The following is a 144,179-nucleotide window of genomic DNA, read 5'->3' on the forward strand; positions in this document are numbered from 1 at the left end:
ACATGGACAGAAGGAATGATGTGCTTCCAGGATGAAAAAAGACGAGCTTTTGATCTGACCTGGAGGTGCTATGAAGTCACATGGACTGATGGTTCATGGTTCATGGTGATGGTCATGGACTATAAAGGACTCTGGGAAATCCCAGACGGGTGAGCTGAGCGGATTGATTATTGTTTATTGGAGAATTGATTTGTTTATGAGTATTGTGGAGAGGAGGGTGCTTTGTGCACTTTATTATAATAATAAATTCAACTTTTGGACTCTTACCTGGTGTCTGACGTACAGTCTGAGGGTTCAAGGGGACGACAAAGCCCTAATCTGTCTCACCCCCTGTAGACATGCACACGCACTTTCCCTCATAATCCTCCCCTGCCGACCGTGGTCTCTGTAGGCGTACTCCCTCAGGAAAAGTCTGGACTTGATGATGTTTTATTGCTGCTGGCTTTTATACTTATTATGTTTATTTTGTTATTTATTGTGTATTTTAAGTATTCTGCCTTGAAGCCGAGTCCTACCAACAAAAAATTTCATTATGTGCATGCATAATGACAATAAAGAATTCTATCTATCTATTCTATAGGGTGGTCCAGATCTAATTATGCAATTTTCATTACGCTATAACTTATTAAGTTTATTACATAGACCATCGAGAAGTGTGCGAACTGACGACATGAAGAATCGTCTTCACGCCGAACTGGAATCGTCCCCACATAAATCAAAGTCATCTGGACGATCTGGATCTGCATAATTAGATCTGGACCACCCTGTATCTATCTACGTAACCCATGAACATGTCCCCCCCCACCTTCTTTTTTAATGGTGTCAACAATGTAAAAAAAGCAGTTTTAGACTCTCTATAGAACATCACAGTACTAAATATTTCTAAAAACCCGGCACAAGTTCAAAGCTCCATTTCCCTTTCATCACCGTAGTAAATTTCAACAAGATTCTCAATTGTCCCTCTTGTTCCAGAGGTGAACACATCAAGTTGAAATGATTATTGCTTTGAACTGTCATCTTTCTCTGAACTCTGACATTTTTACAACAGCTCAATGCTTCCTCTTTCTTCTGCACACACATACACAATGTGGCCTCCATAGAAGATGACAACAGTCTAAAAAAATGCTGCTTAGGCAAAAAGGCGGCTCTGGGCCCAAAGTTATTTGAACAATCAAACTCTGAACAAAGGGATAATTATGTTGCTCTTGATTTGTTAAAAACATCCGTAAACTGCGAGTAATTCAACTAATGTCTCTCACGAGATACTTGAGCATCAGGTTTAACAATCATTTTAAACATCCACCCAAAAACAAAATCTGTACACACACACAGTCACACAGGCACAGAATGTGCCCCATTAAACAATTTTTTACAACTAACCAAATTAACATCTTGTGGTAGATAGGGGGTCCTGTCGTCCCCTTGAACCCTCAGACAATACGTCCGACACCAGGTAAAAGTCCAAAATTTGGATTTATTATAACAATCCAGTGCACAAAGCACCCTCCACTCCACAATACTCATAAACAATAATCAATTCCTCCACTCTCTCAGATGCTTTGCCACCCTGCCACCCAGCTCAGCTCACCCATCTGGGTTTCCCACAATCCTTTATACTGCTTAACCCAGAAGTGCTTCATCCCTCAGTCCATGATTCCCCATCACTTCCGGGTTAGATAAAAAGTCCTCTTTTCTTCATCCTGGAAGTACGTCGGTCTTTCCGTCCTCATGACTATGACGTACTACCGGATTATAGTGTCTCTGGGCCTCCCAGCAGCGTCTCCTGGTGGCCCCCACGTTAACCAGCAGGGTTGTACTGGAAGACTCCAATTCCCATGAGTCCCTGCTGGAATTTGGGGCCCCTCCATGATGCAGGGATGGCTCCACCTGGCGGCCTGGGGGTGTTGGCCAGGATGACTGGCCGGCCATATCTCACAATCTAGAGATCTCACAAAATGACTTTTAGATTTCGTAAACTGATTTAAAGATATCACTAGAGACATTCTGCTCTATTTTAATATGCAGTGCCTATACAATGTCTTCGCTCCCTTGGAAGTTTTCACACTTTATTGTTACACAACATCCATCCATCCATTTTCTAACCCGCTGAATCCGAATACAGGGTCACAGGGGTCTGCTGGAGCCAATCCCAGCCAACACAGGGCACAAGGCAGGAACCAATCCTGGGCAGGGTGCCAACCCACCGCAAGACACACACCAAGCACACACTAGGGCCAATTTAGAATCGCCAATCCACCTAACCTGCATGTCTTTGGATTGTGGGAGGAAACCCACGCAGACACGGGGAGAACATGCAAACTCCACGCAGGGAGGACCCAGGAAGCGAACCCGGGTCTCCTAACTGCGAGGCAGCAGCGCTACCACTGCGCCACCGTGCCGCCCTGTTACACAACAGTGAATCACAATGCAATTAATTTGACATTTTTGACACTGATCAACTGAAATGAAGACTGTTTAATGTCAAAGTGAACGCTGAACTCCTGCAATGTAGTGAATCAATTACAATTCTTCTTCTGTTATTCTTTTGGCTGCTCCCGATAGGGGTCACCACAGCAGATCATCTTCTTCCATATCTTCTTGTCCTCGTCATCTCGCTCTGTCACATCCATCACCTGCCTGTCCTCTCGCACCACATCCCTAAACCTTCTCTTAGGCCTTCCTCTTCTCCTCTTCTCTGCCAGCTCTATCCTTAGCACCCTTCTCTCATTATGCCCACCATCTCTCCTCTGCACATGTCCAAACCAACACAATCTCGCCTCTCTGACTTTGTCTCCCAAACATCCACAAAATACTCATATCTAAAAGGCTTTAGGATTTCCAATACATTTTCAAAATTTCTTGCATTGCACTCCAGTTCTTTTAAAGATACCTAAAATTAAACTTCAGAATATCTCAATACCATATTTTGTAATCTTTAACAGAGCTCGTCTATTTTAAGTTCTCTCGAAATGTATGTAGGATATCCTAAAATAAGGAGCAGGTTATATTTAGATATCTTGAAATGCACTTCAGGTATCCTGGTTAATGGATCTGTTGGGCAGACCTCAGTCTGTGAGGCTCAAGGACCACTAGGACCAGTCCGGTCTCCTTCTGCCTGCACCCTGTACACCTCGGACTACAAACATAACAGCAGGTCATGTCAGAGGTGTATTGAACAGAGGACTCTGGTGGAGAACTTCATTTTTTTCTTCTTTTTGTGTGTGAAAAGCACCGTCTGTAACTTAACATCCGCAAAACCAAGGAACCGATGGTCATCCATGTCCCCTAATGTATCGAGTGGCTCTGACAATTGGTATAAAATAACATTTTGGCCTCATCACAAAGGAGGATTATCTAGAAATTCTGAAGCAACAACTCAAGACATCTTTCAGGTTACTACATTTTCTGAGTTGCTGCTACACAAGGAACATTTGTCTTCAACATTAAGAAATGCAGCAAAATTGAACTTACAAGGATAAACGTTATGCCAAACTCTGCCCGAAGAAGAGGCCTGAGTTGCCTTGAAAGCTTGTATATTGTGATCTGTTCAGCTGGCCAATAAAAGGTGTCATTGTGGTGACTTTTCATTGCATCCATAATGGCTAACACAGTACAACGCTCTATTACTACAAACTTTATTTGAAATTTAAAATTGAAAGGACAACATCCAAGCTTTATGCCCAAGAATATCTCAACTGTATGTGTTTTAATAAAGATTGCATACACTTTGAAATAAATTATGTTATAGACAGGAACCTCTTATAAAGTTCCTTAAAATTTCATTTTGTGCAAATGATGACGCATTGTGAGTCTCACACCTTATCTCTGAGTTGTTGCCGTTCTTAAGTGCCCGGTGGTTCTCCTACGAGGCCTAAAGCAGCCACTTATATGTATAACGGTATCCGAGTAATTTACAAAAAGTAACTAAACGCGCTCTTACTGTACCTTACTTCCGCTGCCACCATTTTGGCTCTTGCTACGGGCGCGCAGTTTAGAGCCATCATGGCGCAGCTCTCGCTGGGTCGCGCGTGCGTTCGCAAGTACATTCAGGTCAGGCGGAGGCTGGACTTGTCACGTGATCCCCACTGCCGGCTCGCCTTTTTTTCCCCTCGGTATCATATGACTCGCTGATCTGCCGTGTTGTGCATAGAAGGATGGTGGAAGTTGGGTCGATTGTCGTGGTCCTCCTGTCGTTATTCAGCGGGGTACAGGGGTTCCCGACCAGGAGGAGCTGGGCCACTCAATCTCCTTCGTGTGGCTATGAGGTAGATGTGTCGCGTGGGTCAGCTGCTTTTGGGGGTGACCGGGAGTGAGACGAGGCTAAAGTGAAAGCAGAAGTCAATTTTCTGTGTGCTTGTCAAACAGCAATTTTGATTGTAAATGAGGGGCACTCGGCGGTGTTACTTTAGTAACTGGTACACTAAAATGCAGATGGACAGAAGCGTTGGCAGTAATAAGGTCTTTCTGGGGAGAACGAAACCTTTGCACCCTAACTTTATTTCTGTACTTTTTGCTATATTTATAGAGTGCGAAGTTGACAGGATGACAGCGCGGTCGCGTTACTTCTTCATATTAGAGTGAAACACATAACATCTCCACTCCATTTGAACTTAATTCGACTTAATTTAATTTAATCTGATTTATGTAATTTGAAGTACTTTTATCTTTTTTTCTGTTGTGTTTACTGTTTTTTTGCACAGTCTTAAAGTAAGCCAGTTTTTGATTTCTCTGCACGTTATACCTGTATAACTGTGTGTGTGAGACGAATAAAGCTCTTGAATCTTGTTACGAAGCTGTCATTCAATAGTAACAGCTCCGTATTTATAGAACTGATTTTTCAGTTCAGTATAACATCTGTTTCCTTTTAAAATAATAATTCATTCAATTTATCGTGCGCAGACCTTAAGGACGCGGTGCATGCATTTATTGCTCAAGGTACGGGCGTCCTTCCCAAATCTTTGTTTTAGAATGATCCCCAAATATTTAAACTGCAAGCGGTTATGTAGATTACAAGAATAATCACCAAATTAGAATAAAGTCAAAAGCATTAACTGATATATTTTGGGTTTCCCTTGGTAGGGAGTTTGATGGGTCATCATCAGGTTCATGTTGGTTTTCTATTTCAAATCAAAGACATTCATTCATCCAAACTGACTAGGTAAGTGTCATTAGCGTCATGCATGAATGTGGTCGACTGATTGTCACTTTACCCCCCAATGGCGCTGAGAGATTCTGCACTTAATGGTTCAAGGAAATGATACACAGCAGAATGAAATTGGGTCACCCGGCTGATTTATGTGCAAGAATAGACAACAAAAATGCAGAAGAATAACAAGATTGAACAACAGATAAATATTATTAACATCTCGCACAGATAAGTTGTGTATTGCACTGTATTGACACGCCAGCGCTGTACAGTATTATCAGGCAGGTCGTTGGCTTTTGGGAGGAAGCTTTTATGAAATCTGGCAGTTCTGCACCGTTAACTTCTGGGGTAAAGAGTCCATTGTGGGGATGAGTGCACTGCCTCTGTTAATGTTGGTGGCTCCGTTTTGGCTTCATCTGCTGGTGAGCTCCTCCTATGAGAAGTGTCCAAATGATTTGCACTGAAATACAGCCTGAGGCAGAAAAATCCCAGTGCTCAGTCCATTTCAGTATTCGTCCATAAAAAAGGTCCTTCAGACTTCAGCTTATTAACAAATACACCCTTGAAGCACCCCTACAAGATGTGTCTTGATTCTTGTATATAATCACAGGTATGCTAACAATCCTTTGTTTGACAAAGCCTTTATAGTGTATGACTATACAAAAGTATATTTAACATGACCATGATAGCAAATTGATCTAATACAGTATAAATGGGTCCATATATGGGACATTAGATCATTATGTGTTAGGTTACACACAGAGATAGAGATGAGATGCCTGCTTCGGAAGGCCAAGTTTAGGGGTCCGCATACTAGAATGAACTCCTCCTACTTAGGGCAGTTAGACCAAAGGCAATATCAATGAAAATCTTAGTAGACTGAAAATGTTACACAAAGGTTTTCCGCTACAGTCGCCATACCAGACGGAGATGCAGGTGGTCGATGCACACTCTTTACTGCCTCTGGAGAAAGTGGCGAGGCTGAGAGGGCGAAGGTTAGCTGTCCTCATGTGTCGCAGGAGGTGAATTTCTGAAGCACAGGGTGCCAGGAGAAGAAAAAAATAAAAGAGTACCAGCAATTGTAATGCAGCACCTTCATAAAGTATTTATACCCTTGAGCTTTTTTACATTTCGTTCCATTTGCTTATAATTTTATTGTGTTAAATGAGGACATTAGAGGCTCAGCTCAAGTTGGACAGTTGGGGGACAAAGTCAGAGAGGCGAGATTGCGCTGGTTTGGACATGTGCAGTGGAGAGATGAGGGGTATAATGAGAGAAGGGTGCTAAGGATAGAGCTGGCAGGTAAGAGGAGAAGAGGAAGGCCTAAGAGAAGGTTTTTGGATGTGCTGAGAGAGGACGTGCAGGTCATGGGGGTGACAGAACAAGATGACGAAGACAGGAAGATATGGAACAAGATAATCCGCTGTGGTGACCCCTAACGGGAGCAGCTGAAAGAAAAAGAAGAAAATCATTTTTTATCGTTTAACTAATACGATAAATTCAACACTTTTATAAAAAAAAGATAACATTTTTATCTCCGGCATAAAGGACTTATATTTTTCATTTACAAAAGTATTTACCTGTGTCCCTTGAGTGTATATATAGTCGATTCCGGTTAATTGGACCAGCCACTTATTTGAACCGAATCCTAAAGAACCGAAACAGATCATATAACATAAGCCTAATATTGTTCGCTTATTTGGACCAAAATCCCGTTTTAATCGGACCAAAGAACATGACGGAGAATAAGAAAAAGAAGCCACAAGTCACCTGCGGAAAGCGGATGTAAAGCGGGTCAGCGACATCGGGAGGATCCCTGGGCTCCCCAGGAGAATTTCTGCTTTTATCAAAGGTCAGGAAGTCAGAAAATTTGTACTAAGTGCAAACCAGTGGGGGTGAACATGCCTGCCGTTTCTTTCCTAAAACGTGAAGTCGAGCGTAAACAAGTGCAGTGCGTCAACAGAATGCGTCCGATCACACTGGACGAGTTCTTCAGACGTTGACTGGAATTTGGTAATGTAACCTTTTTTATTGTGCTTCGCATGCTGAGTGTCGTGTAGATCGTTTCAAAGAATTTGTAGATTTCTTTTTCAATAAACAAAGTTGTAAGCAACCGTACATGTACGTAGTTCTTGTTTTACGTTCGCCATACACGTGTGCAGCACAGTAAAAGTCATAATGACATTTTAATATGTTACTTATAGCACGTCCCATCTTGGTTGCACATGTATAGGGCATGTTCGTGTAATCGGACCAGCCGGTTATTAGGACCAAAATGATCGCGTCCCGATGTGGTCCGATTAACAGGAATCGACTGTACTTCATATATAGAGCTTTAGCAGCCGGTACAGCATTGAGTGTTGTTGCGTATGCCTGTATGACCGGTTTAATTCTGTCGACATGTCCTGATGTCCTGGCATGCACCTGATTGCTCTCCTCTGCCCAGCTTCAGTACTCCAGATGTGGTCTCACTAGTGCGTTATATAGTTTGAGTATGACGTCCCTTGATTTATTTTCAGCAGTCCTTATGACATAACCTCAAATGTTCTGGCCTTTTTAATTGCTTCCACACATTGCTTAGATGCCAAAAATGTGCCAACATAAGGCCTAAATGCTTTTCAGAAGTTGTTTTCCTATAGGACTGTGTCTCCCATCTTGTCCTTATAATTGATGTTCCCTTTGCCCATGTGTAGCACTTTTCAGTTTTTTTTAACATCTGTGCAAACTTAGGTTTTGCGATTTTTGTCCTTTCTTCAATGCAAATTTGTTCCAATTCTGCCAAAATGCAGAGCGCCAATAGAGAGCAGTTTTCAGGTCATATCACAGATGACCCTAACCCAGTTCAAAAATCGGGTTCAAGTCTGGCCCATTCCAGAATGCTAACCTTCTTTTTTTTCCAAGCCATTCATGAGTTGTTTTTGCTGCGTGCTTCAGGTCATTGCCCTGCTGAAAAATTAATCTTTGCCCTAAACACTGATCTCTGGCTGACTGTAACAGGTTTTCTCCATAATTTAATTATTAATCATGTTACCAGAGAGTAATGATAGATGTTTTGCATTTTAATTAGAAAATGCAAGTAAGACTTTCCCAGTACTGTGTACCCGTGACAAACATGACCCTATAAACCTTTGTGGCTGTATCAGTTTTGCCCTGGATGGCAATAAGCTTTCCAGTTCTCTGTAACCTCAGGGCATAATGGAGCCACCACCAGGTTGATAGCAGGGATGATGATGTTATGTCGGTGTTGGGCCGTGTAAAGTTTGCACCAAACACAGCTCTTTACTTCCAGGCCAAGGAGCTCAACTTTGCTCTCACCAGACCACAACATTGTTTTTTCTCCATAAGGTTTCTGGTTTTGTCACATGGCTTCTAATAAACTCCAGGCACGAGTTCATGCTGACCTTTTTCAGAAGTGGCTTCCTTCTTTTTTTTTTTCCTTTCTAGTTTGATTATGAAGTAATTTGATATATATAAATTTGACTTGATTTTATGCAATGTTATTTTCTTGAAATCATTTTAATAAATTAAAAAAATCGGAAGTGGTCTCCCTTCAACTTTCTCGTATACTCAGATATGGGATGGATATTTGAGGAGTAAACCGCAAGACAATAATTATAGTTTAATTTTATGTACATTAAAGAACCATCAACAGCCAATCAAATCAAATTAATAATATATTGAACAACTATTATAAAAGTAAAGTTGAATAAATCGAACCCTGTGGCTGCATGAATAAAAGGTAAAGTACCACTCCCGGTTATCGGAAATACCCCAAAACTTGACAGAAATCTACGTTTTGTTCATAATACTTGTATGCAACTCAGGTTATCATGTTTACACACACACACAGAAATAATATGCAAAAATGGTATTTTCGGACATTGAGATTCTTCAAAAAATTGAAATGGAATTTTTGGAGGATTCCAATACTTTCCCTATACTTTGTATGCAAGAAGGTCGGGGGTTCTAAAACATGGAGATTCATCAAAATCTCAACATCAGATGTTTGGACAATTGAAATACCTTCCCTACACTTCGTATACAAGAAAGTCAGGGAGGTCTAAAACATCAAGATTCCTCAAACTTTCAATATCGAATTTTTAGATGATTCCAATGCATTCCCTACACTTTGTATCCAAGAAAGTCAGGGAGGTCTAAAACATCGATATTCCTCAAAATCTCAATGTCAAATTTTTGGACGATTACAATTCTTTCCCTATTCTTTCTATATGAGAAAGTAAAAAGAGACTTCCTTCTAGCCTCCCTACCAAGAAGCTGAATCAGTGAAGTGCTGAAGAGACTTGACGTCCGCCGATGAGCTCCATAAATCCATCTAAGTTGTAGCTTGCCCTTCTTGTCCAGTTACTCAGTTTGGTAGGACAGCCTAATCTTTGTAGTGTCTGGTTTCTGTCAGGGTCTTCACGGTGCTCCTAGTCAGGTCCAAAGCTTTGTCAATCATTTTATAACCTTCTCCAGCATATTTCTTTGTAGCAGCATGCATCTCCTTGGTCTTCATAAGAACACGACTCTTCTGGTCTGCTGTTTAAATTGTGAGACCTCACGAAGTCAAAGATAGTTATTGTGCAATCCTAAACCTGAAAATGAGTGAATGTGAAGTGAACACAGGTATGTGTACCTTGTCAACGTATTTTATCAAGATGTATACTCCTAGATATAAACAGTGCCAGGGTGAAACACAAAAACAGGAGTAAGGAGTACATTGGGTAAGCTAACTTGTTTTGTCTGTGAATTGTAGTAAAGTTCTGTATTGTAATACATTCCTTTTTGTATCATGGACACTTGTTACATGTTGGTCAGACACTCAAGGAAGCATTTTACTCTACTCCGTATACGTGGCGTTATTACGACTACTGTTACTGCGATCTCTCAAACTTAATGCTTCAGACAGCTTAAGTTGTTAAAACAAAGGAAGTGAATACTTATCGTTGAAGATTTTTATTTTTAATACAATTCTGAAGACCTCTAAATATTCCATTTAATTTTCACAGTGTAGAGAATTTTAAATATGGTTTAATTTGACTATGCAGCACAACAAAAGGAGAAACCGCCACGGAGGATATTGACTTTCTGAAGGCCAGAAACTTGCTGATGTAACAGTTCTCTTATGTGATATGAAATGGATGATTCGTCAGTTTTTTTTGTAATCTAAGATAGAAATACATCAACCAACAATCCAGGCCAGGGATTTCTTAACCTTTTTTTTTTTTTTTTTTGGTCACGTCCCAGTCTTGTTTTTCTTAATGGTCTTCGAGACCCATTTGCTGTTAAATATCAGTGCATTGGGGTGTCCTGTTTAAACAAGCGTCAAGTTGGGGATCTCCCTTGGCTGATTGGTGAACATGAACAATTGTGGGCCACTATCAGAACAGTCCCCCTTGGAGAAAATCAGCAGGCATACCACATGCACTCCAGAAAAAGTAATCCATCTTACTTGGGTGGGCAACTAGCCAGGAAAAGCTTGGGTTGCTGCTGGAACTGGTGTTGGCAAGGGCAGTGGGGTGAACTTACCCTGCAGACTGAAAGTGGATCCCAAAGTCTCAGTGCAGTGGTGGTGACACTGTGCTATAAAAATGGCCGCATCCTTTATAGGAAGTGTAAAATCGAGGTCTTGACTGTCTGTGGTCATAAAAGACGTCCTTCGAAAAGAGCACAGTGTATCCTAATGTCCTGGCTAAACTGCCCACCATGGCCTGGTCATTCTGGCCCCCTAATCATCCCCTGTCTCTTATTGGCTGTCTTTCTCTCGCCACTTCAGCAGCTAACAGCTCAAACGTGGAGCAAAAATGGCTGCCATCGCATCATCCAGGTGGGTGCTGCACATTAGTGGTGGTTGAAGTGGCTCCACACCCGCTATGTAAAGTGCTTTGAATAGTGAGAAAAGTGCTATAGAAATGTCAAAAAGTATTATTACCAACCTTAATCAACCTGCTGCAACTCATCACGGCACACAGTGAGCCCCTTGGTGACCATCCATGACCCATTACCGTTAAATACACCTGTAACTCAACAACCCAACAGTGTCAACCCACGACCCTTTTTTTGGGTCATGACATTTATGTTAAGAAATCCTGATCTACGCTGTTGCAATAGCTAGTTTAGAACCCCGTTAGTTAATAAACATGATTATGCACTGCCGCCCTCGTATCACCATTGTTCAATTACAAGTGGTGCAGTCTCTTTATAGACGCTGTGGAGATTTTTAAAGCGTGCCAGGTTCCTTGATGTGCTCATAACTGAGGACCTCACATGGACTAACAATACTGCTTCCCCAGCAGATCATTCCTTCAACGACTAAAGCGAGTGAACCTCCCGTCTCCCATTCTCATCTCGTTTTACTTTTCTGGCCCACACCATCACACTCTGGTCTGGCTGTTGCATCTTGTCCACAACGCAAGAGATTGCGGAGAATAATGTCAGTGGAAAGTATTATCAGGGTTCCTCTTCCTTCTCTGCAGGACTTGTTCTCTGAACAGTGTGCCCGCAAAGCTTGTTGCATCATGTGCAGGACCCTTCTCATGGACTCTTTTTATTCTTTTGTCATATGGCAATAGATGCTGTGGTATCAGAGCCAGATGTGCCAGGTTGTGTGGTAGCTTTTTGCCCCAAGCTGTCAGGGTCCTCAACATAATGTATCCCCCCGTGATCTTCCAACCTACCTTAACATCCTAGATCATGATCTTTCCCTCCAATTTACACACAAGTCAGTCTGTCTGTTATGACAAGGGATCAGTCCCCTCATTAAACTGTGAAATGTATAGTTAAAGGGTGTCTGTGTAGTTGGTAGTTAGTTATATTGGCATATTGAGTGTTTAAGTAGTGTGTTGATGTTTGTCTGTTTGTTTCTCTGCATACCTGTAGATGTTTGAGATGACAATAAAGTCAACTTTGACTTGATAAGTTTAGGGACTGAATATCAACAGACGGCAGTGCTACCATGCTAGGGTTTTTCTGTCTTCACTCATTGTGGTCTCGTGCTTGGTGTGTGTCTATAGTAATGCCTATGGAAATTATTCTTGCAAGGCATGAAATACAATGGCTATCATCACACGTTAAATGGAGGTAATTTAATCTCCAATATCTTGTGGAAAAACACTCTTGTTTGGTACATCGTAAGAGTTTCCTGGAAAGTTAAGCTTGATAGATTGAGTCATCTCCTTAAGTTTGTAAAGATTTTGAATGAGCAGGGGTGGGGGGGATTTAAGGGCCATCACTGCATATGTAAGTAACAACAGCCTTGATACGTGACAAACATCTCTAAGGAAATCCGTACTTGAGTAGCCAGTGGGGTGGACTGCTGAAGTTGTCGGCAGGGAAACAAAAAGACTTGGAGAAGGACATCTGAAGAAGGCCTGCCGGGAAGAGGGACCACTCAGTAGGTTGTATAATGTGAGGCGACAGATTAAGCATTGTGGGAAGCTACTTGCCAACTAACAGTCCATCAAAAAGTAAATTAAACCAATTCTGTATAAATATTGTATTGTTTATTTTGCTATCTACTAAATTACATGCATTCAGAGGTTTTAAACCTTTGTTTGCCAATGGCGGCATTTCTGACTGAAATATTTTATGCTCCAAGTTTGTAAGAGAAATCGTAGACCCTTTTGCTTTAACTTCATAGTTTATTTTAAAACGGTTACACAGGACAAAACTTTTTATTTTTAAATGTAATGAGACTCTGTAGCATGTCTGTCCCATTCACTGAGCTGCTGCGCCACTACGTTTAGATCACTACAGACCTTAGAACAGTCTAGATGAGGACAGGCCATTCAGCGCAGTCCTGTCCACTTAATTTTTCCAAAATTACATCAAGTCGAGTTTTGAAGGTCCCTAAAGTCCTCCTGTCCACCACACTACATGGTCACTTATTCCTCTTCTATGGTTCTCTGTGTAAAGAAAAACTTCCAAATGTTTGTGTGAAATTTCCCCTTCACAAGTTTCCAACGGTGTCCCCGTGTTCTTGATGAACTCATTTTAAAGTCACCGTCTCGACCCACTGGACTGATTCCCTTCATCATTTTAAACACTTCAGTCAGGTCTCCTCATCATCTCAGCTCTTTCAATCTTTATAAATCATCCCCTGTAGCCCTGAATCAGCCTGATCGCTCTTCTCTGGTCTTTTTCTAGCACTGCTTTGTCCTTTTTGTAGCCTGGAGACCAAAACTGCACTCAGGACTCCAGACGAGGCCTCACCAGTGTGTTATAAAGCATTAATTGGACTTGGACTCCACACATCAGGTGTCCTCTTCATCTCCTTTTGCTTAAACTGAGAAGGTTCAGCTCTTCTGATCTTTCCTCACAACTCATCAGACCCCCTCACATTCTGACTTCCTACGTGTCATACTTTATATTTACTGACATTCAGTTTCATCCCCTGTAGCCCTGGAATCGGCCTAGTCGCTCTTCTCTGGACCTTTTCTTGTGCTGTTATGTCCTTTTTGTAGCCTGGAGACCAAAACTACACACAGAACTCCAGATGAGGCCTCACCAGTGTGTTATAAAGCCTGAGCAGAACCTCCGGTGACTTGTACTCCACACATCAAGGCGCTATACAGTACAGTATAGCCTGACATACTCCTTCTTAATGGCTTCTGAACACTGTCTGTCAGTTGATAGGTGTTATATTCACTGTAACTCCTAAGTCCTTCCCTTAGGGCGTACTTTTGATTTTTAGACCTCCCATTGTGTATTCAGCCCAAACAATAAACTTAATGCAAGTGATGGTCTCAGCTCTTTTAATCTTTCCACATAATTCAACCCCTGTAGCCCTGGAATCAGCCTAGTCGCTCTTCTCTGGACCTTTTCTAGTGCTGGTATGTCATTTTTGTAGCCTGGAGACCAAAACTGCCCGCAGGACTCCAGATGAGGCCTCACCAGTGCTACAGTTGTACTCGTGGTACTGTATTGGTGTGCTAATAATATGAGAGGAAATCACAGAAGTGATTGATTTAATTAAAAACAATGTGTAATAGGAAAATTGAAGACCAAAATCCACAAGATACACCCAAAAGTGTATTTTGTGCAGTGTTATTTTTGACTTACCTGTTCCCAAAATTGGGATGATTTTGAGATGCCGGGTGCTGCTCTGGTGGTTATGCTGGTTCCGACTTGCTGCTTTTCCTAATATTAATATGCTTCTGTTTATTCCACTTTGTAGTCTTGCCCTGCCACTAAAGCAGACGCACTGAATGTGCACCTGGTACCTCACACTCATGATGATGTTGGATGGCTGAAAACTGTGGATCAGTACTTTTATGGAGGTAAGAGCACTTGGTCCTTTTTCCAGTGTTTGTCCTGTTAGTTTCCAGAGGTTTGTTTAGTAGTGTGCTAATTATGTAATAATGTAGTATGTTGCACAAACCTTTTAGCAGCTTATGTTCTGATTTCTGATCTTTGAGAGAAGTTATATGAAGAAGGGAAGAAATCCACTCACTGGCCACTTTTTTAGGCATACTTTGCTAGCACCGAATGCAGCAACAACAACTAGAAAGCAAGGGCACCATTTTAAATGGACACTCTTCAGTTTTTTTGACAAACTTAGTGTTAATGTAAGTTCCGGCCTAAGCCTTGAAGGAGCCTACAGAAGTCTTTACCGACATTACCCTTAGCACGTTTAACATTAAGATTATTACTGACAATTGTTATGCTCGGCTCAAGTTTTTATTCACACTTGTCCTGACACAATTGTTTACTGCAAGTCACACCAGAAAATGTCAGATTTCTTAGTCACAACTCATCTTAAACTGGTAATTTACTGGTGAATTCATGGGATAGCTGAAGAGTAAACAGGACAACAGGATACACTCAGCGGCCACTTTATTAGGTACACCCTGCTAGTATCGGGTTGGACCCTCTTTTGCCTTCAGAACTGCTGTAATTCTTCAAGACGTAGATTCAAGAAGGTGCTGGAAACATTCCTCAGGGATTGTGATCCTTATTGACATGTTGGCATCACTCAGGTGCTGCAGATTTGACGTCTGCTCATCCATGATTTGAATCTCCCGTTCCACCACATCCCAAGGGTGCTCTACTGGATTTAGATCTTTTTAACTGTGGAGGCCATTGCTGTACAGTGAACTCTTTGTTACGTTCAAAAAACCAGTTTGACATTATTTGAGCTTTATGACATGGCGCGGTATTCTGCTGGAAGTAGTCATCAGAAAATGGGTACACTGCGGTCATAAAGGGATGGACAGCAACAATACTGAGGTAGGTAGTGGCATTTAAACAATGCTCAGCTGGTGCAAAGGGCTCAAAGTGTGCCAAGAAAATATCCCCCACACCATTACACCACCAGAACCAGCCTGAACCATTGATGCCAGACACGATGGATCCCTCCTTTCATGTTCTTGATGCCAAATTCTGACCCTACCATCCGAGTGTCACAGCAGAAATTGAGACTCATCACACCAGGCAACATTTTTCCAATCTTCTGTTGTCCAGTTTTGGTGAGCAAATTGCAAATTGTAGCCTCAGCTGCCTGTTCTTAGCTGACATGAGTGGCACACAGTGTGGTGGTCTGCTTCCATAGCCCATCTGCTTCAAGGTTTGACGTGTTGTGCGTTCAGAGATGCACTTCTGGATACCTCAGTAGAAACTAGTGCTTATTTGAGTTACTGTTGTCTTTTTCTATCAGTTCAAACCAGCCTGCCATTCTCTTCTGTCCTCTGGCATCATCAGAGATCACTGGATATTTTCCAAACTATTTTTTTCTTTTTTTACTTTTTCAAACCTTTCTCTGTAAACCCTAGAGAAGGTTGTGCGTGAAAATCCCAGTAAATCAGCAGTTTCTGAAATACTCAGACCAGCCCATCTGGCACCAACAACCATGCCACGTTCAGAGTCACTTCAATCACCTTTCTTCTTCCCCATTCTGATGCTCAGTTTGAACTCCAGCAGGTCATCTTGACCGTGTCTACAGGCCAAAATGCTTTCAGTTGCTGCAATGTGATTGGCTGATTACATATTTGCGTTAACAAGCAGGTGTACCTAATAAAGTGGCCAATGAGACTATCTCATTTATTTAGTCAGATAAATTGGTGTGAATGGTGGTTCTTGTTTTTATATTTTAATATTGGTATACTTTTTTTAATCCCCGAGGGTAAGTTGTCTTTTCATTTGACCTTTTGGGGGGTCAGAGAACAGGATCAGAAATTGTACAACGTCCCTGGAGTAATGTTTGGGTGAAGTGACCTTGTCTGAAGGTCTGAGGTGCTCCATAATAGTAAAATGGTATCTGCTTTGACCTCTGCCTGCATAAAAATGAGAAGCTGTCAGGCTTGCTGTTCTTGGTGCAGTTAGTTGTGTATCTTCATAAGCATTTAGAGAAGTGACAGCCATCTTCATCCCGTTATCTGTGTATTTCAAGAGCCTCTGTTGCACTTTTGAGGCACATTTAAAGGAGCAATAACCATGTTGAAAGTAGTGTTTAAAAAAATTGACATTGATAGTAACTTCTGCCCACCACTCGCACAATTGCTTATCTTGTTTCACAGTTAATAATCACTAGATCATGTGGTATCCTTACTGTTAGCCTCTTTACAGTGCTTTTTGAGTAGTGTGTTGTTTTGAGATGTTTAACTTCTAGCAGGTATTTATATTTAACACAAACTCTGCAGACTTAAAAGGTTTTTTTTTTCCTCCTCACATCATCCTACTTATACTCCACTTTCATGCAATCGTTAAAATGAAATAAATGGCGATGTGATGCAGTCTCGTAACCTGAGCGACTCTCATAATCTCTCTGTCTCTGTGTCCTTCTGCCTTATTTGACAGATCGTAATGACATTCAGCATGCTGGCGTTCAGTACATCCTGGACTCCGTGGTGCAGCAGCTTCTCTCTGACCCCAGGAAGAGGTTTATCTATGTGGAGATCGCATTCTTTTATAGATGGTGGAGACAACAGACAGAGTCCATGAGAGAAGACGTCAAAAAACTTGTCAACCAAGGTAAGGCTGGCCATCAGGTGAGTTCTACAATGGAGCAGAGTCCAAAAGCTGGGAAGAGACTCGGACAGAAAAACATGAATTGTTATCACCTATGTGAAAAAAGAGCAAACTCAAAGTGTTATACAACTGTTTTGCAAGGTGATATCAAGAGTCTGTGGTGGGCTGGCGCCCTGCCCGGGGTTTGTTCCTGCCTTGCGCCCTGTGTTGGCTGGGATTGGCTCCAGCTGACCCCTGTGACCCTGTAGTTAGGATATAGCGGGTTGGAAAATGACTGACTGAATATCAAGAGTCAACCATTTTCCAGAAAAAAAGGTAATATGCAAAAAAGGAGTTTTCAACTTTTAGGCCGTATTGCCAGGGAGTCTGCAGCTTCCTAATAAGTGTTTAAAAGCCTTTTCATCCTTTTTCAGACAACTAAGAAATGTGCCTGATCGCATTTCTTACTAATCAACATTTTCGATATTAATATTGGTGCTTTACTTTTTTTTAGGTTCATGTCACTGAGTAATTTGTCTATACTCCCCTTTTCACTTTTTAAGAATTTCTTCGAGTCCATGTTTTTTGCCTAGACAAATATACACTCGCTGTACATCTGTTCAACTGCTTGTTAGCACACACCTCTAATCAGCCAATCATATGGCAGTAACTCCACGCATTTCGGCATGTAGACATTGTAAAGATGACCAACTGAAGTTCAAACCGAGCATCAGAATAGGAAAGTTAGGCGATTGAAGTGACTTTGAATGTGGTGTGGTGGTTAGTGCCAGACAGGCTGGTCTGAGTATTTTAGAAACTGCTCATCTACAGGGATTGTCACACACAAGCATCTCTAGGGTTTACAGAGAATGGTCAGAAAAAGGGGAAAATATCCAGTGAGCAACATTGAAGCCAGAGGTCAAAAGAGAATGGTCAGACTGGTTTGAGTTGATAGAAAGGTAACAGTAACTCAGATGACCAACCGAGGTATGCATAACCGCACGCATGAACGTACGACACGTCAAACCTTGAAGGAGATGGGCTACAGCAGCAGGAGACCACACTGGGTCCCACTCTTGTAAGCTAAAAACAGGCAACTGATGCTACAGTTCATCCAGACTCACAAAATTGGGCAACAGAAGATTGGAAAAACATTCCTTGGTATGAGGAGTATCGATTTCTGCTTTGATATTCGGATGGTAGGGTCAGAATTTGGCATCAACAGCATGAAAGCAGGGATCCATCCTGCCTTGTATCAGTGGTTCAAGCTGGTGGTGCCTTGCAGTAAGGACACCTGGGTTCGCTTCCCAGGTCCTCCCTGCGTGGAGTTGGCATGTTCTCCCCGTGTCTGCGTGGGTTTCCTCCGGGTGATCCAGTTTCCTCCCGCAGTCCAAAGGCATGCAGGTTAGGTGCATTGGCAATCCTAAATTGTCCCTAGTGTGTGCTTGGTGTGTGCGTGTGCTCTGCGGTGGGCTGGCGCCCTGCCTGGGGATTTGTTCCTGCCTTGGGCCCTGTGCTAGCTGGGATTGGCTGCAGCAGACCCCAGTGACCCTGTGTTAGGATATAGCAGGTTGGATAATGACAGACTGACTGACTTTAGGCCCCTTAGTACTAATTGACCATCATTTAAATGCCAGAGCCTACCTGAGTATCGTTGCTGACCCTGTCCATCCCTTTATGACGGCAGTGTTCTGATGGCTACTTCCATCAGGATAACGCACCATGTCACAAAGCTCAGATCACCTCAAACTAGATTCTTGAACATGACAATGAGTTCACTGTACTCAAATGGCCTCTACGGGCACCAGATCTCAATCCGGTAGAGCATCTTTTGGATGTGGTAGAACAGGAGGTTCACATCATGGATGTACAGCTGACAAATCTGCAGCAACTCTGTGATGCTGTCATGTTAACATGGACCAAGATCCCTGAAGAATGTTTTCTGCACCTTGTTGAATCTATGCTACGAAGAATTATGGCAGTTCTGAAGGCAAAAGGGGGTCCAACCCAATACTATCAGGGTGTACCTAATAAAGTGGCCGCAGAGTGTATGTTGTTGTCCTGTTTACACTTCAGCTATCCCATGAATTCACCAGTAAATTACCAGTTTAAGATGAGTTGTGACTGGGAAATTTGACATGCCAATTTCCGTTGACGATTTCTGGTGAGTCTTGCAGTATACAATCGTGTCAGAGTAAGTGTGAATAAAAACTTGAGCTGAGCATAACATTTGACAGTGGTAATCGTAATGTTAAACGTGCTAAGGGTAATGTCGGTAAGGCTTCTTTATGTTCCTTCAAGGCTCAGGCAGTGACTTACATTAACACTAAGTTTGGCAAAAAAACTGGAGAGTGTCAACTTAAAATGGTGTCCATGCTTTCTAGTTGGTGTTCCTGTTTCATTTGGCCTCTTTTATTTTTAGGTTCTTATCCATTGCTTCTGTACATCCAATACTCCATCCATTTTCTGAGTCGTCATGATCCATTGTCAGTGTTGCAGAGGCCAGGATAAATTTTACCAGCATCAGGAAGGTTGCCGGTTCGAATCCCGTAAATGCCAATAGGGACTCTGCTCTGTTGAGCCCTTAACCTGCAATTGCTGAGCGCTCTGAGTAGTGAGAAAAGCGCTATATACTGTAAATGCAAAGAATTATTATTGTTATCAAAAGAATTATTAACCCGTTCTGAACCATTGCAGGTTTATTGCAGAGTAGAAAAATGTATAGTACAAGATGAAGCACAAAACTTGTCCACTGCTGCTGATGATATTTTTCCACAACGACGAAAAGTTGGTAGGTGTAGACCTTCTCAGCTTTTCACTTTTGACTGTGCCCCAACCTCAAACTGTCATCTGTGGCAGCTCTGAACATAAGAAGTTGATACGTCAGCCATGCAAGTGTGATTAGTTAAAACCTCTTTGGTGTCATTCACCAGTTCCTTGGTTTTGCTGATCTTAAGCTGTTTGACCGTTCTTTCTGCACCAAGAAACAAAGTTCTCCCCCTGACTCTTCGGCTCTGTCTTACCCTCCTTATCAATACACCACATTAATGCAAAGTTATCTGAGAAATTCTGCAGGTGATGTGCCCTGCTGTTATTTTTATAGTCTGAGATGTGCAGAGTGAAGAGAAAAGGAGACCGAGCTGTCCCTTGTGGTGCTCCATTGTTCCCCACTTTCATATCCGAGACACAGACCTTGGGCCTCACAAGATGAATAAGCAAATTCCAGTAAGGTCCTGGGACATATAAATAGTGGTCAGGCCGTGATGTTCTGAGTTCTAGAAGCTGAAAATGGGTGTCATCTCAGAATTGCTGCATCTGCCTTTCATTCAAATTGTTGGCCAATATTTGCCCTGTTTGATTAGTAGCAATCCTACAGTGCCAGCATACAACAAAAGATGTTTTTTAAAAAAATAAACAATTCACTGAAAGCAACTACAAAGTTTTATCCATATATGATTTCTTTTTTAGTTTAATTAAAAGTTACGATTTTTACTCAATTAGATGCTTTTCTTTTAAGCCTCTTGCGTGACATGTACGAGGGAGTACAAATAAATAACTGGAATCTGTACGTGGCGCACAATCTCGACTCAGTTGCGAACTTCGCCGCTCGGTGTAGCACACTTACAGTATTCTGTGTCAGTCTGCCCAGTGGCATTGCTCTGTGTTGCTCGTTCCCCATTCTGTGTCGGTTTTTCTTGGTGCTTATTAAACATGTTCTGCGATGTTTGTGACGGGTGATCATAAAGAACAGCGAGTCTGCGTTCAATTTTGTTTTCTCTTAGGGAAAACCGCTGCTGAAACCGTAGTGATGCTTGAAACTGCGTTTAAAGAGGAAGCTTTAAGTAAAACGCAGGTCTACGAGCGGTTTTGCGTTTTAAACGAAGGGAATGTCACTCGAAGACCAACCAAGATCTGCCCGACCTTCCCGAATTAAGAATGACGAAAATCTTGAAAACATTTGCAATGCAATTTACGAAGATCGTAGTCAAGACTATTTAAGAGATTTCTAAATTGACTTGTGGGTCTTGGAGTTCTTGCCACCTTCCCTACTTGGCTTCGTGCGACTTTTTCTTGTTCCCGCATATGTAAAAAGAACTTGGAGGAAAGCGTTTTTGTACCGTGGAGGAAGTCAAAGGAAAATCGCTGCTGGCCTTAGACAACGTTCCTCTTCAGCAATTCCAAAAATGTTTCCACCAGTGCAAAAACTGTTAGGACAAGTGCATTCGTTCACATGGCGAGTACTTTGAAGGACACTAAAGTTTTGATAAGTAAAAATTATTAAAAGATTTTGTTTTTCTAATTCCAAGTTATTTTTGGGTACCCCCTCATATAAACTTGTGAATATGTGTGTTGGAGCTACTTAACCTCATCTTCATCTCTACATACCAGAGATGCAACATCAGCTAATCCTAAATATCATTCAGCATAAATCATAATAAAAGCACACTAAGGACAGAACCAGTAAACCAGGCTAACAGAAAAGAATATTCATGTGAGTGATTTTTGTGTTTTATACCCCAGCTCTCTTCTTTCAGTTATCTTCTCTTCTCCTTTACCCTCCCTATATGACTAACAATATGTGGCCACCCCACCCGAGTTCAGGTGTTTCAGCCTTGTTAACCTGTGCATAAAATCAAATCCACAGCCATGAAATCTCCATTTGCAAGTGTTAGCAGTAGAATGGCTCCTACTGAAGATCTCTATGACGTTAAACAGGCCACAAGTCAGTATGTGACAATTCTGCTCCGCTAGATCTGTCCCGGCCCTCTATAATTGCTATTATTGTGAAGTGGAAACCCAACGCAAACCCCAGCAAATGCTGAGACGTGTAAAGATCGCCCATCCTATGTGGCATCACTCACAACAGACTTTTCAGACTGCCTTTGGTAGCAACATCAGCACAAATACTTTACGTCAGGAGCTTCATGAAATGGGTTTCCATGGCTGAGCAGCTGATCACGATGTGCAGTGCCAAGCGTCAGCTGGAGGGGTGTAAAGCAGTCCGCCTTTGAGCTCTGGAGAAGTGGAAACATGTTCTGTAGAGTGATGAATCACAGTATCTGATGGATAAATCTGGGTTTTGCAAATGCCAGGACAACACTGTCTCCCAGACTGCATAGTGCCTAATGTAAAGTTTGGTGGTGGAGGGTTATAATGGCAGGGTTTGGGCTAGATCTCTTGGTTCCAGTGAAGGGTGCTGTTATTGCTACAGCATATAAAGACAGTTTAGACCATTGTGGGCTTCATAGATTGTGGCAACAGTTTGACGAAGACCCTTTTCTGTTCCAGCACGACTGTGCCCCTGTGCACAAGGCCAGGCCCATAAAGACATGGCTTGATGGTTCTGGTGTAGAGGAACTCGGGTGTCTTCTGCAGAGCCCTGACCTCAACCCCATTGAACACCTTTGGGATGAATTGAATGGCAGTTGTGAGTCAGGTCTTCTCGTCCAACATGTTCTGTTGGCTGAATGCGCACAAATTAACACAGACACACTCCATAAACCTCTGGAAAGCCTTTCTAGAATAGTGGAAGCCACAATGGGGGTTTCAACTCAATCCTAATGCCAATGGTTTTTGAATGCGATGTCACAAGCTTATATCGGTGTGATTGTTGGGTTACCACAAACGCTTGGTCATATATTGTATTGTCTGAAGTGCCAGTGTTGCTGTTTAATAAACTGGCTGGAATAAAAATCGGGGCCAATACCAATCGAGTTTAATTAGGTAGCTTGTTTAATTTCTCTTTTTCAAACAGTGTCATTTTTGGTTTTGATTGGTGTTTTCCTGTGGCCCTGATTTTAGTTGTCAGGGGTGCGGTTGGGAGCATGTGCTGATTACAGCGTGTGGTGGCACCCACGACACAACAAACCACCCGGATTGGGACCCAAGTGCAGCCGTGCAATGGGTGACACCTCAGCCCTGATTAGGCTACTCAAAATGGATCTACGGTGTTGTCGTAGCGTTTAGCACAGAACTCCCTTTGTGATCTTAATTAGATTAGATAACTTTATTAATACCAAGGGGATATTCACACAGTAAGTACATTCATACAGTAAGTTAAGTTAAGGGGTCTAATGAAGAGCAGAAATTGACTCCTTACTGATAAATATATTGGACGATTAAAACGGCATACACAGGGTTACACCAAAACAGGGTCTGGATAGTTCTGCTCTGTGCGATGATCTAAGATAAACTCCTGCCTCTCTCTGTTCTGCCAGGCCGCCTGGAGTTTATTAATGGAGGTTGGTGCATGAATGATGAAGCTTCCACTCACTATAATGCCATCATTGACCAAATGACCCTGGGACTGCGCTTTCTCAAAGACACCTTTGGAGACTGTGGCCGTCCCAGAGTAGCTTGGCATATTGACCCCTTTGGACATTCACGGGAGCAAGCTTCTCTGTTTGCTCAGGTAAGTGGGAGATGACCGGGCGGAGCTGGTACTACTAACCTGTCAGGTGATCAGGGTATTGACGTGTGTTCATAACCAAGTGGGAAAGATCCAGTTTGGAGACCGCCAACTTATGGTGGCATAGAGATTGTATGATATGTTCATAATGGCTAAACATAATGGCTATTTCTTTTTTTTTTTTTTTTGTATTAACTGTTCTGTTGAATTTAATCATGGAAAGTTTCTGACAGTTTGCTTCTTGCATATTCTGATTGTCTTTTTATTTTTTTATACACAATTTCTTTTCCCTTACTCAGATGGGATTCGATGGCTTCTTTTTTGGTCGATTGGACTACCAGGACAAGATGGCCCGTATGAAGCAGAAGGAAATGGAGCTCATGTGGAGAGGAAGTGCTAGTCTTGCACCCCCATTTGCTGACCTCTTCACAGGTAATGCTTGCTTCCTGCCTTGTACACATTTTTACTCGTAGAGTTTATGACAACCATGATCTATTTTATTTTATTTTGGTTTTTTTTTTGTTATGGTCATTAGTCAGATGTATATAATTTATACATGTGTATCATTTGGTAGGTGTGTTGCCAAATGGATACAACCCGCCTCCTGGATTTTGCTGGGACCAGTCATGCGCAGATACACCCATTCAAGATGATGTGAACCTCGAAGATTATAACGTCGACAGCATTGTATCAAATTTCATCAACATCGCTCATGATCAGGTATGCAGAGACAGATTTTAAAGACTCTTGTGACTGATGATCAAATTCGTCTTTGTTCTCTTATATGAAGAGGTTGACTGAGGTTTGTAATTGAAGTGCCTGCCTTTAGATATGAATGCTTTTCTTAGTTCTGAGTAGTGATGAGCAAATCCCACCTCGAGTTTGGTGAAAGTGTGGTAATATTATGAAATTGTGGTGAACTCGGTGAAATGTATTACATTGAAGTCAGTGGGGAAAGAGAAACCAAACAAGTTTTGAGTGCATTCCAATGGGGCCTCTGCCATCTATGCTGGACCATTTATTGTAGCCTATGACGCCAGGCACCAGTGCTAAAACCACTGGGCCATCATGCCTCCCAGAGAGAAGATTGTGTCACGTGTTGAGCTGTGTTATCACTTTCTAGATCCAGTTTAGTTACAGAGAATATACACTTTCACACAGACATTGTTCAGAGGAATGCTGGATCAACTAATGCACAAGTCTCATATCTCACGGTAATAAAAACCTTTCAAAGTTGAGTGATGCAACCAGCCTAAGCCACCTGAGATGCTCACCTCCTGATCTGCATTGTGCAGACTCATCCCTCTTTGGGGGGCAGCTATCTACAGCAGTGTGAGAGGTACAGAGATAAGAAGATCGTCTAACACCAGGAGCACCACGGCCAACGTCAATTGCTCTTGTGTTTTTAAACCTTTAATTACTTCATCAGTGTGCATGTCACGCTCCTGTCCTTCCTCTGCTTATCCTAAAGTGCAGCACTTCAAGTCCCCATGTTGTTGCAACTCTGAAATATTTTTCAGAAGATATGATTGATGAGATCCTTCTTTGTTTTTACCCAATTGCTGTGACTAGAGTTGAAAAAATAAGTATGGGATATTGTGTTCTAGAAAGTTGATTCAGTTCATCTGGACATAGTTCTTTTCCAGGGAGATACGTTACATCACTCATCCAAGTAACTTCCTCAGTCTCAGTTGACTGCAGGTTTCCTTATAAACCTTATAAACAGTACCTTGGCCTAATGGCCGAACTCGCACCATTGACTAACAATGGGCCGTGTGATCAATGATATGTAAATTGTCCATTGATCAATGGCCATGAGTACCATTCACAGAGAGTTGGGGAATGGCTGCAATCACAGCCTTGTAAGATGGGGAGAGATGTACCCTTAGGCTTCCTCCTTGGTTCAGAGATGGTCGTTCTTTTTTCACGTAAATGGCCTCCTTGACTCCTCACTCAAACCAGTGTTCCTCCCTGCCCAGGATGTGCACATCTTCATCAATGAAAGAGTGACCACTGTCCTGTAGGTGTAAATAGACTGAGGAGTCCTGGCCTGACGAGGTAGCTCTTCTGTGTTGTGCCATCCACTTCGCCAGTGGTTGTTTGGTTTCCCCGATGTATGATTCACGCCAATCCTCTTGGCACCTAAATGCGTAAACTACATTGCTCTGTCTGTGCTGGGGCACCCGGTCCTTGGGGTGGACCAATTTTTGCCGTAGCGTGTTTTGGAATTTGAAGGCCTCCGAGACCTGGTGTTTTGAAAAAATGCGTCTCGGCTGTTCCGCTACTCCTGACACATAAGGGATCACTAAGGGTTTTCGCTTAGGCAGCGGTTGTCCTTCCTCTCTCCTGGATTGCTTCGAGTATTCTTTAGGTGTCTTCCCTGCTTTGAAAAAAGTCCACATTTTCTCAGGGCCTTTTTGATATAATGTTGTTCTGCTTCCCTGGCCGTTATGTCTGTGTGTATGGTGTTTGCTTTGTGTTGTGGAGTCCTGATGACACCTATTTTGTGCTCTAGTGGATGGTGAGAGTGAAACCATAAATACTGATCCGTATGCGTTGGTTTACGGTACACATCAACTTTCAAATGTCCCCCATTGCTGATGGAAATTTCACAATCTATATGCATATCATTGATCACACGGCCCATTGTTAGTCAATGGTCATTATGCAAAGGTACTGTTTATAAGGTTGGAGAAACCTGCAGTCAACTGAGACTGAAGAAGTCACTTGGATAAGTGATGTAACGTATCTCCCTGGAAAAGAACTTTGGCCAGTTGAACTGAATCAACTTTGTAGAATTTCCTTACCTGGATTATTGAGCATGCATCGAGACATGGGATATTGTGATTTGTGAGCAATTCTTACATTTAGCATACATAAGAAATACATACATTTCTGCAGTATAAGACTTTATAGAAGTTGAAGATTTTTCCTGGTGATGCGAAATGGAACGACTTCACCATTCACAGGTAATGAAAGAATGTTATCTGGGTGGAAAAGGGCAAAATCACATACATGGCATTGGTCAGTAAAGCTCAATGAATGTGCAAAATGACAGGCAGTGTGGTGCAGAGGTTAAGGCTTCAGACTACAAACCCTGAGGTCGCGGGTTCAACTCCTGCTACTGATGACGCTGAACAACACTCTTCACCTGCCTGTGCTCCAATGAAGGGGTGGGGGAGAAACAAAAGAAATGTAACCCAACGTCTCTTTCAGGTGTTGTAAGTTGCCGTGGATAAAGTCATCAATAAGTTTAGATCTTGAAAAACTGGACCAGAGAGGCCATGTACAGACTGATTTAAGAAGTCATTTAACACTAGAAGGTCAGCTCTGATGCTGGATTAAATTTATATATATATACTAGCAAAATACCCGCGCTTCGCAGCGGAGAAGTAGTGTGTTAAAGAAGTTATGAAAAAGAAAAGGAAACATTTTAAAAATAACGTAACATGACTGGCAATGTAATTGTTTTGTGACTGTTATGAGTGTTGCTGTCATCAAGGATTTGATTATCATTATTTCTTTCAAACAGGTTCGTATTTGGAGGATGTGTTGTGTTCAAGTTACATTCTGTGTTTGTCAACCGTTGTAAAGATAAGAGGTTTCATTCATCGAAGTGTTCACTACCCAAATCGGTACTCGTGAATCTAAGATGTTTAACAGGCATTCCCAGTATTAAGTTGTGGATTTGCCTGCGAATATTTAGTGGTAGCGTGTCTATGAACTTAATTTAAACTTTAGGTTTACACCGTGCTTTGTTTCCGAAGTAGCTGCACTTATGAATATGCTTGTATGTGTCACTCGCTTCATATTCTTTTGCTGCCTTCTCAATTGTGTAATGCGTTTTTTGAACAGGTTTCATTCATCAAAGTGATCACTACCCAAATCGGTACTCGTGAATCTAAGATGTTTAACAGGCATTCCCGGTATTAAGTTGTGGATTTGCCTGCGAATATTTAGCGGTAGCGTGTCTATGAACTTAATTTAAACTTTCCCAGTCCTGCAAAGTCACATCACGTGAGCTGCTCGGAGTACATTCATCGAAGCTTCTCAGCTGTGCTTGTGCTATCTCGTGCGATCTCGCGATGTCCACGGCTTTATTTAATGTTAGCTCAGACCCGGTACTTCAAAGTTGTATCTTGCGAATATCGTATTCATCTTAGGCATGACAAACGCCAGCGGCAATGTGTCTATGAACCTAATTTAAAGTTAAGCTTTACACCCTGCCTTCCTATTCGTTAGCATAAGCACAGTCTTTCACCAGCAATTTTAACTCCGTAAACAGCAATTTTAACTCACTCTCATTTATACCCTGGGTCTTCTCATTAAACTTGTATCTCGTGAATATCGCATTCGTCATAGGCATAACAAACGCCAGTGGCAGCCTGTCTATGAACTTAATTTAAACTTTAGGTTTACACCGTGCTTTGTTTCCGAAGTAACTGCACTTATGAATATGCTTGTATGCGTCACTTGCTTCATTTTCTTTTGCTGCCTTCTCAATTGTGTAATGCGTTTTTTGAACAGGTTTCATTCATCGAAGTGATCACTACCCAAATCGGTACTCGTGAATTTAAGATGTTTACCAGGCATTGCCGGTATTAAGTTGTGGATTTGCCTGCAAATATTTAGTGGCAGCGTGTCTATGAGCATAATTTAAACTTAAGCTTTACACCTTGCTTTCCTATTGATATGTGTACAAAGGCTTGTTCAGCGTCAGAGGGTTTCCGCAGTAGCTGCACTTATGAATATGCTAAGCACAGTCCTTCACCCGCGAATATTTACCTTATATGGGCAGACACTCAATTACGTGGGAGGTGTGATTATGCGGGACGCAACTCCACCTCACACGGCGACCGAGCTGCAGGCTTTGGCTATGGCCGTATATATGGATGAAAGTAGATTCCAGTTATGACAGTTACGCGTAGAATTGCGAAATGAAACCTGCCTAACTTTTGTAAGTAAGCTGTAAGGAATGAGCCTGCCAAATTGCAGCCTTCTACCTACACGGGAAGTTGGAGAATTAGTGATGAGTCAGTGAGTCAGTCAGTCTGTGATTGAGTGAGGGCTTTGCCTTTTATTAGTATAGATTGTGCGATTTTTGAGCTCTTTTGAGACCCCAACGGTGCCGCACATTGAAATGTGTCTATCGAGGGTTGCTTGTCCATCACCGAGGCAACCATGGGTTTGCAGTGCCACCGAGGCAACTGCAAGGTCACAGCCTCGCCACGCCTGATGGTTGATGCAAGGAATATTCTAACCCAGCCACTGACCGGGCCCAATCACTACATGTTAGCTGTGTTTGTGTATTAAAGTTGAAGCTCCTGTTTGAATAAATACCCTGACTGCTCCTGTTTTAATTGGAATAAAGTTGGTTTTCTTGAAGCCTTTGGACTCTCGGGTGCAAGACAGTGACTCATGCATCAATATATATTTTATTTGTGCAGGAGATCTGGCGCACTGACACTGCATTTTTACCTCATGGTTGCCATTCATTTCTTGCATTTGCCTCTTTCTATGACCCAAGCATGTCACTTAGCCTGATGTGCTTCAACATTACAAGTATTTGTTGAAATATTGTAATTTATACTGAATTTTTAAGTTGACTTGAATAAGGATGTCAGCCAAATATATAAAATCCAAAGTCAGTCTGTCTGTCCACTTTTCACGAGAGAACTACTTAACGGATTTAGATCGGGTTTTTTTTATAATTTTCTTGAACATCCTGGTTGATTTTACGACTTCTCTCATTGCGCTAAGTATCAAAGTTCGCTTGCGGTATCGATTTATTTGTGCGAATCTGAGATCCACGCAGTGGGCTGAGGGGCGGGGCCTTCCTCACACTCGCCAGCTTCAGGGCGTGTACCTTAACTCCGCTTAGGTAGCGAACAAGAGAACAATTGGATTCATAGCTCGTTTGCGGTTCCAATTTATTTGCGCAAATCTTAGAGACACGCAGTGGGCCAAGAAGAGGGGGCGTGGCCAAGGGGAGCATCTTCTCTCCGCTTAGCTAGCTAGCGAACGAACGAGAGAACAAATTAACAGATTTAGCTCGAGTTTTTTTTCTATAATTTGCTTGAACATTCCGGTTGATTTTGCGACTTCTGTCATCGCGCTAAGGATCATAGTTCGCTTGCAGGAGTGATATATTCGCGCTAATCCGAGACAGAGGCTGGGGGCCGAGGGGAGGCAGAAACATGATGTCAGTAGTGGGGAGCCAGACAGGGCCCCCCTTAGTGTCCTTTTTCACAAATACGCCGGCGGAGCCGCTGGGCAGAGCTGGTATACAATAATAATAATTGTTGTTTTTATGTATTCCTTAGTTTGCGTTATTCACTTTTTGTCCTCTAACATTTTTTTTTCTTTTCTTATTTTTGTTTGTAAAATTTTAGGCCAATATGTACAAAACCAACCACATCATCATGACCATGGGCTCTGACTTCCAGTATGAGAATGCCAATTTGTGGTATAAAAACATGGACAAGCTGATACGTTATGTTAATGAACAGGTCAGAATGCCAGTATGTTTTTGGGTTGGGGTTGACATGGGGGTTTCCGGACTACTGATGGGAATTTATACAATTTTACCATCTAACAGTTTAGTGTATCTGTTATGACTAAGTTGCATTATGCGGCTTGATAGAAGATAGCCACCCTGTGCCGATGAATCACGGAAAAGACGTGTCACAAGTAATAACGTGTCATTGAATCATTGTGATAGTGAAACTTCTTTCAAGGTTTTTAACGTTTTACTGCGATACAATTCAATATATTGTCATGTGCCTTACAGTCCACACTATGGATAAATGTCATTCCACCCTTCAGTGAGAAGATTAACTTGCTGCATCTATCTATCTGTCTATCTGTGTCTGTCTGTCTGTCTGTCTGTCTGTCTGCCTGCCTGTCTGCAGAAGGCCGATTTGTTACACTTTCGTTACCCAATGTGAACTTTAGTATGTGTGATGCAAGAGCTTTAAAGGTGGACAGATATTAAGAGGCCGTAACTCTCATTTAGGAAGACCCAATACTTGCAAAAAATGATGATCCATTGAGGATGGGATACAATCAGATAATAGCTTAAAGGAATTCCTCACCCAAAAGTGATATTTCTTTATATGTTAGTTACCCTGTGCAGTTTGCAATGATGGCCGAGAAACATTTTAATCTCATGTTTTCATACAGAATAGAGATAACAAACTTTCAAATAAAGTAAAGCATCTATGGTGATCAGCACTGGACAACAACTTGCTTAGTCCTGAACAGAGTCGCAGGGGTCTGCTGGAGCCTATCCCAGCTAGCATAGGGGGCAAGGCAGGAACAAACCCTGGGCAGGGTGCCAGTCTATTGTTGGTCAAACACACACACACACATGCCAGGGCCAATTTAGGATCACCAGGTCACCAAACCAGCATGTCTTTGGACTGTGGAAGGAAACCGGAGCACCAGGAGGAAACCCACACAGACACTGGGAGAACATGCAAACTCCATGCAGTGAGCAACATTACCACTGCGCCACCGTGCCACCCAGGACAACAACAAACAGTATTAAAATCCATCCATCCATCCATTTTCTAACCCGCTGAATCCGAATACAGGGTCACGGGGGTCTGCTGGAGCCAATCCCAGCCAACACAGGGCACAAGGCAGGAACCAATCCCGGGCAGGGTGCCAACCCACCACAGGACACACACAAACACACCCACACACCAAGCACACACTAGGGCCATTTTAGAATCGCCAATCCACCTAACCTGCATGTCTTTGGACTGTGGGAGGAAACCGGAGCAGACACGGGGAGAACAAGCAAACTCCACGCAGGGAGGACCCGGGAAGCGAACCCAGACGGGTCTCCTAACTGTGAGGCAGCAGCGCTACCCACTGCGCCACCGTGCCGCCCTCAGTATTAAAATGTCCATGAAAAAACATCTCCCGTTAGACATGTTACATGATCCACATGCAACTTCCCAAACACACACATTTTTTCTAAAATATTGTTACAAAAACCACTATCAGTAAGATTTTGTGAACAAATATGGAACATGCTCAGACATAAGATATGTAACATAGAAATAAATATCATTGTTGTGTGGAATCTTCTTTTAAGAAAGGTTTTCAGCCAGTTTTACATAAAACCTATTATTTATCCCTATTTCATTGATCTTGGCGATTAAACATGGCACATCCTGTAACAACCTCGGCCTTCCCCTGCATTCCCATCACAGTCCCTCTACAGGTGCTCTCCATGTTGTTTTCGTTGCTTCCCTCTTATTTGAGAGCACATTCCTGGAACTGCCATGGATAGGCAACATCCCACAATCACACTCAGTATCACGTTTCCCATCTTTGCTACATAATATGTACAATTTGGTTTATTTTTGATGGTACCTCTTGAGTTTCAGATTAATAAAGTCACACATGTATTTTAAACTTTCTTTTATGTAGCAAAAACATGGCAGCAACGTCAGTGTGTTTTACTCCTCGCCGTCTTGTTACCTAAATGAGCTGCACCAGAGCAACCTGACTTGGTGAGTTTGAATTTTTATTTTGTATCTTGGGGTAATGAGAATGTTTGACACATACAATACTTCATAATTTTGTACCTTTAAGGATGTCAAAACCCACCATGTAACCCTGCAATCTATGAAGAAGATTGTCAATTCCACAGATAAGCTGAGTGAAGCGGAACAAGCTCGGTGGAGAAGGAAGTGATGACCTCTTATCAGACACTGAGCTTGGCGGTGTACTGCATGTCTTAATCTTGACAACTAGTCATAACGCTTTGGGTATGCGCATCCATTTCGATTGTGAAGTTTGTGTCTTACACCCCAGTTTTTAACAGGGTTGTGGTGTTCTTTGGAGGATTTTGGGCCCATATTCTTAGTCAGCAAATATCCTTTCTTTTACAAATATGAATCAGTTTCCTGTCGGGGTTGAGGTTAGCCTCCTGCTTCACATCTTTAGGAATCCATGTGTGATTGCTGGTCTGGTCATGTGTACATCTTTGACTTCCTCCCACATTTCAAAGATACACTTGTTATGGTAGATTGATGGCACTAAAATGGCTTAATATGAGTCAGTAAAGTAACAGACAGTTGACAGACTGGCACATTCCTGCTTGATGGAGAAATTATGGGCAAAATAAAGGCAATAACGTCTCTAAAGTCCTGGGACACTAAAGCTGTTCAAGGCCGCACATTTGCAATATCTGATGGCATGTGATGTCATGTATCTACGCTCCACTTCCTCTTTTAATCAGGTTTTATCCCAAAAAAAATGACTTTCTCTGACTAGAGCCTGCATGTTCTCCCTGTGTCTGTCGTCTCACGTTCCCAAGCCGCGCATGTACAGTGGATATAACAAGTCTACCCACCCCTGCCAAAATTGAAGATTTTGTGTAGTAAAAAAAAAAAAACCGAAATGATGTTGAATCCCATCAGAACGTATTCCACCTTTACTGCAAAATCTATACAAAGAAAGTGAAAAAAATAAGAAAAACTTGTAGCAGTGCTACCATTGGTTAGAACTGCATCCCCCATTTAGTCCTTGCAGGGCTTCCTCGACGGTGTGAATCTTAGCGGCTTCTGACCGCTACAAACTTTAGTGGAAAAAAATCCTACAAAACCCTGGTGTCATTATTGTGCAGACCCTTTAATAGTCAAGAATGTGGCTGCATTCAGGATCGGCCAATTACATCCATCCATCAATATGTCCTAACACAGGGTCACGCTGGAGCCAATCCCAGCCAACACAGGAGGGCACAAGGCAGGAACAAATCCCGGGCAGGGTGCCAGCAGGGCACACACGGGACAATTTAGGGTCGCCAGTGCACCTAACCTGCATGTCTTTGGACTGTGGGAGGAAACCCACGCAGACACGGGGAGAACATGCAAACTCCACGCAGGGAGGACCCGGGAGGCAAACCCACAGGTCTCCTAACTGCGCCACCGTGCCGCCCCAGCCAGTCACAATAGTTCTCAACTCCGACAGTAGTTGGTATACACCTGACATCAATTCAAGTGGCTCTGATTGAGCTTAGATAAAGTTTGGCTCTTCTTTTAGGAATATTCCTCTTGGCTGCAACATCGTCCAAAAGCCAGTGGTCTGCAAAGAGCTTTTAAAACATGAACGGGATCTCGTCATTGAAAGGTATCAATCGGGACAGGGGTACGACAGATAGAGGGTCATTTCCAGAGGGTGTGATTGGACCGCGTGTCTGCCTGAGGGGTTGCCAACCAGGATCCCGAGCTGTTTCGTTGTGTAGTGGGTAAGACAACACACAGTACCAGTGCAGGCTCCCCAACTTGACTTGACGGTTTTCAACTTCCTTGTATGAGGAGATCGTTCCTCCCCCACACTATGCGACTCTTCAGTTCCACCTGGGGGGGTAAACGTTAATATCCATCTGTCTATCCATCTATCTATCTATCTGTCTAGATTGCAATTTTGCAATAGAGGTGGAATACGTTCTGACAGGCCTTATCTTGGTTTCAATTTTTTTATTGCACAAAATCTGCCATTTTGGCAGGGGTGTGTAGACTTTTCATATCCACTGTAAGGCTAATTGCTGATTAAACTGAAATGTTGTGATCTCCTGTCCTGTCTTGGGTTGTTTCCTCCCCTGTAATCCACGCTGCCAAGGTAGGCTGTGGCTCCCCAAGACCACATAATGGAATAATAAGCAGGTTTCAAAAACGGAGAGAAAAGTTTTTTAGTGTTTTTACAATTTTGTTAAAGGCAATTGTATGTTTTTAGGGTAAATGACAAACCTGTCACTATTTTTATAATCTTTTTCTCCTCTCATATGCTGTTGTATAGTGTAGGTATTCCTTTGACTTGGTGTGCTATTGCTAGGCTTACAAAGTAAACTCGATGGGCAAATGATTAGGAACATCTGCTTATCTGTGCAGTCATCTAATCAGCCAATCACGTGGCAGCAGCGTGATACATTAACAGACGTCTCTGACCTGTAGCTACAGGAGTTTATGTTCACATCAAACACCACAATGAGGGGCAATGTGTGATCTCAGTGTTTTCAACCGCAGTGTGATTGTTGGTGCCAGAGGGGCTGGTTTGAGTATTTTTTTTTTAATGGCTGATCTCCTGGGATTTTCCACACACAAAAGTCTGAGCAGTTCACTCAGAATGTTCGGCAGACAGAATTCTCAGAGGAGAATGGCCAGACTGGTGCGAGCCGACATGAAAAGCTTACGGCAACTCAGATCAGCACTCTGTACAACTGTGGTGAGCAGCAAAGCCTCTCAAAAGTGTAGAATATGTCAGACATTGAGGTGGATGGGCTACAATAGCAGAGGACCACATCAGGTTCCAATCCCGTCAGCCAAGAACATAAGCCTGAGGCTGCAGTTGGCACAGGATGACCAAAACTGGACAGCTGAAGACTGGAAAAACGTAGCCCTGTCTGATGAGGCACACAGATGGTAGGCACCAACAGCGTGAATCCATGGTAGGTTCAGAAGTTGGCACCAGTACCATAAATCCATGGACCCAACCTGCTTCGTGTCAACAGTCCAGGCTGCTGCTGTTGGTGCTGGTGTAGTAGTGTGGGAAATGTTTTCTTTAAAGTAAACTTTGGGCCCATTAATGCCAATCAGTCATCGCTTGAATGCCACAGACAGTTGTTGCTGACCATGTTCATTCCTTCATGGCCAAAATGTACCCATCTTCTATTGGCTTCTTCCAGCATGATAATGCATCATGTCACAAAGCAAACTGGTTTCATGAACATAACAATGGGTTCCGTGTTGTTCAGTGGTCTTCCTAGTCACCAGGACTCAAACCAGTGGAACACCTCTGATAACGGGAGATTCACAGCATGAATGTGCAGCTGACAAATCTGCAGAAACTGTGTGATGCAATCGTGTCAAAATGGACCAGAATCTCAAAGGATCTTGTGGAATCCATGACATGAAGAACTGAGGCTGTTTTGAGCGCAAAACCAGGTCCTACCCAGTATTCGTATAGTGGTCCTAAGAATTTGCTAGGCGAGTGTAGATATGCAGTTATTTTCTCTGAGTTTTTCCCTTTTAAATCTCTTTGTGTGTCTTTTGCAGGTCAGTAAAGGATGACGACTTCTTTCCTTACGCCGACGGCCCCCATGACTTTTGGACAGGATATTTCACAAGCAGGCCAGCCTTTAAACGTTACGAGAGAATGAGCAATAATTTCCTGCAGGTACGTTTCATCACGTCGGCGCAGTGGTTAGCACTGCCACCTCACAGGTCCTGCGTCCTAGATTCGAGCCACGCGTCCTCCCAACTGAGTGCACTTTGTATTCTCTACTTGAGCCTGCGTGATGTTTCTCAGGATATTTTTGGTTTTCTTCAAGCTTCCTAAAAATGTGCGTGGAAGTCTGATTGTCGGCTCTAAATTGGCCGCGGTGTGAGTGGGTCCTGTGACAGACTGTCAGCCTCTCTGTTTTTGGTTCCTACTACTGTGTGTAGTCCAGCTCTCTGGACCCCGAATTGGATTAAGAGAATTTTAGAATGTTCTACTTGAAAAAGCAAATAATATCTTACATTAGCCTGTCTTTATCTGTCCTAGCAATAGTACATAATGATTTGTCAAGATTCATTTAAAACACGCACAGATATCAGCATTGCTGATGTTTAAAAACAAATGTAACTTCACAATGCTGTCCAAAATGATATCCTGATATCAAGACAATCTTAAAAATTTACTACAAAGACTTCCTATGATTACAGAGGAGTAAAGATGGAGCGTTGCCTGCGTCTTAGTGGCTATTTAAAACCGGCTTGTCTGCTGATCAGATGCTGCTGTCTACGAAATGGCCTGGCGTCTCTAGCTTTACTTGAGAGGAGGAGAAAATCCTTAAAAACCTGGCAGCCGTCTACACTGTGTGTCTGAGCGTAAGTGCGGAAGCAGGAACGTTTGTTGTGGATTTTTTTTTTTTGTGTGTAGGAGTAGAAGATGAGGCCCATTGCATACGCTGTCAGATGCCTAGAGACTGCCTTGTAGGACTGCACATACTGTATGACTCGTCTTATCGCTCCAATTCTTTGGTTAAACAGATTGCCTATTTGTAGTTGGGAGCCTAATAGGAGTTTATCCAGGATACTCGGCTCCAGAGATGGCTACACAAGCAAAGATTAAAGCCAAGCTGAAAAGGGACATGTTGTCATTGTTAATGATCCCCCATAAATCTGGCTAAAACATGTGTTAATTAGTGAAACAGGTTGTTAGAGGACATTTCCTTGACTGGAGTGCCCAAATTTCTCTCACTTACAGAACCTTTTTAGTTTCATTTTCTCAGATTGTTAAAAACAAATTTTGATTGCCCAGATTGTTTTTTTGCTTTTTTTTTTTACTGCTAGTAATTTTTTATAGATTTGCTTGAACATACTTACAGGATAACTAGACATTTTTCCTTCACTCATTTCTCTGTTTTATTATGTGATCAGATCACGAATGACATGCGCCTAACACAAAAGGTTGTAGCAAATCTGCCTGCCACGCTGAAATGGGTCGATCGTTACCACTAACCTGTCTTACTTTAAGGCAGATGGTAAAAAGGCTAGGCCGATATCGCACCCTGCAGCTCACCACTGTAAACACCTTTTTTAAAACGTTCAGTTCAAACCTGATGACTGAGCATTTACAGTACGAGAGAGAAACAAATAGCTAGTGGTCCATATTTATAAACACTGAAAAATAATTCAAAGAAGAAACCGGAGGAGAAAAGAACAACAACAATCCCTCTCATCTGCCCCTCCACACCCAACCCGGAAATACCCCTTATACGTGGCGATACAAAAAAAAAAATGATAGTGGAAAGCAGCCCGGACACAGACAGGCGGACACCGCTGGTTTGCACCCAACACACACGTTTATTCATATTTACACACAACCCAGTACTCCCATACCAGTCACCCACAGTCCAGGCCCTTCACAGAGCCTCTCTTCATGACTGCCTCCACTCCTCTCCTTCGAGCTCTGTCCTCTTCCACCCGACTCCAGCCATTGAATGGAGGGAGGCGGCCCCTTTTATCTTCACCCGGACGTGCTCCAGGTGCCTCCCGATGAACTGATCTGCCCCTGGTGTGGCGGAAGTGCCAGCTCTACACCCGGAAGCACTTCTGGGTGTCTCTGGTCTTTGTCCCCCCAGCACTTCCGGGTGTGGCGGAAGTGCTGAGGACCAGGGCTCTCCAGGGATTCGGGCGCCCCCTGGCAGTGACCACGGGCCCCTATAGGGTTGAGCTTCCATGCTGCTTTCCCGCGGTCGCCCCCTTGTGGTCCGGAGGAGGCATAATCCCTATTCTGGTCCTTCCAGGCGTCCCGGCTGGGTACCATTTGCCACATATATATGATATACAGTAAGAATATCACTCCCCCAGAGTTCCCCCTTCCAATGCTAACTTTAAGTCCAAAGTTCTGGCCCGTGTTGGCAGCAGGTGAAACGAAGAGTATAATTGGATGCTGACACCAAGCAGTGAAAGTCTTAAATGTAAAAGCTATACAGTCAGTCTGTGCCATGATAAAGAACAATAAGGTCTTCGTGAAGCTCACCCGAGTCTGTGGGAAATAACGGAACGCCCAATTCACAAATCAAAAGAGAATCTCCGACTTCCACCTAACAGTAAGGTCTTTAGAAGCTCCAGGACCTCTGCTCATGGCCCAGGCAAATGCTGATCTGCCTCATTCGATTTTCCCCTCTTCTTCTTGGCTGTCCTCTCTCCTTTTAAAACGGCGTGCTTAATGCAAACAACAAAAAAAAAGGAAACTGGATGTCCCACCTCTGGGGCACCACTGTCAATCTCAGTCTGTAAGTATTATCCACACAAAACCCAGTCAACGGCAGGAAAACACATTAGTTTTGTTTAGGTGGCAGCGCTACAAGGTGCCAGCTAACATCTTTAGGTTCTTTTCCTATTGGGGGATAATAAGCAATGTCAAAACCAGCTGTCTATAATGGTTACCTGTCTCACCGTCTGTATTGTACCCTGCGTATTCAGCCCTAGGGACCCCTATGGTGAGCTGGTCACTGACTAGGACTGTCTTGACTTTCACTTCTTTACTTTGGCCCACTGTTAGAGGACTTCTCAAAGGCATTGCCCTGAGCCCTTAATGCTCCTAAACATTTTTAGGGATGGACCAGGCATTGCATCTACGTCTTTAATTAAACACGTAATGTCTGTGTGTCCCTCAGGGCAGTCTGATTGGTCAGTTTGGCTTTGCTGTGATTGGTTAGTTTAGCTTTGGTGTGGCGATTGAACGAGGAAGTGCAAGTGTGAGAGGCACAAGGAGGAAAAACAGTATAAGAGTCACACTAAGAGAGAGCCGCCTTCAAAGAAAGTATAAAACTGGACAGGATTTGACAAATGTATGTATTAAATAATAATGTCATAGTCTGAGAAATTAGCTTTACGGGAACACGCTCGAGATGGGGAGCATCAGTGAAGAGACACTTAGACACACGGATAACGAGGAAAGGCACCAAAGGTACATGTAGGACAAGAGAGAGCACATCTTTTAAAATGATTCTGTTTATTATAAGTACTGTGGCAAGTGTATAATGTATCCAAAATCTAAAGAAGTAAAAAGAAAACACACACACACTGGTAACCACAAGGGGGTGCCACTGAGCCCCAAACCACCGACACATGAATACCCAACACAATTCCAGGTTCAAATAAATCATTTTTCTTTGACAAAACACCTTCATATGAACACTAGCAAAAATACACCATTTACAGTTTCTCTCCTTCATCGTCCAAGAGAGCGTTTTTTAACCAAACAGCAACAAAGCAGAGCTTTTTACCAAAGTGTCAGAAACGCAGCAACTGAACCGAAGGCTCCATTTTTGCAACAAACAGCAACTGAGTTAACTGAACTGAACAGAACTAAAAGCCATTCTCATATCTCCTCTAAAATTAGTGCACACACGTGGCTTGCTTTTTGGTATCAGGATTTTCAGTTTCTCAAAAGACAGAAAATGCTACCGAGTCATTATCATACAAGCTCAAGGTTGATTCCCATAGGCTCTCCTTTAATGTCGATAGTGACATCCTTCACATCTTCTACAGGGTGCTGTGCTGGGCTGGTAACATTACTTCAAGTTAATTAAAACAACAGGCGTAGTTACTGGACGCACTTCAGACCCCACAGAGTTAATAGAAAAGGAGAGAATGAAGAGAAAACCGAGTGCCATTATGAACAATGCTGCACATCCTCTCTGTGACACACAAACACAGAGGTCTTGCAGCCAACGAACCATTCAGCAGAAATGTGTCAAGAAATGCTACAGGGGCTCCTTTATACCAACTGCAATACGCCCTTATTGAGTGTCACTGGGACTGGGACTGCCAAGTCAGAACTTTTCTTTCTTTTTAGATTTCTTCCTTTTTAGTCGTTTGTGTATGTATGTCTGTCTCCTATCTGTCAGTCTAGCTCTCTGTCTGTCTGTCTTGAAGCTGCAAACAATCTTGGTATACAAAACTTTCTAAGGTCCTCCTTCACTCTCTAACAATGTAAAATACAGTGGACCCTTGACTTACGAACTCAATTTGTTCGCGAGGGTTGCTTGTAAGTCAAGACTATTTTTCCCGTAAGAAATAATAGAAATACCCATAATGCGTTCCGAACCTCCCACAGCAACACTTGCTTAACCTTTTCATAATAAAAAAGGGTTGTATAATGTGCATAATGTACCAAAAACACCAATCATTTTTCTAATGTGCTAACCAAAAAGTTATAAAAAGTGCCTAACCTACCAGAAACAACAATTTCATACTTTACTCACCATTTAAGTTGACATCTTTGGCTTGCAGGAAGGGAGGAGGAGGAGAATGAAATGGAATTTATTTCGGCATGCTGTACATATTAGCGAGATCGGTCACACGAACGCCACTCTCATATTTACGCACAATTTCCTTCTTCGTTTCGATTGTGATCGCTTTTTTTACCATTGTTACCTTTTCTTCCTTCCTTAGCTTCTTTTCTAGCTTTTTTGGGGCCATTGTGATAGCAATTATTGAAATAAATTCTATAAATCACTGCACTGACCGAAATTACGGCCACAAACACACGTATTTGGGCTCTGACTGACGCTTACAAATGCTCTCAGCTGTTTGTTTACAATCGCACAAGCGGATACACGTGACCGCATTCGGGTCGTAACTCAAGACGTTGGTCGTAATTCAAAACAAACATTTCGGTTCATAAACCAAGTTGTTCGCATGTCAGGCCGGTCGTATATCGAGGGTCGTCTGTACTCCAAATCGGATTGTTGACATTAAGGACTCCAGTTTTTTAACTGGGATGTTCACCCCCTGCTTTGTTTTAGTATCCATTTGTGTTTTAAAGTCTGGAGGTAACTAAATGAGCTTGGGGGCTCCGTGCGGGTGTTTGCTTCTATGCGTTGAACATACTTAACAATAATACACTTTATTTATGGGGCATCTTTCTTATGGTCAAAGCGCTTCATAAATAATGATCTGAAGTACGACCACTTTATAACTTTATTTTTCTAGAAATAATCAATTGTTTTTTGCTTGAAGCTTATTGTTTACAGCTTCTCATTAAAAGTGATGAAAGAACTGAGACGATTTGTCTTGAACTCGGCCTTTACATTAACAAAAGATGAACTTTTAATGATGGCGTGTATTTATTTCCAGTTTCAATCCTGGCACGTTGGGGGATTTACTGACCGCCCATCCAATGAGTCAGAAGGCATAAACTGAACAGACAACTTTGTGGTTTGAAGTCCAGTCTTTTAGTGGGCACACGGTGCCATGACGTGGTACAGTAAATGCTGCACATCTGTGACAGAAACAGGACCCGCATTGAAAATTCACGCAACGTAAACGTCCTGTGTTCATGAGTGGCTGTGAAAGCATTGACTGCAAGTTAATTTCACAAAAATCTTACAAAATATGAAAGCACTGTAAACAAGTGGGACTCATCTGGTTTATTTTCAGTCTGGAAAATTGCATATTGACTCCTGATTATTCTTGTCCGAAATGATCATCCTGGCAATGAGGACAAGTCATTTGTCTTGCTTGGTTTTTTACTAAATGCAAGAGAAGGAGTTTCCTTCAAACTGATTAGAAAGTTGGTGGACAAGTAAATAAACAAAAGAGTGGTTTCTCTGTAACGCAGATAAAAGACGTGAAGCGAGGTAGGTGAACATATGAAGGCATGATGTTACATGAGATGGCAGTGAGCGGTGTAGAAGAAATTAAAACTGGAAATATACGTATTAAAGAAAGAAATCTTCTCGGCTAGGGCCTCTTTGACTCTGGAACCAGGCAGGAGGAAACTTGTTCTTCACGTATTTTATTTCCTCTTCTTTCCTGTTACATCAGTCCACTAAGGGACAGTACCTTGGGCAGAGGTGGTCCGCAAATGGTCACAGAACAGAGACAGACAGTCATTCTTATAGATACAATAATCCCTCGCTACTTCGCGGTTCACTTTTTGCGGATTCACGACTTCACGGGTTTTTAAATATAGTAGTAGTATTTCCTAGTCTAAGAACAACAAAACAAGTTCGGTGACTAAGTGCGTTGTAACACGGGCTGTGATTGGTACATGGGAGGGAGACGACAAATCACAGCTTCCCGCTTTCTAATCGGGCCCATGAGTGGTGCTTTGACTGATGCCCAGATCCCACAGCACCTCCCCTTGTCTCTCTGTCACGGCCATTTTGCTTCAAGCTTTCTCGCCGATCGGTTTACTTTACACTGTACTGTGTGTGATTTTTTTGTGTTGAACTTCCCTTCAATTTTTACCCCCTGCAATGGCTCCCAAACGTGCTCCTTCTTCCAAGGCTGGTGCTGAGCCTAAACGGCAACGAAGAATAATGAAGATTGCTGAGAAGGTGAAACTTCTGGATATGTTGAAGGAAGGGAGAACGTTCGCAGCTGTGACTGCAGACTGGCTAAGGATCTGCAAGAGCGGTCACAGGAATGGGACGACTATATGGTTCGATTGGTCCAATTTTGCAACAAGGTTGACGACGTCATGACCGCCTACAAGCTGCTCTTCGACCGGAAAAAGAAGCAGTGGCAGCAACTGCCGATCACAATGTTTCTGCAGCCTCGCAAAAAAGAGCCAGTTCCTACTACTACTACTACTACTACGGATACACCTTCGGAAACCGTGGAAGAAGTGCCCCAGGAAATGGCACCGCCATCTGAAGAGACGTAAAATACAGTCATCGGCTGCGCAGTAAAAGTCCTCATCATTTTTACTGCACAGCATATTCATCACCATCATAACGTCATACAGTATATAGGTACGTTAACTTCACTATACAGTAACTGTAAACTTATCTACCCATTTCATATTGCTTAACAGTTGTCTCTGTTATTAATAGAGTAAAGGGTGGGTTGTAAACAGTATAGGGAGGGTTTAAAAACGTCCAAATACACGTTAAATAATTAAATAAATATGGTGTCCTTACTTCGCGGAAATTCAGTTATTGCCGCCGGCCTTGGAACCTATCTCCCGCGATAAACGAGGGATTACAGTAAGTGAATTTGCATAACAATGCTGAATTATTGTTTTCTCTGATATTGGTTCACTAGCTTGCATTCGCTCTGATTGGCTCAAGAGACATTGGATATTTCCAGCAGAGAACATAACCAACTTAAATACCTCAAACTAAAAGCCTCATGTCATTATATTCTTCGTCCTTACAATACTTTGCAATACTTCTTGAGTTCCTGTGTATGTGACATGTGTCAAGTCTTACTGAGTACATGATAGTCCGACGACAACTTGAAATGTCACCCAGGAACTTCTTGTTCTTTGTTGTTCACTTGTCCTTTAACTAGTTTCCTGATGAGCCTCGACCAGTGAGCTCAGACTCCGGTCCTGGAAGGCCACAGTAGCTGCAGGTTTTCTCATTCTAACCCTTTTCTTAATTAGAGCAATTTTTTGAAGGTTTGTTCTCCTGAATTTCTTTATCGTTCCTCTGAGTTGCTTCAGTTCTTTCCTTAAATGGCACCCAAAAAGAAATGAAACATGAAGTGAGTGAGCCAACAAGAAGATCAACTAAGTCAGGGCCTCAAACTCCAACCAATTTCACTCCAACCAGTTGCTCAATTAGGCGCCGAGTCTTGTTAATTAAACTCGTTCTTTAATTCCATGGCTTGTTGCTGCTCTCATTGTGCAATAGTAGACAGTTCTGATATTGTCGATTTTCTCTTTTCTAAGAGCTCCATTAAAATGTTTTGGGGACCTGAGCAGATCAACATTCCTGAGACTTTCATCTTTCTTTATGTTCAGATATTGTGTGATGGTCACAGTTTGCTGGTCATGTTTTTGGCTCATTTTGTATCTCATTATTGTTTGGATGTTAATTAAGGAAAAAGAAACAATTAAGGGGTCCGAGTCTTCAAGAACAAGTCAATTAAAATGAATTCAAAAGAAGTTAATTAGCAGGAAAAACAGGGCACTGATTAAGAAAAGGATGAGAATGAAATCCTGCAGCCCTCCAGGACCGGAGATGGAGACCACTGGCCTAGACTATACTTATTAACCCTTTATTTTACTGCTAAGGCAGATGCTATGTTTTTAATGTGAAAAGCCTACCAAAGCACTTTATGTGCACTAACTGTATTACCCCTGAATGACTATGTGACCCCAAAGTCTCATTTTTCTTCCACAGCAGTTGCTATTCGGTGACAAGTTGTTGATTTAAATAAATAAACCTAAAAGTCGCTGTGGCCTTTCCAAGATGTGCATTTTTTTTTTCTGCTCCTGACAGATCTGTAATCAGTTGGAGGTGTTGGGTGGCAAATCCTCTAGAGAAGGTCCGAACGGCAGAGGGGAGAGCGACACTCTGAGTGAGTTGATGCTTTGATTTTTCTGTTTACTTGGTGACAGCGGAATTGTTTGCTTTTTCCCGTCTAGATTTATAGCCGCATGTCAGTTGCTGGTAAGGACCAGCATAATATGGGATACCTTATTCATACCGGAATCTATGTGGTAACAGCGTTAATTATGTTGGAAGCTTGTGCTTTTATTTTTGTTCAGAGGAAGCGATGGCAGTAGCCCAGCATCATGATGCAGTATCAGGAACGGAAAAACAACATGTGGCCAACGACTATGCCAAACGTCTGTCAAGAGGCTGGGATCAGTGCCAGGTATGGTGGCTAATCTTAACCTTTTGAAATGCTTTCCTGTGTGGGATTCCACATCCTCACTGTTATTACCCCACTTGCTTCTGTTTTCTTTCCAAGTGATCTAAACAATCTGCCTATTATGAGTTTATTTATTTCTCTGTATTTCTGTTTGCACAGATCCTGGTTAGTAATGCCGTGTCTGCTCTCAGTGGAAACAAGAGTCCCTCCATTTATTGCCAGCATCTCAACATCAGTGTGTGTCCAACCTCTGAGGAACTCGGCACGGTAAGAGAACTTGCACCCCAGGGGATTAAAAGTAATTCCAGTTTGGAGATTTACACAGAAGAGAAGTTTTTCTTGGTGGGCTCAAAGCGATTACAGTTTGGTGAACAAATAAATAAAAAGACAGACTTGTTACAACTTCTCACTGTAAATGAGATGAAGCAAATGATATCAGATTGGAGTGGTGGCTCTGAGGCTAAGCATCTGCGCTGGTATCTGGTACTCCCATTACTGCCAGAAAGGATCCTACTCCGTTGAGCCCTTGAGCAAGGCCCTTAACTGGAAAATTCTAAATCTTCCGGGGTTGCTATACAATGACTGACCCTGCGCTCTGACCCTTAAAGGTCATGCTAAAAGACAGTTTCCCTTCTGAGAATAATATCTCTCTATTATATAAAAAACAATCCTGCTACGAGACTCTTTCAAAGAGATTTTTTCAAGTCCCGTGAGACAAGACTTCAAGTCCTGCCCTCCTCTCCACCATATTCAAGCACACACTCGGTCCTCTCACCTCTCGTTCACGTGAATGCTTTTGACAGACACAGTTCCTGTGTTTTTAGCTCTTATAAATTCTTCCTCACTTTTAAGATCCCAATTAAAGAAGGCGTATTATGTCCAAATTTTATTGAAGAATCTCATCCCAAAGGGTTATCAACAGAACAAATGAGTACACGGGCAATCCTAGCACCGAGAAACAATTAAGTCAAACAAATGAACGCAAAAATTGTCGACCGGTTACACGGCAAATTGGTTAAATGCATATCAGTAGACTCTGCTGAAGCAGTCGGTGGTGATGGTGTGGAAGATGAAAACATCAACTTACAATATCATGAAGAATATCTACAACCGTTAACACTGTCAGGTCTTCCACCGCCTGAATTACGGTTGAAAGAAGGACGTATCCAAGAAAGGTAATGTAGTCCATCTTCAGGGATAACATTAGACAACAAAGGAGATCTCGATATGCCATTCGTATTAAAACGTTAACAGTTTCACAATTAACCCCTTGTTGCCTAAATTTATTTACAATTATGTAAAAAAAGAAATGTGTGTTTTTGCTGTCAAGCAGATGCTAAATTAAGGGGAGATTGTTAATATGAATATAGCACACAAGCGAATAATAAGCTGGCATGTATTTTTATCTTAGCACAGCTTTCCTCAAATTTGGACAATTTCTCGAAATTAGCTGCCAAAATCTACGTCCATCAGGTGGATGTGGTTTCCACTACGACTACTAGATGGTATGACCAGTGCTTCCAATACGATCCTTGGTACGTATCGACTGGCATTGACGGGATACATACGCCACCTCGGCTGCATTAAGGCTGGAAGCGGTTTGTAGCGATTTTTGCAACAGTCGCCAACAAGGGGTTAACAAATAACAGGGACAAACATTCGAAAAAATCTGTTTATTTATGAGAGACAAAGAAACGAAATTCTCTCACGAGCAGATGGCTTCTTTTTTTTAGGTTCAAATCATATATCCTTAATTGAGGTGCCCACTTTTTAACCAGACAGTAACAGAGCTGAGCTCTTTACAGAAGTGTCTGAGAAGCAGCAGCTGAACTCGAGGCTACATTTTTGCAACAAATAGCAACTGAACTGAGAGCTGTTTTTGGGGAAAAAATAAAAGTGTAATTAACTGCCACTCATTCCTCTGCCGTCTCACCTAAAACAAGTGCACATACCTGGCTTGCTCTCTGCTAGCAGGATGGCTGACGGCTTCTCAAAAGACAGAAAATGGTACGGAGTCATTATTATGCAAACTCAAGGCTGATTCACATGGATCCTTATTCTAAAAGAGACTGGGTTTCTTTAATGTTGGTAATGACACCCTTTGAATCTTCCACGACTCTTCGATTGCCAGTGTGGTGTGCTGGGTAGGTAACATTTATTTCAGGAGAAGTCCACCAAACCATCAGGCTAATTAAAAGATCAGGCCTACTTATGGGATCAACTCTGGGCTCCTTGAAGGTAGAAGAGAATGAAGACAAAACTGTGTGCCACTATTAAACAATGCTGCACATCCTCTCAATAACACACTGACACCGAACCTGAATCTGCAGTGAGTTTTCACCAAGAGCAAATACGGCAAGCTCTTCGAAAAGCTGCTCTGTGACACTTGTGGCCTGGATGAATACCTGCTTGTAACACACACGCATCATGGGGCCCCTTCACTTAAGAACACGCTGCTTGCAGAAGAGCAAAGTCGGATGTGCTCCTGACTTTTAAGTTAGTAACATTGTGCCTCACCAAATATTCACACTGATGTTGCAATTTTTTGTAGGAATCGCTTTATAGACGCTACGCTGGATTGTTTTAGCAGCACACTTTACCCGGCAGGTTTCTGATGAATGTATAGCATATGGCGCACAGACTTTCAGCTGTTGTTTTTTGTTTGCTGTCCTGTCCGCAGTTCTCTGTGACTCTGTACAACCCACTGGTCCGCAGAATAACCTGGACTGTCCGGCTTCCAGTCAATGGCACCCAGTACTCGGTGACGGATCCTGCTGGAAAGGTAGTGGACAATGAGGTAAGGAAAATCTCTCTCTCTATTTATCAAAAAAAAATCTTGGAAGGAGACGATACGATACATTTAGGAAGACAATTTGCCGTCCCGTGAGAGAAGGCAGTGAGACAAAGGACAGCTGCTGTACAGGCTTTTTAAATGATCGATGTGTAGCGTGACAAGCAGAACACGCAGCTCAGCAGCTGATCAGACCGCATCTCCTCAGTGCGTGTTCAGCCCCAATCTCCAGCCGAAAACCCACAAACACAGTGGTTACTTCTGCTGCCGCCGCCTCATGATGTCTCATCCTGAGTGTTGATACCACACCTAGTTTTGTCTCAATGTGTGTTCCAGCCGTGTCCGCCTGTTGTTTCCTCCCACATTCAATAAAGCTACACAACTTCTAGTTGGAAGGGAAGTTAAACCGGATGACTGCAGTTGCTGATTTCGTCCCCGTCCGTGTCTGATTACTGGACTGGAGATCCCAGGATTTGTCAGATTAGACAAACTGCATAATGACTTTCCAGCACATTCTCACATTTCCACAGTATTGTGAGCTCACCCCGTTTTCTGACAGCCAATAATATGCTGCCTGACGGAGCCGGTGCCCGTGTGTGTGTATTTGCACGTGTGAAGGTTTTATAGGAGAGGCAGCCACACTCTCTGCCCTTTTTTCCATTCTCTCACAGTACATAAAACACACAACATCAGACCTGTTTGTCAGGTCCATTTACACCCAGGTTCCTTATTCCTCGTAGCTGCAGTCTATATGTTGTACTTCCGGCTGGGCACTCATTGGTTGTTAGCCCCCCCCTAAAGAGAGCCCACCCCTATGATTTTAAGACAAAATCAGATCTGTTCGATTTTATCAGGGCGAGTCGCAGACTGTTTAGACCGAATCACTGGGTATGTCAGACCAGACAACTGACGTCATGGAAGCGTGCCACCCCTGACTCCATCTTGCTAAGGTTGTGTAAATAAAGTCCATGACTAAGAAAAATTGCTGCAAAAGTCGTATAATGTCAGATGGCCATGAGACGTGCATGTTGGTTTAATTGAGAATTCTAACATAGATCCCTTTTAGTGGCCGTTAATGGACCCTGTAATGACCAAGTGCCGTTTCATGCTCTGGCTTTTCTGTCTTGGGGCCCAGTCCTGCTAGAATAGCACTGGATTGTGTTAAGAAGGTTTGAAAAGTTTGTCATCTCATTTCAGAGTCTATCTTGAAGTGTACTTGTCGTATTTCCAGGTGGTTCCTGTGTCGAATTTTACACGTGACTTGCGCAGAGACCGTGGCTATGCCGTGAATGAGCTCCTCTTCCAGGTTTCCATTCCGGCACTTGGGTTCAGCACGTACTCCGTGTCCCGAACTAGTAAAATCAACAATGTTCCAGTGAGAAAACCCGAGAAGCACAACGGCCATGCTGCACCACTGTCCATAAAAAACGAGGTAAGCACACGTGCACGTCAATGGTGCTCATGTCTCCTGTGGAAACGCCTGGCTGTGTTAACTCATTTTGCATGCATTTGTCGCTGCAGTTCTATAAAGTGACATTTGATCCCTTGACTGGATTTTTGAGTGAGATTCAAAATTTGGAGAATATGATGACCCTGCCTGTCACTCAGAGTTTTTATTGGTGAGTCTAATTTTCCAGCACATTGCATTATATTCTGCCACACAGACGAGACAATGGCATGCATTCTTATTTCTAGTTTCATCCTATTAATGTTTTGTCCATGAATCTCCTGTACTTGCTCTCTCTCGTTCAGGGCTTTGGAGAAGAGCCGAGAAGTCTTGAGTACAAGGTAGTTGCCATCCTGGAATGGCTGTCCATCTTAAGTCACGTTCATGAATGCTGCCGCACTTGCACATAATGGGGCCACTTTAGACTTGCGACAAGTCATTGAGCGTATTTATCTTTGGGAAGTGGGAGTTGGACAGGATTTCCAGGCTCACGTTCTAATGTGTCCTGACATGCGGACACACAGAGACATCCAAGCCTAGCATTTTAAAAACAGCAACGAGGGTGCACAGACTTGCAAGCAGCATTTTGTATACTGGTGAATGATACGTTTTGACAATGAAAATGGATCGCACTAATGGAATCAAAAAATGCAAAACTGTCTTATCCTTTATCGGTGCTTATCTTCTTCTGTAATACGCTACCGTGGCTGTCCGTTTGTCTGTCCAGGAGTTTAAATCCCCTGTAGCTCGCAAACCGTTTGACTTATTGACCTGAAATTTGGTACACATACAGTCCTACGAAAAAGTATGTGAACCCCTCTCAGCCTGCATCATAATTGACTCTCCTTTCAACAACAGAGGTATCAGTGGTATGTCTTTCATTTCCTAGGAACATTGGAGCACTGGGATGTTTTTCGATTTTTAGTGACGCAGTATTTAGTTTTATGAAATTAAATCAAATGTGAAAAGCTGGCTGTGCACAAATGTGGGTCCCTTGTAATTTTGCTGATTTGAATGCCTGTCACTGCTCAATGCTGATTATTTGCGACACCAAATTGGTTGGATTAGCTGGTTAAGCCTTGAACTTCATAGACAGGAGTGTCCAATCATGAGTGGTCAAAGGTATTTAAGGTGGTCCATTGCAAGTTTTGCTTCCTTCCCTTTGACTCTCCTCTGAAGAGTGACAGACAGCATGAGATCCTCAAATCAACTCTCCAAAGATCTGAAAACAAAGATTGTTGAGTCTCCTGGTTTAGGGGAAGGCTACAAAAAGCCATCTCAGAGGTATAGGACCAGATTGACTGCAAGAGACTGGCGTTCTATCCAGAGATGTCTGCCCAACTTTTTCCTGATGCTGTCAGGGTGGCCTCTGGCATCCCACAGCATTGAAATGGACAAAGCAGAGCCTGAAAAGTAGATAAATAAGTATTGATCTAGCACTGTTCTCGCTACTCAAAGCATTGGCCCAGATAGCAGGGAGCCACTTCAACCACAACCAGTGTGTAGCGTCCACCTTGGTAGGGAATGGTAGCCGTTCTTGTGCCAGCACGCTCACCACACATTAGCTATTAGGTGACAAAGGGGTGGTGAGAGACAATTGGAGACCAGGGATGATTAAGGAAGCTCGAATGACTGAGCCATGGTGGGCAAAACACTTTTTAAAGGATGTCTATGGATCTTTTCTAACCCCAGAGAATCAGGAACCCTCGGTTTTGTGCGAAGCAGAGAGCCAAATTATGCAGCACAGTCTCCCCGTCGCTAGACTGAAGTATTGAAATCCACACGGTAAGCGCCCCCTGCTGGCCTCGCCAACATCTCTTTTAGCAGCTTTTCCTAGATGGTCTCTTATCCAAGTGCTGGCCTGGCCTGACCTGAACGTGCTTAGCTGCAGGTGGGATTGCCCGTTCTGAAGAGCCAGAGGGGATGGCCGCTGGTAAAAGAATTGCCATTGTACCCAGTTCATACACAGTGAACGCTGCCTCACCTGATTGGCTGCTAGTCCCGTGCAGCGGCTTTACAGGGATGTGGGCATTTGAAAACACAAAAGGGCAACTACTGTACATGCCAAAAATTAAATCATTGGGTGGACAGACGACTCTTTTGGGTGGGCGCTCCCACACCACACCAGTAGCCACGTGCCTGGCTAAACACTGCAAGAATTTGACGTCAAACCTGGGAAGTACTCGCCACCACTTCCTACGTGCTTTTAATTTGCTATTTTAAGCAGAGTCGGTAGCAAAGAAAGTCAAGAGCCGCAGCAACCTCAAGGGGGCTCATGTGATAACGGCAGTTGTTAATTGTCGTGTGAAGACGAGGAACATCGCGTACGGAGAGGTGACAGCGAATTTATTAACTGATTGCACCACGTTGTGAGGTGGCTGTGACATGATTCACTCCCTCGGTCTTTTTAGTTCATTTATTAACACAGAAACACTGGAATGTGAAAGTGTAACTGGATCTTCCTAATTTAAGTATTCTGTTCAGTTTCTTCTTATTAAATGCACTTCCACTTGACAGCCTATGCCGATGAATGATATTTGTCCGGTGTGAACGAAGCCCGGACACTGAGACGCACACAAGTCCAAACAACACGCCATTTATTTTTCTCTGCACAACGCACACGCTGCACAAACCCCAATAAACTCGCTCCTTCTCTCTGTCTTTCCTTCTCTTCTCTTTTCCCGCAAGTTCTGTCCTCTGCTACCCGACTCCGGCTCTTTGAGTGGAGTGAATAGGCGTCTTCTATACTTTACACCCTGAAGTGCTCCAGGTGCTCCTCCATTAACTTCTGGCAGCACTTCCTGGTGTGGTGGAAGTGTTGCATGCCAAGGCTTCTGGAGAAGTCCAGGCGCTCCCTTGTCGGTGGCCACGGGTCCCAGAAGGGTTGAGCTTCTAAGCTCCAAGCCCGTGGCTCTGATGCAACCCAGGGTGGGCTACCTTCTCGTATCCCTCTCTCCCAGTCCCCTGCTTCTCCAGGCCTCCCAGTAGGGCACAATCCCCGGCCGTCTATCACACCAGATAATAACGAGTGTCTCGCCCCACCGCTACGTATACTCAGTGATCAGAAATCCTGGAGGCCATTGCTTTAGCTGTAATAAGGTGGACTGTACCAGCCATATATCCTGCCCCCATATCCTCTTTTCCACAAAAATGCCAGTTTTCCTTTCTTTCTCCCACCCCCCACTGTATTTAACACTTCTGCTTGTGCCTGGACTCCTCCCCTTACTGCCAGTGCATGTTTCCTATTGGTCCCTCCCCATTCATATTCTTAGATTTGCTCCTTTAGACTGAAATGCAGTCAGCTGATTAGACTTGCGTGGGTTTAAACAAAAGAAGCGACGAGTGCTGACAAACACTTCAACAAATTATCGTCATTCTTTCAGCTTAAGTGTGATAAGTGTGAATCGCGTACGCGAGGACTTAAGTGGAAATGAAGGGGAAGTGCGTTTAGGACTGAAACCAGCGCACAAAGAGTTGTGAGAATCTGGAACAAACCATCGAGACATGGAGTTGTAGCAGAAACCTGGACAACCGTCAAGAAGAATCTGTTTGAGATGTTGGGTCGGCTTAGCAATTAGCTAAACAAATGGACTTGATGGGCTGAACGGTCTCCTCTCATTTAGCAATGGCCATAACATAAGAAATTTGACAAACACTAGTATACTATGCTGGGGTCCTCATTCTCTTACAATTAAAAGGGTGTCCCAAAATTCACACAAGAAGTAATTTTGATAGAAAACACAGGTTTTTAATTAAAAATTGTAATTTTTAATTGATTCATAAAGTATACAGTATAGGGTTATGTATGGAATAGCATATCGCGTAAATGGCCTCCACGGCTTTGCTGGCACATACGCACTCTTCTGTCGAAATTTTCCATGACAGTTTTGCATAAATGTGGCTGAATTTCGTTGATACAGCGCTCGATTTCCTCCTTCAAGGCGTGGGTGGTCGTGGGCTTGATGGCATAAACCTTAGACTTCAAAAAACCCCAAAGAAAAATGTCCAATGCCGTTAAATCGCGTGATCTGGACGGCCAATTCTGATCACCTAAACGGGAAATTACATGACCAGGAAGTGACTCGTGCAGTAATTGAATTGTTTCTCGGTTTGTATGGCATGTGGCACCGTCTTGTTGAAACCACATGTCGTCCACATCCATATCTGGCAATTTAGGCACAAAAAGCTGGATTTTCATGTCGCGATAGCGAGCACCATTAACTATTATTGCCTGACCAGCCGCATTTTCGAAGAAGACTGGTCCGATGATGCCTCCAGCCCAAAATCCGCCTCAAACAGTGACACATTGTGGATGCATTTGTTTCTCAACAATCACTCGGGAATTTTTCTGAACCACAAATGTGACAACTTTGACGATTAACGAAAATGAAAATGAGCCTCATCGCTGAAGATGATTATGTTCGAAAAAGTTGATGAAGTTAAATCACTATTCCGACCATATTTTGTATGAAAATTGCGAACTGTAGCTGCCAAACCTAGCTGCTCAACAATGAAAACGCGTTGTTCTTTCGTGTAGCGCTTCATTTTCAATAACCCTGAACTGTGAGTTGTCTTTCTTTCGTTGGCAACACTTTACCACACAAATGGCGCCAAATTCAAATCTTGCATAAATTTTGGGACACCCGTTACGATGCCTTAATTGTTCACAGTTTTAATTGAAGGCCAAAGTTGTATCACTGCAGTACAAAAGGACTACTTGGGTAATGCCAGGAGCAGGCCTCAGCTGTGAAATACATCCATTGTTTGAACGTGTGTGTAAACTTTGCTCTGATTTGACCTGCAGGTATCGCGCCAGTGAGGGAAATGAAGAAAGCATCCAGCCCTCCGGTGCCTACATCTTTAGACCAAACTCTTCCCAACCAATGCCAGTCACCAAAGTGGCACAGACGTACACCACACAGGTGAGTGGCCGCCTCGACATCGGGAAGCCATTTTTGTTGTATGTGGTTGTACTGATCCACATGAATGTTTGGTTCTCACCCAGAACTCTCTGGTTCAAGAGGTCTACCAGAACTTCAGCTCCTGGTGCTCACAGGTCGTACGGCTCTACCGAGGACAGCCTTTCGTGGAACTCGAGTGGACAGTGGGGCCGGTGCCTGATGGGTGAGAAGTGTTGTTGTAGTTTTATTGAGATGGGATAATTATATACTGCTCAAAAAAATGAAAGGAACATTTTGTAATCCGAGTATCGCATCAAGTCAGTGAAACTTGTGGGCTGTTGATCTGGTCAGTTAAGTAACACAGGGGCTTATTCATCAGTTTCGGCTGCTTTGGGGCACTAGAGGGGCAACAATGAGACGACCCCCAGAACAGGAATGAATGGGTTAACAGGTGGAGGGAGGCCACTGACATTTTTCCCTCCACATCTGTTCTGTCACTTGTTTTGCATTTGGCTACGGTCTCTGTCACTACTGGTAGCAGGATGCCATACCTGAACCCTACAGAGGTGGTACAGGTAGTCCAGCTTCTCCAGGATGGCAGGCACATCAATACGTGGCATTGCCAGAAGGTTTGCTGTGTCTCCCAGCACAGTCTCAAGGGCATGGAGGAGATTCCAGGACACAGACAGTTACTCTAGGAGAGCTGGACAGGGCCCCTCATAGAAGGTCCTTAACTCATCAGCAGGACCCACTGGTATCTGCTCCTTTGGGCAAGGAGGACCAGGATGAGCACTGGCAGAGCCTACAAAATGACCTCCAGCTGGCAGGCTGGTCACTGCTGTGTATGTCTCTGACCAAACAATCAGAAACAGACTTCATGAGGGTGGCCTGAGGGTCCACTGTCCTCTAGTGGGCACCATGGAGCTCGATTGGCATTTGCCATAGAATACCAGAATTGGCACCCTGTGCTTTTCACAGATGATAGCAGGTTCACCCTGAGCACATGTGACAGATGTTAAAGGGTGTGGAGAAGCCGTGGAGAACGTTATGCTGCCTGTAACATCGTTCAGCATGACCGTTTTGGTGGGGGGTCGGTGATGGTCTGGGGAGGCATATCCATGAAGGGGTGCACAGACCTCTACAGGCTAGACCACAGTAGGTACCTTGACTGCCATAAGGTATCGGGATGAAATCCTTGAACCCATTGTCTGACCCTATGCTGGTCCCTCCTGGTGCACGGCAATGCCCGGCCTCATGTGGCAAGAGGATGAAGGAATTGATACCATTGACCACCCAACCCACGCTCACTCTCCTGACCTCAATCCAATAGAACACCTCTGGATGGGACATTATGTTTCAGTCCATCCGACATCTCAGCCTGTCCAAGAGCTCAGTGATGCCCTGGTCCAGATCGGGGAGGAGATCCCCCAGGACACCATCTGTCTTCTCATTAAGACGTTGTGTCAGGCATGCATACAAGCACATATACAAACTACTGAATACAGAAGTTTGATATTTGAGGCACACATACAGGGTATATGACCGCGTGTGTGTGTATACATTTATTTGTAAGCGTGTGTATAAAAATGCAGCAAGTGGCCACCTTATTAGCTGCAAATGATTGCTTGTGTATCCAAACACGTGCTCCCTGGGAAAGCGTTTTTTGGGAATTTCCGCTCTTACTTGAAGCTGTACGTGTCTCTTCCCAGTAACCACAGTGGTTAGGAATTGAGAGATTTGGTTCAAAAGAAAGGATCTAATTGCTCTCTTTAAAATGAATCTTTCACTCCAGATATATACATTGCAGTATATGATATAATAAGCACATACTGTACATACGCTTGCTGGGAAAGGCTCCAGCTTCCCATTAACCCTGTTTTTAGGGATAAAGCTGGTTTAGTAGATGGACGGATGGCTGGACACACATATAGCAGAAGAGCAGCGATTGAATAATGTGACTGTCCTGCAGCTCTTCAGTGTGGTCTTTGCCAATTCATTGTCCATCTTCGGTGGAGCTGGAGGCGTAGCACAGGGTGGCCGTCAGCTAAACCTCTCGCTACAGAGACCGTCATAATGTCGATCGTATGATCCTGTGTAGTCCGTGCAGGTTCTGTCACAATGAGATTCTCACTCACAGATGATCTTTCATACAGAAACACAAATTATATGTGATATCCATAATGCAGGAAGTCTAAAGAGCTAACAACGGCACAGACGAGACGAAGAGTCCGTATACAACGAAAACATCTGTTAAGGTGGAGTAAGCGTTTGTACAGAATGGGAGCCATCAAACGTCGACCAGGTGGCTCGTCTTTGTGCTTGTGGCAAGAAGCCGATCTTAAATGTGGTGGCAGGCGTCTTAAACTCCTCTTGTATCGGGCAGAGGAGCCCATGAACAGGGTGATGAATGCTGTCTGCAGTTTGTTGGCCAAAATCCTGCCATGGCTGTGGTCCTCGTAACTGCTGTCGTGAGCCTGCAGCCAATGATCACAGGCCTCTGCTGCCCCTCGTTTTTGAGGCGCCATCCTGATTGGCTCTTTTGAGGCGCAGGCTGTTTGTGTTAAGAAGCAGGCGTCCCAAATAACGTGGCGTCAGTGTGTGTATGTGAATTTGCCATACAGTACAGGCTGGCACAACAAGGGAGCCCCACCCACATACTGTAGATGCCAATCAGGCAAAATCAAATGGCATTGTCTTTCTCCGGCTAACAAAGAGGAGCATTTCCTCCTCTTTGCTTTTGACAGATTAAACTGAAATAACATACAGTTGAAATCAGAAGTTTCCATACACTTTTGTTAAAATTCGCTTTATAACACCTCCACAGATTTTATAATAACAAACTATACATTTGGCTTTTTGTTTAAAACCAGCGTCTCAAACTGCAGTCCTGGAGGACCACCACGGCTGCAGGTTTTCATTCTAATTCTTAATGAGTGACCTGTTTTTGTTGCTAATTAACTCCTTTTGAATTAATTTTATTTGACTTGTTCTTGAAGACTCAGACCCCTTAATTGTTTCTTTTTCCTTAATTAGCAGCCAAACAACAAGGAGATACAAAATGAGCCAAAACAACTGGCGTCCATCATCGAATATCTGACAATAAAGAAAGGTGGGACTGTCAATCTGCTCAGGTCCCCAAAACGTTTGAACAGAAAGAGAAAATCCACAATTTCGGACATGTCTGCTAAAGCACCACGAGAGCAGCAAGAAGCCACAGAGTCCATGAGACTCGGCACCTCATTAAGCCACCGGTATGGAGTTTGAGGCCCTGACTCAGCTGGTCTTCTGTTGGCTCCCTCACTTCACATGTCATTTCTGTTTGGGTGCCATTTAAGGAAAGAAAATAAGAAATTGAGGGGAACAAATCTTAAAAAAACAATTCAATTAAATTGAGTTCACAAGAAATTACTTAGCAGCATAAACAGGGCACTGATTTAAAAAAAAAAAAAAGGGTTAGAATTAAAACCTGCAGCCACAGTGGTCCTCCAGGACCCCCTGATTTAAGGCATCTACGTTGTGTAAGGAAAAAGGAATTTGTTTCCTCCACTGTTCCCAGACCTCCGAGAATTTCACTTTTTATTGACCTCATCACAATTCCAGTGGGTCTCACTCTGTTAGCCGTACCTTAACTTTAACATTTGAGGTTAAATGATGTGCAGATCGTCACTTTGTGTTTTCAATTACATTTTACTTTTTTGAAAACACGTTTGTACAAATGTAACTATCCCTGTGTCTATTGATAATATGTATGTTGGTTTATTTAAGGGATAACGTTGGCAAGGAGATAATCAGCCGTTTTGATACCAAACTTGAGACCAATGGGTTCTTCTACACTGATGCCAATGGGCGGGAGGTTCTAGAACGAAGGTGAGACTCTTGACCATTCAGCAGTGCCATCTGACCAACTGCCGTGTCCTGAATGACGTTATGCTTTTTGGTTAAGGAGGGACTACAGGAAGACCTGGCCCCTGAAACAGACTGAGCCCATTGCTGGAAACTACTACCCAGTGAACAGCAGGATCTACATCAAGGTACGGTAAAAGAAAACGGCGGCCACGTTAAGAGAAGATCGAAGGTCAGTGGCTGCTTTGATCGACAGTCAGTTTGTCTTTCTCAGTTAACCAAGACCTGTTATATAATTCTTGGTCATTGGGCTTCCTTAAGTACTCTTGATAGGTTTGGTCATGAAGTTCTACCAGTGGTTATGCTGAAATTGCATTTTGAAACCCCTGGCACTTTTATCAAGTTCAGTTCCAGTCCCAGTCGCCCCGTTTCTGTTGTATTTATTTATGTGGACTCTTATAAGTCAATACTCCTTTTATTGACACTCTAAATCACAGTTTCTTACACTTGGGGTTTTGGCTCACAGGTTGCTGCCTTTTGGGTCACACATGGCCACGACTCACCTTGGTATTTAATGGTCGGTTTGCGAAGTGTCTCTGGATGGGTTGCCTTGGGTTGTTTAACCAGTTGACGTTACTCTGCTATGACTAGCGGTGGCGATTATCCAAAAGGAACCCAAATGCTATGAATTTCAGTGGAGATTCTCCAAGGGTGAACCCACCCGCCCCTCCTATGGCTGTCGCCAACCGCTGCCAAGGCTGAGCCGCTAATATTGTTGCCAGCTGTTCTCAAAGGGGGATCTGCACACTGCAGTCTGATGGTCATCCTGGACTGGCTCTCAAAGACACTAAGGACGGGCAAGACTGGACTACGAAGGGGGGAGACAGTTTAAGAAATTGTGCTCTAAATTATTCTTTTGTTTGCTTTGTGAAGCAAGTTGTGTTAGTGGAGCTTTATAAAATGATGACTGGTTTCTTTTTTGTAGGATAAGAAGACCCAGTTAACTGTCCTCACTGACAGGTCCCAAGGGGGCAGCAGTATCGCTGACGGATCACTGGAGCTTATGGTGAGGAGGAGTGTATGATTTCTGTGGACAGACCCTCCCTAGTGGGATGAAGAGCAGTTCTCTACCCTCGCCCTTAATGTAGTCAGGACATGCTAACTGACCTCTGTGAGCCAATCTAGCAGAGTGTCGCATGTTATCGACCTTAGGCTTCTGGTGCACATTTAGCAACGTACAACACTAGGAGGTTTCAGTACTTTCTACACCGTTGGGCAACATTAGATAACAGATGACTTGAGCAACCATCTCACTTTTTATTTATTTATCCATCTATGTATTTGTTTTAGCTTCACCGTCGGCTCCTGGTGGATGACAACCGCGGCGTTGGAGAACCCCTTTCAGAGCCCGGCGAATTTAACGATGGCCTGGTGGTCAGAGGCAGACAGCTCATTTTCCTCTCCTCACCAGAGGACGCCTCTGCTCTTCATCGCCCATGGGCTCAGCAGGAGTACCTGCAGCCTCAGATTCTCTTGTATCCTCTGCCTTCTTCTAAGCTGGGCAAATTAGAGGTAAGCAGGCCATGAGGAGGTTTGTAAAACTACTTACATTAGTATGTGGTGGGGGGATTAGGTTTGTGTTATGAATTTGGCAAAATGGACACAGAATATTATTGATATATGTGGAGACTCACACACATACACACGCTGTGTTAGAACACTCTGGATGAGAACAGGACATTCAGCCCAACAGAGTTCGTCAGTCCTCTCTATTTAATTCTGTTCTGAAGGTCCCTAAAGTCCTCCTGTCCTCCACAGTACTTGGTCACTTATTCCAAGTGTCTGTGACTCTCTGTGTGAAGAAAAACTGTTTGTGTGAAATTCACTTCTAACAAGTTTCCAACTGTGTCCCCGTGTTCTTGATGAACTCACTTTAAAGTCGCCATCTTGATCCATTGGCCAATTCCCTTCATTCTCTAACACTAATGTGTACCATCCACCTGCATGCTGCAATGGCAGCCATTTGTGCAGCACTACACTCACCACACATAAGCTGTAAGGGAGTAAGAGAGAGAGAGAGCCAATCAGAGGCAAGGGATGATTATGGGGCCAGATTGACTAGGCCGGGGAGGGCAATTTCATTGGATGGAGGCCATCAGTGGACACCTATTTAAGGGTCTCTCTGGAGATGGTCGATTGGGCTCTGACGGGATCACTCAGACACGTCCCTGAGACACTAATGTGTTTTCTTTTGCTTTGTCCTGTTAGAAGGTGAAGCTTTGGCCCCACCTGAGGACTCTGAGCAGCTCTTCATTAAGGATATCTGTTAAACGTTCTCCATGACCCGGTCTAGTTGCCCAGTCCCAGATGCTGCCACCACCATCCTTCATTATCGGAGTGGTATTATGCAGGTGACGAGCGGTGCCTGGTTGTAATTGTAATTATTGGAGCCAAACAGTTCCACCTTGATTTCATCAGACCTGAACATCTTGCTTCTCACATTCCCAGAGTCCTTTTAGCACATTTTTGTATACTCCATGTGTGTTTTTAACTGAGGAGAGGCTTACGTTTGGCCATTCTGCCACAAAGCCCATGTGACTAGAGTGGTGTAGTGGTGATTGATCTTCTGGAAGTTTCTCCCATCTCCACACAGGCTCTTGAAGTTCAGCCAGAGTGACCGTTTGTGTCCTTGGTCACCTCTCCCCCGATAGCTCAGTTTGGCAGGTTCGGGGTTCCCAGGACTCTAACCCAGTTTACAGGAGATGTGAGGCAGCTGCACAAATTGCTGTGCCACCCTGATTTCTTTCAATAAACAAGGCCATGTGTTCTTTATAAAATCCATCCATTCATTTTCTTTTCTTGGTTAATCCAGTTTCAGGGTGCCAGATACCAGACGCCTATCCAAGCAGCATTGAGTGTAAGACAAAAACCAAACTAGGATTGGGTGAAGGTCCATCTCAGGGCGCTGTCATTCATACCAGGGCATCTTAGCATCGCCAATCAATCTAACACACACCCACCTTTAAAATGTGGAAGGACATCCAAAGTACCCAAAGATAAAATGGAGGCAGGGAGAGCCTGCAGACCACATGCACTTCGGAACAGGCCATCTACCTGACGCTAAGCTTGTTCAAGCCTGGCCAGTACTTGGATGGGAGACCATCTGGGAAACACTTGGGTTGCTGTTTGAAGAGGTCTTGGCAAGGCCAGCAGGGGGTGCTGACCCTGTGCGTGGATCCCAATGCCCCACTGCAGTGACTGGGACATTGTGCTGTAAAAATGCCACCGTATCTCAGATGAGACATAAAACCAAGGTCCTGCCTCTCTGTGGGCATTAAAGATCCATGGGCATCTTTTGAAAGGAGTAGGGTTTTCCCCGATGTCCTGGCTAAATTGCCATTCTGGCTCCCTAATCACCCCCAGTCTCTAATTGGCCCTCTCTCTCTCTCCACTTCACCACCTAATAGCTAATGCATGGTGAGCGTACTGGCACAATAATGGCTGCCGTCACGTCATCCAAGTGGGTGCTGCACATTGGCGGTGGTTGAAGTGGTTCCCCTCTGTCTATGTGAAGCGCTTTGAGTAGTGAGAAAAGCTCTGTATAAATGTAGTTAATTATTACTATAAATATTATTACCCTACCCAGATGACAACCCAAATTTCATGTGAAGCCAGACAGTGGACAGCTATGCCACCATTCATCTGACCCTGCTTAATATTCAATTTCAAAATATATTTTAGGAAACAAAAATTCATGGTAAGAAGGATCAGCCATGGTGACGCTCAGGCCTACAGTGTCAAAGTTGTGGAAATTGGTGTGACGATGTGGGGGGGGGGAAAAGGTTTCACTCTTGAGATCGAGTGTATTGTGTAGGCACAGAGTTATCCAAGGTGACCGGACTTCTGCCAAGGAACACGCTGAGTTGCTAGGAGCTGCGATGACTTGGCACTCAAAATGATGTGTTGTAACTAAACATGCAGAATGAATATCCAGTTTGAATCGTCCCTCCGCGCTGCTCTCCCTTTTCCACAGTAACTTGGCGTTTGTTTGTTTGTTTGTTTGTTTTTTCAGTTCTCTGCGGTACAAAGTGAGCTGCCCTTGAATGTCCATTTGCTTACACTTGCCCAGTGGGATGCTAATACTGTTTTGTTGAGGTTAGAACATCAGTTTGAGAAGATGGAGAGCGCCAACTACTCACAGCCAGCTACTGTGGACCTGCAGGTACGATAACATTTATGTGTTGTGTCCCTGGGTGGCGTGTAAGAAAAATAAAAATAGGTGTCAAAGATTACAAAAAAAAAGGATGGATAACTCAGAAAGATCTCAATCTATCTATTAATCAAACCCTGTCTGCTTCACGGTGCCTACCCATCACCAGACTTGAACCCGAGGAAAACATGCAGGATGCTTAACACACTTTGCCACTACAGTAGCAGCAATACAACACTCCTTCATACTGGAACAATCTGGATGAGAGCAGGCCGCTCAGCCCAACAAAGAGCACCAGTCCTATCCACCCAATTCCTCCAAAATTACATCAAGCTGAGTTTTGAAGGTCCCTGAAGTCTTACTGTGGCCCGCACTACTAGTTTGCTTATTCTAGGTGTCTGTAGTTCACATTGCGAAGAAAAACTTCCCAATGTTTGCATGAAATTTACCCATTCAGAAGTTTCCAAGTGTGTCCCCGTGTTCTTGATGAACTCATTTTAAAGTCGCCATCCCCACCCACTGGACTAATTCCTTTGACCATTTTAAACACTTCAGTCAGTCAGGTCTCCTCTTGATCATCTTTTGCTTAAACTGTAAAGGCTCAGCTGTTTTAATCTTTCCTCCTAATTCATCCCCTGAAGCCCCCCTGAATCAGCCTCGTTGCTCTTCTCTGGACTTTTTCTTGAGCTGTTATGTCCTTTTTGTAGCTTGGAGACCAAAACTACACACAGGACTCCAGATTATAACACACTGGTGAGGCCTCAAGATGGAGCAGAACCTCCTTGGACTTGTACTCCGCACATCAGGGCGCTATATAACCGAACCCGAGTCTCCTCTCCTGTACCCCTTCCTCTTGTGAGTTGAAACCATGCCAGTGTCAATCCTTCCAACTGCAACTTCAGTGTTTAATGACCAGGCCATGTCCTCGTGGAATTCCAATAGTTAGCAATAGCGTTGATCAACAAAATTTGGCAAAGCAGATCTCGCACTGAATTTGCGGGGTTCATTTATGGCTTTGTTTGCCACATCTTTAGCTGTGTGGCAGGCCAGCTCTCTTTTTGTTTTACCCTCTAGCACCCCTTGAGGGGACTGGGCAGTCTCATGGTCTGGAATCCCTACAGATTTTATTTTTTTCTCCAGCCGTCTGGAGTTTTTTTTTTTTGTTTTTTCTGTCCACGCTGGCCATTGGACCTTACTCTTATTCTATGTTAATTAATGTTGACTTATTTTAATTTTCCTTACTGTGTCTTTTATTTTTCTATTCTTCATTATGTAAAGCACTTTCAGCTACTTTTTGTATGAAAATGTGCTATAGAAATAAATGTTGTTGTTTTTGTTGTTGATGCTTTGCAAGGCTAACCTGACAATAGAAGGCTGTAGCATCCATGTTGGATGGGGATGTCGCTACTCGAGTTGTAGTACCTGCTTCATTTACGCCACGCATGCGCTGAACTTTCATGCATGCATACTGTGCACATACTCCACTGCCCAGTCTGTTTTGCACATGCGTGAATAATTCACAGCACATACGCACGTATCTTGTCACTACTTAATTGGTACATTTGTGCCCTGCTAATGTTAAAAAAAAGATTAAAACTTGTAGTATTTTCATTGAGGGCTACATTAGCTGATCTTAATGAGAAAATTGTGAACATACTTCATTGTTCTGTGTAAATTCATTGCATGTTGAGTCTTCGCTGCTACATTAAGTGTGTTATGCTCCTTGATATGTAGCGCAGATCAGGCAGTGACAGGGACAGAACCATAACTGCCCCCAGCATTCATAATGCTGAACCCTTACATCAGAGGCTTTGTGGGTGTCAGTTAGTCAGAGTGACAGGAGCTCGGGAGATGCACAGAGAGAGAGAGAGAGAGAGAGGCTTTGTGGGTATAATTTTATTAAGGGAGTGTCAGTGGTTACCACTGCTGCCTCAGAGCTGAGGCCCATATCTGGCCACCATACTCAGTCCAGCACAGTTGGCAGAGTGACTGAGTGAGTGCTGGATCCACGAAGCAACTGCACCAGATATTGCGGCACAGATGACTACATTTTATATACATTGTTACGCTGGATCTTTATTATAAATTCTGACTAGAAATGAATGTTGAAATTCTGGATAATGATGCGCCTTCATTTCTCACCCTGTAGCATCTATTCTCATGGTTTCAAATTGAAAGCCTGGATGAGCTGAGCCTTTCAGCCAATCAGCGGCTATCAGAAATGAAAAGACTGGCCTGGAGGATAGAAGGTATTGCATTTGTACTTGTGTGCTTGAATTTCTACGCACGTATTACTCAAATGCCCAGCATTAATAATAAAGTGAGTGGGGTGGGGCTCTGAAAGTATCACAGAACGTCTTGTGTGCGTCTGCATGCATTCACAGCTCACAGACTTAGGGTTTCGGCTACTAGCATGTATTTTAATCTTTTGCTCTGTATTTCAGATGCTTATTCCTACAACTTGAAGAAGAAATGGACCTATGACATGGGAGAGGACCCTCCTGTCATCACACTTCAGCCAATGGAAATCCGCACATTTCTGATTAGGATTCAGTTTAAGTAGGAAATCTAAAATCGAAGGACGTACGTGATTGGGAAAATCATATTTACCCAGAAATTAATTGATAGTCCAGGGCGATTACCAAAGTATGGGTAATCTTGTGAAGACACTGGTTTGACGACCTGATCTAGCTTTTTTTTTTTTTTTAAAGTGTTTTGGGTGGGGGTGGTTGGGAAGGTAAAAACCAATTGTGCCTTAGAAACACTTTTAGAGTTGTGACTGTGCGACTAAGTGTTTATGATGTGTGAGTGAGAAATTACATATCGGCACCAGAACATGCCATCGGTGGCTGTAAGCACTGTCCTAAAGCATGCTTCCATAATATGTGAGCAAAATGAGTTATACCATCTGAAACAAAAACAGTTTAATTAAGATGTATTAATATTAAAAAAAGATTATATTGAACTAATAATAAGGTATATTGTGGTGCAGATATGATCATTAATCACAAATCTAGATAAGCACAGTCACAACACGGAAGTGTTAACCAGTGTTTTTCTTAGGGTCCCAGTGATGCCTTGTTCTCTGTATGGTGCCACACGTGTATTTCTGATATCTCCCAGCCAAAAGGACCCCTTTTTCGAGTGTGTCCGAGTTTTACTGAGTCACAGTCTGCACTTTGTGTTAGGGTCGGGTTAGACGAAGGAAAATAGCTGGTGATCAACAGTGGCTCAGGCCTTTAAACGTTACAAATTGTGTGGCAAATTATCATGTGAATTAAAATTGATTTTATATATTTGTAAATGAGTAGAAGTTAATGAGCCAAATTCTTAACCACGCCATCAAAAGACTTAACCTTTTTGCCCCCTTACATAAAATCACCACCACAAGGGTCGGACAGGCTGTAATATGAATGTTTTGTCTGAAACGTAAATTCACCCTGTGCTATAACACAATTATTTGTATACAGATTATCGATATAAATGCTTTTCAAGAATAAACATGCGTCTTATTTCATTTAAATATATTTTGGCCATAGCCAACTCATTTATATTTACATGATCAGGCAACAGTCCTTTATTAGCAGGATGTTTGTATACACTGTAGATACAGAAGTTTAAATAAAAAGTCATAAAACTAATTGTAGACCTAAATCTGATAACACTTGCCTCTGTGGGATTTAAACCAGGGAGGTCCAGTCTGACCCATCATTTTCCACTTCTCCATGTCGGCCTCATCATGTCAACAGCCACTGCGTTTTTTTGTCTTTCTCGACAGATTAACATTGATATCCGTCCCCTTGGCAGTCTTCTGTACCATTGCGAGTTGCAGCTTCATGGAACTCTCGCCGTTCACTGGGGTTCTTCTTTTTCTGCTTGATTTTTGTCGGGGTTATCATGGGAATATAAGCATTTCTCTCCCAATGTACAGTTGCCCTGTAAATTATGAATACACACATTTAAACGACAAATTGTGAGTCAACAATCATGGAAGTGTAAATGCTGCTTTTGGAATTCAGGAAGGGACACCTCTTTGACTCTTCTACCTAAAACAGTGGAAAAACCACCAGGGCATTTCGGATCTCCGCTTCTACAAAATACACCTAGGAAATCACATCCTTTCCTTACAAGAAACTTTTGCTCATTCGTTAACCTTGGAAGACATTTTACAAACATTCAACTTGTGTGAAGGATTTCAGACCAAATCAGCTGATCCGCAATTTAGCTGGTGGTTGTTGACCATTCTTGGTTTAGGCCGCTGCATCTCTAGTGCTGCTGTGACCAGTCCTTTCTTTTGGACAAAAAGTTAAAATAATAATAAAGTCCTTCGGTCCAGCAGAGATGTTCATTGATAAGGAAGGCTGCGTTGTCCTGCAGGCCGATAGGACTGCTCTCCGCCAAAAACTGGTGGTGTTAATTGATTTACTGTATATACTCGCATTTAAGTTCTCCTGCGGATAAGTCGGGGCTTGATTTTAAACATCTAACTTCTGGTATTTTATAATGTCGGTCGTATAAATCGAATGCAGAAAACCCCCGCTATTGGTCCAAGACATTACGATATGTTAACGTCCACCTGAGAGAGTAACCACGGAGCACACAGCCTTTTCTTTTCTATGTATTGTGCCTACGTGACCACACGGGAAGACCCAAACTATTCTGAAGCGACGTTGGCAATGATTTGTGTTATTTGTATCTCACACCTTCAGACACCTTTACCGTAAGAACATCCCTTATCTACGATGGTGCATTCGATCAGAAGAAAATATGAAGCTAGTTTTGAATTAAAAGTCGCTGAAGCAGTGAAAGAAATTGGTAACTGTGCTGCTGCAACAACAAAATTCAATGTGCCTGAGAAACTTTTGTGAGTTTGGAGGAAGCAAGAAGATGTAAAAAAAAATAAATAAATTTAAGTGTCATATTTTTGAACGGGCATATAAGTTGGGGTCTGATTTTATAATCGGGTTTCAAAACCCAACTTATATGCGAATATATACTTAAGTGTGCTGAATCCATTTCTGAAATTGGAACTTCTCTACCACAAACTGTTTCTGATTCACTACACTGACAATGCCACACACGTTGGTCGGACGGTACCTCCTGGACTCATGCTAAAACCCAACTTTGGGTATCTTTATGGGTTTCACATTAGTTACATTATTTATGGAGCACAGAGTGTGGCAAATGTGTGGTCTCACCTGCTTAAATTTTTTGCAGGGGTAGTTTTTCATCTCTTTGGGTTCCTCATTGCGACCTTTTCTTTTGTTCTGCAGCAGCTTCCTTTTCTCCTCCGTTGGTATCGCAATTCCTCCACTGGAAAAAAATGATAATAATTAATCATGCTTTACATTTATTTAGCACTTTTCTCACTACTCAAAGCGTTTTACAAGCCACTTTAACCACCCCTAATATGAAGCACCCACCTGGATGATACAGCAACAGCCATTTTTGCACCAGTATGGCTCACCACATGAGTACAGGGTGGTGAAGGGGTGAGAAAGAAAATAAGCCAACATGAGACGGGATGATTAGGGGGCCGTGGAGGGCAATTTAAGCCAGGACATTGGGAAACACCCAACTTTTTGCAAAATATACCCAGGGGTCTTTTATGACCACAGAGAGTCAGGACTGTGGTTTTACGTCTCGCCTGAAGGACGGTGCCAATTTAACTGCACATTGTCCTCGTCACTGCGATCCACATTCAGACCACAGGGTAAGCGTCATGCTGGCCTCTGCAACACCTCTCCCAGCAGCAACCCAAGCTTTTCTTGGTTGGTCTCCCGTCCAAGTACTGGTCAGGCCCAAAAGCTTCAAGTGCAGGTGGTATGGCTGCTGCCTCAGTGACAAATTCCTGTATCTTCAAACATGCAATGGGTTTGCTGTAAATTATTACAAAAACACTTCATCTAATTCAGGGATGGGTGGGGTGGGGTGGGGTTCAATATTGTAAGAGACACGGGTCTTTCTAGAGCTCGGCTAGTGTGACCCTCCAATTTTTGGTCACCAAGGCCCTTCATTCCCAATTGCTTACTCTGGCCAGGCAGCCATCTCTGTGAAGAGCTAGAGTTATTTAAACTTCTTCCATTTATGAATTACTAGCTGAAGTATCTGGTGTTGCCCAGTTATGTTTGTAGAATGGGTTAAGGAAACAAACCAGATTTATTAAATGGTGACCCTGTTGTTATTCCCGTCCGTCATCCACAATGCCTCACTATCCATGTCTCTACTCTTGTGAGTTTTGCTTTTTTAATTTTCTGCGTCCGACTCGATTCCAAAACTGCTGTTAAGTCTTTGCTGGATTGGAACCACGAAGGGCTGCCATGTCCCGTCAGTTCAAGATGGACATTTCATAGTGTTTACATTAAGAATTAAGAAAAGCAGGACACTCGATCAGCACACGATACTCCATTTTATCTTGCAGTAGGGAGAAGCAGCATGCAGCCGTGTCCAGGCAAGTCATGTTGGTCATTTTGTCTGCCAGTCTGGCTTCATTCCGTTGTGCAAATTGAAGCACTCTGGGAGCCCCAGGCTCAAAACTTGGGGCGCCAAAGTCGTCTAACTTGTCTGCATAGCCCTTTAGAGCAACAATGCAGAATCAAGTCCAGATCAGTCAAAGGGAGAAGGACTGCAGGGAGATGGAGGCCCCTGTGCTCTTGCCAGCCTTCAATGTGGCAGCCATTTCTCTTGTCATCTTCTTCAGAACTGTGCCTCAATACAATCCTGTCTCCAAACCCTGCAGGCAATTCCTTGGAGCTCATGGCTTGGTTTCTGTTCAAGTGTGGGACCCTCTATGGACAGCTGTGCGCCATTCCTAATCAGTCTAATCAATTGAATTGACCGCAGGTGGGCTCCAATCAATGATGAGCGATAGCCTGGGATGCACCCGAGCCAAATTTAAGATGTCACAACACAAGGGTGCGAATGCTTGTGTCAATGTAATATTTCACGTTCTTATTTTTAATACATGTTAAAAGTTTCTAAAATCCTGTGTCTTTCCGGGGTACTGAGTGTTGCTTGAGGAGGGAAAAGATGAATTTAAATGATTTTACCATTGGGCTGCAACGTCACAAAATGTGAAAAATGAAGGGGATTGAAGACTTTCTGATGGCACGGTATGTAAAAATTGCCACTTACACCTCACCTTGACAACCTTTAAAAAAAACATTTGGATGTGACATTGGGACGCCTTAGCTATTAGAGAGTCGTACAAGCTGGATGGGCTCAATGGCCCCCTCCTGTTTGTCAGTAGTCTTTACGTGAATACCAGGTCATGTGCATGGCATTAAAAAAATAAGTGAATTGACGAATTGACTTAGAACAATCTAGACGAGTACAGACCATGCAGCCCAACAAAGTTCGCCAGTCCTATCTGCTTAACTCCTCCAAAATAACATCGAGTTTTGAAGGTCCCTAAAATCCTACTGTCCACACTGCTTGATCATTTACTCCATGTGGGGCAAAAAAAAAACCTTTGAAGTTTTGTGCCAAAATTTCCTTTAAGTTTCCAACTGTCTCTCCCCGTGTTCTCAAACTCATTTTAAAGTCTCAATCCACTGCATTGATTCCCTTCATCATTTTAAACCCTTCAGTCAGGTCTCCTCTTCATCTTCTTTAAAGGCTCTGCTCTTTTAATTTTCCTCATAATTCATTCATAACTCAGCCTAGTCATTCTTCTCTGGACCTTCTCCTGTGTTGTTATGTCCTTTTTGTAGCCTGGAGACCAAAACTGCACACAGAACTCCAGACGAGGCCTCACCAGTGTGTTCTAAAACTTGAGCAGAACCTCCTGTGACTTGTACTCCGCACATCAAGGCGCTATATAACCTGACATCCTGTTAGCCTGCTTAATGGACTCTGACCACTGGCGGGAAGTTGATAGCGTCAAGTCCATTATGGCTCTTAAGTCCTTGTCATAAAATGTATTTTTAATTTTCAGACCTCCCATTGCATATTCAAATTCACTTTTTACACATCATATTTTTCATTTCCTTACATTAAGTCTCATCTGCCAAAAATCTGCTCTACCCTGTTTGCTGTCCAAGTCCCTCTTTGATGATTCCAAGGATTCAAGATTTATTTGTCAATCCACGAGTTTGGTGGATATGGAGGCAACTTGGTCTTTAGATAACCAAACAAGCACGAAGGACTGAATGGCCCCCTAAGCCTTTGTCAAAGTCCATATGTAAATGTTATATTCCATACCCTATTACAAAATTTTTTTAAAAAATAAGCATAATGGATTGAATGGCCTCCTCTCGTTTGTCAGACATGTGTTCTGAGCACAGATAACCTCCAACTTTAGTATTTCACATCATTAAAAAAAAAGAAACAATGAGTGTCCACTCACCCCACTTTTGCTCTGGCTTTGGGACCCCAGTTTGCTTCTGGATTCTCTTGGAAACGTTTCAGATGTTGCTTCCGTGATTTGGGATTGGCATCGTCTCGGATATCAAAGCATGCCTGTAGACTGGGCAAAAAAAAAAAAAAAAAAGAGTTGCACGTTAAGTGACGTTATCACGTGCCTCAGCATTTGAAAAAGGTGATGCTGCAGGACTCACACAGGTTCACAAGATAGGATGTGGTAGGACGGGCTGGTCACCGACAGCTTCTCCTTTTTCACTGGATTCTTTTTTTCCTACGCAAAAAAACACAAAGATAAAAAAAAAAATCCAACCACTAATAGCCATTCAGTAATTGGTGATACAGGAATGGTAGGTCTGTATGTACAGTGCATACCCAGCACCTCATGATATCCCAGACTACACCGGGCGGCGCATCGGTCTTCAACGCGTTCTTGCAGGCATGAGAGAGGGAAACTCTGAACCCTGCGTGGAGGAAAGCAGATCTGCAGGACAAAAGAAGAAGAAATGAGCGGAGCGAGTGTCACATCATCGACACTCCTGCCCTGCGGAGGATAGGAAGAATAAACTGCACGATTTGAGCCCAAGCTGCGAGCTCCTGAACACGTTTTCAAAACAGCACAATATCGTTAGGATGTTGCTGAAAGTCATTCAAGGCTCCATCCTGATCTAAGCTTACATTAAGACATTATTGTCTTGAGTGTGTCAGGTCATGTGAGCCAATTCTGAATTTCAGTTCCCACTAACCGGCCGAGGAGCAGCTCAAAGTGTGTGCTTACAGCAGGAAAGACAAGAATTCAACACATCAACGTTTTTTCCTCTGTAAATAGAGGGCGAGTCAAAATTATGTTAACACTAATGGATTATTTTTAATCTCGACCTCACCTTTCCAGGTTGATGGACAGGTCATGGTGGATCGCTGACATGGCCTCCATACTCCCCTGATTTGACACCCTGCGATTTCAGCTTATGGGGTCAGGTGATAGAGCGCATGCGTATAGCAGGAAAGTTCATGATAGCAATGACCTGAAGGACAGAATACGGACTGTGGTGTCATCTCATTCCCAGCGAAGTGTGTCTGGGCTTTGAATGGTGCTGTCGCTCATTGGTTTTTGTGCATTGAACGTGATGGCGAACAGGTTGAGACGTTCCTGTAAATCATCTTGCACATATGAAGTATGTTTTGTGAATAAATTGTTTCTGCCATTCAAATGCTAACATCATTTTGACTCACCCCGTCTATTCCTAATGGAGCTACTGACATGAAATTTTCACCAGATGTCGGTAACAACCCAAGTAATCCTCACATATAAAGAAATCAAAATAAATAAGTCCATAAATTATGTGTAATAAAGTGGAATGACACAGGGAATAAATATTAAACACGCTTACTGAAATTTATTTAATACGAAGTAGAAAAGCCTTTGTTGGTAATGACAGCTTCAAGACGCCATCTGTATGGAGAAACCAGTTGCTTGCATTACTCAGGTGTGACTTGGGCCCAAACTTTCTTCAAATCTTGAAGGTTCCGGGGGCTTCTTCTATGAACTCTGATCTTCAGTTCTTTCCATAGATTTTCAATTGGATTCAAGTCGGGTGATTGACTGGGCCGTTCTAGCAGCTTCTTTATTCTCTGAAACCAATGGAGAGTTTCCTTGGCTGTGTGTTTAGGGTCCTTGTCTTGCTGAAATGTCCCCCCCTCGTTTCATCTTCAGCATCCTGGTAGATGGCAGCAGATTCTTATCAAGGATGTCCCGCTACATTTCTCCATTCATTATTCCTTCAGTTCTACGAAGTCTGCCAGCGCCACACCATGATGTTCCCACCTCTAAACTTCACTGTTGGGGTGGCATTATTGGGGTGATGTGCAGAACACGGTGTGTGCAATGACATCCAAAGAGTTTGATTTTGGTCTCTTCTGACCAGACTCTACTCTCCCAGTATTTCATTGGCTTGTCCAAATGTTGTGCAGCAAACTCTAAATGAGCTTCAGCCTGCTTTATCTTCAGCAGTGGAGTCTTGTGCGGTGAGCGTACATAGAGGCCATGGCAGTTGAGTGCTTTACTTACTGTTTTCTTTGAAACAACTGGACCTGCTCATTCCAGGTCTTTCTGAAGCTCTTAGTGGTCCTTGGCTTTTGGACAACACTTCTGATTATTCTTTTGACAGAAATCTTGAGGATCACCTGGTGGTGGCCAGTTTATGGTGACATGATATTCTTTCCACGTCCAGATTACGGCCCCAACGGTGGTCACTGGAACATTCAGAAGTTTACAAATACGTCTGTGACCAATGCCATCAGTATATGTTGCGAAGGTCTTCAAAGAGCTCTTTGCTTTTAACCGTCATGAGATGCTTCTTGTGCGACACCTTGGGAATGAGAAACCTTTTAATAGGCCATCAATTAGGACTTAACCAGCGGATATTCATTTGCACTGATAGGGGGCTATCCTGACTGAGTTCGGCTGCTTTCTTAGCTTTCCATGCCTTCTTCCACCTTCTTTTCTTCATGTGTTCAATACTTTTTCCACTTTATTACACAACTGAACTTATGGACTTATTTGTTTTGAATTCTTTGTATGTGTGGATTACTTTGATTGTTACCGACATCTGGTGAAAAGGTCATGTCAATATCCCTTTTAGAAATACATTTACTGAGAAAAACGTTGATGCGTTCAATACTTATTTTCCCCCGCAGTATGCAAGCTTTGTGGAAAACAAAGGAGGAGAAAGCTGGTTCTTGCCTTGCATCCCGTGCTGCCATTGAATTGAATTACGTGTCTTTAAGAATGTTCATGTGTTACAATCCATGTGCTGAAGTGTCATTAACATGACGTTACTCAGGACCCCGTCCTTCTTAGTTTCTGGTCCTCACTCCAAACTCAAAGACTTGGAGTCAGGAAGCATCGTCTCACCCAGTTGAGCTAAAGAGAACCTCCTTTGCTCACGTGAGCCAACAGGCTGCTGACTTCTCATTGCAGCTTCTGTGTTACACAGTGGGCTTTGGGTCTGTAAGGGAGCCAGAAGACCCTCATGTCACTTCATACCTGTCTCGTACCTATCAGGACCCGACACAACGGCTAACAAGTACCTCATCTGCAGCAGGGGTGGTGTGCTGCAGTGAATGATGCCGCTCAGGTTGTCCAGAGTGTAATAGAGGGGCACATCAGGGAGCTCCTGTGGAACAAGGAAGAAAGGTCAGCCATGTAGGGATCAGAGTCCACTTGCCAAAGTGTTCATTGAGCAGCTGATGTCCTCACCTCTGTGACCATGCTAAGCATGCCCTGAATTCGACTGGAGGTCTTGAATCTCTGAGGGTTTGTGGAGACGGCCGACAAAACCTTTTGGACAAACTCCGTGTTGTGGATCGCTTCGGCCCACACTGGTCCACCCATCTAAGGGGAAGTGAGGAGAAACGGTCAGAGGAAACAGGAGTCTTTGATGATGACTGGGTTATCCTATGGAGGTGGGTATAAAAATCACTTTGTGTTGAACTTGGCTCATTCATTTCCTGCACTAAAAATGCAATAAATGGATAAAAAGAGAACTACAAACTTGCAAGAACGATTGGCCATAGCCCTATATTTTAAGGTCACACAATCCATTAACCCAAATGGACAAATAAGAAATAACATTCTTAAACACAAAATACAGGGTCAGGAGGGCAAGCAGCACTAGACACAATGGAGGGAGGGACCGACCGTGAGTATGGTCCAATTCCATTACAGGGACCACTCTGAAATCCAACAATCCACTCAACACACGTATACTTGAGGGTGTCACAGGAAAACCGACTAACACTGGGAAAAAGATGCAGACCCGCCACATATAATGACTGGGCACAAGATTCAAAAACCCAGGACACAGGACTGGTCCATCACAGAGTTGTAGAAGTTGTTGAAGGATGTCACTACCCGCACTAAAGGACCGCAGTCTCCTACCGAAAAGAAAGAGTCACCTCTGTGTTATGAGACCAGTCCAACCTGTCATTGATGTTGGCCCTTCAAGTACTTGGAGTGGACCACCTCTACATCCACTCCTTGAATAATGACCACACATGGAGGATCTTTGGTGTGGTGAAAGTCAATTTAGCAGTTCCTTGGTTTTGCTGATGTTAAGTTGCAGACAATTCTCTTGCGCTGAGAAACAAAGTTCTGTACAGTACCTGACTCCTCTCCTCCGTCTCAGCCCCTTATTAATAAACCGCATACGTACAGAGCCATCTTAAGAATCTGCTGGTGACGCGATCTGCTCTCATATTTATAGTTAGAGGTGTAACACAGTGAAGAGACGAGGACACAGGACTGCCCCTAGTGTTTGAAAGATGTACTCAATATATGAGGTAGTCCAGATCTAATTATGCAATTTTAATTACGCTATAACTTAAGTTTATTACATAGAAAATCACCCGAAAAATTCCGGACCATCAAGAAGTGTGTGAACTGACGACATGAAGAATCGTCTTCGCGCCGAACTGGAATCATCCCCGTATACTGTAAATCAAAGTCATCCAGACGATCTGGATCTGCATAACTAGATCTGGACCACCCTGTAGATAATGTACAAAATATGGTGGTATTCTTATTAGTTAAAATAGATTGTGTTTGTTCAGCATTGGAACTTAGATGAAGATCAGACCACGTTGAAGACAAATTATATAACGTCTGTATGTCTGTTCGCTTTTCACAAGAGAACTATTTAACGGATTTAGAGCAGGGTTTTTTTTTTCTGTAATCTGCTTGAACATTCCGGTTGATTTTGTGACTTCTCTCATCGCACTAAGAATTACAGTTTGCTTGTGGTACCAATTAATTTGTGTGAATCCGAGAGAAAGCCTGGGGGCGAAGGAAGGGGACGGGGGCCTTCCTCACTCATGCACCAGCCTCCATTCGAGTCGCTCTACCTCTCGCCACGTGTTGGAGCGCACCCTGCCTCTGCTTATCTAGTGATGCCCGTTTGTTCATCAGACATGATCATCTAGAGATTGTTAAGGAGTAACATTTGACGTTTTGGATCTACGTGGTTTTTATTCTGGTTTTTAAAAGTTACCTGCTCGTTGGTAGATGCTCTTCTTCCCACGTGGGGGGCACTCTCCCATCAGACCTGAACACGCTCAGATCCAGTGCCAACGAGTATTGATTTTTAAAGTTTGTCCTGTTTCATTACTACGTGGGTGCAGCTAGTTTACACATAAATGCAGCTTTTTCCAAAGATTCCACATTTGTTTTCTTGCACTGTAACTTTGACTTTAATCAAGCATTAATTTAGATCACGGTCTCCCAAACTGCTCTGGAGTTACTTACTGACATTTAGGGTTCTTTGCACCAGAAGAAAAACAACAAGAATATTCTATACAAAGACACTCTGAGGTGTCAGCAGTAGCTGTGTAGTAAATACAACATGTCTGAGGCTGATAAGATTTGGTCATATAGGATTTGTAATTCCTTTTCCACTTTCTCACCTGGGCAAGGCCGTTTAACTCAGCTGGTGTGACATAAAGCAAATGAAACTCTTTGGCTCACCTGGTGCCGCTGGCCACAGTACTCACAAGAGGGCCCAATTGGCGGTCCAGTTGCTGCTGAATACTTCATGCTGTGAAAAAAGGAGCACAAAGGCCACAATAAATGAAGTCTGCGTCCATTTGTCTAAACTCCAATGAGAATTTGGAGTACTTTGGGACTTGAGCACACACTGAACGTGGAGATAGATGGGCTACAGTTCAACACCATGTGTGGGTAATTAAAAGCTTTCAGAATTTATGGACACCTGAATGGAGCGAGTGTATGATCACGCCAGTGAATGTTCATGTTGGGCTCTAGTGTGTTTCTTTGTGCCGGTCCCAAGCCGGGATAAATGGGGAGGGTTACGTCAGAAGGGCATCCGGTCAATATGCGTACAACGTAGATGATCCGCTGTGGCAACCCCTAACGGGAGCAGCCGAAAGAAGAAGCAGCTCTAAAAAACAAGACTAAATTGTGAGGCTGACAAAGAGTGAGTTGTGGATTCCCATAATATGCTTTATCAATAAACAACACCACCAAATGTAATGAATAATTTCTTCTTTTGCATCAAAATGAAGTAGTTGTTTGAGGATGTAAGCAGACCCCCACCTTAATATTCTCAAACTCATTCAATCCAATCCATCATGGTGAAGGGCTAAGTCGATTCAAGAAGCAACCAAAACCTGGATGGGATGCTGTGGACAAACACCAAGAAGCATTTTAGTTCAGAGATTTACACTGGTGAACTGTCAGTGGTGATTCGCGCACCCACAACATCTGCCGCAGATGCAATTTCCTTGCGGCGCAAGCTAAAGGAGTGACTCCCATTAATCATCCACTCAGAGACCATCTCTGAACACTGCGAGTGGAGCAGTTCCTGGTGATGTCAGTCCCCACCTTTTCTATGCAGCGTCACCACTACACTCCACCCGTGCACAGTGCAAATCCCATCCTCATCGCCACATGAATTGTCACGGACCCACACTATGAAGTGTCTCATTTTGAAGATTTGCACTGTGGTGAACTGCTGCTGGTCAGTCGCAAACCCCCAACATCTGGCTCAGATGTGACCTCCTAGTAACGTGAGCTAAAGGAGTAAATCCAGTAGTCAGCCACACAGACACCATCTCTAAACGCTGCGAGTGGAGCTCTTCCTGGGGACACCAGCTCATCTCTCTTCATCCGTCAGCCTCCACCCGTTTTGCGCAAACATCATCAGTACAAATGCCAATAGACTGTAGGGCCCACATGACAATGTGTACTAACATGGGCCAACTTATTGACCATCAACCGAAAACACACACACACACGTCCTTGAGGTGTTGGAAGAAAATTCACAAATACACGGAGAAAGTGTGGAGGTCTTCTATGGAGTGAACCAGAACTAAAGGAGATGATAATGAAACAGAAAGCTAGTTGGGAGGTGGAAGGCCTCAATTCTAGAAAGATGAAGGTGACAGTTGAAGGCAAAATGGCCGATTGTTAATAATGCTTTGTTTCTAGTCTGAGGAGCCTACTGTCTCTTGAGTAATGTGACATGAGGACAGACTTTCAAACAGTTGTGTGAAGTGATTTGTTTTCATGTTTTACATTCAATATTAAAATAACATGTATCCTTGTAGTGATAAAGCACATAGAGTGGAACCTCGGGTCACGAACGTCTCGGACCACGTACAAATCGGTTTACGTCCAAAAAGTTCGCCAAATTTTTGCATCTGTTCACGATCACACACTCGGGTGACAAACAAGCCAGTTTCCCTTCCGGTTCGTACGCGCCGATGATTTCCGCACGTGTTCAGTCTCTCCCTGTGCAGCGAGAGAGCGAGAAGTTAAAGAATGCACCGGGCTTGTTTTTTAAAGAGACTGCAAGGTTAGTTTTCTCTGTTATTCAATGTTTTTACATTTAGTTTACTATTACACTGTGCATTCTATGGTATAATTAACTATTTTTGTGCTTAAAAATCTTTAAAATATATATATATATATATATATATTTACATACAGTTCATACGGTCAGGAACGGATTAATTGTATTTACATACAATCCTATGGGAGAAATTACTTCAGGTCGTGACCCGAGGTTCCACTGCATATAGAAAAACTTTCATTAGGCAAAGAAAAACATTTCTTGAAACCTTTGATGTATCCGTGAACAGATAAGATGTTCTTACACCTGAGCTCTACTTAGACAACACCAGATCAGAACCAGGATGAACTAAGAACTAGGGGCCTGGCACACAGTCATGAGTGAAACGCCGAGTTATTGACAGGCTCAAGGACATGAGTCATGCCAAGCCAGGCTTCGTTAAAGGACACAAGGCCTGGACATGCTGTAAGAGCAGAGTCGGCCCGACACTAAAACATCTCATTTGTGCTATCAAGACTCTGAGCAGCGCTAAAAAAATAAACATTTATCTCCAGACGTCATCTTTACCACAAAGGTCAACAAGAAACCAAGTGCCAAAAAAATCAGAACGTTGAGCAAGATCATCGTAAGAAGGCGTAAAGCAAGATGTTCAAAACCAAAATAACAAAATTAGAAATACACAAATTAAGATTTAGAATTTTAGCAAATTATCAAAATCCTGGATAGTAAATGGAGTCTCATGCCGGAATATGTTGCGTTTATAATGTCAGACATCACACAGAGCAGGACCAAGCCCCTCAGCAAGCTAGAGACACAATGGCAGCACTTGTAAACAAATTGTGTCACAGAACAGTAGTAACATAAAAATAACAAAACAAAACTTTTTCTTGAAGAAGAAAAAAAAAAAAAATGAATCAACCCAACTAGGAATATTCTGTGGAACAATAAACTAATATTGCCACATACAGATTTCAGTAACAGCACTGCAAAATGAAGGAAATAATTTTCAAAAGTGGTCCATTGACAATGCCAGGAAGCACAAGACTGGCACAAATTCAGAGCTACACAGAATTGTTGTGTCTCCCCTGCCATCAGTTCCATCTTGGATCAGAGACTGACCAGTTTATAATGTAACCAAGATGAAAGAGCCACCTGACCCTCTAGGCATACTGAGTGCCCAGACCCCTATAAAGAAGGGCTGCTATCCATCCAGGTTGTATTCGTACAATTTGTCACACTCATTTTGCTTTGCTTCTGCTTTAGGCACATTAGGAACCTTTGACTGTTTCAGGGTGGCTATTGACTTATATCGACACGAGGGATTTGTGGTGAATGTCGGCTTTATTCAACATCCAGGGGTAGAGGGCAGGAATCGGCTGTGAACGTCAACAAAACTCAACGTTATGTTATAGTTAGAGTCTCTTTGCTAGAAGGAAAAAGTTAGCTTTGTTGACTTGACCTTAAATCCCTGCTTATGCATGAGTCACGAAGAGTATACATCTAAAATGGCATTGACATCTGGCAAGGGTGAAGCGAACAAACAAAGCAAAAGACTCCCTGGACAATGTTTTGCGTGTTATTTCTAAATTTGACTCTGACTTATCAGACTCTCGTTTTCAATCTCCAGATCACTTCCATGAAAATCAAAGTGAGGTACCTACATCAACTGATCAGTCCCCAGCTGATCGTAGTGCTGAACACGTTCGTGCAACTGACGCACCAACAGCAAAGTTCGACCACTAAGCTCTCCTCACACAGTTTTTGTTACACTGGTGCCGCGATTTCTGCCACCTGTTGCTGCATGCTGTGCCAACTGTCACTGCCAGAGACAGAAAACTGGTGGCAACAGCAGCCACCGCATGCAGCAACAAACGCCTGAAATAGAAGCACCAGTGCAACACAAACTGCGTAAAGACAGCCAGCTGCTGATGGCGGCAACTGCACAAAAACCACTCCAGTAACTGATCAGCTGCGCATTTTTGCTGGCCGCCGAGCTGTCCCCACGCAGCTGCTGCAAATAGGCAGTGACAGCGACCACAGCATGCAGCAACAGAAACCTAAAATAGCGGCACCAGTGTAACACGTATTGCAAGCAGTGTAATGTGACGACACACGCCACTGGCTGCTTGAAACGTTACCATACTGTGCAGGACTATACCATGTAACAAGTATGTGAATTCACATAGTGAAGTGGCTCATGGAACACAAAATACAGGGACATTTGTCATTCATGAATATTTTATGCTGATTTATGTATGAAACCATTGCTTTGTGTGCTTTTCAGAAAACTTGAGTTTTTTTGAAAAAATATTCAGCCTTGGGCCAAAACGGGGAAAATAAATAATCAGCCCTCAAAGTGTTAAGCTAGAGAATGTTAATCTATAATATATGAATAGAAGTATACATCTTCTCTCCTTGTTTTGGTGCTCTGTGTTGTCACCTTAGCTTAGGGATATACGAGAAAGAGGGACGTATTTATATAGAGTAGCAGTCGATGCCGACAGTGACCATAACTACTGCAGAGATGCAGATGGCAGCTGGCGAGTGAAAACATGCAAGGGATAGAGTGGGGATTTGAGACACTTTGTTCAGGTCCAAAAGTGAGAACAGGGTCACCCTTTGTGATAAAATAAAATGTATGCATACAATGCCAGCTCAAGTTCGCCTACATGTGAACTACTCCCAAGCCTTTTGTGGACTTACTTCTTCCCTTGACTGGTGGCCTTTCCCATTCTCTGCAGGTGGAAGGTGCCACACCCCACGCAGTGGTAGACCAGCGCTTGTTTGCTGCAAGTGAAGAGACAGCCTTGAGTTAGTCAAGTTTAGAGGTAGACTTACTGCATTAAAATACTGTGGCCTGAAAAAATATAAAGATACTGTACATCTCTCTATTATAACAGAAAATCTTGAGACGAGACTATTGCCAAGAAATTTTTTTCAAGTCCTGCCCTCCTCTCAACCATTTTCAACCAGGCCCACGGTCTTCTCACCTCTCACTCGTGTGAATGCTTTTGTCAGACACAGTACCTGCGCTCTCAGCACTTAGAAATTTCTACATTCTCCTAGCTTTAAGTTCCCAATAAATGAAGACTTATTATGTCCAAATCTTATTGAAGAATTTCATCCCGAAGGGTTATCAACAAAAGAAATGAGTACACAGGCAATCCTAAAACCGAGAAACGATCAAGTCAAACGAATTTACATGAAAATCGGTTACACGGCAAATTGGTGAAATGTGTATCAGTAGACTCTGCTGAAATAGTTGGTGGTGATAGTGCGGAAGACGAAAACATCAACTCACATCACAAGAAAATCTACAACCGTTAACACCATCTGGTCTTCCACTGGCCGAATTACTGTTGAAAGAAGGACGTATCGTAATGTTATTGTGTAATTTTTGTCCGAGTGATGGGCTATGCAAGATTAGTTGTATTCAAAATTAGTCTAACAATTGACATGTCAAATTTTAACGGGCAACAAGAAAGGTAATGTAGTACATCTTCCGTGGATAACAGACACCAAAGGAGATCTTGATATGCCATTCGTATTAAAGCATTATTAGTTTCCTGTAAGAATAGCTTTTGCTATGACAATTAACAAATCACAGGGACAAACATTCGAAAAAATCGGTTTATTTATTAGAGATGAAGAAAACGATATTCACTCACGGGCAGTTATATGTTGCGTTGTCACGATGAAAGTCCAAACACGGAATCAAAATTCAATGTGATATTGACTAAAAGTTAATTTTTAAAAAATGTTTAACGCAACAAACACCTCTAACGCAACATGAAACAATTTTCTTTCAAATTATTACGTTTTACTCTTTTTTAATATGGTTAATTACTCACTGTAATGTAAATAAGTTCTATTATACATATGTAACAATTCCCATGAAATTATAATCCGTTTAAATTGTACATTCGCTTCCCCATAAGCGAGCAGCAGATCCGAGAAGTGGCTAGTGTGTAGCACTCACCGGGGGTTGGCGAGCGAAGCATGCAGAGCCCCCTAGTTTTAATTAAATATCTAATTCACATCTTTTACAAGACAACAATAGCAGGGAAGAGAACTATAAAGATATCCCTGGAAAAGATGTCTGGATGGTAGCATATATTGTTCCAAAATTTGTACACATCTTTCTGCATTAAACATCTCCTCACAGATATCATGGGCCCTGACACAACCCCATACCATGACAGACACGGATTTTTGAACCCGACACTGATAATAGCTTTGGCCCGGAGAACACGTTAGCTGGCTTTTCCAAAAACAATTTGAGAATTTCCTTCTCATGAAGCGAGTAACCATCCATGGCTTGCTTTGAACTGAGTGATGGGTATTCCACGTTCTTTCGCTATATCATGAGCTTTCACCTGAATCATTTCCGTGGACACTGCATATCCAAGCTGACGCCTGCCTTGAATGTAATCAGCGAGTGCAACCTCAACTTGTGGGAACTGGGCACGTTTTCTGCGAAATGCCCGTCTGTTTATGTTGCATGACGAAAGTTTTTCTTTCTTCTGTCACCAATCTTGAACACATGACTCTGGAACACCGTACAGTACTTGCGACCTGCTGCCCAATTTCCCATCTTCTCTGCTTCCAAACTCACTTTAAATTTCTCTCCCGCCATGAAGGAGCGTAAACGCTGAATGACGACGCCAAACTGATTCAAAAACAAACCTACCCCCCTACCGTATTCCTCATGTATGACGCGCACCCGATTTTCTAATGCTCATTTTCGGGGAAAAATGTGAGCGTGGTACACGAGTAAATACAGTATATCACTCTAAACGCTAAAGAGTTCAGGGTAAGGCTAACGTTTGACTCTTAACACTTGCTGATCACGGCACTGGGGAGGGTTAGGGTTTTGCTCTGTACACGTGACAAGAAACTAAGCAAGTCAAAGTTGTAAATGCACGATTTGATGAATCTGTAATCTGTGCTGTGGTGAGAATGTGAGCTGATTCAAAGTGCTATCTTCCATGAAGGCCACTGTATAAAATACACAAGACGTATATTTTCACATACGATACCTGGCAGAGTTTTTCACCCTTGCTTGGCTTGTGTGCACCCTCACAAATACTCGAATGTAGAAGTCTGCACTGATGCTGAGCAGGGGCTCAATATATCGCTGGTAACAGTTTGCTCGCAGGTCAAGACTGTGGAGGATGATACGAAGTGCCTACAAGATAAATAAAAAGAAACAACATTGTCAAATCTGTTTATTCCAATTCAGAGTGAAGAGGGGCTGGGGCAGAAGCTGTGGCCCGACAGCACTGCATACAAGGAAGAAACCAGCCCCAGATTGGGCACCGGTCCGTCTCACTCGCACTGGGCCAGTTTACCTAACCGGCATGTCTTTGAGGACGTGGGAGGAAACCCCATATAGACAAGGGGAGAAGGGGCAAAGGTCATACAGGCAAAAAATGGGTTCAGGAATAAAACTACAACACCATGCTGCCATATAAGAATTATTTTACTCTATTTTTTTTATTTCTAAATATGTTTAAGCACATCCTTATATATAATTTGATACTATCCGTATGTATGGTGTTCGCATCAATACAAGTTAGAACCATGCAATGGGACTCTGCCTCTGTAGTTAGAACATAACGTGACAAACGCGGACGCAGTATTGCATGATTTGCTAAGAATGTTCGAATGCTTCAGTGACGCCGCTGGACAGCCGAGTATAGTAAGTCGGTGTTGGTTCGAGCAGATAACAGTAAGTTCGGTTCGTTTTTGGAACGTTGGTTTGGTGGGCGACTTTCCAGGACTAACATCATCGACTGACTTAAACCCTTCGACAGCTCTGGAACCGTAAGTAATTTAGAACATATCGCCATTTCCTTGGTACGTCAAAATCTATCTTTGGGCAGTTCTGTTTTGGCATCCGTCCTTCTGACATCTACTGGCAAACTGAGTAATGACAGCTGGGTATTAACAACAGTCATTGTTTAAATTTTAGTCGATCTCAGATCTAAAATGACCACGCCAACATAATTATTACTCCGACTCTGATTAGAGTCGTAAAATACGGTTTGTTTTGAAAATTTGTTTGCCAGAAAAAAATCAGATGAGGTGCGCCGAAGAGCAGAGTTCACGTCTGGCAGCCCCGTTTAAACAGGAAGCTCTTCATTACATTGGCCGAAAAGGTCTATTATAAGCACAAATCAGTGCCATGATAACAAAATCATTTCAAGGACTTGGAAAAAAAAAAAAAAAAAATTCTTTGCAGAGAAATTTCACAAACGTAGAATTTGTAACCCGATTCGATCAGCTCCCAGTCGCTAGTAGATTTATAAAGATGCAGCTATCAGCAGAGTAACAGCAGTCTTCGCTTTGTTCTCACGAGGGACGCTGCTAAATGAAGTTTTCATTTTCTCCCCTGCTGTCAACTTACCAGACCGCACTGATGCTCCGTATGGCCAGAAGTACGCAGACATCCCTCCAAATGATTGAGTTCAAGTATTCATTGTTAACAGGAGTATAAAACCAATTCAGTCTCCAATGACAAACATTAGCCGTCTTACTGAAGAACTCGGTGACTTCAAACATGGCACTGTCATAGGATGCCAACTTTACCACAAGTCAGTAAGTGAAATTCATGCTTGACATATTTCACCCCCCATCAACTGTAAGTGCTATAGAGCGGGGGCCACACACTGCTTAACCAGGTAAAAATATCCTATCCATGGTGGGGTCACTCACAGCATAGTTTCAAACTGCCTCTGGAGGCAAAGTCTGCACAGGAAATGTGGATATGGAGCTTCATCAAATGGACCTCATGGCTGAGCCCGAGATCACTAACTGCCAAGCATCGGCTGAAGTGGTGTTAAGGCACGCCACCATCAGACTCTGGAGCTGTGGAAACACATTCTCTCCTACTGTAATGTTTGGTGGGGAAGGGATAATGCCAGGGTTTCAGCTCTTTGGTTCCAGGGAAGGGTACTGTTAATGCTACAGTACAAGACACAGACATTTTACAGAACTCTGCACATCCAGTTTGTTGAAGGCCCTTTTCTGTTCCAGCATGTCTGTGCCCCCATGCCCCATAAAGACATGAAGGAACTCAAGTAGCCTGCACAAAGCCCTGACCTCAGCCCTACTGAACACCTTGGGGATGAATTACAATGCCAGTTGTGAGCAGGTCATCTTGTTCAACATCAGTACCTGACCTCACAAAGGCTCTTTTGGAAGAATGGGACAAATTCCCACAGATACACTCGAAAATCTTGTGAAAAGAACAGTAGAGGCTGTTATCTGGAAGTGAGAGAACTCAATATTAATACAAGTGGCTTTGGCATCTGATATCCAATAAGTGCATATAGGCGTGATGGTCAGGTGTCCACAAACATTTGTCCATGCAGTGTAAAGACAGTAGGTTTTGAACCAGTGTGAAACTGTTCTGTTTTACTGTTTGGTTAATCTAATATGTGCTTTTATGTGTATATATTATGTACTAGCACTCTGAGTATGTACTCAGTAAAGAATGCTATATAAAAAAATAAACCAAAGTTTAGAATTTACTTATTCTGCTTAAAGACAAGGTAGCATAACAACTGTTAGGAGTCAAGCACCTCTTACCATTTCATGGCAGAATCGGGCCTTGATTGAGACTGAGCCATACTTGCTGTAGCACGTTTCTCCACTATTGCCGGCCATGACCGCCATGTCAGTACAAGTGACACACAACAGCCCTGTGAGAAGACAGAGAGAGACACCAAGTGACAGTGATAAGGGTTGGCACTAAATAGGCAATTCATACTGTACCAACGACAAAAAAGTACAGTTCATCCATGTGTAGCATCTCTGTGGTCGAGAGTGGGCCCGTCAGCCTTCCTTGGTGCCTTTATATACGATGTTAGGTTATATATTGTCCCGATGTGTGGAGTACAAGTCAAGAGAGATTACAGTTAAGCTATATAACACACTAGTGAGCCCTCATCTGAAGAACGTTGCACAGTTTTGATCTCCATATCTCTCTATTATAAAAAAAAAAACAAATCTTGGAGATAGAGACTAAACATGATGTTCTCAGAAAGACACTTTAAAGTCCCACAAGAATTAAAAAGAGGAGATTGTTTTTGTCCCCGGACAGTCTCACAGGGACTTTAAACATGAAATTCTTTCAAGTCACGTCCTACTTACAACCATTTTCAAATAAGATCATGGACATTGAACCTCTCAATCGTGTAAAGGCTTCTATCAAACACATGTCCTGTGCTCTCAGCTCTTATAAATACTTTTTAGATGACACGTCCACGACTAATCGAAGAAGACCAACGTGTGCAGATCATGCTAAACAACGGCAGCAGCAAGACCGCAGCTGATCGAGCAAAGAGGAGGTTAAGAAAAATGTATTGGTTTCCCATTGTATCACAAATTAAGAGGGGTTTTCAGAGGAGCGACCGCGTCTCCTTGAGGTGCGTTCAGCCCCCCTCTGCATAATGCGAGAGGAAGAGACGCGACATGGCTGGCAAGTAGTGCTGGATGGGTGGGCATTAGTGCAAACAAACAGAAAATATTACTCGGTGAAAGAACAGAACAGCGAAAACAGATCAAATATATTGTTCGAAATTAAGACAGAGACATGTAGATTGTCTAATTCGTGTTGCCATCAGGGAAAAAAAAAGTGGTGTTTCTTCCCAATGAAGAGGCGTATCACCCAGGGGTGGGCGAGCAAAGCCCCCTAGTTATATATAAATAAATAAAAAAAATAAAATAAAAAACAAAAAAGACATAGCAGTGCTAGAGAAAGTCCTGCAAAGAATCGCAATCACTTTTATTCACCAGTACTTAATGTACAGGGTGGTCCAGATCTAATTATGCAGATCCAGATCATCTGGATGACTTTGATTTATACGGGGACAATTCCAGTTCAGCACAAAGACGATTCTTCATGTCGTCAGTTTGCACACTTCTCGATGGTCCGGGATTTTTCGGGTGATTTTTCTATGTAATAAACTTGAAAATTGCCATAATTAGATCTGGTCCACCCTATACAGAAATTTCACTTAGTAGATTTGGAGCTGCTTATAACATCACATACAAATTACATAAACAGAGAGAGAGATACAGCGCATTGCCGTACCCACCACATGACGAACCAACTCGGGATCCTAGATTAGGACCCGAGTGCAGCCATCAGCACCACACTAGTTCAGATGGAATGGAACAGGGTGAGGTTTATGGGGGCTGGAGTGCCAATAGTAGAAGTTAAAAAGACAAACTTCAAACAACGTGGCAGAATAGTACAATTATAAGGGAGATGTGCAAGTGAAAGTGAGTGTATATGCATGTGCACACACACATACATGTACATACAATGTAAACACACACACCTTCATACAGTATATTACAGAACACAAATATACAAAGATGACAAGCAAAGTTACTAGTCTGAAAGGGCTATGGCTCTGGGAAAGAAACTATTGAGGTGTCTGTTAGTTTTAGTTTCAATTAACCTGTGAGTTCTGGAGTAAGTGATGAGCCGAATCTGCGGTGGTTCTCTCAATGCAGTTAGACGTCTACAGATCTGCCATAGATGGAATAACACAGCAAGTTATTTTCTCAGCAGACCTCACACCACGCTGTCATTTATTTTTTGGAGTGTGCCATTGCTGAACCAAACCAGACACTAATGGAGCATGGGATTACACTTTCAATTATGGTTTTGCAAATTTTTACTAGGATTGGCTGAAAAAAAATATTTAATTTCTTTAGTTGGCATAAGTGAAGAGAGGCTGGGCTCATTCCAGGACTACGACATTCTGAGCTGTGAGGAGAGACTGAAGGAATTGAACTTTTGCAATTTAAGCAAATGGAGATTAAGAGGCGACATGATGAAAAGTGTTTAAATTTAAGACGGGAAATAGGCTGGATCCAAACGGTCACTCCAAAATAAATTCTTCAATAAGAACAGGGACACAGATTGAAACTTGTGAAGGGTAAATTTTATACAAACATTAGAAAGCATTTCTTCATTTGGAGCACCACAGACGCATTAAATAAATGACCAAGCAGTGTGGTGGAAAGCAGGACTTTAGAGACCTTCAAAACTTGACTTACTGCTATTTTGGAGAAATTAGCTGAATACGATTGATGAGCTTGTTGGCCTGAACAGCCTGTTCTTGTCAAAATTGTCCTAATGTTCTGTCAAAACTGTTGCTGCTCCACTTTGATTTCAAATCAATAAGTCTCTCTATTTTTAGCTGCAACCTCCTCCACTAGTCCTGCACGTTTAATCTTTTTTGAAGATTCAGTGAGACGAAAAGAACCTCAGGACAACAGACTGGAGATTAAATAATGTGAGGTATGGCCTCTCCCGAGATGTCAGAGGTTCAAGTGAAAGCAAAAGTCAGCCTGTCCTCCTGAGCCACTCTTAATGCTCTACATTGCATTAATTAATTAATTAATTAATTAAACATTTGGGCGGTCTTAAAAACGAACATGACACAGATTAGCTTCTTAATAAATGAAGATCTGAATTTGAAATGCTTTAAATGCATGGGGTGAAGGAGAAGAAGTCTGATGTGAGAAATCCATCCTCCATTTTCATTTTCAGTAACAAAAACTAATTAAACAAAATCTTATGGCTGCACCAATACTCAAATTCTGAAGTTCATAAGTAATCTTTCTATAGTCTTATCTGTCAATTCCTACACTGATGATGATATTATTTCTTATTTTGTGCATTTTAATTCTATGTATGTCTTAAGACTTTCTGTATCAAGTATAGACTAGTTATACAAGACAAACATTTCTTAAAACATTTTCTTATATGCTAATTGGGTTTGGGGGGGGGGAAACTAACAGACTAATTTTTTATGTTATTGCTTAGCTGCTTTAAATGGGAACTCGATGTACTGCAGCCTTGAATATCAGAGTCATAGATTTTGCTTTCTGCTGCCTTAGCAAAATGTCTTACCTTCCTCAAATAACAGCTCAACTGACAAAAGAAGAGCCGCAGCAGCAGTTTTTCCTGTGACCACAGTGCCAGTGTCCACGCCTTTGCTCAGTGACAGACTGATATGGTGGGACACTACATTAAGAAACGCAGTCCTAAATTATTTTCCTCACAACCCAGTCTTGCCCGTCTTAGTGTCTTCAAGACCAAGTCCATAACGACTATCAGATGGGGAGCCTTGGAGGATCACAGCCAACATTCAAGCCTGTTCCCCCCCATGGAGAATCGCCACAGACAGTCAAGACGTAGCAATGTCAATTGCTTAAACTCCCCCATCGCAAGGCACTTCCCAAAACCTTCACATCCCTTGCAGTGGTGAGTCATGACTGTGTGTGACCCAAAAGGAAGCAACCTGTAACCCATTTTAGATCACGACCTATGAATATTAGAAACACTGTGATGTGAACAGGCCATTCAGCGCAATGTGAAGATAAGCCGTGGACCATTTGTGCGAAACCTGCCCCTAACAAGTTTCCAACTGTGTCCCAATGTTCTTGTTTCAGAATTTAAACAACAGCTGGGATCCACTGTACGAATTCCTTTCATAATTTAGAAAACTTCCATCATGTCCCCTCTTCACTTCCGTTTGCTTAAACTCAAAAGGTTCAAATCCATCAGTCTCTCATTAAAGCTCAGAACTCTTACTCTTGGAATCAGTCCAGTTGCTCTTCTCTAAAATTTTCTCTAACACTGCTGTGTCCTTTTTGTAATATGGAGACCAAAACTAGGCAAGGCCTTAATTGTGCGTTATTACTTAAACATAACTTTCCTTGACTTAAACTCAACATTTCCTCTTTCGGTTGCTCCAGTTAGGGGTCGTCACAGCGGATCATCTTTTTCCATATCTTCCTGTCCTCGTCATCTTGTTCTGTCACACCATCACCTGCATGTCCTCTCTCACCACTTCCATAAACCTCCTCTTAGGCCTTCCTCTTCTCCTCTTACCTGGCAGCTCTATCCTTAGCATCATTCTTCCAATATACTCAGCCTCTCTCCTCTGCACTTGTCCAAACCAACGCAATCTCGCCTCTTTGACTTTGTCTCCCAAACGTCCAACCTGAGCGGACCCTCTAATGTTTTCGTATCTATTCCTGTCCATCTCCGTCACACCAATGCAAATCTTAGCATTTTTAACTCTGCCACCTCCAACTTTGTCTCTTGCCTTTTTGGTCAGTGCCACCGTCTCCAACCCATACATTGTGATATATAACCTAACATCCTATTAGCCTTCTTGATCACTTCTGTCCATTGTCTTGATGCAGATAGTAACCAGTCCACTAGGACTCCAAAGTCCTTCTCTCATAAGGTGTACTTTCAAGTTTCAAACCTCCCACAGACTACCTTGTGATATTTGTCCTTGCTGTACAGCAAATTTGAACCTGTGCTAAGAATTCATGATGTGGTTTTGAGCGAGAGGTCATCCCCTGTAATTCCTAGTCAAGGGAATCAAACATCCTTAAGGCAATGACTTGTAGTAACTATAGTCGTTAAATGCGACATCCTCTCCGTTTCCAAGTCACGTAGTGTGGATGGGGCCTAAAGTTTAACACTAAACTTGAAATCCTCCTTCTAACAGACGAATCTTTAAACGAATTAACAGAACTTAGCAGTGCATTCATCCTCAGTGTATACATTAAAACTTCAAGATGCTAATCTTGTAAAAGATTAAATAAAACCACTCTGGGTGGACGAGCCTTTAACTACCAAGCTCCAAAGCTGTTGAGCGATCTGAACTCATGTAACTGAAGCCCCAGCGGTCTCAAGCAGAGGACTGACTACTTCAGTCTAGCAGCCTTTAATTACATATGAGGTTCATACGGATGAATGAAGAAGGACAGAAGAGAAAAGTCTAATCCACGTCACTAAATATTGTGGATTCCTCACAGAATGAAAACATTCGAATTACTTGGATGACTGTGGAGACAGAGGAAGAATCCCAAAACCGAACTATTGACACATGAAATAATCTACCAAGTAGGGTAATAGACCGTAGAAGATTAGAGACATGCGAAACTCAGCCTAACTTTATTTTGGAGAATTTTACTGTTCTCTGTATGTGTGACCATACTGACCCTTTGAACACTGTTTGTTAGTAATTTAACTAAAAGTTTGGCAATCTTTATAAACGGTTTTATGGTCATTACATTGCCAAAATATTACCTCTACCCATGTGACACCTTGGATTCAAAGAGATTCAGTGCACTTCTGACAGTGCTTATTACAGTCATAGACAGACAGTATACACTCACCTAAAGGATTATTAGGACCACCATACTAATCCAGTGTTTGACCCCCTTTCGCCTTCAGAACTGCCTTAATTCTACGTGGCATTGATTCAACAAGGTGCTGAAAGCATTCTTTAGAAATGTTGGCCCATATTGATAGGATAGCATCTTGCAGTTGATGGAGATTTGTGGGATGCACATCCAGGGCACGAAGCTCCGTTCCACCACATCCCAAAGATGCTCTATTGGGTTGAGATCTGGTGACTGTGGGGGCCATTTTAGTACAGTGAACTCATTGTCATGTTCAAGAAACCAATTTGAAATGATTCGAGCTTTGTGACATGGTGCATTATCCTGCTGGAAGTAGCCATCAGAGGATGGGTACATGGTGGTCATGAAGGGATGGACATGGTCAGAAACAATGCTCAGGTAGCCCGTGGCACTTAAACGATGCCCAATTGGCACTAAGGGGCCTAAAGTGTGCCAAGAAAACATCCCCCACACCATTACATCACCACCAGCCTGCACAGTGGTAACAAGGCATGATGGATCCATGTTCTCATTCTGTTTACTCCACCATTTGAATGTCTCAACAGCAATCGAGACTCATCAGACCAGGCAACATTTTTCCAGTCTTCAACTGTCCAATTTTGGTGAGCTCGTGCAAATTGTAGCCTCTTTTTCCTATTTGTAGTGGAGATGAGTGGTACCCAGTGGGGTCTTCTGCTGTTGTAGCCCATCCGCCTCAAAGTTGTGTGTGTTGTGGCTTCACAAATGCTTTGCTGCATACCTCGGTTGTAACGAGTGGTTATTTCAGTCAAAGTTGCTCTTCTATCAGCTTGAATCAGTCGGCCCATTCTCCTCTGACCTCTAGCATCAACAAGGCATTGTCGCCCACAGGACTGCCGCATACTGGATGTTTTTCCCTTTTCACACCATTCTTTGTAAACCCTAGAAATGGTTGTGCGTGAAAATCCCAGTAACTGAGCAGATTGTGAAATACTCAGACCGGCCCGTCTGGCACCAACAACCATGCCACGCTCAAAATTGCTTAAATCACCTTTCTTTCCCATTCTGACGTTCAGTTTGGAGTTCAGGAGATTGTCTTGACCAGGACCACACCCCTAAATGCATTGAAGCAACTGCCATGTGATTGGTTGATTAGATAATTGCATTAATGAGAAATTGAACAGGTGTTCCTAATAATCCTTTAGGTGAGTGTAGATAGGACACTATATAATAGACAGATTGATTCTTTGTCTTCTATAATACACAAATGCAAGGGGAACAAAACTTCTGGTACTCAAGAACCCAGTGCAATATAAAATAAACTATACTGTATATAAAAAACTTAAATAAAAAAAAAACACTAAAAATGACCTACTATGTAGATATACTGTAAATGCATTTTGAAAGAGAAGGGCTCACTGAAGGGCTGAGCTAATCAACCAACTTGGTTAAAGGAAATTACTGTTTTTTGGTCTTAGGTCCTAGCCCTGACTGCAGAGCCTTCATCCTGGTGGAACTGAGGCACACAAGTGATCTCTGATAGTGCCGATTGCCTTCTTCCGGAATCTAGTGTTGGATGGAGTGTAGACTGTTACTGAATCTCCAGTTACCAGTTTCATCCACCGGTTGCAATTCCTTCCGGACTATGGTGGAGAAGTTGCCATGCCATGCCATACCATACCATACAGGAAGCCAAGATGCTCCCCATCACACACCTGCAAAACATGCTCCAAGTCCAGCTCTCTTAAGCCTCCTTTGGAAGTTGATTTGGTTTTTTCACAATGTATGTTGTGTTTATGGGCCGTACGAGACGGCCTGAAATATTACACCCCTATGAAATAACAGCTGGTGACCTTCTCCATTTCTGTACCACCAATGTGGAAAAGGTTAGGAACTGTACCCTCGTTCCTAAAGTCAATGATCACCTCCTTTGATTTCTGTAAATTGACGGAGGGGTTGCTTTCTATACACCAAGGTTCACTAGTCTGTATGCAGACTCATCATTGTTAGTGAGGAGTCCCACTACTGTAATGTTATCAGTGAATAGGATTACAGTGATCCCTCGCTATATCGCGCTTCGACTTTCGCGGCTTCACTCGATCGCGGATTTTAAATGTAAGCACATCTAAATATATATCACGGATTTTTCGCTGGTTCGCGGATTTCTTTTAATTTATGGTACATGCTTCCTCAGTTTGTTTGCCCAGTTGATTTCATACAAGGGACGCTATGGGCGGATGGCTTAGAAGCTACCCAATCAGAGCACGTATTACGTATTAAATAAAACTCCTCAATGATATACGATGTGCTTCCCGAGCGGTGCTTGATTGTTTGCTTTTCTCTCTCTCTCACCCTCTCTGACATTCTTTGCGCCTGACGGAGGGGGTGTGAGCAGAGGGCCTGTTTGCCTAGAGGATACGGACGCTCCTCTACAAAATGCCGCTTTATCGCGGTGCTTCGGCATACTTAAAAGCACGTATTGATTTTTTTGATTGCTTGCTTTTCTCTCTCTCTGACATTCTCTGCTCCTGACAGCGCTCCTTTGAAGAGAAGATATGTTTGCATTCTTTTAATTGTGAGAAAGAACTGTCATCTCGGTCTTGTCATGGAGCACAGTTTAAACTTTTGACTAAAGGGTGTTATTTCATGTTCTGGAGCCCGGCCGGGACGCCCAGGAGTACGAGAGGAGGGCTTGTGCCTCCTCCAGACCGCGAGGGGGCGTCCGTCCTGGTTATGTTGGGGGCCTCGGGTAGGGGGCTTGGAAGCCCAGCCCTGTAAGGACCCGTGGCCACCGCCAGGCGGCGCCCCAGTGCCTATTTATCCCGGGAGCACGGCACTTCCGCCACACCAGGAAGTGCCGGGGGGGAAGACGACAGGGACACCGGACGGCTTCCGGGTGCGCAGCCGGCACTTCCGCCACACAAGGGTGTGTCTGCGGAGGAGTGCCGGGAAGCAGCTGGAGCCCATCCGGGTTCCCATAAAAGGGGCCGCCTCCCTCCAGTCATTGGTGGTTGTCGGGAGGTAGCGAGACAGAGCTGGGGAGAGGATTGGAGGCGGCCAGGAAGAGAAGGCACAGTGACTGTGAGCCCTGGACTTTGGGGGAATCGGTGCAAGAGGCACTGGGGTTGATGCACGAATTATTATTGTAAATATTGTAAATAAACAGTGTGTTGGGTGAACTTATGATGTCCGTCTGTGTGTGTCCGGGCCAGCGTTCACAATGTCTAGAGGGCTCTAATAATGTTAACAGTGTGGGAGAGTTTATAAGGACTTAAAATATATAAAAATAACCATACAAACATATGGTTTCTACTTCGCGGATTTTCATCTATCGCGGGGGGTTCTGGAACTCAACCCCCGCGATCAAGGAGGGATTACTGTATACGATTGAGTAAGTGCTTGGATGAACAATCATAGGTCAGCAGAGTGTACAGCAGAGGACTTAGGACACACTATGGTCACTAGAGTAGTGACATTGTCTTTTATAACTGACTGAGGACCCCCAGAGATTATTTTTCTCACATTAGTCAGAGGGAATGTCAGACTTGCCAACTGCAGTTGCTGATCGTGTCACCAGAACATGTCAGATGACATAACTAGAAATCACTGGGCATGTCACATTAGATGACTCTGTGATGACTTTCCAGCAGTTTCACATTCCCAAAGTATTGCAAGCTCGCCCCCTTTATGGGCAGCCAATAATGTGCTGCCTGATGGAGCCGCTTCCCGTACAAAAGTTTTACTGACATGCCGAGATCACCTGCAATCTCTGCCCACAGACTAGTATCTCTTCCGTTTCCAAGATCCAAACCACCCACATTCTGTATTCTCTTTAGTTACATTATAAGAATTGCACTTCCAGGTGGGTGTTCATTAATTCTCAGCTCTCATGCACACAGACGCACACCCACAATCCTTTTGTCATGGCACACACTGGTTGGACAAACCCATAACAAGCGGTAACAGTAACTAACACACATAAATACAACATCTACGGCACACTGAGGGAACATAGGCTCGTTTTAAATCACCACATGTGTTGATATTGTGACGTGTCTCGCTACTGCATGGGCTGTATGAGATGGAGTCTTGGGGGGGGGAAGCACACTGTGCAGGCTCAGGACACCTCCCTAGAGAGACCTAAGTGACAGAATCAGGGTGAGAATAGAGAGAGAATGCTAAAAGTGCAGGAAGAGATTCCCCCAGAGAAGCGGCTCCTTTGATAGGTTATCGCAGTATCAAAGACTGCTAACACCACTGGTATAGACACACAATGCGCTGCATTGTGGTGTGAATGTTGCTAGGATACGTGGAGTACTGGATTTATGGTCTGTACTACTGTAAGAATTTCTGAAGGCACACTAAATTCATTTTTCTCTGCGTTTCAGGCGGGACCACAGGCTGTGCCACTCAGAGGTTGCTTCAGGGTCGCCATTTGAATAGGCCGGCCATAGTACATCTTCCTGCTGTCATCTCTTCCCCAGCTAAACAACGGACCCAGCTATCCACAGAATCTAAGAGAAAACATGAATCATCAGACCAGGCCACCTTCTTCCAATGCTCCATGGTCCAATTCTGACACTCACATGCCCATTGTAGGGGCTTTCAGTGGTAGACAGGCGTGAACATGGGCACTCTGATCGGTCTGTGGCTACAGAGCAGGCTGTGATGCACTGTATGTTCTGAAACCTTTCTTGCATAGCCAGTATTATGTTTTTCAGTAATTTGTGCTCTTCTATCGGATTGGACCGGACGGACAGACCTTTACTTCCCATGCACATAAATGAGCCTTCGGTGCCCATGACCCTGTTGCCAGTTATCTTTCCTTGGACCACCACTGGTAGGTACTAACCACTGCATATCAGGATCACCCCACAAGACCTGCCGTTTTAGAGAAGCTCTGACCCAGTCATCTAGCCATCAGCACTTGTCCCTCGTCAAAGTCGCTCAGATCCTTACGCTTGACCATTTTTCTTGATTCCAACATATCACGTTAAAGAACTGATTGAATACTTGCTGCCTAATATATCCCACCCCTTCAAAAGGTGCCATTATGGCAAGATAATCCATGTTATTTAGTTTACCTGTCAATGGTTTTAATGTTGCCCCTGATCGGTGTATATTCCCTTGACCTTCTTACTGTTCTACTTTGCTTAACTAAATAAAACCTCCCAGCTTCCTGTTGTGCATCACAGCTGTAAATATGTGCAAGTCCTCTGAACCCGTACTTCAAGGAATGTAGCAAACAAAAATCAATTAAATAGAAGTTACCTCCTTCACTAACGGCCTGCACAGCAGCATCAATGAACTGGGCGGGGCTGCCATAGGGATCAAGGTCGATGACATCATAACGCTCCTTCCGTCTGCAAGTCTGATGCATAAGCATTCTAAATAAAGTTGAAATAAAACACATCAGGCACTAGAAGGTTTCCTTTTGTGCATCTCTGAGGTGGAAGAGAGAGAAGAGCCATCATAAAGTCTCTGGCAGAACTGCTCCTGTTCAAGTAAACTTTTGTTTACTTTTATGTACCCGATGCCCTAAGGTTTTGCATGCGGAGTACGCTCATGTCTTAACAAATCCCCCTTCTCCTTAAAACCACCCAGGCCCACCATACCTGGCATCTGCGTAGCTGGGAAATACAAGGTGCTGCACTTGGTTGGCCTCAATATTCCTCTTGATCAGTTCAACTGCCTGCTGTGAGAAGTCATTGGCGACGATTCTCTCAATACCTGGAATCTCTTTGGCAAATCGAATTGATCTCAAGCCAGAAGCAGAGAGACCCTCCAAAATACGAAGACCTCCCTAAAAAAGAAAAAAAAAAAAAAAAGATGTGTACATGGGTGGCTGTACAGAAAAAAAAATCCTTTGGACAGTGTATTAGAAGAATCTTATATATAAACATCTATGCATGGAAGTGTGTATGTCGGTCTGCCCGGCCCAGAAGTGTGAGGCTACAGCATGAAGCTCAAAGAAATCGACTGTTGCCAAAGTGAGACCGCCGAGAAAAGAAAAACTCACTTAGCTGCTAATACACAAGAGAGGCGAGCACATCGGCCAAAGGAAAACCTCCGAGGAGACAGAAACTCGCACAGCCGCTGACAGAGAACGGAGGTGAGCACATCGGCAAAACAAAACCGCAAAGGAAAGAGAACCTTGCTTAGCCGCTAATGCACAACCGATGTGACTGATTGAATGACTGAAGTGCCAGAATCCCTGGTTTCTAGGAGCCCAGGCTTCTTACAGCACAGACTTACACAGACAGTTAAAATATAAGAGGAAAGGCTTTCTCTTATTCAGTTTAGGCTACATTGGTCAAAGTCTAAACTATCTAAAATTTATCCCAATGTTCCTGACCTATGTGACCGATGTAACTCCTCTCCCTGCAATTTAAGCCACATGTTTTTTCTTTGCCCCAAAATCCAGTTATACTGGACCTCCTATTTTGACATTATTCCTCATGTTTTTGGAATCCGACTGGAACCCTGTCCTTTGATTGCTAGATTTGGGGTTCCTAGAGATCATGATATGTCTTTTAATAGTACACAATTGAATGCAATCGCTTTCACTTCACGGTTAGCACGACGTAGAATATTATTGTCCTGGAAGGCTCCGCATCCCCCGACCATGGCCCGCTGGCTGAAGGATCTTCTGTTCTTTTTAAAACTTGAAAAATCAAGTTTAGTTTGAGAGGGAGGGCTGATGGGTTTTTGAAGGTCTGGCAACCTTTTGTTTCTTATTTTAGATCCTTGGAAACAATTGCACCTGATTGAACTTTATTTATTTATTTCCTATTTTATTACTATTATTTTTTTTTTTAATTGTTAGTTATTTATCTACTTATTTTTTGTAACATCCTGTGTATTAGGGTTTTTTTTATTACTTTCTTGTTGTTTAATTATTTAATTAATCATTATCTATTTTATCCATTTATCTTTTTTGTGGGCCTATGGGTGGGATATGGGGTTTAGGCATTATAGGTTTATTGTTAGTATCTCGATAGTTGTCAGGGATGCCAGGGGCTATGACCCGGCCGGGACGCCAGGAGGGACCGGAAGAGGGTCAGAGCCCGGCCTGGATCACGTGGGGTGCCTTCCGGTTGTTTTGGGGAGCCACGGGTCAAGGGCTTGGAAGCTCTTCCCTGTAGGGGCCCGTGGCCACCGCCAGGAGGCGCCCCAATGCCTTGGGGATTTGTTTCCCCAGCACTCCTGCCACACCAGGAAGTGCTGGGGGGAAGACTTGAGACGGTGCCCGGGGAGCAGCCGGGAGGACAGTCGACACTTCCGCCACGCTGGGGCGTGGCCAGAAGATTGCCGGGAACACCTGGGGCTCATCCGGGTCCTTCATAAAAGGGGCCGTCTCCCGTCATTCAGAGCTGGAGTCGGGTGGAAGGAGGACGAAGCTGTGGAGAGTGGAGGCGGCCCGAAGAAAGGCATTGTGGCCAGGACATTGAGTGTTTGGGGTTTTTGTGCACGTGATTAGGTCTTTGTGACCGATGAACTGGGGTCTTGGTGACCAATATAATTGTAAATATTGTGTAAATAAACGTGTGGTGGTGTCAAAACAACATGTCCGCCTGTCTGTGCCCGGGTACCGTTCACATCTGGCGTAGTCGGCAGGATGCTCCGCCTGTTACAAGGCGGAGACCTGTTCTAGAAAATATTGTTGTGGGCGGCCCGGTGCAGCAGGGACCCCACCCACGCATACCGGGGCTGCGTGCACCCAGCCCGCGGTAAAGAACACGGACCGCCAGGGGTCCGCGGGAGGGCCGTTATTCCCTGAAGGCGGGCGGCGTGCATTGGAAGAGTGCAGCGGTCTCCAACGAAGCGCCGTTGCTGGAAGCGCCGGGGCGGCATGGCGTCCGGAGAGGCCACGCCGAGGGCGTTTCCTCGGTTTGGCGGGACCTGGGAGGTGAGTTCCCTGCCTATCGGCAGCCGGCCCTTGGGGCCGGGCGTATTTTGTTTTCCAGGCAGGGACCTCCAGGATCCGCGTCAGTGGCGGGCATGCTGGTTTGCGGGGCTCCGGCAGCACAGCGGCAGCCGCAGGGCTGCGAAGGAGGAGACGCTGCAGCTCGGGCTGGCAACAGCAAGGCTGCCGGCAAGCCATCTCTGAGGTGGAAGAGAGAGAAGAGCCATCATAAAGTCTCTGGCAGAACTGCTCCTGTTCAAGTAAACTTTTGTTTACTTTTATGTACCCGATGCCCTAAGGTTTTGCATGCGGAGTACGCTCATGTCTTAACAAACCCCCCTTCTCCTTAAAACCACCCAGGCCCACCATACCTGGCATCTGCGTAGCTGGGAAATACAAGGTGCTGCACTTGGTTGGCCTCAATATTCCTCTTGATCAGTTCAACTGCCTGCTGTGAGAAGTCATTGGCGACGATTCTCTCAATACCTGGAATCTCTTTGGCAAATCGAATTGATCTCAAGCCAGAAGCAGAGAGACCCTCCAAAATACGAAGACCTCCCTAAAAAAGAAAAAAAAAAAAAAAAGATGTGTACATGGGTGGCTGTACAGAAAAAAAAATCCTTTGGACAGTGTATTGGAAGAATCTTATATATAAACATCTATGCATGGAAGTGTGTATGTCGGTCTGCCCGGCCCAGAAGTGTGAGGCTACAGCATGAAGCTCAAAGAAATCGACTGTTGCCAAAGTGAGACCGCCGAGAAAAGAAAAACTCACTTAGCTGCTAATACACAAGAGAGGCGAGCACATCGGCCAAAGGAAAACCTCCGAGGAGACAGAAACTCGCACAGCCGCTGACAGAGAACGGAGGTGAGCACATCGGCAAAACAAAACCGCAAAGGAAAGAGAACCTCGCTTAGCCGCTAATGCACAACCGATGTGACTGATTGAATGACTGAAGTGCCAGAATCCCTGGTTTCTAGGAGCCCAGGCTTCTTACAGCACAGACTTAGACAGTTAAAATATAAGAGGAAAGGCTTTCTCTTATTCAGTTTAGGCTACATTGGTCAAAGTCTAAACTATCCAAAATTTATCCCAATGTTCTTGACCTATGTGACCAATGTAACTCCTCTCCCTGCAATTTAAGCCACATGTTTTTTCTTTGCCCCAAAATCCAGTTATACTGGACCTCCTATTTTGACATTATTTCTCATGTTTTTGGAATCCGACTGGAACCCTGTCCTTTGATCGCTAGATTTGGGGTCAATGATACGAGATCATGATACGTCTTTTAATAGTACACAATTAAATGCAATCGCTTTCACTTCACTGTTAGCACGACGTAGAATATTATTGTCCTGGAAGGCTCCGCATCCCCCGACCATGGCCCGCTGGCTGAAGGATCTTCTGTTCTTTTTAAAACTTGAAAAAATCAAGTTTAGTTTGAGAGGGAGGGCTGATGGGTTTTTGAAGGTCTGGCAACCTTTTGTTTCTTATTTTAGATCCTTGGAAACAATTGCACCTGATTGAACTTTATTTATTTATTTCCTATTTTATTACTATTATTATTTTTTTAATTGTTAGTTATTTATCTACTTATTTTTTGTAACATCCTGTGTATTAGGGTTTTTATTACTTTCTTGTTGTTTAATTATTTAATTATAGTCAACACTAAAACGTTTATCGATACCTTTGGCATTTTTATGTGTTTTAAGAGATGTGTATTTATGTTGCTGTTAAATGGAAAACTGATAAATAAAAGGGAAAAAAAAAAATATATATATATATATATATATATATATATATATATATATATATATATATATGAGGAAATCAGAAAAGCAGGCAATTGTATTAAAGAAAGAATGTAATGTCAAAGTATTTTTTTGCGATTAGCAGGCCAAAATCCATAAGATACTCCCAAAAATGTTCAGGAAGCTAAATCTTTGTTTTCCATTGTAATCAGTCCTTAAGCAAATAGGGTCTGTGTGTGTTAAGCTTATGTTGTGAGAGAAGATCAATCCATAACGAATTTAGCCAGCTCCTCTAGAATTCCACAATAACAGAGAAAGTACCATACTATGCAGCAGCAACCAGGCAGTCATTTTGAAATCAAGAGCCTCCTGCTGGCTCTCATAACAGAATGAATTTACCTCGCATTTCTCTTCAACTTTGGTGGTCCTCATCTCCCGTTTGTTTTCCACTGTTGTGGCCTCTGTACAGGATGGACGAGGATCTTCGGAATCGGATGGCTCAATCGCCTCTGCTTGCAAAGCGTCCGCTGTTTCTCCAGCATCAGTGTTCTCCTCAGACAAATCGACCACCACTCGATTTGTCGTCTCTTCCCCTGGGACTTCTATTTGAATTCCCTTAGCAATAAGTTGCTCTCGAGCAAATTCAGTGATCACGGCACACCTGGGGGAATAAATCGTCACCGAGTTTATTCAGTATCCTAACCCAATGAAGAGGAAGATGCATTATTGTATAACAAAAAATAAAAACAAGCACTGAACATTCAAAAGCAAATTGAGGGCGAGCTGTGAAATTTCTAAATGCAAATAAGAAGAACAGCATGAGCAACGACCGTGTTCTTTGTGATTAGATGAGGATATTTGAGGATACCGTATTCTGGGCCAAACTTAAACATCGATCCCAAAGACACAAATTTAACTTTATTCACTTAATGCACACCTTTATCCAAAGCAACTTAAAAGAGAGGTCATCATAATTGAGTAAACATCTGTCTGGGGACCGTTTAGGAACAAATGCTGCAGGACACAGGTACAAAACCAATTACCACGAGTGAAGAGCTCAGAACAAAATACAAGCAAGTTACAATTCCTAACGGCCATTATCAGTTAGACAAAAATTCACCAAACAAGAAGGTCTTCAAACTCATCCAGGAAGTCCACATTTCTAATTGAGGTGGGCATCCCATTTCACTAGCTAGGAGCTACACATGAAGAGTCTGGATAGAGTTTTGAGATTCACAGAGTTGGTAGCACCAGACACCATTCATCAGCAGACGTGGAGTGGTCAAGAAGGAGCACAGGACCTCAAGTGTCTCCATATTACAAAGGTGCTGACCCCACGATTATCTGTAGGCCAGCATCAAGGATTTAAACTTAATACGCACTGCCGCAGGGAGCCAATGTAGTGATCCTTAGAATTAAAGACAGGATTCTTGACCAATGATGAAGGGGGACTGGCAAACCTGGATAACAGATATGAGGGTTATGCGACATGAATTTTTTTTTTTTCCTGTGGAAGTTTTTCCCATTTTTTGCATTGCCCAATGCTGGTCACTATGGGGGCCGGTTTTGTTAGAATCTTTCTTATGAAATTTGGGGTTCTCCCGTCACCACTACAAACTGCATGGGGCACCCTCCACCTGCTCAGAAAAGGTTGGGAAGCACTGATCTAAGGCAGGAATGTTTTACTCATTGTGTATAGCAGCCCCAGTGACCCAATAATATTGATTACTGCCGCCAGTGGGACGCAAGATGCTATTGTTTATAATGGTAGGGGGTCGCAGTGTTTTGCGGAAATATTGCCACTCTGTCAATCAAGCTTGATCCCCATCCCGCTCTAACTGCAGGTCCGGGCCTTCTCACTGGTTCAAGTCTGCTCGTCTTGTCAACTCAGTCAGACTCGAATCTTCTCCTCGTTAATGTACTTTATGCACTGTATGGATGGTGTTGGGGTCTCTAGAAGCCATCTTTTGAGAAGGGGGTCACATTGTGATACAGCCATGGTCATGTTCTTTTTTGATTCTTTTATTTAACGTTACATTTGTTGAGGATTTGCATTATTCTTTGTTTTTGAGCTGCCTGGGTTATGTTCCATGTGTTTTTTGGGTTGGTTACCCCAAGAGGTGGGGCCACCTGCCAATCACCGTCAAGAACTGCCCTCCATCCTATAAATCTGGAGGATCACCCACAGTCCCCGGCGGTTCATTGCAAATGCACTTTGCATTGTCACTTTTGAGATTTTGACCATCATGCTCTTTTTTTGGCTACGCTTCTTTATCGTTGTATTTGGACCGTGTTGGTCTTGGGTTTCTAGGCAGCTCCTGTTTGCCATTGTGCTCTATGGAGCTTCTCTGTGTGGCAGAGCATTTTTGTGATGCATAAAAGCTTTTTATTTTTATGAAGTTCCTTTGTTTACCTGATTATCAAGAAGCACCCAACTATCGAGCCACAGAGTCATATACAATTTACAATACAATTTATTTTTGTATAGCCCAAAATCACATAAGAAGTGCCGCAATGGGCTTTAACAGGCCCTGCCTCTTGACAGCCCCCAGCCTTGATTCTCTGAGAAGACAAGAAAAAACTCCCAAAAAAAAAACATGTAGCAAACCTCAGGAAAGGCAATTCAAAGAGAGACCCCTGTCCAGGTAGGTTGGGCGTGCACTGGGTGCCAATACAATACACAGAACAAATCCTCAATATAGTATACAGTGGAGCACTTTAAAACACGGCTGAAAACACATTACTGTAACATGGCCTTCTCATAACTTCACTTTAACTTAATCCTGATACTCTGTATGTTCAATTCTTCATAATAACTATTCATGGTGGCTCTAAAATCCATACTGACCCCAACTCTCTCTTCTGTTTCTTTTCTGTTTTCTTTGTGGTGGCGGCCTGCGCCACCACCACCTACTCAAAGCATCCTGATGCACCAACATTGATGGACTGAAGGCCAGAAGTCTACGTGACCATCATCATCAGGTCCTTCCATGAAAACCCTAAATCCAAAGAGGACTGTTTAACTAATGTTAGGTAGATTGTCCAGAGGGGACTGGGCGGTCTCTTGGTCTGAACCCCTACAGATTTTATTTTTTTTCTCCAGCTTTTGGAGTTTTTTTTTGTTTTTTCTGTCCACCCTGGCCATCGGACCTTACTCTTATTCTATGTTAATTAATGTTGACTTATGTTTACTTTTTATTGTGTCTTCTATTTTTCTATTCATTTTGTAAAGCACTTTGAGTTACATTTGTTTGTATGAATATGTGCTATATAAATAAATGTTGATTGATTGATTGATATAAAAATACAAATTTTACAAGTACGGAGCAGAATTCAAAAGTAGACGATATCCCATAATAGGATTTGGATTTATATATACTGTATATATAGCCATATCTCACCACAGTTTGGCTATGTCACCAGTTTCATGGCGGAAGTCACTGAATATTATGAGCAGCAGTTTCACGGTGGAAGCGACGTTGCCTCACATCTATACTCAACCACACTGACCCTTGACCTTAACTTACCCTAACCTTACTTCCATACAGTAACTGTGGCTCTGCAGTTGGATATTACTGTCTTTATCTAGCCGGGTTTTAGAAACATATTACCCCCCTAGCGGGCATTATTAGAAGTGGTTTTGCCACTTTTTTTGAGTCGCGTGTCCTGGGACTCCCAGTCGTAATACTAAGGACAGCATTGGATTCACCAAGGTGAAGAGTAGGCAGCTCCAGTGACTGAAAAATATTATTGGACCAACATGTGATTTATGATGATATTCGAGATATAATCAGCTACATTTCATTTGTTTTTTTCCAGTTGTTCATGGTCATACAATGGTGTGAGAAGTGGGATATGAACCAACAACCTCTCAGTTTCAAGTCCTAGGTCCAAAGCCTTAACCACAACACCACACTACCTGAAAATATTAGCCCGTGGTAAAAATAAATAATCTACAGCATATGGAAAACACTTAGTCCCACAGTAGTGCTGATACACCTGATTGATGGACAGCACCATGACTGACTGCCATTGCTGAAGCCAAGTAATGCTGATGGTCTACCATACAAGTGCTCAATGCTAAATACTAACGTGTTCATTACAGAGATTTCATAGTAAAGCAAATGTCTAAATATACTACTACTACTTCTTCTTCTTCTTTCGGCTGCTCCCGTTAGGTCATCTTCTTCCATCTCTTTCTGTCTTCTTCATCTTGTTCTGTCACCCCCATCACCTGCATGTCCTCTCTCACCACATCCATAAACCTTCTCTTAGGCCTTCCTCTTCTCTGCCAGCTCTATCCCCATCACCCTTATCCCATTATACCCAGCATCTCTCCTCAGCACAGGTCCAAACCAACGCAATCTCGCCTCTCTGACTTTGTCTCCAGATCGTCCAACCTGAGCTGACTCTCCAACGTGCAGTCGTGGTCAAAGGTTTTGAAAAGGACACAAATATTAATTTTCACTAAGTTGGCTGCCTCAGTTTTTATGATGGCAATTTTCATCTACTCCAGAGTGCTCAGAAGAGGGATCAGATGAATTGCAAAGTCCCTCTTTGCCATGAAAATGAACTTAACACCAAAAAAAAAAAACACATTTCCACTGCTGTTGTGAAGAAGGCTTCAGGGCACCCAACAAAGTCCAGCAAGCGACAGGAGTGTCTCCTAAAGTTGATTCATGGCTCGGGATCAGGGCACCACTAGTGAAGAGCTTGCTCAGGAATGGCAGCAGGCAGGTGTGAGTGAGGTGAAGATTTTTTGGAGCATATGGCCTGGTGGATGTCAAGAAGAGCAACAAAGAAGCCATCAGGGACAGACGGATATTCTGCAAAAGAAACAGGGATTGGACTGCAGGTGCTAAAGTCATTTTCTCTAATGAATCCCCTTTGAGATTGTTTGGGGCATCCGTAAAAAAAGAAATGGTGAGCGGCGCTACCATCAGTCCTGTGTCAGCAGCCCGAGACCATTCATGTCACGTGGGGTTGCTTCTCAGCCAAGGCAGTGGACGCACTCACAGTTTTGCTCACAATAAAGAATGGAACCAAAACATCCTCCGAGAGCAACTTCTCCCAACCATCCAAGAACAGTTTGGTGACCAACATGATGGAGCACCGGGCCAGAAGGCAAAAGTGAGAACTAAGAGGTTCAGGGAACAAAATATCGACATTTGGATCCATGGCCAGGAAACTCCCCAGACTTTAATCCCATTGAGAACTTGTGGTCAAGAGGCGAGTGGGAAAACAAAAACCCCCAAATTCAAATAAACTCCAAGCATTGATTCTACAAGAATGGGCAGCTGCCATCAGGCAGGATTGGGCCCAGAAGTTGATTGCCAGCCTGCCAGGGCAATTGCAAAGGTCTTGAAAAAGAAATAAGGGCCAACACTGCGAGTATGGACTCTTTGCATAAACTTAATGGAATTGTCAGTAAAAGCCGTTGAAACTTCTGAAATGCTTGTAATTCTACTTCAGTATACCAGAGAAACATCGGACAAGAAGATCTGAACACACTGAAGAAGCAAACGCTGTGAAAACCAACACTGGTGTCATTCTCCAATCTTTCAGCCACGACTGTTCTCTTTTCTAATTCTGTTCTATCCTACTTGCTGGTCCTTAAAAAATAAAATTGAAGTCGCACTCACGTCAGGTCCCTGTTGAACTCCTGCACGGGGTTGTAGAACACTTGGTTGGCATCGGGGTACACGATGCTGGCTCTGCCCTCCGTGATGACCGTCTCGCCGCTCGCCACCACCGGCAAGGCACCATCGGACGAGATCGGCTGGGGCGGCTCGCGCTCACCGGAGGCGCCGACCACCCGACTGTTTGTCGTATCCATGGTGGACGCAGGCTGTTTCGTCGCCTTGTGTGTTCGGGGGACCCACTGAATGGCAAACCGAAAACACGAGGGGACTGGTGGGATGCAGGGACGGCTTCGACAGAGGGCTATGCTGATAGCGGCTGCGGTCATAAAGGTGGACGGCCTGAAATAAAATGCCAAAAAAACAAAAAAAAAAAACAAACAAGCTTTTCAACAAGTTATTGCAAAAACTGCCGAATCGTTACGTAGCAAACTTTTTTTTTTCAACAAACGGATAGTAACTTTAAGAAACAACGAGAAAGTTTTTACCTTCCAACTTAATGATACAACTCGACAGCGATTAACCTTATTTATCCTTTAAACACCAAAAGGCTGCAATCGGTGCCCTTCTACGTAAATGTCTTGACCCTGTTTAACAACCGTTATTACTGGACAGACAACTTAAAACCTCACTAACAGTTCGGGTTTGTGCTGCTCCTCGTCACTCACACGCGAACGTGCGCGCAGACATATTGGAAGAGTACGGAAAGCGACAAGGCCCAAAGCGCACGCGCAGCGCACGCGGAAATGCGGAGAACTTCACACTGATTTTTTTTTTTTTTTTGCAGAGAATGATCTTACTGTGATGGATGTCCACAACATTAGCAGTGAAGAGTAGGGTTGCTAGACGTCCTTTATATACGGGACGTGTCCCATATTTGATCATTTTGTCCCCTGTCCAGAACTGACCTTTCAGTGACACCCAAAAGCCCCATATTTAGTTCAATTTCCATCCATCCATCCATTATCCAATCCGCTATATCCTAACTACAGGGTCTGCTGGAGCCAATCCCAGCCAACACAGGGCGCAAGGCAGGAAACAAACCCCAGGCAGGGTGCCAGCCCACCGCAGGGCGCACACACACACCAAGCACACACCAAGCACACACTAAGGACAATTTGTAATCAGCAATACACCTAACCTGCATATCTTTGGACTGTGGGAGGAAACCGGAGTACGTGGAGGAAACCCACGCAGACACGGGGAGAACATGCAAACTCCACACAAGGAGCAGCACTACCCACTGCGCCACTGTGCCGATCCCAGTTCAATTTCAAATTTCGTAATAAAAATATATTGTTACTACTTTCTTACAGTACTTAGTTGTAACTTTATAAGTAATTATACTTTCTTTTCTCAGATTCTCTTGATGAAAATAACCCAAATGTAACGAGGAATCTCGTATTTGCTGCCTGTTTGCCGCTTGTTCAGTTGCTGTTGTTGGCTGAGGACGGTGACACTCTTACCGTTTTGCTCCCCAGCCGCACTGCTGTGCAGTTCTCGATCAGCATTGCAACATGCAGTGACGGTCAACAAAGGGTGTTGTTAGTACTCGCCACGGTCTGCTTTCTTCTAACTTAAAAACGAATCCATCCATCCCAAGATGTCAAAACGTAAGTGTAAATTCTGTGATGAATATTCCAGCGAACTGACATTTATTAAACAAGGCAGAAGCTGTTTTGAAGCAAACTGTGGTGTATGCAATTGCACTTTCAGTAAATCATTTTCAAATGATTTTACTTTTGTTTTCCTCATAACCCATTAAAATCTTTGCTTTATGTTTTTAACTTATGTCTCTACTTTTAAATAATATATTGGTCTGGGTGTGTAGGGGGGATGTATAAATTTATCTACACTCACCTAAAGGATTATTAGGAACACCAGTTCAATTTCTCATGAATGCAATTATCTAATCAACCAATCACATGGCAGTTGCTTCAATGCATTTAGGGGTGTGGTCCTGGTCAAGACAATCTCCTGAACTCCAAACTGAATGTCAGAATGGCAAAGAAAGGTGATTTAAGCAATTTGGAGCGTGGCATGGTTGTTGGTGCCAGACGGGCCGGTCTGAGTATTTCACAATCTGCTCAGTTACTGGGATTTTCACGCACGACCATTTCTAGGGTTTACAAAGAATGGTGTGAAAAGGGAAAAACATCCAGTATGCGGCAGTCCTGTGGGCGAAAATGCCTTGTTGATGCTAGAGGTCAGAGGAGAATGAATGGGCCGACTGATTCAAGCTGATAGAAGAGCAACTTTGACTGAAATAACCACTCGTTACAACCGAGGTATGCAGCAAAGCATTTGTGAAGCCACAACACACACAACTTTGAGGCGGATGGGCTACAACAGCAGAAGACCCCACCGGGTACCACTCATCTCCACTACAAATAGGAAAAAGAGGCTACAATTTGCACGAGCTCACCAAAATTGGACAGTTGAAGACTGGAAAAATGTCGCCTGGTCTGATGAGTCTCGATTTCTGTTGAGACATTCAAATGGTAGAGTAAACAGAATAAGAACATGGATCCATCATGCCTTGTTACCACTGTGCAGGCTGGTAGTGGTGGTGTAATGGTGTGGGGGACGTTTTCTTGGCACACTTTAGGCCTCTTAGTGCCAATTGGGCATCATTTAAATGCCACGGGCTACCTGAGCATTGTTTCTGACCATGTCCATCCCTTCTTGACCACCATGTACCCATCCTCTGATGGCTACTTCCAGCAGGATAATGCACCATGTCACAAAGCTCGAATCATTTCAAATTGGTTTCTTGAACATGACAATGAGTTCACTGTACTAAAATGGCCCCCACAGTCACCAGATCTGAACCCAATAGAGCATCTTTGGGATGTGGTGGAACGGGAGCTTCGTGCCCTGGATGTGCATCCCACAAATCACCATCAACTGCAAGATGCTATCCTATCAATATGGGCCAACATTTCTAAAGAATGCTTTCAGCACCTTGTTGAATCAATGCCACGTAGAATTAAGGCAGTTCTGAAGGCGAAAGGGGGTCAAACACCGGATTAGTATGGCGTTCCTAATAATCCTTTAGGTGAGTGTATAGTGTAATATAGAGAGAGATTTTAACAGTGTCCCGAATTTTTAATTTTCTAATCTGCAATCCTAGTGAAGACAGAAATTGCAAAGTGGACCCCAAAAAGAACGGGGTGGACAAGCAATAAGTCATTTGGCAGTTATTAAAGTTCTAAGCATCTCAGTTTATTGATGATTGCAATGGACTGCCACCTTATGATGGCCAGAGGGTTTGTTCCTGCTTTGTGCCCTGTGCTAGTTGGTATAGGCCCCAGCAACTGCGACCCTGTTCAGGTCTAAGCACAGGTTTGAAAATGATTGACTGACTGATGTAAGGACCACCCACCCCCCCCTTGAAGTTTACAGAAGCTTCATTCATTGACAATCAATCTGGGGGTTCACTTGGGTCCTTCCATCGACTACTTGAAATTTACAGCAGCTCAAGTTACTGATGGTCGATCCAAAGTTGTGGGGATGTGCCCCCCCGGCCCCCTTTGAGGTTTATAGTGGCTCCATTCATTGACATTCAAGGTAAAGCCCAGGGGGCGTCCCCTTTGAAGTGTATTGTAGTTCAAATCCAAAGTCCACTCTGGGGGGGTCTTGACATCCCACTTGAAGTTTATAGAGGCTCCTTTTAGGTGACATTCAAGGTAAGGTCCAGGGGGTGTACAGTATACAGTATAGCAGTTCGATTCATTGATGTTCAAGCTCAGGTCTGGCTTGAATTATTTTTATAGAAGTTGGACGCCCCTGAATTTTAGAGCGACTCAGTTTATATATGGATTTTAATCGATCACTGCCACTTGCACCAGGAGATTCAGGGACGGTTTTTATCCACATGTTGTAACGGTTACTGAACAGCCAAAATATATAATATTTATTGCAGCATTAAAACAGTCAATATATTGTAATGAAAAAGAGAGGAATCGGAAGGAAGGCTTGGGGTGCCACCACAGTAACCCTGTTTAATGATGGTGTTGAAAAAGATTTGAAAAGAAAAAGCATGCATGGATGCTATAATATGGCTGGCGTCACAAGCAAAAGTGAGAAACACGTCTCAGCCGGAGCTCCAGTTGTCTCAGTTGAGGCTCTGTCATGAACGGTACTTCCAGCGGCCTCTCGAGTTTTACACTGATCTCCTGGAAGATGTGGTGCTTTGATGGAGGATATGGAAAATGGAGGTCACTCGTCATGCAGCCAGCATCTCTCTGAACTATCGACCTTAATAAAAGACAAGTGCCTGTGTGTCTGTACCCCCTGACTTCTAGCAAGCATCGATGTTGCCACCAGATTAAGTATCAAAGAAGCCTCTAAGATTTTAAAATTAGGGACGGATACAATCAGGCCAACACCTAAGCCGTACCGTACCCAAATATTAACAACACCCCAGGAAAATGCTAAACACACCCAACACATAAACATATAAATATTCTTTTTATGCTAGAATAACTACTTACAAACACGGTAAAGCAAAATGATAACAAATGTACTAAACAAACACCACGAACAAAGCACCCCCCTATGACAATATCTACAGTCCTGCGAAAAGTACTTCCTGTGGTGGATGATGGAAGTGGTTCTGGAAATGTAAACTTTGGATAAAGGATGGAAAGAATTGCAGAACGCTCCCTTTTAATGAACTGCTTCCTGGAACTGGAATGGTGAAATACTGTTCTACCACCAGCGTCCAGAAGAATAGTCTTAGGAGGCGTGCCTCTTCTCAAACAGCATCGGTGGACTGGATTGGAAGGAAAAGGAACCCACCGCCATCCTTAAATCCGGTGGCTGAGCACCATTCTTCTCCGCTACACATTAATGAAGGGAGCTGCTGATGAGAAGTTGCTTGGAAAACGGCACAATCAAAAATTCCCGCCACATCCTTCTCTTCTGGTTTTATTGGTACAGTGTATACAAACCACAAACTATAAATCCCACAAGCCCCTCTGCCTCAGGCATCGACCCCATTTTTCAAACAGGAATTGGTGCAACCAGTGTTGTTATTCACATTTAACGATCACTCAGCAGGACATACTTAACATACAAATGAAATCCCCTATGTGGCCCTCCACATGTCTGTCTGAGTATCTGAGGGTCTGTCCAGTTGCTGTGTCTCTGTTATATGCCATTGGGTATGGGATGTGTCAAAGCAGTGCTAAAGTTTGTGATGCGCCATCTGTTAGAATTAAACATGCAATGCACTTACTGCACTTTATTACTACATGCATTTCAAAATACATCCCAATAGATAAAGCACTGAAAACCTTAACTCTAAATAGGATCAACAGAAAGTAACTGCCGGACAGACAGAAATCAGCTTAGTACAGGCCAGCTCAACTTAGATGAGTAGCATAGCTAAAGTGTGTGTGTGTGTGTGTGTGTGTGTGTGTGTATACTAGCAAAATAACCGCGCTTCGCAGTGGTGAAGTACTGCCTTAAAATTTTTATTAAGAAGAAAATTAAACCTTTTTAAACTGAGGGAAAATATCCCAATAATTATTTGTTAAGGATCTCTTTGTATACCACATTGTGAGTTCGGCCCTCTGGTTGTAATATGACCAAGCTGTGCGCTGAGCTTACTCTTGAACATGTAACTTACAGTCGGCCATGTGAACAGTAATCTTGTCTCAAATCTCACAGCTTGGATTGCTGCTGTCATAATCGGTTTGAGTTTCATTGTTTGTTTCAATGACGACAGTATTTGTAGGACTCGTGTTGAAGTGACATTCAGCATCTGTCAAGCGTTGTAAGCATTCAACCGGTTTCATCGATAAAATCACATCCAGCTTTTGAGAGTTTAAATATTCATAAACATCAAAGTGTCCACTACTCAAATCGTCACCTGCGAATCTAAGATGTTTAAGAGGCTTTGGCGGTTGTTGAAAGGTGTAAAATATTTGGCCATTTCGGTACACTTGAAATCGACAACCGAACAATTCAGCGGCAGCCATCAACTCACATGCAGATCCACAGGTGAAGGCCTTAAGCATTTCACTCTTCTAGTGCTCCTGTGTAGTCTAATTATCTCCTGTACCGTCATCAGTCCACACCTTGAACCTGTCCAGTCATTCAATACATAAGACACAATGGATATCAAGAGTGAGCCTGATATGGCCGTGCAATATGAAACACAGAGAATGGAAAAGGCAGGTGCCATCTCCGGGCATGGAAACCACTCGGTAAGTGACAGTTCTTTGATCGATGGTGATCACCTCGATAGACATGTTAGGATTCAGTTAGCGTTGGGAACACACGTAACAAATTTCTTGAAGATGGGCCCATAAGTAACAAAGACCGTTGAAAAGTTCAATATGGCGGCTGACAGTGACATCATACCACCGAAATAAGTACGTTTTGGTTAGCACAGAGAAGCCGCCTACCAAAGTTCGTGAAGATGGGGCCATAAATAAGAAAGTTCAACATGGCGGACATTGTCGACCGTTATGACTGTTACGTGTAGAATTTCGAAATGAAACCTGCTTAACTTGTGTACGTAAGTTGTAAGGAATGAGCTGCCAAATTTCAGCCTTCTAGCTACACGGGAAGTTGGAGAATTAGTGACGAGTGAGTCAGTGAGTGAGTGAGTGAGTCTGTGAGGGCTTTGCCTTTTATTAGTATAGATATATATAAATATGCAGTCATGTTTTTTGTCACACTTTAAATTGGGCTTATTTTAAAACCTACATATATATTATTGGTATCATTCTTTTCAGAATTTATTGAACTTTAATGTGATGTTGTTAGATTTTCAGATTCTTATTCCATTTTTAAATTATAAACTAAAAATATCAAGAAGTAACATCCAGCGAGACAAGACTTTGTGCCAAGAGATTTAACCATGCCCTGAGCCAGAAATAAATTTCTTTTCCATTGTATTGTTGTTTAGGAGGGGGTTTCAGAGGAGTAACTGCATCTCCTTGAGGTGTCTGGCATGTAGCACAGGGCGGGGGGGTTGGCGAGCAGGGGGGAACCCCCTAGTGTATATATATATATAAAAGGCAAAGCCCTCACTGACTGACTCACTGACTCATCACTAATTCTCCAACTTCCCGTGTAGGTAGAAGGCTGAAATTTGGCAGCTCATTCCTTACAGCTTACTTACAAATGTTAAGCAGGTTTCATTTCAAAATTCTACGCGTAACGGTCATAATGGTCGACAATGTCCACCATGTTAAAACTTTCTTATTTATGGCCCCATCTTCACGAAATTTGGTAGGCGGCTTCCCTGCGCTAACTGAAACCAATGTACGTACTTATTTCGGTGGTATGACGCCACTGTCAGCCGCTATATTGAACTTTTCAACAAAAATGACGTGTCATGGTTGAGGGAGAGAGCTATCCTGACATCAAGAAATAACATGACTACAACTATAAACAACATTTTACTTCAAGAAATACCTTCACAACCGAAAACATATCAGTCTGTGGATTCAGTTGTAGAAGTGGAAGACGTGGTGCACTATCCGGTACAGTTTCTCCACACTCTGAATCCTGCAGGCACTCCTGAGCATAATCTAATTTTGAAGGCTGGGGTACCAATAATGTTACTGAGAAACTTACAGCCACCAAAACTTTGTAATGGAACGAGACTTCATGTCATGTTTCTGCAAAAGAACCTAATCAAGGTAACTATTTTTACTGGCAGTGGCTCAGGGGAGAGACTTTTAATTCCTTGCATCCCCGTTATACCCACTGACCCCCCATTTCAATTCAAACACCTCCAATTTCCAGTAAGGCTCTGCTTCACAATGACAATTAATAAGTCTCAGGGACAGACCCTACAAAAGGTTGGCATTGATTTGAGGCAAGATTGCTCTTCACATGGCCAACTGTACATTACATGCTCAAGAGTAAGCTCAGCGCACAGCTTGGTCATATTACTGTACTTTGCCGCTGCGAAGTGTGGGTATTTTGCTAGTATATATATATATATATATATATATATATATATATATATATATATATATATATATATATATATATATATATATATATATATATATATATATATAGGGCGGCACGGTGGCGCAGTGGTAACGCTGCTGCCTTGCAGTTAGGAGACCTGGGTTCACTTCCCCTCCCTGCGTTGATGTTCTCCCGTGTCTGCGTGGGTTTTCTCCTGGCGCTCTGGTTTCCTCCCACTGTCCAAAGACATGCAGGCTAGGTGGATTGGCGATTCTAAATTGGCCCTAGTGTGTGCTTGGTGTGTTTGTGTGTGTCCTGCGGTGGGTTGGCACCCTGCCTGGGATTGGTTCCTGCCTTGTGCCCTGTGTTGGCTGGGATTGGCTCCAGCAGACCCCCATGACCCTGTGTTCGGATTCAGCGGGTTGGTAAATGGATGGATATATATATATATATATATTGTGTCCAGCACATAAACACTGGGGGAGCATCTCATGGGCCTGTCCATGCCTGAAAATACAGAAAAGCTTTTGGATGTAATTCACCACTAACCACTTTTCTGTTGCTAATGGAATGGAGAAATCCCTGGAGGACTAGTGACATCACTTCTACTTCTGCTGTAATTAGCTCCACCCCTTCTGCTTCCACCACTATAAAGACTTGATCCAAAGAGGAAGCCCCCATTCAGTTTGTAATGCGCTTTAGAACAACACGTAACATTTCACAGAGAAAAGGGAATCTGAGAGCTTGAGGAACCATTAACCCACAACCCTTCTACCATCCCAAAACTGTTTTTCTTTTTTTCATTTTTTCAACCCTAACATTAAATGGGGTATACCCTTGAGTTGAATGAAGTGATAAACAGTGTACCCAAGGGACAGAAAGTGGTTATTGGAGTGGGTTTCAATGGACATGTTGGTGAAGAGGAGGTGAGAAGGTGATGGGTAGATATGGTGTCAAGGAGAGGAATGAAGACAGTCAGAGGATAGTGGATTTTGCCCAAAGGATGGACATGGCTGTGGTGAATATGTATTTTAAGAAGAGGGAGGAACATAGGGTGACGTACCAGAGTGGAGGGAGATGCACACAGGTAGATGACATCCTATGCAGAAAAGTTGATCGGAAGGAGACTGAAGACTGCTAAGTGGTGGTAGGGGAAAGTGTAGTTAATTAGCATAGGATGGTGGTCTGTAGGATGACGTTGGAGATCAAGAAGAGGAAGAGAGTGAGGGCAGAGCCAAGGATCAAATGGCGGAAGTTGAAAAAGGAAGACTGCAAGGTTGAGTTTAGGGAGGAGTTGAGACAGGCACTGGATGGCAGTGAAGAGTTAGCAGACAGCTGGGCAACTACAGCAGATGTAGTAAGGGTGACAGCAAGAAGGGTGCTTGGAGTGACATCCGGACAGAGGAAGGAAGAAAAGGAAACCTGGTGGTGGAATGAGGAAATACAGGAGAGTATACAGAGGAAGAGGATGACAAAGAAGAAGTGGGAGAGTCAGAGAGATGCAGAAAGTAGACAAGAGTACAAGGAGATAAGGTGCAATGTGAAGAGAGAGATGGCGAAGGCTAAAGAAAAGGCGTATGATGAGTTGTATGAGAGGTTAAACACTAAGGAGGGAGAAAAGGACCAGTGGGCTACAGAGGTGCCGAGCTGGGAAAGATGAGCAGAAGGTTAGGGTGATAAAGGATAAAGATGGAAACATACTGACAAGTGAGGAGAGTGTGTTGAGCAGATGGAAAGAGTACTTTGAGAGGCTGATGAATGAAGAGAACAAGAGAGAGAAGAGGTTGGATGATGTGGAGATAGTGAATCAGGAAGTGCAACGGACTAGCAAGGAGGAAGTAAGAACAGCTATGAAGAGGATGAAAAATGGAAAGGCCATTGGTCCAGATGACATACCTGTGGAAGCATGGAGGCGTTTAGTAGAGATGGCAGTGGAGTTTTTAATAGGATTATTTAATGGAATCTTGGAAAATGAAAGGATGTCTGAGGAGTGGAGAAGAAGTAGACTAGTGCCGATATTTAAGAATAAGGGGGATGTGCAGGACTGCAGTAACTACAGGGGGATAACATTGATGAACCACAGCATGAAGTTATGGGAAAGAGTTGTGGAAACTCAGTTAAGAAGTGAGGTGATGATTAGTGAGTAGCAGGATGGTTTCATGCCAGGAAAGAGCACCACAGATGTGATGTTTGCTCTGAGGGTGTTGATGGAGAAGTAGAGAGAAGGCCAGAAGGAGCTGCATTGCGTCTTTGTGGACCTGGAGAAAGCATATGACAGGGTGCCTCAAGTGGAGTTGTGGTATTGTATGAGGAAGTCGGGAGTGGCAGAGAAGTATGTAAGAGTTGTACAGGATATGTACGAGGGAAGTGTGACAGTGGTGAGGTGGGATGACATCAGGGATCGGCTCTGAGCCCTTCCTTATTTGCAATGGTGATGGACAGGTTGACAGACGAGATTAGACAGGAGTCCCCATGGACTCCTTGGGATCAACAATACAGAGTAATTGGGATTGTGGAAAAGAAGTGAAAAGGAGAGTGCAGGAAGGGTGGAGAAGAGTGTCAGGAGTGATTTTTGACAGACAGGCATCAGCAAGAGTGAAAGGGAAGGTCTACAGGATGGTAGTGAGACCAGCTATGTTATATGGGCTGGAGACGGTGGCACAGGAGACAGAGCTGGAGGTGGCAGAGTTAAAGATGCTAAGATTTGCATTGGGTGTGACGAGGATGGACAGGATTAGAAATGAGGACATTAGAGAATCAGCTCAAGTTGGATGGTTGACAAAGTCAGAGAGGCGAGATTGCGTTGGTTTGGACATGTGCAGAGGAGAGATGCTGGATATATTGAGGGAAGGATGCTAAGGATAGAGCTGCCAGGTAAGAGAAGGGAAAAAGATGATCTGCTGTGGCGACCCTGAACAGAAGCAGCCAAAAGAAGAAGAAGTCTCAGCTCCAGACATCACTGGTGGTCTTAAAAACCTCACCTTTAACCTTTGCCTTAATTCCAATAGTGCAGACAGAGTTTGGCAACCTCATTGTGTGTAGTTGACAGAGGCCTTCAACTTTATAGTACTTAGACTTCAAAATCTCCTCACTAATTAACGAGATCAGACGATTCTGTTCATTCTTTTTAAAAACAACTTCAGACTCATTTATTCAGGAAGGCATTGAACTGACCCTGACATTCTGACCCGTCCTGTTTGACCAGGTGCTCTGGATGATTTGCTTTTGTATCACAAATGATTTTCTCGTACTATTTGTATTTTTTGTTGTTGTTTCTTATTCTATTTCAATGCTTTGTGTATCTTGTTGTATTTACCTTTAACTATAGTGTTTTATGCAGTTATTATTTGTATCCAGTGTTGTAATTGTCCTGCAGTTCATTCAATTAATCAAAATCTTTATTGTCATTGTAGCAACGAGACATTGTACAACGAAATTTTTAGGTGAAATTTTCCAGTGCAAAAATTAAAATACATGTAAAAACAAAATAAAAACACAATTACTCAAGTTAAAACTAAAATAAAATGGGAATAAAATAAGTACCAAAATAGTCCATAACAGCAGAACAATGTTTTCTACTCATACATACGTGATATTGCACTTGTCCCTTATCCAATGTTGACTTAGGGCTGCATTGTAAACATGAAGGTGCACTCGGTCAGACTGACCACTTAGCAGCTTTCAGCATGGTGATGGCTGAAGGATAGAAACTGTTTCTCAGTCTATTTGTCTTAGTCTTTATGGACCTGAAATGTCTGTCTGAAGGCAGGCGTTCAGACAATGCATGTCCTGGGTGTGATGGGTCCTGAAGAATTTTTTTGACGTTCCCAAGACAACAGGAACTATGTAGTTCTTCTAGTGAGGTAGAGGACAGTCAACTATCCGCTGGGTGACCTTAATGACCCTGTGGAGCTCTTTCCTCTGGGCTACTTTGCAGCTGGAGGACCAGGCTCTCTAGAGGACCAGGATGCTCTCTACTGTGCAGCGGTAAAAGGACACCAGCAGTTTCTCAGGGATAGATAGATAAATAGATAGATAGATAGATAGATAGATAGATAGATAGATAGATAGATAGATAGATAGATAGATAGATAGATAGATACTTTATTAATCCCAAGGGGAAATTCACATAATCCAGCAGCAGTATACTGATACAAAAAAACAATATTAAATTAAAGAGTAATAAAACTGCATGTAAAAGCAGACAATAACTTTGAATAATGTTAGTATTTACTCCCCCGGGTGGAATTGAAGAGTCGCATAGTGTTGGGGAGGAACGATCTCCTCAGTCTGTCACTGAAGCTGCTCCTCTGTCTGGAGATGATCCTGTTCAGTGGATGCAGTGGATTCTCCATGATTGACAGGAGTCTGCTCAGCGCCCGTCGCTCTGCCACTGATGTCAAACTGTCCAGCTCTGTGCCTACAATAGAGCCTGCCTTCCTCACCAGTTTGTCCAGGCGTGAGGCGTCCCTCTTCTTTATGCTGCCTTCCCAGCACACCACCACGTAGAAGAGGGCGCTCACCACAACCGTCTGGTAGAACATCTGCAGCATCTTATTGCAGATGTTGAAGGACGCCAACCTTCTAAGGAAGTATAGTCGGCTCTGTCCTTTCTTGCACAGAGCATCAGTATTGGCAGTCCAGTCCAATTTATCATCCAGCTGCACTCCCAGGTATTTATAGGTCTGTACCCTCTGCACACATTCTCCTCTGATGATCCACCACCAGTTCCTTGGTCTTGCTGGTGTTCAGGTGTAAGTGGTTTGAGATGCACCATTTAACAAAGTCTTTGATTAGCTTCCTATACTCCTCCTCCTGCCCACTGTTGTTCTTCCTAAGCACCCTCAAGAAGTAGAGTCTCTTTTGGGCCTTGTCCACTACCTCAGCAGTGTGTGTTCCCCAGGTCAAGTCCTCCCTAATGGTGACTCCCAAGAAGCGGAAGTCTAAGACCCTCTCCACACAGTCCTCGTTGATGATGAGTGGCTGGATGTTGTCTACCTTCTTCTTGAAGTCCACGATGTGCCCCTTGGTCTTGGCTATATTTAGGAGCAAGTTGTTCTTCCTACACCACGTTTAATTTCTGTGAAGCACTGTATGCATGGGGAAGACTCTATATAAATACAATGTATTATTTTTATTATGGAATAGAATTGTATATCGAATACTGCCTTGTTCTTTTAAGTAGGATGACTCCTACTCAATATTGGGCATACTGAATACCCCTCCTTCCCCCCGCTGTCTACTTTTAAAATTTGTGGCCCCCGTGTGAGTACCGAGACCAAAGGGCAGACCACACAGACAGACGCAAGTTTGCCGCCGATCGAGTGCGGCGCATTCACACAGACAGGCAGGCAGGCTTCCTTGGAATGGCTGCTGTCGAGCCACCCTCCGCGGGCACGATGTGTCTGATTTGTCAACATCAGTGTCTGCAATCGGTGGCTCTGGGCTCGGCACCCACTGGGAAGTGTTTGCCCTCGATAACTCTGCGCTCGGCGGCCCGCCTGTGCTGACAATGAATGGCTGCCTGTAGAGAGAGAGAGAGCGAGCGAAGAGAGAGAAAGCCTCCGACTCCTCCATTGAAACCGTTTCCAGCAGCCTTCACCGAGGGGGTGAGTCGTGTCTGTTGCCGCCGCCGCTGCTTCACATTCCGGGGGTGTCGGCGGATCGGGAAGGGGGGGGCAGAGGCGGCCCATGATCGACGGCGGAGCGGGTCTGCCGGCTTCTTCGTCGTCGCCGCCGCCGCCCCCCCAGAGGCTCGGCCTTTGGTGTGTTTGCGGCCGGGATGGTGATGGGGGGGGGGAGACGTTTGTCGATCGGCATAAGTGGTCCAGTTGTTTTTTTTTTTTTTTTGTTTTTTTTTTTGTTTTCTGGGGTGGAAGGCGAGTGGTGTGGAAAGTCCGTTTGTGGGTCTTGTTGTATTTATATGACGGGGAGGGGGATGGGCCGCCGGAAAGAGCCCTAACTAAACTTTAACCAGTTGCCTTCGGAGGCTCGCGAGCGGCTCTGGTGCCCCCACGGAGGGACTCGAGCGACACTGCGGCTGTCGTCTAACTTTTTGAAATCTCTTATTAAAGAGACCCGACACTTGCTTTTGAGCCAGCAGATGAGCACCCATAGGATTGTGAGTGTGTGTTTTCGGGGTTTTGCCGGGGAGGTGGTCGATTGGGGGGGTGTGTGTGTGTGTGCAATGTTTATTTTGCAGCTGGTCGATGCGCATCATTTTCCTTTTTAGGCGGATGATCGCGTTTCTATTCTTAACGTTGGTGTTAAGATGTCACATTTCTGTCTCGTCTTCAATTGACCTGTTGCAGGGGGGTGGGGTACACAGGTACTGCAAACCAAGAGACCTGCCAAAAAGAAGAAAAAAAAACCGGAGAGACCCTCTGACGAAATGGTGGTGCGTCTCGGACGGTCTGCGCTCCGCCCAGAAGAGTTCAGGAGCCGCACGAGCCCACACCGACGAGACGCCACCATGTCGCTTTTTTTTTTTCCACCAACCCCCTTTTTTATTTGGTTTCTGGAAGGAAGGGTGAGGAAAGTGTCGTGCGCCTGGCATCCAGACTCCCAGTAGGCCCCAGGATGTCGAGCGCGAGCGGCGCGCACACGCACCAAGTGGGACCCGCAGCGCGCCACCCGTCATATTGGCACAAGCCTGGGCCGACGGCACAGCCTCCTCACCGCACTTCCTAAGCCCCACAAAGTCGACTTTTAATGTTTTTTTTGGGGGGGGGCGGCTTTCCTTTCCTGCCACCCTCGGCGGCCCGTGCCAAGCGATCGTAGCCTATCCTAACATGCAGACAGAGGGAGAGGGAGACAGAGTGCCACCGCAGCGGCGTGACTGGCGCTGATTACCAAGCCGAGGGTGCTAATTACATCCCAGGAGAAAATACATGGCAGGCCCTTGAGCGGAAGCACGCGCGAGCGTTTTATTTATTTATCTAAATCAGAACGCTTTCTGTGGATAAGGTTGGCAGGGGAAATGTAAATCAAAAAAAAAAAAAGAGAAAGAAGAAACTTCATTTAGGATCTGAGCTGCGCCAGGCATAGGCAGACAGGAACATTTGAAAAGGGGGGGAAAAAAAAGGATTTGCATTGTGGATGTGCAGGCTATGATGACTGGAATTGCCTGGAAAAACAGTAAGTGAGCTGGCTAGCTAGCAAGCAAAACTTTGAATGTGACACTTGGCAGAATGGGGCGCTTATGGTCACGGGTACAGACTATGGTGAAATCCTTACTGGCATGTGCGAATTAACATGCAGCACATCACCTGTCTCTGGTGCCATGATCAAGAAGTACACGCTGGTGTGAAAAAGTAAGTGCACTCCTGGAAATTAAGAAACTTGACCAACAAGAGGAGACCATTCACTCTGTCATGCTCGTGTGTTTAGGTAACAGCTAAGCTGAGTGAATATCTCGCCCAGATCCTTCTTAAAGTTGGGCAAGGTTTCTGCTTCAACTCCATGTCTCGGTAGTTAGTCCCACAACTCAAGTGCTTCCTGGCTTCAGTCTTAAATGCACTTAATTACCTCCATTGGTGTTCCTCGACCGTGTGATTAACTGTTAAGTCAAAAGAGTTCCGCTGGATCTACTTTATCCAATGCCTTTGGGAATTTCCAAGACCTGGATGAGGTCCCCACACACTCCAAACACTTTGAGTTCTTTGAGTCTGTCACAGTAGGACATAACAAGAAGTTCTGAGATGCTCCTGATTGCTCTCCTCTGTAAAGCATGGAGTGCTGCTGCCGTGTGTTTCTTGTAACGTGGTGACCAGCGCTGCACACAGTAGTCCAGCTGCAGTCTCACTAGTGTATTATATATAGTAGTCCGAGCATAACGTCTCTTGGTTTATAAAGTCAACAGTTTTTTGATAGACTGATAGAGCTTTATGTGTCCCCGGGGGGTAATTTGTCTTTTAACAGAAGCTCTTTAAATAAATAGATATACAAGAGCCAAATGACAAAAAGTGAACATCAAAAGAGAAAGAAAAACGTCAAAAGACTCAAATTTGAATAGACAGTCGCGGTGAGGCACCTTAAAATGTTTTTTTCTTTTTTTAGCCCATCAGTTTACAACTTCAGGTAGCTTTTAGACAGACAGATGGACAGACCAGTGTTCCACAGGCGCTTTGTCGTTAGTATAAAGTCATGTTTCCTGACACACGTCTTCTAAATAATCTGTTGGCTAAAAGTCCTTAGCACTGGTTTATCAGAGAGGGGATGTGCAGCATTGTTTATAATAGCAATCACTTTGTCTTCATTCTCCTGTATCAGATGTCCTCCACAGGGCCTACAGAGCATCCCATAATGGAGCCTGCCCTTTTAACTAGCTTATTGATTTGGTGGGCCGCTCTTGACATGATTTTACCAGCCCAGCACACCACATTGTTCGTTACAGAGTTATGTGAAGGAACACAAGAGCCTGCACTGCCCCTTGTCCAAGTATTTCCTCTCCCTGAGTAGTTACCGGGCAGAGGCCGATTATAGGGGGGCGAAAGTCAATAATTAGCATTTCTCATCTAACCCAACATTTTCTTTACATTGCTTAGATGCTGAAAACGTTGCGTCAACATAAGCCTCCAGATCCTTTTTAGGGGTTGCTGCCTGTAGATCAGTGTCTCCCATCTTGTATTTATAATTGACATTCATTGTGCTCACATGTGGCACTTTTCCATTTTAAACTGCATTTTCTATGTAAACGTATTAAGTCTTCTTCAGTTACTTTTGCTGCTTCCTCTGTGTCTGCCATTCCTCCAATTTTAGTATTTACCATTGGGTAAACGTCTGTCCCATCACATTTGAATGCAGCATAGGATCAACTTATTCATTTTTGAGTTTTAGTGTTCTCAGACTTGTATTCTGATAAACAATAGAAACTCTGATGAGAACAGGCCATTCATCCCCGCAACAATCCGGTTCACGTAGATTGTCCGAAATAACATAAAGATGAGGTTTGAGGGTCCCTAAACTCTCTGCTCTCCACCACACTGCTTGGTTAATTATTCCATGAGTCTGTGGTTCTTTGCATGAAGAAATGGTTTCTTCTACTTGTGTAAAATCTGCCTTTGTTTCTAAATTGTGTTCCTCTGAACTGGGGTCTTCTGTACTAATGCCTTTCGTAGTTGTATACATTTCAATCCTGTCTCCTCTCAATGATTGTTTGTCTTAAATTGAAAAGTTTCATCTCCTTTAATTTCTCCTCGTAGCTCAAACCTCTCAGTCACTAAATCAGCCTAGCCGCTCTCCTCTAGACCTTCTCTAGCACTACTACAGTACGTGTTTTTTTTTGTATTATGGAGATTATATACCTTAAGCATACCTTCTCTTGACTTTTCCTCCACACATCCTGTTAGCTTTCTTGATTACTTCTGTTCATTATCAGGGATCTCAAACTCCGGTCCAGGAGGGCCCCAGTGACTGCAGGTTTTCATCCCAATCCTTTTCTTAATTAGTGACCCATTTTTGCTGCTAATTAACTTCTTTTGAGTTAATTTTAATTGACTTGTTCTTGAAGACTCAGACCCCTTAATTGTTTCTTTTTCCTTAATCAACATCCAAACAATAATGAGATACAAAATGAGCCAAAAACTTGACCAGCAAACTGTGACCATCACACATTATCTGAACATAAAGAAAGATGAAGGTCTCGGGAATGCAGATCTGCTCATGTCCACAAAACATTTTAATGATGCTCTTAGAAAAGTAAAGAAAAAAATCAAAAATTTTGAAAATGTCTGCTATTGTACAATGAGAGCAGCAGCAAATCATGGAATTAAAGAACGGGTTTAATTAACAGCAAAATTTGGCAACTACTTAAGCAACTGGTTGGAGTGAAATTGGTTGGAGTTTGAGGCCCTGACTTAGTTGGTCTCCTGTTGGCTCACTCACTTCATGTTTCAGTTCTGTTTAAGGAAAGAAATGAATAAATTCAAAAGAACAATAAAGAAATTCCAGGGAACAACACGTTAGTTAACATTAATTCAAAAGAAGTTAATTAGCAGCAAAAACAGGTCACTGATTACCTGCAGCCACTGCAGCCCTCCAGGACTGGAGTTTGAGATCCCTGATGAAGATAGTAATGAGTCTGCTATGAGCCGCTGGTCCTTCTTATAAGGTTTACTACCAAGTTCCAGACCTCCCATTGTGTTTTCAAATCTACATGTAGGAGTGAAAATGGTAGATTTGAATAAGAGCGGGATTTGACATTTCTCCAGGTAGAGCCCAAGAATTAGTTTCTCATAGACTTACATTGCAAAAGAATGAAAACGAATGGCAATCAATGCATAATGTAACATACTGGTAATAGTAATGAGTACAAATTAATTCTATATCGTAAATGAAAGAGTACGATTTCTTAAGCAGCCTATTTATAAGATTTCATAAGCTTATTAAATGTACATGCCACATTGGTGCAACTGAATATTATTAATCTTCACTTCAGCCTTTAAAGTTATTCCTTAAAGTGCATCAAAGCTGTCATTCCAGGACGGTGCTTTACTATTAATCAATCTGCTGTAAGGGCAGTTATGTGAATCATGGACTCTGTGTGAAGACATGTCATTTTATCATTTTGACATCCATTAATAACGCTGTTTAAAAAAAATCCTGCAGTTGAATGTAAATGAAATCGGATGTTTTCAAGTTATTAAGCGTTTGCAACCATTGTTGTAAACGATGAAAAGTTTTTTTCTTTAAACCCCACCCCATCTAGAATGTGAAGTGAAAGACTATGGGAGTCGGAGTTGAAAGTTTTGAGTACCGACTTCACAGCTCTGGTTATACGTACTTTCCCTACTTTGTGATGTCACTATAATGCCTACTTGTAAATCACAGGATCAGCAATTTTGATGAGTTTTCAGGAATGAGAGAAAACGAACAAAGGCACGTCTGTCGCATATGTACAGTATCCATCCATCCATTATCCAGCCCCCGGGTCACGGGGGTCTGCTGGAGCCAATCCCAGCCAACACAGGGCGCAAGGCAGGAAACAAACCCCGGGCAGGGCGCCAGCCCACCGTAGATATGTACAGTATGCATAGGGAAACTAAAAATGAAGTATGCAATTGTATAATAATATTGTACTTGTGATGTGCCTTAGAATAGTGTTCACTATGAAAAGGTGGTACAGAAAATAAAATTGGGCTGTTTAAGTTGACGTTGCATTACACAACTTCTAGTTGGGAGGTTGCATCAAAGTGCATTTGCTGATCTCTTTGCCCAAGTGTGTTAGATTACATGGTGAGAAATCAGTGGGGATGACTTTTTAGCACAGTTTCAAATTTCCAAAGTACCGTGAGCTCACCTCTTTTTCTGATCACCAGTAACGTGCACTCTGACAACTCCGGCGTTGTACTCAGACTTTCCAGACAAAGCAAGATCAGCCACAGCATTGGCCCTTTCAACATCCTCCCAAGTTTGCCTCATTCTGACAGCCAGTTAACACGCTGCCTGACCGCGCAGGTGTCCTTGGGATGTTTTCCAGGCATAGGGAGTTCAGCTGCCGTTTCTGTCTGTGTTTGTTCTCAATACTTTTGGGCTACGACAAACGTGAGACATCAGACAGACCAGCCTCTCTCCTGTTTGTGAGATCCAAAACGCTCAAATTCTTATTCCTCGTGCCTGCTTTTTATGTATTGTACTTCTAGATGAGTGCTTTTTAGGCGCTTTCCCACCTAATTTTTTTTCAGGAACCTCTGGAACATTTGTAGCATTTCCACCATAGGAACTTTGGCCATTTGTAATTCCTTGTACTTCTTTTTAGCTCCTACTCCAGGTAATGTACTTTTCGTTCAACCAGGAACTATTGTTGGTGGGGCTTGGGTTTATTGGTTGACTGCAAGTGCTGGAACCATTTTTCAAATCCATTAAGAGTGTTTGGGCTTTGGAGAGTAAACGATGAAGATGGAGCACCGCACTTCGCATCACACCTCCCTTTTATGCTTTTCCTTGCACCGAATCAAAGCAATAATTTCCCCTATACAGTCACAATTGTTGCAAAGCATTAAGGTCGGGGCATCCCCTGTGAACTCCCCATTGCGCTGCACTTCGCACCACATCATTATTCACAGTCTCCACTCTGGTGTGTCTCCTCATGCACCGCATTGAAGCATTAAACTCCCTCCGAGAAGTCGTGGTTGGTTCACAACAATAAGGTGTGGTGGTGGTGGGTTCCCTGTGAACTCCCAAACTCTCGAATGCACCGCATCACTCTTCATAGTCACCTCCCTGTTGTGCCATGCTGTGCCATACACCACATCAAAGCAGTAAGTGGGGAGAGGCTCCCTGGTGAACTCCTGAACGCACCCAACTTCACACCACGTCAGTCTACCTTACACATCACGTGTTTTGCATAAAGGTTACAGTTCCTGTTGTGTGGTGGGAAAATAATACATGAAAGTGGCCAGGGAAACTCATCGATTCCAGAAAACAAAGTTCCTGGGGTGGGAAAGTGAAATTTGGTTGTCACCTTTCACCTACTCAGAGCCCGCCACTATGCATCGATTTCGTTGAGGTGAGTTGTAGACTGGTTGGATGGAGCCGCTGGGGATGTCAGTCATCACAGGAGTATACTATGACTGCCCCAACGTGTCACGATTATGTCAGTGAAATCTGTGACTGAAGGTTGCTGTAAAATTGCGTAGCGTGACGGGGTCTTAAGTTAAACCTGAAAACACTCTTGATCCTTTTGATAAATGACAGAAAAACTGATCACCGGTAAAGAAGTGCAGGGTATTGTGTGGGATGGCATTGGCATATAAGCTAGCTGCTCTTTTAACACACTTGAGCTATAGATGCAGAAATGTAATCATTTCTTAGGTTTATGGTGGTTTGAATTTGTGAGTCATCTGCAACTAATCAAATCTTGGAGATGAGAATCCTCAAATTAAAGGAGTCCGCTGGGCTTTATGATGAACACACACACTGGTGTTGGCGTTGCAGAGTTTGCTGCTCCGTGTTTTTGGTATTTATTTGCACCTTGTGCAGAATCAACTGCTGTTTGGCGGGGGGGGGCACAATTAGGAATGTGGAATGTTAATGAACGTCAAAGAAGCGATAGAAGACGGAATTTAATTTTGTTCACTGTTAAAGCTCTGATGATACTGAATATATTTCTGGATTTCTTCGACATTCTAAGCCTGCAGTATGAATAGTTTCACAGTTATTTATTTGACAGTGAGGTTTTCATTAAATGATAAAAATAATAAACTTCACTTGACAGCAAGGACTGGCCTAAAATTGGGGAAAAAAAAGTTGGAAAAAGGCTGCAGCTGCCAAGGCTCTCTGGGACCTTGGCTGTCTATGCCTGACGTAAATATAAAGCATCATTTTATAAAATCATTTCTTTTTGTTCATCTGCTAGTGTTGGATCAGTGGTAAAGTTTTAACATTGGTATTGTCACGCTTGGGTCACAAAGTTGCACAGGAGCACTTGGGGTTTTCCAAGAGACAGAAACTTTATTCCAGAACAGACGGAACAAACACAAGTCTCTTTCGGGAGCGATCCGGCTGCACAAGGGACAACTGTCAAACCGACTGCCTCGGCTAAGCATCTTGGTCAAAAGAACACAAAATCTTCCTCCTCAAAGGGGAGCGTTGGCTCGGGAGCCCCGACTGGAGTAGAGGATGTCTGGGGAAAGAGAGACAAGGCAGTGAGACACTAGGAGAGCCGTGGCGCGGTCTTTTAAATGTTCGAAGCCCAGCAAGAGATGCGGATCTCACGGCACGGCAGCAGGCTAGCAGCTGATCCTGCAAAGAGGAGATGAAAAGCTGCATTTGTTTCCCATTGGTTCACTTTTTAAGAGGGAGTTTTGGAGGAGCAGCCGCGTTCACAGTATCAATACCATCTTTCGGACCTCAGAACTGGTACCATGATGGTTATGAAGCAAATAATGGATAATTTCAAATCCTCCTTGGTTTTAGTTCAGCCATGATGATGCACCACACCATCATGTCACATTACACACTGCTTCCCTCTTGATAGGATGAAGCAATATTTTTCTCCTGTGAAGTCTCGGTCTTGTAGAAGCAACGTATCCCCCCTGAAGTTCCCATAGCTTTGAAGCAGCATTGGGGGGTTTGCTGTATCCAACAGAAGTCTGAATTGCAAAAAAGTCTCGGTTATATTGAAGCCTGTGGTTTAGCTTCATGAAGTCTACAGAATGGAAGCTTTCCCACATCTACAATACGGACTTGTCCAGGAAAAACCTTTATGTTTGCTCCGGTTAAATGCCGGTTGATAACAACGCATTACACCGTATTTTGCGCATCCAGACACCACAGCAACGTGTCCACGGAGAGATGTTGGATAGTACAGGCAGTCCCCGGGTTACGTACGAGATAGGGACTCTAGGTTTGTACTTAAGTTGAATTTGTATGTAAGTCAGAACAGGTCCATTATTTTAATAAATGCTGTTGTTGACCGGCTGTAACCAAGTGCTCTGCCGGTGAATGATGGAGTTTCACGTCTCTCTGACCTTTTTATTATTTCTACTTTATTTTCCATGGTGATGGTTTTTCTCTTCTTTACTGTATCACCAGCACTCGCATCAGATTTGTCTTTCAGAGACATTCTTGAAGGGTGAAGACAAAAGGTTAAGATGAGCTCTTCTGCACAGCACTGTACACGCTATCACAGCAGGAAGGCACCCGTCGTCAACACGTCTGGTGTACTGACAAGAGACAACTTCCTGCTATGTGTGTAACAGTACAAGTAGGCTTGCTATTTAGAATGAATGGGGGCGGCAAGGGGCGGTTCATCACCTGCACACCACACAGTCACATCCACTACAGTATGCTGCCTTCAGCGTCTGCCCACCGAGAAAGAACATGGTGCAGCCAAAGGCGGGTAGTGAATCGCCCACCACTGCCCCCGTTCAACAGGCAGCCACCTGATGCACACTACAATGCTACCCCCCACCGCCCCGTCCACCCTCAATGGCCTCCGTTCAGCCACGACCGGGTCACCGCTTGCAGCATCACCAGCAGCCCACCAAGAACGAGCAGGGCAGCCGTGTGTGGTGGGTGGGCAGTGAAACGCCCCCCTCCGCTCCATCCAGTCAGGAGCAGTAGCTGCGGCGGCATATTGGGCGGGTAGCGAATCGCCCCATCAAGCCTTTCGTTATGCATACAAGCGATAGCTGTGGCCCCGGTGACTATGGACCACAGGTCACCGTTTGCTGTCGGGAGCCACCCGAGGGACACTACACTGTGCGTGCAGCGAAATCCCCCCCTCTAGCCTTCGTCCAGCCACCGCTTGCAGTGTCCCCAGATGAGTGTCCTCCGAAGATGACAGAGTGGCAGTTACTGAGGCACATGCGTCGCAGCTGCGGCCCCGTTCATAAGTCGTAGGTCGAATGTCCGTAACCTGCGGACTACCTGTACTGTGTGCACGGCTGATTTTAATAAGACGCAAATAGACAGAAGTGCTAATAAACAGTAAAATGCTACAGCTTTCGGTAAGTTTCAGTGTATGTTGCCATTTTGAATTGACATCACAATCTGAAGTCAGACAAACTTGGACTTGACAGACTAAGCCAGTTTCCAAGTAGGAAATCCGACTTGTGGAGACATTCCAGGTTGGAAATTCCAACTTCAAATGCAGTGCAGCATTAGCACCTTAATAGATAGATGATCCTACTTTTAACAATGCTGCACATGGACACCCATTATTTTAATGCTGCATCGTTCTTCCCATTTTCTTTCATTCAGCGTGTAAACATTTGCTCGCTTCATCAAATTGAAAGCCTTGGTCATTTTTGACACTAGGTATCTACATTATTTCATCAATTGGGCTGTTGTGCCCCTTGGACATTTCACCAGGCAGAGACTCGCTTGTTTCATCAAGCCTTGGGGTGGTAGATCTGTGAAAAGTCTCCTTGCTATCATCACAGGACCCTGGGTGCACAAGATATCACTCTAATGGTAGGTCCATCTCTGTATTATGTTGACATTTTCGTATTTACAGGTTTCTGTTAACTGTAATAATGTTTTTTTGATCGTTTTCTGGGGGCAAACATAATGCTAAGAAGGTTAGCAGGTAATGTATAGATATAAGACAAATCTTTTGGGTTTCCTAAACCCAAATTGCTCCTTTCATGAAATCAGGGAGTGTGAGCCAATCTGGGAGCTCTGGGTCAAGGTAGAAACCAAGTCTGGTACCATACCAGGGCACCATATGGGTTTATCATGAACATGCCCATACTTGGCCATCTTAAGTCATTACATGATAAATGTTCTTAATTTACTTTAGAGGGACTGGCAGAGATCCTGCAGTCATCATGACTCTGGTAAATAATTAATCACTTTCTTCATATTTTGAGTGTCCCACCAAATACTCCATGAAGCTGTGAGGTAGCAGCACTCGCAAAAAGTACCCCATAGCACCCATACTGCCACAAAAATCTCAAACCTACCTGATGTAATTCAGGGTCTTGTGGTTGGTTAGTGGGGGAAGGTTTGTAGCTTAACCTAGCAGCAGTTGAGGGCAGGTCAGGAGTCAACCCTGGGTGGGGCACCAGCATACTGCAGAATCCACCCATGGGGGGCCAATGTTGAGTCAGCAGTCATCTTCACATGTGTGCCAGCTAATCTGATCTCGCAGGGTTTCTGTTGCTCTTCAAACAACACTGAAGTTTTCATTCCAGGGCTGTCGTTCACTTTTAACTAGTCTGGTCTAAAGTTAGCCTTTGCCATTATAAAGAAGGGACGCACGATTTTATACTTTAATATGTTAAAGTTTTTCATAGCACTTTGAATTATGAGAGATTTTTTTTTTTATCATCCAAACTCGAGTATTCTGTAAACTTTTGTGATGTGAATGTAAAAGGAAGGATCCCTTTTTTTTTCCCCCTACAGACTGCAGATTTTGAGTTCTTTTTCCAGGCGCTTCCTTATTTATGATGTCCGAGTCTTAGGTGGATTAGCTGAAGGTGAACGATTTTAATGGAAAAGCAACTCTGATGTTGTTTCAGAAACATCAGTGTAAGTGCAGGAGTGTAAGGCAGGATCAAGCAGGGCTAGAACATGTGCCGAAAGAAATCTCTCAGTCCAAAAGTTTGTTTTGAAAGATTTAGTGAAAATTCAAAGCAAATAGTCCACACAAGAATAAAGAAAATAGGTTGTTACACACGTAGAATAAAAGGCAAAAAAATTTGAAACAATGTATCTTCTCTAAACTTAGCCTTTCTTGTCAACCTGTAGTTGTTTCTGTACTTAAAGAAGCTTTACTTCTTCTTAGTATGCTCTAAACGTATGGCACTGCTCGTTCAATAGAGCACGTTGTCTTTCATGCTACTGGGCGCGTAAGGCACAGTTTACACACGGCAAGGCAGGTGACTGACTGAGTATAATGTATAGTCAGAGAGGCTAGAAATAGTCCGAATATACCAGTTCAGTTCAACTTATGGAGCTTGTAAGAACCTCCCAAAGACTATGCACTAATAACTAGCAAATGGCTCTTAAAATCAGATTAGAATACTAGAAGAATTGATAGATAGATACTTTATGAATCCCAAGGGGAAATTCACATAATCCAGCAGCAGCATACGGATACAAAAAAACAATATTAAATTAAACAGTAATAAAAATGCATGTAAAAACAGACAATAACTTTGAATAATGTTAGCGTTTACCCCCAGGGTGGAATTGAAGAGTCGCATAGTGTAGGGGAGGAACGATCACCTGAGTCTGTCACTGAAGCTACTCCTCTGCCTGGAGATGACACTGTTCACTGTCCGTTGTAACAATAACAGGCCATTCCGCCCAGCAAAGTTCATCAAATTTCCCCCAAATAACATTGTCAAGGTTTGAAGGTGGATGAACAACAGAAATCCTTCAGATTCAGATACGTACCTCTGAGCCGGAGTACTCCTAGAAATGCTCACACATACAAGCTACACACCTGACAGTGAGCAGGCATGAGATTCAAACCCACAATGCTGGACACGTAAGACAGCAACACTAAATCCCTGTACCACTCTGCCACCATAAATCATATTGTTTCAGTTTACACTTCGGTTTAAATAAAATCAAAAGGGTAAAGATTTCATATGTTAGATAAAGTGGCTCACTCATGACGATGTCTTCTAGTTGTATGTCAGACTTGCAGACTGTGATTGCTGATCTCGTCACCGGACCACAACCAAAAAATCATGCCGATGCCGTCACTGGGCCACGTCCATTTACACAATGGGAAATTGTGCTGATCTCCTCACCGGAGAATGCTAGTTTAAATGATAGGAAATCGTACTGATCTTGTTACCTGACCATGACAGTTTACATGCCAGATAACAATTGGACACGTCAAATTTAGAGGCTGTGTGATGGCTTTCCAGAACAGTTGTGGTTACCAATTTTTCTGACAGCTAATAAGTGTGCTGCTTGTATGTGCCGGTGCTGTATGAAGGGTTAACGTGTCCGGTGAGTTCAGCTGCAGTCTCTGCCCTTCTTCTTTTTTCCATTCTGTCATGGTATGGAAAACACAAGACATCAGACATACAAGCTTTTCTTCTTTTTGTGAGCTCAAAACAACCGTGTCCCTTATTCCTTGCCATTGCATTCTGTACTTCCAGGTGAGCATTCATTGGTTTGTTAGCTCGTACGTAGAGCACGTAGAGCTGCTCTACAACAAAAGACTCAAATCAGTTTTGTCAGGAAGAATCATGGACATGTTGGAATGAGCCACTGATATGTCAGACTAGATGACTGACATCAACAAGCGAGCACCACCGACTGTCTCCAACTCGCTAAGATTATATATATGAAGGCTACAACAGAAAATCGTTGGAAACGTTGTCTAATGTGACGCAATCTTAAGGGTCATTTGGCCTTTTAGCGATGACATCTTAATCTCTATGTCACACTGGTAAACACGGATCAGAAGTTCAGGCACAGTTTCCGCAATCTGAAATTTACCAAATGAGAGGAAGCTATTCAGTCCATCAAGCCTGTTTGTTTAGCTACCAGCTAAGCTGTCCCAATATCTCACCTAGATTCTTCTTAAAGGTTGTCAAAGTTTTTGTTTGGACTTACTTAAGAGGAAAATCCCACTGATTTTTCCACGCAGATTGTTACTAGGGATGAAACATGAGTTCACCACTCCAACCCTGAGACCAAACAAGAGTCCATACAATGGAAGTATAACGGGTCCTCTATCGCCAAGCAATTTCATGCGCAGTATTCTGTCAGAAAAGTTAACAATGTTCTGGGATACAAAGGATGTTCTGCTGCTGGAATTCATGCCACACAAGTCAACCATCACTGGTGAAACCTACAATGCCACAGTGAAGTCATTACATGAGGCCATCAAACAGAAGCACAGTGCTTCAAGAGAGTGCACCACAGATGGCCTCTGACTGGCTAAAATTATGTACATGAAGGCTGTTACTGAAAATCACTGAAAAAGTCGTCGAAGGTGGCAAAGCCATTATTTGCACTGTATTAATATAAGACATAACTGAATGTGATTTTATGTTAATTATTAAGAATCTCTATTATATATTAAAAAAAAAACTTGTAATGAGACAAGACTTTTTAGCCTGGAACGAGGCAAGACTTTTTAAGAGAGATAATTTCATGTCCCGTGAGACTAGACTTTGTACCAAGAGATTTAACCACGCCCGGGCCCAGAAATAAAAGACAAAGAGTAGATGACAAAGTAGAATATCGTAAAGAGGTTCAAAAACGTTGGCCCGATACACATGCAGAGCAGGTTAGAGATAGCGAAAGTACAGTGGTACCTTGGTATACGTCCTTAATCCATTCCAGATCCTTTGATATACCAAACAGGACGTATACCAAACAAATTTTTTCCCATAAGAAATAAAGGGAAAATGATTAATCCGTTCCCATGAAAAAAAATCATATTGTTATTGGCATATTATACATTGATGGGGTTGTATAAAATAATTTAAACACTGCTTAATGCTAAAATACATAAACACAAAAGCAATTAGATGAAATAAATGAAAATTTAACCTCACTTTTTTTTAATAACGTCTTTGTTTTTCACAATTGTACATACCGTTGTTCTTGGCATAAGGTATGCAGCAGGCAAGTCCCGGATACGCATGCCACCTGTCATACTTTTCAACAATCAATTCAAATTTATGTGAAAAAACATAAAATCACGTGAAAATTCACAGAGAGTTATACCGCGGATTGTTCACTGAATGCTAGCAACTGGCGTACTGACACTCGTGGGCAGTCGTGGCTTTGTCTCGAGAGAGGTAAACAAGGGTAGCGCATGGCGAGTCGTATTCCAAACAGGACGTATACCAAATTGGACTTATTCCAAAGTGGACGTAATCCGAGGTACCACTGTACTAAAATTCGAAAGTCTCATAAAAAGGATAGTAAAGATCGCATTAGTGCAAACAAACCGAAATTATTACTTGGTGAAATAACAAACAGCAAAAAGAGATTGAATATAAGGTCATAGGTGATATGACAGAAGTATGTAGATATGGTTTGGATTTAAACTTTAAGTTGGAGACTTGTAGATCGTCCAATTCATGTTGCCATCCGGGAAAAGTCGTGTTTCTTCCCAATGAAGAGATGTATGCACGAGAATTAAAAGATTTGTTGTTTGGTGAAAGTGAAATCCACATACGCGAGAGGTGGAGACGCAAAGTGGTTGGCACGTAGCGCAGACTGGGGGGCTTGGCAAATGAAGTGAGCAGGGGGCAGAGCCCCCTAATTTTTTTAATAAAAAAAAAAAGATAAAGCCTTACAAATATAGATGTTAAAACCTCTGTATACATACTAGGAGACCCAAATTATAAAACAGCATTTTGGGATTTTTGGTACCGAAATTAGACCTCAGTTTTGCAAAACCCTTTCCCTTAACACTTGGTGTTGCTGTTGCAAAAAAACGTCCGTTTGTTAAGCTTCATGAAATTAAAGCGATCTGAACTTTGTGTGGGACAAATCTCCTCCTTTGTGTTTCAACGCGATCAGGACTTCACATCTATCAAGAGGGAAGCGGTGCACCAGGGAGGCGAACAATTGTGTTTGTGGAGTTATCCGTACTGAAAATTGAATTGGTAAATTAAAGATGATGTTTACAGGTCCTACTCCTCCAAACAATTATATCATTTTATATTTTATATTGGACTAGTTATTTATTCTTTCCACTTATTTCAGTTTCACAAGTAATTTATGGAGCAAACCACATTATATAAGCCTGCTTTTAACAAGCTTTACTTTAAAGCTTGGAATGAAAGGGAAAATGTATTCAACTCAGATTTAGGCCAGATGTGACTAAAATGACAGATTTCTGCTCAGCCAAAAAAGAATAACGTTGCATGTAGTCTCGAAAAAAAGGAGCTGCAATCCAGGGGACATAAATTAGCATAAAGTTGCACCTAATTTGTCACCGAGTTCTTGTAAGAAAGTACAGTGCAATGCTGTGTGGAACTGTTCGTCCTTTGCCTTTGTTGTGGGCTTATTAAAAAAGGAAACCTAGAAGCCATTATAGTCCGCGATGCTGGGGGGTGAGAGAGAGAGATGGCCTTGAAGAAGGCTTGAAAGAAATGGCGAGTTCAGGGCAACATTATGATTTACCAAGTCTCATCCATGTTACAGTTTTGGGAAGAGAGATGTCAGTTATGGCTAACTCGCTGTTGTTTAAACAAAAATAATTTTTAATGGTAAAGATAGTAGCACATTTTCATCCAAATGATGTAGTACTACAAGATGTCAAAGACATGCAAAGAAAAACAAATTAACCACTTAAGCACAAGAAGTCCCGCCGGCAGGACACGCCATATTTTATAGTTGTCTGTTTATGTTGCAATAAAAGCAAAACTCATTAAAGCAGCAGTGGTATTTTTACATACCCCAGGGAGTCGTATTTCAAATATATCATAAGTCTCCATGTTTTCAGCACTCTTTCATTGTTAAAGTGTGCGATTTATCAATGTAAACCCCAATTTGAGCAGCGCATTACAGCTGAATAAATCTTCTTTTGTCAAATATCCCACCTACGTCAAGCCATATACAGTGAAGGCTCAATACCATTGGATAGCTAATGATTGGTCATATGTATTACGTGTTTCAGCACCAATTATAGTATATGTGCAACAGCTCATCTTTGCACACCATTACGTACATAACTTGAGTCAGATTTTGACTCTTTTGAGAACAGCATGTTTGATGAAGGCAAAGCTTTATTTTGCAAATACTGCTTAGTATGACTTTGAAGCATCATGGTGTTCACTTTTCAAGTTTCAGGGCTGGGATATACTTGTACGCATCACATAAGCTTGTGGACGCTGCTGCTATGCAAGCAGTGTTCTTGCTATACTCGTGCAAGTACTTTACGTAAATCTGGAGTATTCCACCAGGTGGCAGTGCGAGATGCTGTTGCGAAGGTGCAAAGACAGAAGATGGTATGTGAGACCTGTAAATGTATTGTGCCATTACGATGGGGAATATGAGACCCTTGTATTGCCCATTTGAGAAACGGATGAAGAAAGCACATGTGCACGTCAGCATTTGAGTTTGAATGTTTGCTTCACTGCATTGAACCGTTCATCAAACACTGAAGTATGCACATTGATTGTGTTGCAGCTGCGTGTCACCCTACGTTATCTTGCAACGGCCAAATCCCCACTTCTTGTCTCTGACATTTTCTGCTTTTTACAGACGTATATCTCAAATTGGCTTCCATTTCATCTCGCACATCCACTTTCAAACAGGTGGTGATTTGATGCCAGCTGTTCTGGCAGGCGTGTTTGTCACCGTGGAGGGGTTTATAGCAAACAACGATGCTGACGTCGCGTACCAAAACCTGAACACACGCGGCACCCATATTTTCTGCTGGTACTGCAAATTTTTCATACATCTTGTTAATTTCTGATGACCTGCTCAGAGGACGCGTCAAAAGAACGCCAGGAATCATGGCAGCCATGATGTGTGTGTGTGTAAGCATTCTGGGCATCAACTATAAACTGGCCAGAAGTGACACACCTGGAGGCTGCCTGTTTTTTGAGCAGAGCTCTTTCAGTTTCAACTTTTGAGTACACCGGCAATGTTTCTTAACATACCGATGAGTACTTGTTATGTGGTACTTGTGCCTCTCTGGGCATTCTGCCTGATACAAATGCCCTTAAGTAGTTCGTTTTTGCTTTTTTCAGGCTTTGTCTTAACACGGTTGGGGTAACAAATATTAAATAATGTAAATATTTATATATGACTAGCCGTGCCCCCGCGACTCTGCCCGCATATTAGTGGAAAAGGACAGTGAGGAGGGCCCTGCCCAACTCCCCACTCCTGACATCACGCTTTGGCCTGCAGCCTCTGTCTCGGATTAGCGTGAATATTATCGCTCCTGCAAGCAAACTATGATACTTAGCGCGATGATAGAAGTCGCAAAATCAAGCAAATTATAGAAAAAAAAACAGACCTAAACCTGTTAAGTAGTTCCCTCGTGAACAGCAGACAGACAAACATTGGATTTTATATATAATAGAGGTTTTATGTGATACAAATCATTTTCAGTATTGTTTATAAATTTTTGACTTGCACGTCACCTGTGAGTTTGTGCGATCTTTCGCCAAGCTCCACTTAATTGTTCACGAAAAAACCTCGCCAATAACCTAAAACACAACTGTGGAGGGTGTACTGTACTGTTGTGACTTGGGGATTTAGGCCTAAAGTAAGGAAACTTTTCCTTTTGTTGGGTTTGTGGATGGTTTACTAAAACCGACTCTGGTGTAGACTTGTTTAACTCTTTCAGGGCTGATGTCGACTTTTGTCAAAAGTTGACGATGGTAATCAACTGTAAACTGTGAAAAAAACAACCGTTATGTTTTCATTGGACTCTTGTTTCTAGAAGGGAAGTTAGATGCATCGGTTTGACCGAGATTTCCTGCACTCGCGTGAGTAGCAAGGCACAAACAACGGCAAAAATGGCACTGACATCTGGCAAGAGATCAAAGCGAATGCATAAAGCAAAATACTCCGCAGACGACATTTTCCCTGTTACCACTGAACTGGACTATGACTTGTCGGACACCGATTTTGATAGAAGTGATTGAAAACGAATGTGAGGTTCCAGCTTCAGCTGATTGGTTCCGAGCTGATCACGGTAATGATGATGTTTGCCTGGTAGGACTGCCACTTAACAATGATAAGAGGTAGAAACCTCATTGCAATGCACTGCAACCATGACCACTGCTAAGACAGCCTGGCAGCAAGCCTGCTGCACATTCTTAGCAAACTGGCAGCCACAGCATGCAGCAACAGGCGTTTTATGTTGATTTCTGTGTGCAACCATTGCTTTTCAGAAACTGTTTTTTGGAAAAAATATTCAGCCCTCAAAGGGTTAAGCAGTTTGTGTTCATTTGCTGATACTCGGCATTCCATGAAAGCAGGATTGTAAAACAGATCGCAGGAGAGAATCATCATATTCAGTGCACTTTAACTAAATGAAGAATGTATTCCATAGCATCTTGCCGTCTTTTGAAGTTGACCATCACTTGAGACTTCAACTGCTAATTATTTTAAGAGGCGTTTTGGTTGTGAAAGCATTTTTCATGAGCTGCTCAGTAACTGAATTATACCACCTCAGTCCCCAGAGGCTAGTTTTAAACCAACCACGTGGCACAAAGAATGGGTGGACACAGAGTCGTAATTCTGACACTTTAAGTGATACCATTTCATATTGAAATGCTGTCAGATAGCAGCAAGCTGACATGTAATTGCGGAACATCTTAATTACAAAACATATTCACTCTTTAAGATCTTTTCAGTTTTGACAATCAAAAGTTGATGCCTGGTTGGCTTGTAAACGTTCATGTTGAGCTCTGCTCCCTTTAAGATATTTGGTCGAAAGGCAACTTAATGGTGCGTTCGATTTGAAGTGGGAAGTCGGAATTTCTGAGTTCCTACTTTAGAATTTTCAACTGGGACGCCTCCTTATTTTAAGTCAGATTTTCCATTTGGAGTTCGGGTTTGTCTGACTTCAGATTGTGACGTCAATCCAAAATGGCAACGTACACCGTGAACTTTACTAAAAGCTGTCATATTATACTGCTCATTAACACTTCTGTCCAGGGCTGTGGAGTCGGAGACAATTTTGGGTACCTGGAGTCGGCAAAAATGTACCAACTCTGACTCCTAATAAATTGAAATTGTAATGAAAAAAAATACAGCAAGTTCAAATATTTTGCAATTTCACAAACAGTAGTCCTAATGAAGTACTTCTCTGATGTAAGAATAAAGCCGAGTTCATAATTGTGTTACTACTACTAGTGTGAATTTCAGCTGAGCTACCATACAACCTGACCTTCACATATTGTAATCTGGATTATGGTACATTACAAAAAGTGTTTTCATTTTATTTCAGATCTCATGTGTTTAACAAATTAATATGAGTGTAAACAGGTGTAATGATGTAGGTGGAGGTGTGCGCTATGGCCTGATGTGTCTTCCGGGGTTCTTGTCTTTTGTTTAAACTGGCCAATACGGTAGAGAGTCTGCTTCGTAGCCAGTAGTTCTGAGGTCAAATGACGTGTATGTTGCCTTCCTTCAATCGACATGGAAAATACATTAGCATATTAAATACAGCGGAGTCGGAGTCAGAAGTACCGGAAACTATGGAGTCAGAAGTACCGGAAACTATGGAGTCAGAAGTACCGGAAACTATGGAGTCAGAAGTACCGGAAACTATGGAGTCAGAGTTGGAGTTGAAGGATTTATCTACCAACTCCACAGCCCTGCTTCTGTCTGTCGGTCTGTGTCTCATGAAACCAGCTGTACACATGGCCTTGTCCAACTTCTGTCAATGAACATGTTGCCCTGGTTTTTGGATGCACAAAAAACCCCGACTGATGCATTGTTATCAACTGGTATTTATTCTAATGAAGCAAATGCAGCAAAGGTTTCCCTGGATGCGTCCATATTGGTTTACCGAATGTTTTACTGGAATGCGATCGACTTTGGTGTGACGTTATTTCCAGCTCTGACTTCCGAGGTAAATGGAATGCAGCTTATCTTTATGACTGCGCCTGCATGCTGCATAGATTGAGTTTGTAGCCATGTAATTGGCTGTTTGGAGGAGCAGACCATTTGTGTTTACAGGAAGGTGGACCTAAAAGTGGCTATTGAATGTATAATGGAATGATACATCTGAGGTGTCGGTTGCTATCTGAGAATTTGTTTTTCTTAATTTAGCCAAACCGTGTTGTTAGTGACTTTTCTAACTCTTTCCTTTCTTTGTTTCCTGCTAGACACTGTGGTGCTGGGCATTCCGCCATGGCTCAGACGCTGCAGATGGAGATTCCCAACTTCGGCAACAACATCTTGGAGTGTCTGAATGAACAGCGTCTACAGGGGCTTTACTGTGACGTGTCGGTGGTTGTGAAAGGCCATGCTTTCAAAGCGCATCGTGCCGTGCTGGCTGCTAGTAGTTCCTATTTTCGGGACCTTTTCAACAATGGCAGCAAGAGTGCCGTAGTGGAATTGCCTGCAGCCGTGCAGCCCCAGAGCTTCCAGCAGATTTTGTCATTCTGCTACACTGGCCGCCTTAGTATGAATGTAGGAGATCAGTTTCTGCTCATGTACACTGCCGGTTTTTTGCAGATTCAGCAAATCATGGAGAAAGGGACAGAGTTCTTTCTGAAGGTTAGCTCGCCGAGCTGCGACTCACAGGGTCTTCATGCTGAGGAGACCCCACCATCTGAACCCCAAAGCCCTGTTACTCAGACATCGACAAGCGTCAGCTCAGGGCGTCCCACATCCTGCCACACGCCTCTGCCTCTAGTTTCCCGTGTCAAGACAGAGCAACAGGAGTCATCCTCTGATTCGGTAGTCTGCACCCCTGTGGCCAAAAGGCTTTGGGAGGGGAGCAATCGTGAATCGGGGGGAGCCGGAGGTGGTGGCAGCATGAGAAAGGCAGCTCGTTTTTCCCAGGAGGCTAGCCGGGGTGGGCCGCAACAACAACAGCAGCAGCAGCAAGGAGTGGTGGCAGCAGTTCCGAATAACACCACTAACAGTGCCTCAGAGAGGACCAGTCCAGGAACCTCGAGTGCCTACACTAGTGATTCTCCAAACTCTTATCACGATGAAGACGAGGAAGAGGAGACTGGGGAGGAGGGAACCGAGGAGCAGTACAGGCAAATCTGTAATATGTACACAATGTACAGCATGCTGAATGTGGGACAAGCAGGTAAGAATACATTTTTAATAAAATAAAATGATCAATTTAAGCTCTGCTTTGTTTCAGGGTTTTGCTTAAAATGGGCACTCTTACGTACCTCGAAGTGCCGATTCCATAATGAAGCCATTATTAATATTGCCTACTGTATATGGTCAGCATAGGACTTGCAGGTATTGTATCCACCATTTTAAAAATCCTGTCCTGATTTAACTTAATACAGTGAGAGAAATCCTGTTGTGCTTTCAAGGCAAATAAAAAGTCTTCCATTAATGACCTATTTATCTTTTTTTGCCATTAGTTGAGACATATAAACACGTGATTCGTCCATGCTATCAGAGCACAGCCATGGGACGGATCGTTTTACCTTGTAGTGTAGGAGGTCTGAGTAAAGCTCCAGTGGGGATGTAAGATGACTGGAAATAACAATAAAATTGCAGCAAATTACTTACTGTATATACTCGCGGATAAGTCGGGACTTGATTTTACTGTATAATTTCTGGTATTTAATAATGTTGGTTGTATACACTATTGGTAGAAGGGATTATGATATGCTAACGCTCACCTGAGAGAGTAACCACGGAGCACAATGCCTTTATTTTGTATGTGCGTGCGGCAATGCGCTGTATCAGCGCGTGTTCCTAACCTCTCTCTCTCTATTGTGCCTTCGTGACCACACGGTAATACCCGCACTATCCCGAAGCGATGTTTGCACTGATTTGTGTTTTTTATATCTCACACCCTCATACAAGTTTATCGTAAGAACATCCCTCATCTACGATGGAGCGTTCGATCAGAAGAAAATATGAAGCTGGTTTTAAATTAAATGTTGAAGTAGTGAAAGAAATTAGTAATTGCACCGCTGCAACAAAATTTGATGCGTATGAGAAACTGATGCGAGACTGGAGGAGGCAAGAAGATATAAAAAAAAAAAATAAAAATTAAGTGTCGCATTTTTGAATGAGCGTATAAATCGGGGTCTGATTTTATAATTGATTTTTCGGGTTTCAAGACCCGACTTATATGTGACTATATACGGTAAATCAATAAAAAACTGAAGCTACGACAGGGGTCACATTTATAATTTTATAGCAGACTGCTCCATCAATATCCAAAATACATTTGTATGCCAGTTTACAGCCAACCGGGTTAAGGCAATTCATACTTACGGCCAAGAGCCATAGGGAAACGATAGGGCAATATTCTACAAATTGCCAAAAGCAGCTGCAGTAATAAGTCTTTCATTATCTCTCTATTATACAAAAAAATCTTGGGATGAGACGAGACATTTTCAGAGAGATAATTTCACCGATGAATTGAAAACCCAACAGGTCCAAGCAGGGGCGGAAGTAAAAGACAAACAGCAGAAGAAGAAAAGACAAAGTAGAATGTCGTAAAGAGGTTCAAAAACGTTGGAGCAATACACATGCAGCGCAGGTTAGAGATTATGAACGTACTAAAACTCGAAAGTCTCAAAAAACTCATAGTAAAGATCGCATTAGCGCTAATAAGCAGAAATTATTACAGTGAAATAACGGAACAGCGAAAAGAGATCGAATATATGGGCATAGGTGATATGACAGAGCTACTACAAGTTTAATTTCAAAGAAACCACAATTCGGTCAGGTTTATATTTATGATCGCGGAGAAGCGATGCAACTAAGAATCAAAAAAGTTAAACGATCGGACGTATTAGAAATTCTACAGCCAATAATGGATACAAATCCATTCGTCCAAAACTACCGCACTTTACACGAAATTTATCTGAAAAACACGGACAAAGAAATTATCTTGGATTTCTATATGAATCCGAAAGGTCACACTCGCATATATAATAAACCAACGTGTGACGAATTGTCAGTGATAATAGTTTCAAAAGACGAAAATATCAAAGACAGAGTTGATACTTGTGTTTATCCAAAAGTGCAGCACAATTTGTCGTAAGTGGCAGATATGGGAAATGACTAGCGCGTAGGGCCCACATGGGGGGTTGGCGAGCGAAGCGAGTTATTAATATTATTTCAAACGGTCTCCTATGTTTTCTGACTTTTGGATGGCATGTTAAAGTTTGTTTTGATTGGCGCTGTTCCACATGACAAATTCTTAATGCATTTGGCCTACACCACCTTCCCTTGCGCCACTGTTTCTCAAATACTTGGGATCAACAGTACAGAGTAATGGGGATTGTGGAAGAGAAGTGAAGAAGAGAGTGCAGGCAGGATGGAATGGGTGGAGAAGAGTGTCAGGAGTGATTTGTGACAGACGAGTATCAGCAAGAGTGAAAGGGAAGGTCTACAGGACGGTAGTGAGACCAGCTATGTTTTACGGGCTGGAGACGATGGCACTGACTACAAATCAGGAGACATAGCTGGAGGTGGCAGAGTTAAAGATGCTAAGATTTGCATTGGGTATGACGAGGATGGACAGGATTAGAGATGAGGACATCGGAGGGTCACCTCAAGTTGGACGGTTGGGAGACAAAGTCAGAGAGGAGAGATTGCATTGGTCTGGACATGTGCAGAGGGGAGATGAGGGGCATATTGGGAGAAGGGTGCTAAGGATAGAGCTGCCAGGCAAGAGCAGAAGAGGAAGGCCTAAGAGGAGGTTTATGGATGTGGTGAGAGAGGACATGCAGGTGATGGGGGTAACAGAACAAGATGACGAGGACAGAAAGATATGGAAGAAGATGATTTGCTGTGGCGACCCCTAACAGGAGCAGCCGAGTGAAGAAGATGACTAAATTATGGTGTACTAGCTGTCCCCTGCGTAGTAGTGAGATAGGGCAAACTTTAAAAATCAATAAACAAACATGTATCACTTGCTAAGCGGGGGTGAGGTACGCGCAAAAATGTGGCAAGAGGTAGACCGACTTGAGTGGAGGCTGGTGCATGATGTCAGGAGGGCCCTGCCTGGCTCCCCACGCCTGATGTCACGCTTCTGCCTCCCCTCGGCCCACTCTCTCAGATTTGTGCGAATAAATCGCTCCTGCAAGCAAACTGTGATACTTAGCGCGATGAGAGAAGTTGCAAAATCAA

General features: G+C 43.2%; 3 protein-coding genes and 1 long non-coding RNA gene across 8 annotated transcripts in view; 2 read left to right on the plus strand and 2 right to left on the minus strand.

Annotated features, from left to right (window-relative positions):
- Nucleotides 1-4,107: 4,107 nt before the first annotated feature.
- Nucleotides 4,108-65,338, plus strand: man2b1 (mannosidase, alpha, class 2B, member 1). Its single transcript, XM_039770514.1, has 24 exons — nucleotides 4,108-4,265; nucleotides 14,322-14,424; nucleotides 16,940-17,113; nucleotides 23,308-23,501; nucleotides 23,798-23,930; nucleotides 24,073-24,218; nucleotides 29,891-30,007; nucleotides 31,941-32,023; nucleotides 35,570-35,690; nucleotides 44,248-44,326; nucleotides 44,517-44,626; nucleotides 44,783-44,890; nucleotides 47,304-47,420; nucleotides 48,646-48,846; nucleotides 48,936-49,033; nucleotides 53,666-53,783; nucleotides 53,867-53,985; nucleotides 57,528-57,629; nucleotides 57,706-57,793; nucleotides 58,591-58,671; nucleotides 58,956-59,177; nucleotides 61,678-61,827; nucleotides 63,965-64,064; nucleotides 64,260-65,338. The coding sequence occupies exons 1-24, from the start codon at nucleotides 4,155-4,157 to the stop codon at nucleotides 64,376-64,378; spliced, it is 2,994 nt and encodes a 997-aa protein (XP_039626448.1). The 5' UTR covers nucleotides 4,108-4,154; the 3' UTR covers nucleotides 64,379-65,338.
- Nucleotides 65,339-65,375: 37 nt separating this feature from the next.
- Nucleotides 65,376-106,755, minus strand: trmt1 (tRNA methyltransferase 1). 2 transcript variants are annotated; one of them, XM_039770516.1, is made up of 16 exons: nucleotides 106,538-106,755; nucleotides 106,053-106,391; nucleotides 100,810-101,071; nucleotides 99,030-99,217; nucleotides 96,024-96,139; nucleotides 85,137-85,249; nucleotides 82,583-82,731; nucleotides 80,247-80,330; nucleotides 75,698-75,767; nucleotides 73,436-73,570; nucleotides 73,267-73,352; nucleotides 70,552-70,660; nucleotides 70,374-70,450; nucleotides 70,163-70,282; nucleotides 67,014-67,128; nucleotides 65,376-65,751 (listed from the first exon to the last, which is right to left on the minus strand). In XM_039770516.1, the coding sequence occupies exons 2-16, from the start codon at nucleotides 106,376-106,378 to the stop codon at nucleotides 65,668-65,670; spliced, it is 2,034 nt and encodes a 677-aa protein (XP_039626450.1). In that variant the 5' UTR covers nucleotides 106,379-106,391; nucleotides 106,538-106,755; the 3' UTR covers nucleotides 65,376-65,667. The 2 variants fall into 2 exon arrangements, with proteins under 2 accessions (XP_039626450.1, XP_039626449.1); XM_039770515.1 differs by lacking the exons at nucleotides 99,030-99,217; nucleotides 100,810-101,071; nucleotides 106,053-106,391; nucleotides 106,538-106,755 and adding an exon at nucleotides 96,368-96,558.
- Nucleotides 106,756-118,913: 12,158 nt separating this feature from the next.
- The window catches only part of nacc1b (nucleus accumbens associated 1, BEN and BTB (POZ) domain containing b), a 43,647-nt gene continuing 18,381 nt past the window's right edge, over nucleotides 118,914-144,179 (plus strand). For both annotated transcript variants that reach the window (XM_039770517.1, XM_039770518.1), the window contains exons 1-2: nucleotides 118,914-119,599; nucleotides 140,219-141,156. In XM_039770517.1, coding sequence (XP_039626451.1) covers nucleotides 140,244-141,156 — 913 coding nt within the window. In that variant the 5' untranslated portion in view covers nucleotides 118,914-119,599; nucleotides 140,219-140,243. The remainder of the gene's footprint in view (nucleotides 119,600-140,218; nucleotides 141,157-144,179) is intronic.
- Nucleotides 123,853-144,179, minus strand: part of LOC120540055 — a 62,116-nt gene continuing 41,789 nt past the window's right edge. For all 3 annotated transcript variants that reach the window (XR_005635747.1, XR_005635746.1, XR_005635748.1), the window contains 2 exons: nucleotides 124,010-124,142; nucleotides 123,853-123,889 (listed from right to left, as the gene is read on the minus strand). This is a non-coding gene — a long non-coding RNA (uncharacterized LOC120540055). The remainder of the gene's footprint in view (nucleotides 123,890-124,009; nucleotides 124,143-144,179) is intronic.

The sequence above is a fragment of the Polypterus senegalus genome, chromosome 12 (assembly GCF_016835505.1).
Source record: "Polypterus senegalus isolate Bchr_013 chromosome 12, ASM1683550v1, whole genome shotgun sequence".
Classification (NCBI taxonomy): Eukaryota; Metazoa; Chordata; class Cladistia; order Polypteriformes; family Polypteridae; genus Polypterus; species Polypterus senegalus.

What these genes read in the sequence shown, in the direction of transcription:
- man2b1 (XM_039770514.1), top strand. Translation starts at nt 4,155, where the DNA reads ATGGTGGAAGTTGGGTCGATTGTCGTGGTCCTCCTGTCGTTATTCAGC. An exon ending in CAAAAAACTTGTCAACCAAG is followed by an intron (nt 17,114 to 23,307) that starts GTAAGGCTGGCC and finishes CTGTTCTGCCAG; the next exon opens with GCCGCCTGGAGTTTATTAAT. An exon ending in TACGTTATGTTAATGAACAG is followed by an intron (nt 30,008 to 31,940) that starts GTCAGAATGCCA and finishes TCTTTTATGTAG; the next exon opens with CAAAAACATGGCAGCAACGT.
- trmt1 (XM_039770516.1), bottom strand. Translation starts at nt 106,378, where the DNA reads ATGACCGCAGCCGCTATCAGCATAGCCCTCTGTCGAAGCCGTCCCTGC. An exon ending in GCAGGCCGTTAGTGAAGGAG is followed by an intron (nt 85,250 to 96,023) that starts GTAACTTCTATT and finishes GTCTTCTCACAG; the next exon opens with GGCTGTTGTGTGTCACTTGT. An exon ending in CCCGATTCTGCCATGAAATG is followed by an intron (nt 82,732 to 85,136) that starts GTAAGAGGTGCT and finishes TTTATCTTGTAG; the next exon opens with GCACTTCGTATCATCCTCCA.